This window comes from Diplotaxodon limnothrissa, linkage group LG17, assembly GCF_057381915.1.
Source record: "Diplotaxodon limnothrissa isolate DT_005_m linkage group LG17, D_limnothrissa_male_GT1.1, whole genome shotgun sequence".
NCBI lineage: Eukaryota > Metazoa > Chordata > Actinopteri > Cichliformes > Cichlidae > Diplotaxodon > Diplotaxodon limnothrissa.
The window spans coordinates 3,148,918-3,289,039 of NC_140612.1; the positions used below are offsets into that span (position 1 = coordinate 3,148,918).

Below are 140,122 nucleotides of genomic sequence, written 5' to 3' on the forward strand. Positions count from 1 at the left end.
GGCCTCAGGCCACCCTCACGAAGTCTGTTCCTGATGGTTTGTTCAGAGACATTCACACCAGTGACTTGCTGGAGGTCATTTTGTAGAGGTCACTCTGGGAGTGCTCATCATGTTCCTCCATGCACTGCTCCACTGCTGATCAGAATGAAGGGCAACCAGATGTCCCACATGCTACGGAAATGTCTCCGTCATTTGCAAGCATTACAGAAACCTGGGGATCACAAAGACCTGTGCCAGTTGATGGGTACAGATGACAACAGTTAACAGTAAGTTCAAATGTTACTGTTATGTAAAAAGAAACCACATAAAAGTAAAAGGACTGCAGTGTCACCACTGTTTAACATCCTTCCCCCTGTTGGGCCACCAGACCAGTACATTAGACATTTTACTGGCTGCTTGTATAATTTTAGTAGCCCACAAAAAAAAATCCAATTTAATAAATTTTTATCCTACTATACAAATATATATTTTACATTGTAAACCTATCTCAGAAAAAATAGTAACTAAAACATACAAAATCAATGTGGCAGTCAATCACGTGCTACTCTGCTGCAGGTACTGCTGCTGGTTTTTCCAGCAACCCTGAAAAAGATGAGAGGATGGATGGATGGAAAACAAACCATCATCCTTACACTTCCCACCCCCAGAACGGGGTACTAACACAAAAACCCCCGAATAATTTTATAGGAAACATAATAAATCACAGTAAATATATTTTTGCTGTACAACTTTAGACATCCTTTCTATTATGTGCTGTGACCTGTACATCACCAGTGTTTCTGACAGATCCTCTCTTCTCTTCCTCCCCTCCTCCTCGACTGTTCCCCCCTGCACTGCCTCCTGTTTCCCACAATGCTCAGCGAGCATCACCACCAAGATGGCCGACGCTATGGAGGAATATGAGAAAGAAGCTGGCTGCGTCCCTATTCTCCATCCTGAGGTATGGTCACTTGGGTTCACGCCTTCGGACGAACACATGAACGCAAAGTAAAGGCGTCACCTCGCCCTGCGTGCCGGTGGCTCTGTGTTTTCCCCTTTCTTTCTTTTTTTGGAAAACCCGATGCCCCCTGCAAAACCACCGGTGGGGGGGTGGCAGCCAGCTAACGATGCTAAAGGTGCTAGCGCTAGCCCCCTCTCGCTGCTGCATAGCCTTTAACGCTGGGCAGATGTTCGTGTCATTGGTAACAAGCCAGGTTGTGTTTTCCCTGGAAGTGATCGTACAGCGAGTAAACAAGCCTGTAGTCTCCGTTTCAGTTCATGTGGGAAGAAGTAAGGTTACTGATTAATCTTGTACGACGTTAGCTTTGTAGCTAAACTGACAGGACTCACGCTAGCTGCTGTGATGTATATGTAGTATAGGTGGGTATGAAGCTGTTGTGTACTGTCGGTTGTTATAATAATAATATTAATATTAATAAAGTGTGAACAGCTAAAAATGGAGATTTAAAAACTGCACTCTGTGCATACAACCAGTTAGCTAACACAGAGGTAACAGTTGTCAGTAATGGTGTTTGTGTAGGAGCGGACCACCCGGGTCACAATGCTTTCTGTCACCTAATATCATTAGACATGGTAAGTTATTACTGGGCTGGTTGTAACTCCCTATATTACCGTAAATACTGTACCTCAGTAGAGATGTGAGGTGTTCCAGTGTTTCCTTTCTGTTAATATTCCACAACAATTCAGAGGGAAATGGCACGTTTCACTTCACTACATTTATCTGACAGCTTTTCTAATGGACGAGTTTTCTTTACACAGAACATATTAAGACTTGTTGTTGTTTTATTAACTAGAGATGTCCTAATATGTGAGGCAAACACTGGTGTTGCCCTGTTGGTCAGTGTTTATTGTGTCACATAAGTTGTGCATTGATTAGTTTTTAGGAGCTATTGTATCCAGAGCCAAAACAATTATTTGACTAGTCAAACAGCTGGTTCCAAACATTTGCTGGTTCCAGCTGTCATGTTCAAAAGTTGTAGTCGAATGTCAGTTTTTGAACTGAACAGTCAGCTAATGCAGAAAGCAATTAAAAACACTTAAAATTATTAAAAAGATATATATATAGTCTGCATTGAGTAATTGTTGCTCTTTGTAAGCTGTTTTTTTGGTTAATGCTTACATTTACAAGCACAGAACTATTAAATGTGTCCTTTTACTTAAAGAATCTGAATACTTCATCCGCCTATGTATTTTTGTAATATATCAAGATGAACTAATTATTATTATTTTTGTTAATAATAGAGGATAATTTGTGACATACTTGTCTAACTGAAGAAGTATTAAAGTGTTAACTAATTAGCTAGCCTGAATGCAGCATATTTGTAGAAAGTTTGTCCATTTACCTAGATCTTTAAGTTGCAAATCTATTCAAGGCCAAGGTGACCAGCTTACCATTATTTAGCATTGTAGAAAGTCACGTTTAAGGAGTGCTATATAACAATTTAACATTTCATACCTCAGGGTAGTGGTATATTTTGTTAGGTTAGCTATTGAACACAGCCTGTCATTAGTTGCCATCTGTGCTTGACAGGTAATCTAATCATCAGGGAGAGTTTTGTTTGAATGTAATGCAGTCTGGTAATGCTTCAGTGACGGATGGCTTGCTTTTCACTCTCAACAGTTCTTTTTTCCTTTTTTTGCTGGCCAGCAGGTCAAGCAGGCTTGTTTACCCTCAACCATGCTCAGTAACTGTTAAAGCTGGCAGTGAAAAGACTTCATATCTTAAATGTCTCCAAGATGCTGGCAGGATGAGTTGATGTACTTGGGCTGGTGATCCAAATAGTAAAATTCAAGCTCTGAATTTACGAATCTTCTTCAGATATTGGGCCAGTTAGAGCTCAAATAGTAATATTGCATGAACAGGCAAGTGGCCACTTTTGAATGGGTTTGCATGAAGGAGTCAGTGTTCTGCTGTCTTTTGACTGATCCTAGGTTCTTTACAATATTAAAGACTATTTTGCCGTACACCCAGCAGTGAACTATAATACCACTTTCAGTAGTAAGAGCAGGAATGATGGCAGACTTGCAGTTTAATAAAACCATGTGGTTAATAAACTGCTTTTGGAGCTTGAAGAGTTCAACAGTGGTCTAGTTCATCTTTATCATTGGAACATAATCCCAAACTGGGGCAGAGACAGTTTTCTGGTGTACTAGTCCCATCACATTGTCCCCAGCAACTGCGGTTGCTGTCTTTCTCAGCTGTCCTGCCTGTTTCAATAGTAGAGATTGACCTATAAGGGCCCTATCATACAGTAGTATGCAAAAGTTTGGGCACCCCTGATAATTTCCATGATTTTTCTTCAGAAATCATTGGTTGTTTGGATCAGCAATTTCAGTTAAATATATCATATAGCAGACAAACACAATGATATTTGAGAAGTGAAATGAAATTTATAGGATTTACAGAAAGTGTGCAATTGTTACTTAAACAAAATTAGGCAGGTGCAAAAATTTGGGCACCCCTGCCATTTTATTGATTTGAATGCTTTTAGCACTAATTATTGGAACACAACATTTGTTTAGTAAACTCATTGACCCTTGACCTACATACACAGGTGAATCCAATCATGATCAGTCAAAGAGTATTTAAGGTAACCAATTGCAAGTTTTCCTCCTCTTTGAATCTTCTCTGAAGAGTGGCAACATGGGAGTCTCAAAACAACTCTCAAATGACCTGAAAAAAAAGTTCAACTATTCAGCGCAATTTGCACAAGGAGATGCTGTGTGGGAGAGTAATGCAGAAGAAGCCTTTACTGCGCACATGCCACAAACACAGTCGTTTGAAGTATGCTAGAGCACATTTGGACTAGCCACTTTCATTTTGGAATAAGGTGCTGTGTGGACTGATGAAACTAAAATTGAGTTATTTGGACATAAGAAGAGGCGGTGTGCATTGTGGAAACATAACACAGCATTCCAAGAGAAACACTTGCTACCCACAGTAAAATTTGGTGGCAGTCCATCATGCTGTGGGGCTCTGTGTCCAGTGCAGGTACTGGGAATCTTGTTAAAGTTGATGGTCACATGGATTCCAGTCAATACCAGCAGATTCTTGAAAACAATGTTCAAGAATCAGTGACGAAGTTGAAATTGTGCCGGGGTTGGATATTTCACCAAGACAACAACCCTAAAAACTGCTCAAAATCTACTAGGGCTGCCACAAACGATTATTTTGATAGTCGACTAGTCACCGATTATTTTTGCGATTAGTCGACTAATCAGATCATCGTCCACTGAACGTAAAACGTACAGCTTATTGCACCAGCAGCATCTGCTCTTATATAACTATCATTAGCTTACAGCTTTAAGTGTTTAAGTTCTTCTACTGTCTCCAAAAGGAAGTCATTTAAAATACCCAACTTTAGAGCAGTAAAAAGCATGTTTACTGCTTGTTGCAAAAATGCTTTTGCCTTAAGGATAGTTCCCCTCTTTGAGCTGTTTGGACTGACAGCTGCCCAGACACAGGTAGCTCTATCACTTTCTGCTAGGCTTTATCTCTGCTTGAATTTGGGTGAGTCACTGAGCTGGACTTCACCCCTGTGTTTCTGTGTGTGAAATTCTCATGTTTTACTTGTCTGATAATTAACAGTAATTAGCCGTGCATTACACTTTATGGATACAGCTTGCTAAGCAAGCTAGCATTTCCTCATAAGTCAACATTCCATCTTTTTGTCCAAGTATGGTTACTTTTGGCTTAAAAAAAACCAACAACATTAATGCTGAGCCTAGAACTGATAGGTGATGTCACAGTGGCCAATCATGGATGCTTTCCGTGCTCTAAATGTTGCATTTCAGACAGCTTGTTAACGCTGGATCTGTATGTTGCCATCAAGTCCAGATATCTTTAATATACCGCTCTCAGGCACACAGGTGGGGAAGAGAAATTAAATTGGCTTGGTTTGAGTGGTGGCACAAAGGACCAGTATAAGATAAATAAAGATTATTTTGAATTTAATTGGAAGCAAAGCAAAGCATAAGTATATTTGACAGTACTGAAACTCATCTGGATGTTTAATATCTCAGTGTTCTTTCACTGTTCTCTCAGACCCTATCAGATGCATTCATTGTGTATGAAAGCTGTATGGACTGGAGAGTTTATTTTAAAACTCACTAAACTGACTCAAGTATGAGCCTCCAACTCATAATTTGCAGTCTGGAGACTGCATTTATAGACATTTAAGTGATAATAGACAAAAACATCCCTTGAAAAGGTGAAGGGCAAGTGGTTTTCTCACACAAAGCAGGTGGTCTTTCTGTGTTGTCAGGATTATGTGCATCCACACCCACTGGTTCCTCCATTTAAATACATAAACAGAGTACTGCTTTTCTCCTCTTTTCCTTTCTTGTGTGATAGATTGAATGCTTCCTCTCTGTGATGGTGTAACAGTGAGCTGTACAATGCCATAATGAGCTTGCTGTTACTATTATTGCAGATTATACTTGGTAAAGATAAGATTTAAAAAATTAAAGACTCTCCTCATTAATGGAAATGAAATGAGGAGAACCCTCGTCTTATTTTCTCCCCTAACACAGTCCTTCCTGCGTGTTTGTGTGGAGTTGCCACTTTCAGACTAACTTAGTGAATAATCATTCTGTGCTCACTGCAAGTAAGCTAGCACTTTTATTATATGCAGGAAGAGAAGGCCAGCTAAAGTTCAAACCAACCAATAGAAGAGATTGCGATAGGTAAAAATGTGCTCATTACTTTTATATATTAAAGCTGATAAAGTTTTCCATTCAATAATAAAGGCAAGAACACAGCTGGGTCTCTCTTTGTCTAAACGTGGTCTTTCTCAATTCTGTGTGCCATGAATTCTGTGTTGTTTCCTGCTGCATCATTGCTCAGGAGCTGTCACAAAATGACCTTTGGCTTCACATCTACATGTCACCAGTAGTAACTCATCATAAACTGTGTTTTTCCTGTATACATAAGTAGGCTTGGCTTGAATTTGCTCCTCTCTTTAGCACAATCTGAGTCATTCTGTAGATCATGAAGAGCCGAGCAAGTCTAAATGTGTGAGACACCTGAAATCAAGCATCAAGTTTAGTTGTATACTTAGAAAGTCCTCTATTTTGCTTTTATTTTGCTTTGAACCAGCTCAGCCTGCCACTTGGAAATTTCCTCTCTTGAGGAATGTAAACAATAAAGGGTTATCTTATTTGGAAATTCAAATTAGTGTTGTTTTGTCCATAAAGCACTCATAAAGGTTGATGACATGCTCAGCTACTTGCAGTGGTAACTTGGAAAATGCTTGGAGCCTTCTTATTATTTCTCTCATAAAAATGGTGTTTCTCCTCTGCCCCGCTTCCTGATCCATGCATTCAAACTGTGTCTTGAATATTAAATTAACTCCTTGAAATAGCTCTAATTGCAGACGAAACCCAATTGTGATCTATGGCTATAGCCAGACAGAACTCCGGTCTTGGCAAACTAGGCGTTGCAGATGCGATACAATTTTTGCCTAATGCACTTCAGATTAAAATCAAATTGCTGGCCTCATACTTTGATTTGATTCCCTTTATTGAAGTATTACTACAGTTATGTCAACTGATTTTGTTGATTCTACTGTCATAATACCTGCTTATTTTTAATAGTGATACTGTCCAAGGCACATGATCACCACCACCCCCTGTAGAACTGTTGCCATATGTCCTACCAACCAGCTCCACTAACAGAAGCCAAGTGTCCGCCCTCAAAGGATAAGGTTTCAACCTTAAATCAATGGCATTAGTGAAGTAGATGCTGTTTAACTGGTAATGTTATCCCGCCTTCCTCCTACCTAACTGTTGTATTCATCACAAGTCAGCAGGTACACAATGAGGAAGCTTAAAGAGGCACAGGCTGCAATTATCACTAGAGTCACAAATGTCATCCTCGGCTTTTTTTTTTCTGATGCCAGGAGAGACAGAGATGGTGGGGGTGGCCACAGAGACATGCGAGGGGTCAAAGGTTACTCACAAAGAAAGAGATGGTGCTGGAGAAAGTGATGTAACATCTGGTGTCTGTGAGTCTATAGATGAGCCCGCTCTTCCCGCTTCCCTCCGCTAACAGGAAAGCAGATTCCTTAACAGAATTGCACACAACTGAATATTCAGGCTTTGAGTTTCACATTTAGTATCCGGCTTCTGTTTGTCAGCCAAACAGAAAAAAAAAAGTTCAGTGCAGTCATGATCATATTTAAATAATTTTCAGCAGCTCTTTACTCCCACTTTTTTATTTCCTCCCCTTGGCAGTTGGACTAAACTGAGGAACACATGGGGTTATGTGGATTTGTCAAATGACTAAACCTTGGCAGTGAAAGTACAAATGAATTTTGGCAGCTTTGATGCTCCTAAAATAGAAAGAAAAAAGCAGCAAGTAGTCACCTTCATATCTCTGCTCCACCCTCGTCTTCTATCCTCTCCCTCAACCTGATTTACCATGTAAAACAAAGTTATAGGTTGTAGCTTGTTTTTCCTTCCCTCATCACTGTTTGAATGGTGGTCTCTCTGATGATTTGCAGTGCCTGAGATTTAGGAACCATAGAGAACTGCCTCAATCTAAAGAAAGCAACATGATTTCCTTTCCGAAACCCTAGACTTAGTTGTATTTGTTTTTAGTGCTACGTTTTTTGCACTTGATACGTATGGCTGATGTTAATATTGCTAATACTGGTTTTTGAGGCCTGGTTCGAAAAGCAGACAATGCCATATTGCTGTATGTTAAGCCAGACAAAGTAAATAATACCATTTACTGTAACAGGGCTAGAAGAAGAAGGTTCCGAGTGTTTGGAGTTTACATTTACTCGTCCTAGTTTCCTGCCACAGTCCAGAGGCACATGTGTTTGGTTAATTGCTGATTACAAATGTGAGTGAGAATAATGATCTGCCTCTTTGTGTTAGCCCTGTGATGGACTGTTGACCTATCCAGTGTGTACCCCACCTCTCACCCTGTGACAGCTGGGCTAGACTCCAGGCGCCCCTGCTACCATGAACTAGATAAAAAGCAAAGAGGTTGGATGGTTGCATTTATGCTTTATTTTCTGAAAGCCATAAGTAGGCTTGGATACTACTATGGTATACCAGGGTATTTAGAAATTTTGATGGTAAAGTTTTTAATACCATCAAAAAACACAAGTAGGGCTGCCACAAACGATTATTTTGATAGTCGACTAGTCACCGATTATTTTTGCGATTAGTCGACTAATCAGATCATCATCCAGCAATAAGCTGTACGTTTTACAATAAGCTGTAAAACGTACAGCTTATTGCACCAGCAGCATCTGCTCTTATATAACTATCATTAGCTTACAGCTTTAAGTGTTTAAGGTCTGTGCTAACTAAAAATAAAGACAAGATGATAGTTTATTGAATTTTAATGACATTTGCAGATTGTTTCGGTGAAGTTTAATAAACTCTTGCCATCTAAAATATAACAGGACACCGGAGTAAATTCTCGAGCATCTCAAAAAAAGCCAAACAATAACATTTTTAAGTTATCTAAGTCAGTGGTCCCCAACCCCTGGGCCTCGGACCGGTACCGGTCCGTGAGTCGTTTGGTACCGGGCCGCGAGAGTTGAGGCTCAGGTGTGAAATGTATGGTTTTCAGGGTCTTTATCGGTATTCAGCGTCATTTTGTTATCGTTTTTATCGTTAACTCTGGTCTTTTCACGTGTGTTATGAATAAATCTTCTTTTTTTCGGTACCGGTACTGGTTTTATTTTGTTGTATTTATCCGCGACACCTTAAAGGCCGGTCCGTGAAAATATTGTCGGGCATAAACCGGTCCGTGGTGCAAAAAAGGTTGGAGACCGCTGCTCTAAGTGACTTATGTATCATGTTTAACCTGAGTAGCGAAAGACGGCGGTGGGTTTGAAAACGATTTGCCGGGAGTCCGGTGTTCTCACCGGCTCTAGTGAGCCTTGAACCCCGGCTAGCTATCGAGCTAGTGGGTAACAGACGTCTCCGAAAACGTCGGAGCGCTTTGGAAATATGCGGTGTCTTGATAAACTGAGCAGATATTTGAGGTTTACACAGCTACATTCTCGCCTGAAAATATGTTAAATGTTTATTTTGTGACCCAGAAAGAATAATAAGAGTAATATTACAACTAACTAGCTGCCGCCATTGTTGGAAACTGAGCAGGGCTGCGCTATGAATTCTGGGACACAGTTTCTTCTTCTTCGGGGTTTAATGGCAGCTGGCATCCTTGTACATGCAGTGCTGCCATCTTCTGTTTCAGTCCGTTATTACACTCTTAAACCCTACTACTTATTCCTGCGTCTTTTGGGATCTCAAAGCTTCAAACGACGCGTCGACTATTAAATTAGTCGTCGACGATTTTGATAGTCGACGTAATCGTGTCTAGTCGACTAATCGTGGCAACCCTAAACACAAGTGCTTCTTATTTTATTAAACAGATGTGAAGATGCCATGTTGAGGTCATGTGTTGTAGTGCGCTTCATAAAAATGCCATTACCATCAACTCTACTTTGTCAAACAGTCATCTGAGCTCTTTGGGCTTTAAAGGATGGACACAGTGATCACTCAACCAAGTGCTCTGGTTGATTGGTTTTATAAGACTATCCCACCATATGTTTCATAAATGTCTGGAAGATATAAATAAATAGATAGCACTGAGTGCTAGCACAGGAAAATATGTTTATTGCTCATGCAGTTCAACAAAAAGATTCAGAGAATGCTGTTCAAAAGACGATCACGTGTGGACACTTTGTACATATTTTTTGTATTAATTATACGTCGCTGCTCAGTAGTGTTTAGGGCGACCGCTGGCAGGCTGCAGTCACAGCTGTCACTGGCAGATTTACTCAGCTCTGATGCATCTAACTCTGTGGGCTAATCAAAATAAAGTAAATTGTGATTTTTGTCTTGTAGCTCAGCATGCTACTGTTTGTACAGATGGCTCTATGGGAAAAGAAGCATCTCACTGAGCTGTGTATTCTTTTTTAAATTGTTATAAACTAGTGAAGTTCTTATATTCTTGTTAAACAAACCTGTCTGTATTGCTTTTTCCTGTGCACTTTTCTCCTTTTCCCGAAGGTGGGAGACACACGGGTTCCACAGATAGATCCCTGTGACTCTGTAGGGAAGTTAAAGCTAAACACTGAACATAATCATGAGCTTGTAGTCCCTGTGGCCACTGAGATCTCACCTCAAGCTACCTAGCAGCTCTACACAGGTCTGTCGTATCCTCAGCCACCTCCCCAGAGGATGCCTCATTATTTCTCAATCTTAAGTGCGTGGCAGCAGCAGCACAGCCAAAAAGACATGAAAGGCTGTGTAAAAGTCAAACCATGGGATTTTAAGGTGGTAATGTTGCTGGAATACTGTAAGGTTGGTATCTCTTCCTGAGACATGATCGCAGTTTAGACTCTAAATTTCATACATAATTTGTTTCTCTCTCTGCCTTGTGTTTATGTCCTTTTTCATTTTAAAAGGTCTTAAAAGCAATGAAGAAGAAGCAGCTTACCCCAGTTTAACATTGGGCTCAGTGCCCACTCTCAAAGTTACGAGTCTCACTGGCTAAAGGCAGAGTGGAAGCCTCTGTGTTTACCAGATGCAGCTCTCATTTCCGGGTGATCGAGGCTAATTGTGGTTTCTGAGGCGTTACCATGGAGGCTAATTGAATGTGAGTAGCACAGTCACCACATCCATGTGACAGAAGAGATCCTCAGCAGCTGCAGGACACAACAAGCTGGTCTCCTGCTGCTTTTATTCTCTTTTTATAATTGAATACTGTGATTAGCTATTTATATAAAAGCTGAAGTGTTCTGGAGCACTACACTGTGTGTCTGCATTTCCAGGAGCCTGTCCCCTGCAGTGCACTGCGTCCTAAACTTGTTTCTGTCACAGTGGTCTTTTCAAAGCCTTTTTGGCCTTTATGGGCCAGATATGCTTGCTGCATTGGTCACGGTGCATGCAATCAGTGACATTGCTGCAGCTCCTCAGTGTCAGTGCTGAGGGTGCAAGTAAGTTTAGAAAATGTGTTCAAATGAAGGCCCATGCAGACACATTTTCTCCTTAAGTCATCTGTTTTCATCTCTTGTTGAAACAAATTTATGAAATGAATCTTGACTGACGTCTTTATCATGTAGTTCTGTTGCAAATGTCTACAGAACAGTTGTTGTCCTCGCTGATCTTACATGCTTACTTCATAGCATTTGGTTATAGTCATCTAATTCCCCGTCCAAGTTTTTACTCCACTGCAAGTTTTGTTCTATATGTATTTTGTCACTTGTGCCCTTGTTGACCCTGCTGTTGTCGGATAATGACCATCTGTTTATGTTTTTGCAGCTTGAACCAAGCCAAACCAAAACTGCATCTAAGAATCAGTAAACAACTGTTTATGTGTGGTGTGGTATCTTGAACGTTTTCCCAGTATTCCAACCCAGTGGGGATATTTCCTTCTTCTTTTTTTGCCTTTACGTTGTTGGTGGCAATATCTGGACTTACTTGGACTCAAACATGAACAGAAGTTTGGTGTGACTGGCAGATCACCTTTTTGGTCGTTATGACCACATTTCAAACAAATGTCCAAAGAAAATACAGTGAAGTGATGTCATTTCATTTCCAAAAAAGGCAAGTCTGGTAGTAATTCTAGATAATATTGTCAGGGTTGCAGTACACTTGATGGCCTGTGTCCTCTCATCTTTTGACAGTTTTGAATTTGACACAGTTTGTTGTCAACTTTCGTCAAACAAGTCTGTGCACAAACAATAACATGAGGCAAAATGGATCCATGCTTTCATACTCTTTACAGCTAATTCTGCTCCTGCTCTCCAAATGTTGTTCTCCGAATGTAGTCTCAGTTTACTGATCTTAGGAGTAGCACCTGATGTGTCTTCATCTGCTTCAAGGTTCATCCTGTTGTTCATTCAGAGATGCACTTCTCCATTCCTTGGTTTAACAAGTGGTTTTTTTTGAGTTACTGTTGCCGTCCTATTGGCTCAAAGAAGTCTGGCCTGCTCTGCCCTCTGATTTCTGATATTTACAAGTCTTTTTCGCCTTTACAAATACCATCATGCTACCTAGTTACTCGACTCCATGCTGTCCAAGTCCAACTTCTTAGAGGGACAAATGGCGCTCAGCCCCACGAGATTGAGAAACGGGTGGCTGTGGCTCTGGAGAGCAGGTCGTCTACTGTTCGGAGGGTTGGTGGTTCGATCCCTGGCTCCCCCTAGTCTGCATGCCAAATATCCTTGGGCAAAGTATTAACCTCAAGTTGCTGTCCAGTGCATCCATCGAAGTATGAATATGTCTGAATGGTAGTTAGTAAAACTTAAAAGCATAGAAGACAGTGCTTGTGTGAGTAGGTGATGGGTGGTATGAGCGCTTTGAGTACTCCGGAGATTAGAAAAGCACTATGTAAGAATCAGTCCATTTACCAGTTTGAGCAAACAAGTTCAAGACGATCTGTCTGTAGTCATTGATTTTTGTCAGATTCTTTTATTGCTACTGTATTGACGGTGCTTACGGTCTTTAGTAGGGCTGAACGATTATGGAAAATAATCTAATTGCGATTTTTTTGCCCCAATATTGCGATTGCGATGCGATATGCGATTATTTTTTAAGGTCTTTGTCTTCTGTATTATTAAACAAAGACAAGCAATACATCATATAGTATGGCCAATACTATATTACATTAATTTTAAACTGTTCTTTCCTGGAAGACAGACCTCTGTTATGATGACATGAGGTGATGCATGAATTGATGACTGACATTTTTATTTAACTTCTTCAATCACAACAGTATATTTGAACATACACAATAGTTTATTTTTAGCTTACAAACATCTGAGCATAAAGTGCTGACAAGGAACCCTGGTGTAAACATTAAAATGAAAGTCAGTACAATGTGCAGATTGCAGAAATATACATAAACAAAATCAGTGGCTTTACCACACTCAGTTTTTCGACATCTGTGAACTACTAGACAGTCATTCAATTAAAAAATAATATTAAATAAATAAAACTAATAAATAAAAAATACACACATCTTACTGATCTCTGCAGTCAGTAACATTACACATAAAGTGCAAACATAATAGCAATTGTATAAACACACACACAAACACGCCTTTAAAATTTAAAGGCGTGAAATTGGACGGTCTAGTTCTGATTAGCGTCACCGCTGTCTCGGTGGAGTTTAATAAACTCGGCCGTCTGCTTCTTGCTATCTAAAATATAACCAGACACTGGTGTAAATTCTCGACTGTCTCATACTTCTGTTTAATAAGTTTTCTGTTTGACGTTTAGTCAGCTGTGTGAAAACCAAGGAGGAACCCACCCGGGGGATTAATAAAGTTTTATTTTATCTAATCTAATAACTTTAATCTCAGCCAAACCGATTTACTCACGAACAAACAAAACACTGAAAAAAGCCCAACAATAACATTTTTAGGTTGTCTAAGTGACTTATATATTACGTTTAACCCGAGCAGCGAAACTCCGCGGTGATCTGAAAATGATGTGCCGGGAGTTGTGCCGTTCTCGGCCGCATCAGTAACCCTCGAGCTCCCGGCTAGCTGTCGAGCTGGTGGGTAGCAGACGCCTCTGAAAACGTCGAAGCACTTTTGCAAATATGGGATATCTTGATAAACCGAGCAGATATTTGATGTTTACACAACTACTTTCTCGCCTGAAAATATTTTAAAAGTTTATTTTGTGACCCAGAAAGATTAGTATGAGTAATTTTAAAACTTAGTAGCGGCCGCCATTGCTGGAAACTGGAGTTTGGCTGGGCCGCGCTATGAATTCTGGGATATGGTAGTAATTTGGACAGCCTTCGGCGCGTCGCTGTGACGTAATCGGTCTACAAATGCGGCCTCAGGAGGATGCAGCCCATGAATTTGGACATGTCCAGAGTATAATCGCAGCCTTTGCGGTTAGAAAATTGCACTTGATCATGTCGCAATATTATCGCAAATGCGATATATCGTTCAGCCCTAGTCTTTAGCTCCTTTTTAGCATGATAAGAAGAGTCACATGTTATTCTGCAGCCTTGCTTAATAGCATTGTTTTACTCCCAGAGATTCTAAACTCTTCAGCTTTTTGCTATAAAATTGTCAGTATCGTGATGTGAGCTCTGATCCCTGGACTTGCTTTTTTTTATTAATTGGAAATTTACAATTTTAGTACAAAAATCCTGTGATGTCACCTCAAACATAGGCAGGAACTTAACTGTCTTTTGTCCTCCCTGTTTACTTGTAGGAAATCAAACCCCAGAGTCATTACAATCACGGCTACAGTGAGAATGTCAGCCGTAAAAACCACGTGGATGACTACAGCACCTGGGACATTGTCAAAGCCACACAGTAAGTGGATTGTGTGTGTTACTGTTATCACACCAGTGTGACTTATGAAGGTGACATTGTTGTCTAGTTACCAGCTGGTCTAATAGGAGCCCGCATCTTTGCGTGTTTGTTTCTGTGTTTTTGTGTTGTCAACATACCGCAGGTTTTAAATCTGAAGCCCACCATGTTTTCATCTGTGGTTTTCTGATTCACTGTATGTAAAGAAAGTCATTTGCAAGGTCAGGACATGAGATGACTTATTGTTGGGAAGAGACGAAGCTTGAAAATATGTTCCTGATGGAAAAAAAGATATATATAGCTCTGAGTGGCTGTAACACTGGATACTAGATTTATGTTATTTTGATTTGAGGTTGAGATTATTCACTTGCCATTTTATGCCACAGTGTGGGTGTCTTGTTTGGGTGTTTGCTTTTTTTTATTTTCCAGTTTTGTGTGCAGATTTTCTCAGCATCTCTTAGTTTTATGTATTTCACGCTGTGTTTGTTTATGTTTGTGCATTTGTATATCTGGCATTTGTACATACTTTAATCCTCCCCCCTCTGCCTTAGGTACGGCATCTTCGAGCGCTGCAGGGAGTTGGTGGAGGCAGGTTTCGATGTTCGGCAGCCAGACAAAGAAAACGTAACGCTCCTTCACTGGGCCGCCATCAACAACAGGATAGACTTGGTCAAGTGAGTTAATTCAGATCATGTGTTGAGGTTGTCAGGTAGTCAGAGATTACAGTGTAGCTCTTTGGTCAACTCAACAAAATGTACAAGACATCTTCTGGTTTCATATAAAGAACTGAATTGAAGAAACCAAAACCAAGTTAGTCTTACACATTTCAATATTTTTGTAAAACTGTAATAGTTCGCACCCAGTGAGTCAAACAATGGCATTGTTTCTATTTGTGTTGATCTCCATTCGTTCATTTACGTTTTCATCTTGCTTTTCATTTTATTGACTTCCACTTCCTTTTTAATAGTTTATGTTGATGCAGTAAAATATGTGGATATTCATTACCTGCGGTGCCATTTACAGGATTATAAACTACAACTATAATTAGTTTCAGGTATGGAGGCAGCCTTTCACAGTATATCCCATCACATTGCCATTGACCTCTGTAATATACTTCTACGCTTATTTGTCAGCTGCTTTATGAGTCTTCCTTTTTAGGTAAACTGGCATTAAAATGACAGGGAATTGTACTGGTGCACTTCCATGGACAGATGAGGCACAGATGTTGGGTTTAATGTAACTGCTCTTGACTCGGTGGCTGTGTTTGTGGTTGTGAACAGCAGGTCTCTTTCAAACTTGGCTCACCTGGTTTTCAGAGAACCCAGGTTACACCAGTAACCAAACTTTCAACTAAGAAAAATCTTTTTGATTATACTACACTGACAAACTTACAGTGTAATCAGATTAAATGCAGCATTTCTGCTTACAACAATGTGAAATACCTGCATATCTAGCAGGCTATGTAGCTTATAGACTTAAATATTTAAAGAATGACCTTTTCCTAAATGAATATAAATCTGATATTAAAATCTGATTTTATTTTTTGAAGCTTTAAAATGTGGTTGAACAGCCTTATAAATTAGCTTGTTTCTTATGAAAATTGTTTCTTTTTCAATCTTTTCGTTTAAGTGACACAATTTAAAAGTTTACGTTCAGTTTAAAACCTCACAAAAACATGTTTCAACTTGATTCTTAATAATGGAGAGATTGTCAAGATGCCAAATCTTGCCAAGTTGGTCGAGCATTTCGAGTGCCAGGTTGTAAATAAAAATAGTGAAAGAACTGTGTTGAGCAACCATAAAAGACTGAAGAGGGGATTTATATTTCTTATACAGCCACACCTATTAATAGGAGGTCCATATCACAGGTATACAAAGTGTAATGCTTCACCTGGTGATTGTGTTTGTGTGTGCAGGTACTACATATCAAAGGGAGCTATAGTTGACCAACTGGGAGGAGACCTCAACTCCACACCTCTGCACTGGGCTACCAGGTGACACGCTGATATATGCTACTCAGTGGCCTGAAATCGTCCACAGATCAGTGTTTTTATGTTTCGTCATTATGTTTTAATTAGAAAGTGACTAAATCTGACAGACACATTTTAGCTTCTCTGTGTTACGTTCAACAATGCTAGAGCTTCACTCGAACAAACATTTGTGAACTTGAGCCAAATCTATTGTTTATTCTTTTTTCTTTTTAAACCTTAGTGTTTGACAGTTAAATATCGATTTCCTTTGTAATGACCACTAATAACAGGGAAGAGCTCACATGACATCCACACCTCCTTTTCGCATGTAGACAGGGGGCTGAAGCTGTCTCCTCATGAATTATTGATACATTTAACGACAGGCATCTGCACCGTCACTGATACACTGACACCAAGGAGTCGTGTGTCACCCTCTGCTTTGACCCCCAAACCACCCCCATAGCCTCCTCTCCAGCGCCCAGTAACCTTAAAAAGCCCCCAGCCTCCTCAATCTGGATGACCTCAGAATAATAAGCAAATAACAGTCACGCTTTTGTGCAGGGAAACCGATACACACTTTAACTCTCTCAGGCAATAAAGTTAAACTGAAGCTGTGAATTTCTGTCTTTTTCACCACCTGTAGTTTCTCAAATCTTTATTGCCCTTTCTGGGACGTTTATATCGTAGACAGTGTTGGTCATAAAAAGCCAGTTTTAAGATCCAATATACTGTATGCAGTAAAAGCATGCAGCCACCATAGAAATAAAATGATAAGAAGAGCCAGGCAGTCAGCCTCAAGGCTTCATCAATCATGTGAGGGCCATTTGAGACTGTAGATGTTTACCTTGGTCACCAACTCAAAGCAAGTAAGGAAGCCGGGGCCTCTAAAAGACACATCGTTTTATCTTGTGCATGCTAACAGCTGTTTTTATTTGTTACTTTCTCTAGCTGTGGAGTAAAACTTCAAGATCAGTTTGTGCGTCTTTTAAATGATCCCTTTATTGTGTGTTTATCTTTTCTAGACAAGGCCATCTATCTATGGTGGTGCAGCTCATGAAATATGGTGCTGACCCGTCTTTGATCGATGGCGAGGGCTGCAGCTGCGTCCATTTGGCCGCCCAGTTCGGCCACACTTCCATCGTGGCCTACCTCATTGCCAAAGGACAGGTAGAGAACGCTGCAGCTCAGTATTTTCACAAGAGCGAATGTGCTTATGTGGATTTTTCTGGCATATGTTTAAAAGTCTTGTTGCTGCCAGTGTGAGATACAGTAACATATATCCCTCCGCTGGTTTGCTTTCTGGTTGTTTGTTTGTTTGTTTGTTTTAAAGCCACTCTGAGAGTAGTCTGTATTTTAATAATGCCAGTTCTCTCCATCAGGGGGAGCCTTATTGCCTCTCTTTTGCCTCTCCATGGCTTTTTCAGCTTCTTCAGATGTGGTCATTTGTCTTCCCTCTGTAACAGGATGTGGACATGATGGATCAGAATGGCATGACTCCACTAATGTGGGCGGCTTACAGGACACACAGGTGTGTTTGTTTTAAATGTCTGTTTTTACTTTGCATCTTTAAATTTGTCCCATCGTTATTTAATCCACAATTATGTCCAAACAGTTTATTTTAACTGGCAACACTTCACTGGTTTGTATTCCCAAATTTATTGAGGTCTTTTACAAGATGATGTCAGGGAAGCTCTGTAGCAGGACAATGGCCCTAAACATCAAACTAAATCCACCACAGAATGAATCCAGACTGAGAAAATGTGTCTTTTGGAGAGGGCCCCATTAGGAAGAGAGTCATCTCGGAGAGCTGTTGACATCAGACGTCCTTAGAATTCGCTCCCAGAGATGCTAGTGTGCTGTTATTGCTGCTGAAGGAGGTCTGCAGAGTTATTAAATCCAAGACTTTCCACCAGCAATGCAATAAAGTTCAGTAAAACCACAGAAGATTCTAATTGTTTCTGTGTTTTCTTGTGTACTTGTGGCTTATATTAAGATCAGGTCCCGTTTTACAACCAATCAATTGAGGAAAAAAACAGGAAATTCCATTGGGATTGCATACTTTCCCTTACCGCTGTAATTTACCACTGACAAGATATGTTAATTCTATAGTAGAACTTAGAGTTAGTTATAGTATTTAATAATTATATACACACTGGTCACACACAGGCGGGTTCTTCATGTTGCTACTCAGCTTCATATGAATATTCCCTAATCAGCTGTTTTTCTGGGATTTTGCATTTTAACTTCGTGGTTCATATAGAAGGAAATGGTCGCAATGTAACAGCGCGAAGCTTTCACGATTAGGAAGTGTGTAAATAAAACCATTTTTTTATGAAGAGCCTGTTTGTAAGATGCCCTTTACTTTAGTTTGACTCATCTTGCCTGGATCTCCTCCTCTGTGTGACAGTGTGGATCCCACCAGGCTGCTACTCACCTTCAACGTGTCTGTCAACCTGGGTGACAAATATCACAAGAACACGGCGCTGCACTGGGCCGTGCTGGCCGGCAACACCACCGTCATCAGCCTGCTGCTGGACGCCAACGCTAACGTCGATGCACAGAACATCAAGGTAAGCCACGGTTCTCTGTGAACCAGCGTCTCCCTGTAAGCATGCCAGGCTGTTAGCCAGGATGGCAGCCTCTTCTGGATCTTCTTTCAGTGCGCACACAGCTAAAATATGTCTTTTAAATGTATGCAGCAGCTGTTCTTTTTATTATTTTTCAGGGCGAAACACCACTGGATCTTGCCAAGCAAAGGAAGAACGTTTGGATGATCAATCACTTACAGGAAGCACGGCAGGCCAAAGGCTACGACAGCCCGTCCTACCTGAAGAGACTGAAGATGGACAAGGTAGAAACAGACATGGTTACGCTAGCCAGAAACCAAGCGCAGAGGCTTTGTAAATAAGTGAAAGGCACAACATCAATGCTACACAAAAAACGATTATCATTATGTAGCAGTCCAAGTCGCATTTGAAGAATAAAATCAGGTCCAGCTGTCTAAACTTTGCCATTAAAGCTCTTTCATCTTTTCATTTCCAACAGACATGCTCAGACCAGCCTGCTCAGGCTTAGCCTCTTTCTGCACTGCCACAGCATGTCTGCAGTTGCCAGAGAGTCAGATCTGTTATGATGCGTCATCATGGTCATTCACTTCCATCGTGATAAAGAACCTTTTTCTGATCAAAGTCTGAGCTTGACTGAGCCTGAATGCTTGAATGTGGGATGTGTTAAGTGGGCGTTAAAGCCAGAGTGACCTATGTCTGTGGTTAATAATTCCCACTCTCATAGAAGATACAGACTTTTTTCCCCTTTCTCTCAAGAGATTTTTTAGAACAGTAGTTATTAACAGTGCTTAAAATTCTGTTTGAACTCTGCTTTCATTTTTCTGTTTCCATCTTTCTGTCTGTCTCCCTGGATACTCTTAGCTAATTAAGGTAAATTAGACAGAAATCTAGAACACAAACAAACTGAATATGTTTATAGATTTGAGAAGTAGAAGATAAACTCACCATCCCATTTTGGGGTGTCCACATTAGTGCAGCCTTTAGTTTCAGGCTGTGTGCTGTAGTGAGCTTTAGTTGTAGGTTTAGTTGTGGAATGCAGCTAAATTGATTAAATTGCTGCTTGAAATTGAGATATTTGCCATGGAAACCTTTTTTTTTTTACCTTCTGGTCTAAAAAGCTTTAAAGTTATGGAAAATATCAATGGAGATTAAAAAATCTGGTCAGGCTATCAATATGGATTCATTACGCAACCCAGGATCAAAAGGTCTTGTGCATTTTTGTCAACATCAACTATCAAGGAGAGGGTCAAAGGACTTACAGCTTTGAGTGGTATAAACAGACAGTTAATTGAAAAATACACTTTGAAATCATGGCATCTGTCAGAAAAGTCAAACTTACCATTTCTCCCTCCCCCTCATTGTCCTGTCCACGTGTCTCTGCTCCTCCAGGAGTTCAGGCAGAAGGTGATGCTGGGAACGCCCTTCGTGGTCATCTGGTTAGTTGGTTTCATCGCTGACCTGGACATCGACTCCTGGCTGATAAAGGGCGTCATGTACGCCGGTGTCTGGGTTGCAGTGCAGTTCCTCTCCAAGTATGTCTCAATCACAACAGTACAGAGATTACTAAAGAGATTATTACATCATATTTAGCACATTTGTTATCATTAGGTAATTTTGTGCATTTAAATGTTGGTTGATTAGATCTCAAGTGTAGCAGTTGAACTGGAGTTCACATGAGGTGGATTTAAGAGAAAAAGTCTGTTTTTTTTTTTTGCTCATAAATGTTTCTGTTGTGCTTTTAGTTTTTCACACCACAGGAAACATTGTTAGCTGCCAAAAGATTCGCACTCAGTCAAACACCTGACAAGGATGTGTCATTTTTAATAATCAGATAGAAATGTGTGTTGCACTAGGATGAGGAAAAATCTGTCTGTAGAGTTTAGTGTGACCATCGCGCACACCCAAGTGTCGTCACACTGCACATGAACAGAACAGAATCACAACTTGACACAGATTCATCTCTGTCTCATCCTTTTTCAAACGCTCGGCCCCTTCTCCGTACACACAGACACTATGTTACTCATTGTTTGATCCCCATTACCACCACCATCTGGGCCTGTTGGTAGGATTCACTGTGCCTTGCAGTTAGCTCTCTGGCTACAATAACATTCATCATCCATGGTGTCAGCTTCATATTTACTGACAATCTTGGAATTCTTACTTGGTTTAACAAATAGTCGTGTGAGTAAATGCTGTTGAGTCAAGCTGCAGTTTGTCATCAGCTAATGGCTTCGTGTATTTTTGCAGCTGTTTGACTGCAGCACAGAGAGATGAAGCGTCATACTTCCTTGAGTCCATATGTGGTCAAAAGAGCAGGGTTAAATGTGTCATTCAGTCTAGCAACAGTGAATGCATCACGCTGATGTGTTAAAAGTTTGCACAAATAGCATTCATGGAAAGTGTAGTGAGGTAGTGCCGCCTACTGCTAAACAGCTTCTCTTCTCTCTCTGTAGGGCTTTTTTTGACCACTCCATGCACAGCGCTCTCCCTCTGGGAATCTACCTGGCGACCAAGTTTTGGATGTACACCACCTGGTTTTATTGGTTCTGGAATGATATCCTTTTGGTTTTTCGTGGACTCCACACTACCCAATGCACAAAATATCAAAGGAACTGAAATTAGAGCACCAAGACAGCCTGCCTTTACAGGTCATGCTCACTGAGAACATATTCAGGAAGATGAAATTAGCAATTTTTGTAAGAAGGGTAAAAACAAAGCTCAGTAAAACTGGAAACCTGATAGGTCATCACTGTGACATTGTTGACAGTGACAAAAGAGAGTAAATGGGAGTGATTCAAACAGCTGTCTAAAGCCAAAAAACAGAAATGTAATAAAATAATGTCGATGCTTTCATGGTCTGGAGTTAAAAACACTTCTAGAAACACTTTCTGTGATGAGCCGCTGTGCGAGGACATCAGTCTTTACTCTCTCTGAGGAAAATTTAGTATCACTCACAATATCCGTGCAAAAAAAGTGTAAAAACTGTTTTCGGAGCAGAAAGCTGTGATATTATTTGGAGATGGTCTCAAACAGAAAACTTTCAATGAACGGTTATGTTGAATTAACTCGTGTGTAGTTTTGGACTTTAGCTGATTTAAGAGTCTTTTGCAGAGAGAGAGACTTGCAATGTGGGGATTCAGTGTTTGACTCTGCTTTATTATCAGCACTGTGGCTGCTGCTTTGAACAAGCACTAAAAGATTTAAAAAATTGTCTCTGAGGATTCAGCTTGACGAATTCCTCAGCATCAACTGCTGATCTATTTGTTAAAAAAGGCGATCAGTTAGCTTCTTGTGAAGCTCTTTTCAGCCCACCGCTGTCATATTTTTCTTGGACTTGTGTGTGTGACACATCATTTAACTGTAAAAATTATTGTCCACATTTTTGGGGTTAGTTCACTTATATGTTAAAGCAGTATCTTTAATCTTGATTTACGGATAAGTCATGCTACAAAGACCCTTTCATGAATCAGTCATAAATACGAGTACATGTTTTGTAAATGTGATTGCTGGGTGTGGAGAATCTTGTACAGGGTGGGCCATTTGTATGGATACACCGTAATAAAATGGGAATGGTTGGTGATATTAAAGTCCTGTTTGTGGCACATTAGTATATGTGAGGGGGCAAACTCCTCAAGATGGGCGGTGACCATGGTGGCCATTTAGAAGTCGGCCATCTTGGATACAACTTTTGTTTTTCAATAGGAAGAGGACCATGTGACACATCAAACTTAATGGTAATGTCAGAAGAAAAACAATGGTGTGCTTGCTTTCAACGTAACTTTATTATTTCATGAGTTATTTACAAGTTTCTGACCACTTATAAAATGTGTTCAGTGTGCTGCCCATTGTGTTGGATTGTCAATGCAACCCTCTTCTCCCACTCTTCACACACTGATAGCAACACTGCAGGAGAAATGCCAGCACAGGCATCCAGTATCCGTAGTTTCAGGTGCTGCACATCTCGTATCTTCACACCATAGACAATTGCCTTCAGCTGACCCCAAAGATAAAAGTCTAAGTGGGTCAGATCTGGAGACCTTGGGGCCATTCAACTGGCCAACGACAACCAATCCACTTTCCAGGAAACTGTTCATCTAGGAATGCTCGGACCTGCACCCATAATGTGGTGGTGCACCATCTTGCTGGAAAAACTCAGGGAACGTGCCAGCTTCAGTGCAGAAAGAGGGAAACACATCATCATGTAGCAATTTCAAACATCCAGTGGCCTTGAGGTTTCCATTGATGAAGAATGGACCCACTATCGTTGTACCCCATATACCACACCAAACCATCACTTTTGTTGTTCCAACAGTCTTGGAGGGATCCATCCAATGTGGGTTAGTGTCAGACCAATAGCGGTGGTTTTGTTTGTTAACTTCACCATTCACATAAAAGTTTGCCTCATCACTGAACAAAATCTGATGTTTCTTCATTAGTGACAGTTTTCTTGCGTCCACATTTTGGCAAATCCAACACTGAACCAGTTTCACGAAACTTAGCAAGCAGTTTGCTAACTGTAGCATGGGAGGTGGGTGGTCTCGTAGGGTGTCTTGCATTGAAATCTGCTGCAATGACCCAGTTACTGCGTTCACCGGATATCAACACGATTTTGATCCGCTCCTCACGTGTTAACCTCTTCGACATGTCAATGGCTGTGAACAAAGAGTAACCTGTAAATAAATCATGAAAGAATAAAGTTACGTTGAAACCAAGCACACCATTGTTTTTCTTGTGACATTACCAATAAGTTTGATGTGTCACATGGCCCTCTTCCTATTGAAAAAACAAAAGTTGTATCCAAGATGGCCGACTTCTAAATGGCCACCATGGTCACCACCCATCTTGAGGAGTTTGCCCCCTCACATATACTAATGTGCCACAAACAGGACTTTAATATCACCAACCATTCCCATGTTATTACGGTGTATCCATATAAATGGCCCACCCTGTAGAATAAAGCTTATACTTTTGGCAGACGCTAACTAAAGATTAGCAGGAAAATTGCTTGTGTGAGCAGGTTACAGAGCAGTAAGTTGGAATAAAGGTGCGGTCAGAGGAGAGAGATGTTTATGCAAAGAGCAGAAGGAGCTGATTGAAAATACATGAAACAAGTGGAACCATAAAGCTCGAGCGTGTCTAAATGAAGGAGCTCTTTAGTTTTCTGCAGCTGTGTTAATATTTGTGAGAGCGTGTAGTGTAGCAGCTGGTAGGTGAAGGCTAACAGAGCGAGTGCCTGTTGCTCCCAGCACTGCTGCTTTTTTTTTTTTTAAATCAGTGAAAGAATTGGCTTTCTGTTCCGAAGCTGCTAATTACAGGAAATGAAAGCAGAGGTCTCGTTTGTGGACGGCATTTAATTTTCTGCCTCGTTGCTCCCCTAATGGGAAGCGAGAGCAGGATACCTTTGGCCTGAGTTTGTTGAAAAAGATAACGCTGCTCTGAAGATCGTTTTGGTTTTTTTTTTTAAATGCTGCTGGTGTCCTCGGCAGATTTCTCACGCATGTTTGGTGCACTTCGATTGCATTGACCATATATTGCTGAGACAGCTCTATTAGAGCAGCAGACAAGCTCTTGAGCTGCCAGCTTAGCATGTGTGCATTCATCTTGAAAAAGAGCAAAGGTTTGCTGGTGATACATTGTGTTTGCACATGAATCATTTACCAAAATAAGCCCTTTGAAAGATTTCAGATTTAACCATAAATCTGCATGCAGTGAGAGGTCTCTTCTGCTTATTCAGTTGAAGGGCATGCTGATTCATGTCCCAGAGTGTGTAGGCAGGTCAGCTTTTCTTGTGCAGCGCTGCAGAGTGTGGCATGTCTGCTGGAAACCGGTCAGCCTGTCACCCAGTTGTCAAGTCGACTGCTTGTTTTATACATTAGTACTCAGAATGTTTCTAATCTCATTTATGGAAATGAAGTGGTGTGCTCTCGACAACACTGGGTGGCTGTAGCTCAGGTGGTAGAGCAGATCAGCTACTAACCGGAAGGCTGGTGGTTCGATCCCAAATATCCTTGGGCAAGATACTAACCCCATGTTGCTCTGTGTATGAATGTTAGACAGTAAGCACTTAACAGTTTAGAAAAAGTGCTTGTGTGAATGGGTGTGATTGGGTGAAGGAATTGTATAAAGTTGTATGAAGCGCTTTGAGTGCTCAGAGTAGATGAGCGCTATATAAGAACAAGTCCATTTACCATCATTTATAACTAGAACTTAATGATAAATGTAATGTCACTGTTTACACTCCTGCATAGCAACAGCAGGAGACACAGAAAGGTTTTAAGTAAGCATTTCTCTGATGCTGTTAGCTAAAAGAAAATTAAGATTAAGGATGAGCTGGATGTATTGTTTGCCCACATGTGTAAAAGTGTTTAAAGCTACTCAAAGCATCTCTCGAATGTTTTCTCTAAAGCTTGCCATAAGCGCTTGCTGCTATAAGAGACTAACAGCCACAGTTTTAGCCACTCTTTCCTGGACTTTCTAACAATTTCATTGTGTTCAGTCTTTTTAATGCACAAAAAGGGGTACAAGTAGACATTCATCTCCATATTTGAGGAAGAAAGTTTAATGAAAGCAGGCTTCAAAATAAACCAGATCAACCATAAAGTCCATTTAGTGTGACATTTTTGTGTTACTAGAGGCAGAAAATAGCAGCTGATATACAGTATATCAATGTGAAAATGTCATATTTCCATCATGTCTTCACTCCACTGACTGCATGTCTTGCTTCACCCAGCTCTTATTCCTGTTATTTATGCAACTGTGGTGGACGGAGATCAATTCAGATTTTCCAAAAAATGAGTTTAACATCGATGGGTGACTCATCTCGTCCCTCATCTTGTCAGAAAGTTGTTCCAGCTCTATCTAGCACTTTGTTTAAGGCATACTCGAATGTCCTCTTTGTATTCTCCAGACTGTGCTGTCAGGGGAGGCATTGGCTTACCCTCTCTGACCCTGCAGGGCCCGGTTAAACAAATTGCGCACTGAGGCCCTGCACTGGAGGTTGGACGACTCCCCAGCTTCATGCATGCCTGCAGCTCAGATGAACTTGTTTTGAACTTTGACGTCCCACCACCCCCACCCACCTGATGCTGTGGGGAAATCCACAGATTCACACAGACTTGTAATAAGCAGGCAGTCAAAATATTAATGCACAGAATTGGACAGAAAGAGTTTGACAGACACGTTGCACACCTTTCTTCTTCCTCCCAGGTTTAAACTAAGAGTTCTGACCCACTTTCTGCCGTTGTGAGTCCATTATTGTTCTCAGGCCTGCTGTTGAAATGGGATCAAGTGACGTGGGTGGAGCTCTGTAAGAGCACGTTTAAGTCTTTTCCAGACTTGGATCATATTTCCCTCAGTACTAAGAAGGAAAAGAAGGGAAGACGTTTCTCCTAAGTGGGTTTCAAGCAGGTGAATGTCTGAAAATGGTTCAAATATGGCATTGAAATGGAAGGAGAGTATAGAGACTTCATGCAGATTCTTGTTTAATCAGTATGACTATGCACCATTTATCCTGCACTTGCTTAATTATACATCCTCTGCATGCTGTCATTAGTGACATGTATGACTCTGTGTCAGCTGCCTTTCCACCGCCGACGCCTTCTAAAGAAAAATGGCTGCTGTGGGGACATGCTGACCATCACTCCCCAAGGAAGCATTGAGACCCATTTGTCTGAGGATTGGCATTGATCACCGGCCCCTCTTCAGCATCTCCACTAGTCATTGAGTTAGTAGACCAATTATGTGGTTCAGAGAGTGTTTAACTTAGCGGGTCATCTGAGCGGGCGCAGTATCAGCACCCAGGTCTTTACAGAGACACTTATGAAGATCAATGCGCTCTAAGGGATGTATAGGCCTCTATCACTTAGTCAGTGCAGTCATGAAGGTGCTGGAGGGTTTTTCTCACCAACAAAAACCACAGTGGTCATAGTGCTTCTTCATAGCTGCTTACAATAGTGATTTGCTGCTGATCTCTGTTATCCTGAACCCTTATTGCCGCTTCAGTGTTGTCAGTTAGGAGGTTTGGTGTAACCTGTCACGTCTCTTTTTTACATGCAGCTTTTTTTGACAGAAGATTCCAGAGTTAAGCATGAAATGTTTGTGTGCATCCTCTGTGTCCAACACTTAATTTTTTTAAAAAAAGGATCAGGTTGTGCAACTGTAGCCACTATTTGAGTCAGAAGATGATACAGCTTAGATGGTTACAATAAACATGTGCTTTTTTTGAAGGCCAGTAAAAAGGCCAAGCTCTCTCTTCTGGTTAAAAGGCCTAGCTTGTGGCTAGAACTGCTGTTCTCTGTTCGGTCCATATTTCATGTACCAACTTTTGGATCAATTGCAAATTAAATTATTGTTTTTCAGTCAAGTTTGAGATTTTGAAATAGGGGATTCTGACCAAGCCAGGGGGTAGTTCTGACTGAGAAACTGAGCAATGCTCGCACAGCGGTGAATTTTCACCCACAGCATGTCAGCTGAAAATTCACCGCTACTTTATTGCTTTAGTGTAAACAGAAAATGATTTGGACCATAAACTATTTAGGAAAATCTTTATTAAGGTCATAAGGTCATTCTCTGCACTTAGGTATGTTTTTACAGCCAGAAGAGTCGCCCCCTGCTGGCCTCTAGAAAGAATGTAGGCACTTTTGAAAGTGCAATAGTTCTGTGATGTATCCTGGCGACTTTGCTGATGCTTTGACTTTTCCGGGCATCAGTGTGAGGCTCACATGAAATCCTTGATACATATTAAATATCCTTCAGGCGTTCAGGCTCCTCTCTGCTCATTTTCAGGTTCAGATCTTGGTAGATGGCTACATACCTGCACAACTCCAAGTGTTCCCATCAGCCTCAGTGCAGCTGTGGTCATGAAGTTAACTAATTTTACCAGATATTAGTGGCGCCATCATATAGTAGTATACACCTTAACCCAACAACCAAACGATCCTGTGTTTGGTCCCGGGTGGTGACAGATCTCTTGGAGGTTATGGCAGGAAGGGCATCTGCCAAATCAAACACGGTGGTCCACCCTCTGTGGTGACCCCCTGTGAATAAAGGAACAGCCAAAAGAAGCTTTCTTTCTAGTCAGCAGTTACTGTAAACTAAGATGTTGAACAAATAGTTAGCAAAACTATGTTATTGGTTATAGAATCTCTTCTTTCTAGATGCCTTAACAGACTGATACTTTATTGTGGAAATCAGCTAAATACCAAATCTAGGATCCCTGTACGTTTGGATTATAGTACACTTGAGTTAGAATCAGTTCAGATGTTTCAATTTCCCGAATATGATCTCAGCACATAAATGCAACACATTTGCCACCTTTTAGAAGGATCACCGTGATGTTGAGCACAGTTAATGTGCTGTTGATGGGCATCACAGTCACTAGTGTGAGGCCAGTTACACCAATTAAACCAGCTGCTATGAAAGAGTGTTTATATCTATAGACTGAAAATCACGTGGCTGTAGTTTGTTGAATCACTTTCTGCTTCATGCTTTAGTGTTGGTCTGAATTTTCTGGTACTTTTTCACATCTGCATGTCACTCCAGGTTTTTCTCAGACACAGAGGTGAGTATTTGGCAGTTTGGACTTCACAGTGTGACTCTGCTGTTTTCTCTGGGATTCAGCTGAGTCATGCACACCTGCAAAGCTGACTTAGACTGCAGCCAAAAGCTGGCACAGCGCACACTGTCTACGGGTAAACACAGGACCGTGAAACAGGCTGCTGATTTGCGTATTCGCCGAGGAATAGAGCATCTCTGTTATGATGAACTGGCCTTACATGCTCTTAGATGGATGTGTTAACTCAGTTATGTAATAACTCTGATTCTCTGTGAAATACATTAACTGTTTAAATCAGAAGCTGCTACGAGCTTCTTTGACAGGCTGACGCTCCCTCTTTAGCTTGGGTGGGTGGAGATGAGACAGAGCTGCTCCCTGCGTCACAGTTCACCTCGTAGTCAAGCTGCTATGACGAGAGAAAGTCTAACTCAAGCTGCCGTCAGTGTAGTAACACTTCCTGAAGCAACAGATCGGGCCGGGTGTTTCTATTCTCTTGCACAATAATGCAGTAGTTTCCAGGGAAAGTAAATTCCACGCTGCTTCTCTTATAACTCAGGAATGTGAAACATTCCCAGCTTAGAATGGGTTTCAAACAGTTTGCTGATAAAGTGTTACATCTCCAACAAGATAAATGTGTCTAGACGTGGCTGAAGCACGATGCTGTTTCTTATCGCCTTGCATCGGCCACCGGGGCTGTTACACTGGTTTAAACCGAGGAGCTCACCGTTAAAGTAACAAATGGAATCCTGTCTTCTTCCTTGACCTCATGCACATCTCCCCTTTGCCACCGTCCACGTGCCCTTCCTCATTAACACCCTGGCTCTGTTCTACAACTTTGGTAAATCCTGGAAGTCTGATCCAGGAATCATCAAAGCATCCGAGGAGCAGAAGAAAAAGGTAAAACCTGTTAATTTTTCGGGGGTGTATTTCACAGAGAGGCTGTTCTTGTTTTGACGTGTTGGTGTATGCTGGCATGAGGGCTAATGTCTCTCTTCCTCTCATTATCACACACTAATAGGAGACAACAGAGGCTCTTCTTGTTATCGGGCCCCACATCCCCATCCTGTGATTGATGAGAGCTAAATTTACCCTGCATTGTTAGCACAGTGCAGCGGCTGGGCAGTCACCTCAGAACAAAGGCTACGGAGCCCTCTGTTCCCTGTGGAGGATCCCCGTCCAACTCTTGCTGTCCTTTGATGTCGAATTTTGGATTTATTTACTTTGAGATTTGTTGTTAAAGCAAGCTGATAAAACACAAGAGGAACAACATTAGCTAACGCAGGAACTGGGCCGTAAAAAGAAAGGCATTGAAATTGAATTGAGATCTTCAATTCATACAAGCCTTTGTCCCAATTCACTGTGAGTCAGCCAAGCTTCCAGTGTGAGCTTTCAGCCTCAGCTTGGTCTTGTGTTGCAATGCCAAAGATGAATTTCTAGGGTTTTCATTCTCTCGCTCTTTCTCTTTTTTTTTTTTAACCTCCCCAGACAATTGTGGAGCTTGCAGAGACAGGCAGCCTGGATCTGAGCATATTCTGCAGCACCTGTTTGGTAAAACTCTTTTGTTTGTTTGTTTTTGCCCCCAAGCATCTGTAACTTCCAGCAAAACATAACGCTAAAGACGTATCATTTGTTTTTCCCCGCAGATACGGAAGCCCATTCGGTCCAAACACTGCGCCGTGTGCAACCGCTGCATTGCCAAGTTTGACCACCACTGTCCCTGGGTGGGGAACTGTGTGGGTATGTTAAGAACCAGCACTGCAGATTTACGAGGATCACAACAGCACACGCACTTCCAAAGAGCTCATGTTTTTCCTCCCCACATTCACAGCTGTCTTTTTTCATTGTGTTTTATAAAAGCTACAGCGAAGCTGTTCTGACTGAAGGCTCTGCTTTCAATTTACTCTGCTGCCGCACAACAGAGAGGCAAATTAGTGTATATAGGTTTTTACTGCCACGTCGGGGAACACTAGCAGGGCCGTAGTGTAGATCGCCTTAAGGTTAGAGTTAATGCACAGCCACTAAGACAAATAAACAAGCAGGTAATAATTTGTCATAGAAAGTAAAGAACCTGTAAAAACAAAGAGTCGAGGCAACAATGACGAATGGTTTAATGACAGGGTGCAGGAAATGAAGAGGAGCACAAAGCAAACCAGCCTTAAAATGAAGTGCTAATGGGAAGTATGTGTGCTGAGGATTGTGGTGTGAAAGCAGTGTGTAGATAATAGGGGAAGGAAGGCGTGGCAGAGGGCTTGTAACACTTTGAAAGCATGCGGTCAGAATGAAGCTTTGAAAGTGAGGAAACAGTCTGAACAAACAGCAGGTCCCTCCTCCTGACAGTCCTCTCAGCCTGCTGGCACCACAGAGCTCATAAACCCAGTCAATACAATTATATACACTGAACTGAATATTACTAATATTAAAATATTGTATTTTTACCCAGAAACTGCTGCGCAACTGTAGCGTAACAAATCATACAACATGCCTGCATACCCCCAAGTTAATGAATGTTTTCCTGCACAATAAAACTGGGTCCTTAAATCCTGAAGTGAAAGAATTCAATTTTTTGATTAAACAAATGTAACCAGTAATGTCAAGCTCTGCTTTTGGCCCCATCTCTCTGAACACTGGAATAGTTATTTAAGGTTATTTTAAAGCCTGTCCTACTCAAATATGTGATTCTCATGGACATTTCATGCACAGACACTCAGGATGGTATACATGTAGGTTGAAAATGTATAAAAGCAATCAGATGATGCACCGTGTCTCTGCTGGTCCATCCATCCACATTTTAAAGTTGTTAAGAAGTATTTTAACAACATTTAACTTGTTAAAACCTGCAGATATGTGTGCAAAACCTTCAGTAAAAATGTAGCTGAACTTCAAGAGAAAAGGATGAACAGCTGATATTTTTTGTGTAGCACATGCCAAAGTTTCCTTGATCTCTGTAGAGAGTCAGAGTCCAGTATTTGGCAAAAGTCTGGGTTAGAGTTGATGTCAAGACTGTTATCTACAGAGATACAGTCCATCTTCATTTCAGAGAGAGTCAAGTGGATCAGAATGCTCTTTATTGTCCAGCACAGCACGAGTCCAACCAGGAACTTGATGCTCGGAGAAGAAAGAGAGCTTAACCTGGAGCACAGGAAGTGTGGGTGAAAGTAAAGGTGCAGGTTTGGGGAAGAACAGAGCCACGTGTGCATGAGCAGCGATTATTCGAGTGACAGGGCAGAGTTTTAAGGGAGAAGCTCAAATCAAGTAATCATGTTCTTAACTTGAAGCACTGCATTAATGAATGATGGGAATTACTTCTGCATTTCTCTGTTGTCTAACCTTCAGTTCTGTTCAAACAATTAAACTGAGAACTGGACGTGTATCGCTGTGACATTAGGACACTTGCTTCTTGTGTACAGGAAGTGGGAATCACCGCTACTTCATGGGTTACCTCTTCTTCCTGCTCTGCATGATCTGCTGGATGATGTACGGCTGTATCTCCTGTAAGCAGAACATACCGCTTTTAAAAATGTTGCTCATTTCTCACGCCGCTCCTGTTTCTCTGCTAACGCCTTTGATTCTCCCTCGCTCCTCCCCCAATCAGACTGGAGGATCCACTGCGCCACCAGTTACGCCAAGGATGGTTTCTGGCTCTATCTGACACAGATCGCCTCCTGCTCCCCTTGGATGTTCTGGATGTTCCTCAACAGTGTCTTCCACTTCATGTGGGTGGCCGTGCTCATCATGTGTCAGCTCTATCAGGTACGAGTTTACGCCAAGTTTACATCGGAAAAAGCAGAGAGGTGTTGTTGTGATATAAGTGAGAACAGCTGTAATCGCTTTGACTCTCAGTAGCGAGTTACGTGCTACATTGCGGCTCACCTCTTTGCTCTGACATCTTGTAGATCGCCGCTCTCGGAATCACCACCAACGAGAGGATGAACGCTCGGAGATACAAGCACTTTAAAGTTACAGCCACCTCCATCGAGAGCCCCTTTAAGTAAGCGACCTTCATTCTCACCAGCTCACTGAAGCTGCAGCTGAGGTTAAACCATTGTCTCATCCAGCTTTGGAGCAGAGGATGCTTCTGCACAGTGAGGGGAAAAGGGAGTTTGTGGTTTTCTTACATTCTTAAAAGTTTAACGACACCAACTTCTCCCAGCGGTGTTGTCTTTTTTAAACTCACTTCAGTGTAAGCATCATTTTAAATATTATTTCCAAAGAAACTATTGAGGGTGAGAAACACAAAAATTTTTAAGTCAAAAAGTGAAAAACAAGAAAACAGAAGCAGGTTTTTTCTATTTAGTGATTTCTTTCTAAAATGGAATATTAGCAGCTGTTCAGGTCAGTTTCTCGGCTTTGAATTTCCTCAAAAAAGTGAAAGATTTTTGGTTGTTAGTTGGTACCATAACAGGAAAATGCATCAATTTGAAATAAGGCTAAATAGATTCAGGACCTTTACTGAACTGATTAAGTTTAGGGGGAAAAACATTTCTAAACAGTACTGGCATATAGTCGAACACTAGATATTAGTACTAGATAGTGCAGGTAATTTCACTCAGATGTATCATTGTATTAAATTCGGAGGGTTGAATTTCTGATGTATAGATTTCTTTGGCCTGTATTTGTACACAGAGAAAGAATTAAGCTCTGTTTTTGTCTCAGTGTACTTAACACAGCAGTATAGCATTTTTATACGTGCAATGGTGCAGAGTGCAAAGACGTTTGAATAAATTAATGAATAAATAGAGGGCAGATAACAGGCTGCTATATGTGTATGTATAGAATGCTTAAGCTTGCAGCATTAATTCCCCTCTCATGTCTCTCTGTAGTCACGGCTGCATCAGAAACCTCATAGATTTCTTTGAAATCCGCTGCTGCGGCCTGATCCGGCCCGTCACGGTGGACTGGACCACACAGTACACAATAGAATACGACCAGACGTCTGGCTCGGGCTACCAGCTGGTGTAGAGGAGGAGGAGTAAGAGGATGAAGAGGGAAGGGGAGTGTGAGCAGAGCGTGGATGGATAAATGGACGACCCTCACTCTCCCTCTCCACCCCTCCTCTGGCGAGCATATCTGAGTGATGGCGTTCTTGTGAGCACCTGCTTTTTGGACCATCTCTCCCTCACCGATCAAACAACAACAAAAAGAATCAGCCAGGACTAGCATGCTGTTACGGGGCAACACCACACCCACCCCCTCCCCCTGGCCTTCACCACCACCACCTTTACTACTATTACTACTACTATTACTCTACCTTTGCCGCTGACCAACTCTCTTCCTCTCTTCTCCTGAGCTCTTTGGACGGTGCGTTGCTGCCAGGCACAAATGCCGAGGAGAGAGGAATTACAAAACTTAAAAGCTCTTCTATCCGGAGACTCGACACTGCAGAAAAAGTAGAGCCACAAAGAGGCGACGCTGTTCTTTCCCCGTCCCCCACTCGATATCTTATTTATGGTGTCCCTGTCCGTGTGCCCCGTACATGTCTGTTTCTGATTGGTCCGGGCGCTCTGCCGTTCCTGTCACAACTAACTGTGGTGAAAGATAAAAGAAAGTTGTTTTTTTTTAAATATATACGTGTATATGAAAAAAAGCAAGAAATCGTTTTAAAGTATGATAGAAATAAGGGAATGTCTTTTAAGGTCTTGTTTTTTGTTTTTATTCTGCACCGTGATGAGTTTCCAGCGCAGCTGATGATTTGCCAACCAGTGCTGAACTTGTCATAGGAGAGAGTTTGGTTAGAGGGAGCCGCTGCAGAAGTCCCACTTCTCACCTGCTCAAGTTAAAGCTGCTTTCCTCTCGAGACACAGGCTTAGTGCGAATAGGAGGGGTTTAACCCCAGAGTAGTTGCTGTGCAGTAAGAACGCAGGATTGGGAGCGCACGGAGAACGACTCCTTCAGCGGCGACCGCTCTAGAAACGTGACAGAAACGATCCTACAGACAATGTGATACTATGTGAGGTATATTTATTTTCAAGCTATTTATAGAGAAAGTAACTATGTTCTAGCAACATCATCTTTACATTTCAGATCAACTTAGCTGAGTAGGTTTTATGAGTTAAAAAAGGCGTGCGTACGTGTAGCTGTAGAAGATGGAGGGCAGAGAAGCTTGCCTGCAAACCCCTGTAGGCGGCTACAGCAAGTGTATTTATTACCTGCAGAGTTTAAGAGAAGGCAGCGGGAGGACAGATGAGTTTACAAGGGTTTCATTCCGTGTTTTTCTTCAGAAGCTGTACAGTCTTATTTGTTTGTCGTGTCATTTGTCTGCCTACATTATTGCACTGATATTTTTTTTTTTCAAGTTTGAATTTTTTTTAAATTTTGGCCATTACTGAACAGAAGCAGAGCTTCACGCCGACGCTTCCATTGTTTACACAGAAGGAAAAGGACGGGCCGCCTCACATCGCTTTCTGTCCGGACCCCCGCACACGCAGCCTGCTCCACAGCAGCAGGAGGATGACCTGAGATGTCAAGAATGTGCATCTGTACATAAACATCATCTCCCTCTGCTTTTTCTTTTCATCAGTGTTAGCCCAACAGTGCTCCTGGACCTTTTTTTTCTTTTCTCGCGTTTGGGGGATTTCTTCCAAACAAGCCGAAAAAGGAGAAACTCGAGTGACTATACTCCAAGTGTATGACTGTAGCTTTTAGTGATGTCCGTCACTGCTGTCTATAGGCGTTTTAACTCTTACGAAGCTCCACTGCATGTATGATGCTTGGGACAGCCGGGCTGTCGCCGCCCCTGTCGTCGTCGTCTTCTTCGTGGTGACAGCCAAGCGAGCCCTGTATCTGTATATAGTGAATGTTAAGTATTTGCAAGTACTTTTCTGCATTTTGTTCATTTGTCCTTTTTTAGGTTTCTTTCTCTCAAATCCAGTGTATTTAGTGAAAGTTGTCCTTCAGGTCGCCAGCTTTCCAGTGGGACCCTCCCTGTGCAAGCGTGTAATATATTTGAATGTTCCATTTTTTGTTTGTTTTATTTCTACCTTATATACCGCTGGGTTTGTTATTACCACTGGATGTACAAATTGTAAAGCAAAGACACTAGAGAACTAAGGCAGATGCCATTTTTGTTTTATTTTGGTTCTGTTTTTTAAAAGCTGAAATGTGATCATGCAATAGTTTTAAGGATAGAGGGAGGTTATATTATATAAAAGGCCTCCGAAACTTTTGAGCCTAGTGTTTGCATCATCAGAAGGGGACGGTTATGTCATCATTACATGTTTCAAGCCTCCATCTTTACTAACCACTGATGTCACTGCTGCCCTAAGAACATGACACACAGCAGCTTTGTTTTGTGTGCTTTAATGGTCAGAAGGCCCTGACCCAGCTGTACATTTCATATCAGTAACTAGCCTCTTGTGTTCTAATAATGCCTTTTAAGTGAACATAGATATATGCAGGCTAGTTTTGTTTTTTGTTTTTCTTTAGGGCGGTTCACCACTTCAGGCTCACACAGGACATGAATTCAAAGCCATCTCAGTCCTCACTAGTTCTTCCAGCAGCCTAAAAAGTCTCTTCTGTCTCCCCCCTCCCCCGCCTCTCTCACCTTCACCATGTGGGATAGTAAAAGCAGAAAAAAAGAAAGCACATAATCATATCCAGTGCCTCTCTGCCCACCTCCAGACATCACTGTTACTCCGCTTCAGATGTAAACATATGGGCATGGTTCAGTTTTAATGGCTTTAATAATAAAATACAGTCAAATGTGACCCGTTGGTTTGTTCATGTTTTTTATTTTATTTGTATCAACAGCACCTTTTAAGCATCAAAGCATAGAGGATGAAATGTGTTCATGTTGGGCAGAGTGACTGTGGTCCCACCGAGCCATCACTGAGCGTGAACCAGAGCACCGGCTCCTTGGCCATAACCGAACCCTTTGGGGCCAAAGTTCTTGGCATAACATGCTGTGGAGGGAAAGAAGAAACATCAACAAACCTCTCTACTTCTAATTGTCATTCTATTTGAAAGCTTCTTAAATCACTGCTACCAGTAAATTATTTATTGTTGTGTAAACCTGAAATGACACACAACACAAGCTAACAACACTGTGTCATGTTAGCACAACTTGATTCTTGGTGGCACAGGTTCAACAAAGTGCTGGAAACTTTCCTCCGAACGTTGATCCATATTGTTTCACAGCATCACAGTTTGCTTGGTTGCACATCCAGGTTGTGAATCTCCCATTGCACTACATCTCAGAGGTGCTCTACTGGGTTGAGATCTAGTGACTGTCAAGGCTGTTACATGCAATGAAATTATTCATATTCAAGAAACTATTTGGAGATTGTGTGTCATCCTGCTGGAAGCAGCCATCCACTGTATTCACATAGGCAGGGTCGCGGTGAACAAAGCTCATTTGATACTAATGTGCCAAGAAAATCCAAACTATTACCCCACTATGACCAGCATGAAGCGGGGATAAAAAGCAGGCTGGATCCATGTTTTCATGGTGCTTATGCCAAGCGCAGAGCCTACTGTGCAGAAATCAAGATTATCAGACCAGGGAATGTTTTTCCACGCTTCCGTTGCTCAATTTTGGTGAGCTCATGACAACTGTAGCCTCATCTCCAAAAGTTGCGTCTGTTCATCAGGACGTAGCGTTTTGTGGGAGAAACGTTTCGTCACTCATCTCAGCTGACTGCAGGTTTCCAATCTTATAAACAGTACATTTGCATAATGACTGAAACCAGCCCACTGAAGGAACAAACAGCTGGGAGGTCAGTTCCTTCATCATGATTATGCAAATTCTCATGAAACGTGTCTCCCACTGAAAACGCTACGTCCAGATGAACAGAATCAACTGTTGGAGATTTACTTACCTGGATGATTGAGCACGCATCACGACGAAACTGTAGCCTCAGACTCCTGTTGTCAGCTGACAGGAGTGGTACATGATGCTTCTGCATACCTTGGCTGTAATGAGTTGTTATTTGAGTTGCTGTTGCCTTCCTATCAGCTTAAAGCAGTCGGGCTATTCTCTTCTTTTTGGACCCTTCTCTGATGAACTCTAGAGATGGCTGTGTGGGGAAAATCCAAGCAGATCAGCAGTTTCTGAAATGCTCAGACCAGCCTGTCTGGCACCAACAACAATGCAACGTTCAAACTCACTTAAAATCGCCTTTCTTCACCATTCGTTTGGTCCATTAACCAACCAATATCATGAACCAACAGGACCTCCGTAGGTGGATTTAACCATTAACACAACTGTGTCAAGATGTCTGCTGTGAAAGCAGTTTGTTTTCCTGTCGCTTGCACTTACAGTTTTGACCTCTATGACCCAGTGACTGAGCAGATCTAATCACTGCAACAGAAACTCCTGTGTGTACGTGTTTCCAGTCCTTTCAGTAGCAGCAGCGCCTGCTTTCCCAGCTTTAGCTGTTTATTTAACATGCACGTGTTAAGGTTCAATACCCCCGCTCTTTGGATTGTGGTAAAACAAAGACCTGCAGAATTTCCATTCTCTGTGTAGCATTCCTAGATTTCATTCAATAAACCGCAGCGTTTCCTTGAGCTCTGTCTACAAACATCGGATCTGCTGTCCACATCTGTCTTTGAAACACTCAGGCGGGGCACCGTAACAACATCCAGATGTTGCTGAAACAGAGAGCGGACATGTCTGTTAGAGGACAGCGAGCTGTCAGATTGATTGATAGCGGCAGCAGAGCTGAGGGTGTTTGTCTTTAGAGCCGAGTTGCAACATTCCTGCCCATCAGTGCACGGTTTCCTTGTGACGTACAGCAAACAAGATCTGCTGACAGTTGTGTTTACGACTGTTTCTGCCAGCGTGTATCACTCTTCTCTTCAAGCAAAGCATCCCATTGTGCTGAGAGGAGAGAGCTTGTGGAGGTCAAATTGGTGAGGCTCTGTTAATATGACAGAGCCAAACCCACAGAAAACATGCGACACAACACCAGCTACAGCATGTTTCACTTCAGAAAGTCCATCCCATTTGACTTTTTGCTGATATGGTCACATTCACTGGCACAGGAGCAGAGAATAATTTGCATAATGCCGTTACTGATCTAATTAGCTGACTTTGTGTTTGTGAGTAACAAGTCAACCGTTCTGTCTCTTTTATGCGAAGGCATCATCCCTTGTGCAAGTCACAAGACTAACAGGAGACACAGCACAATCTTAAAAGTGAGCAGCTTTAAATGTTCCCCTGGCTCAGTCCTGAGACTGATGTATGTAAATGCAATGGCATTAGCATGCTGCCAATGAACATGCTAACATACTAGCATGCTAAAAAGCGTTTAACCAAATGTACATCAGAGACAGATGGAATGTTATCTGCTTTGCAGGTATTTGGTCACAAGCTGTACTGTTTCAATAATGCTGATGGCAGCAGAAAGTTAAAGGAACACACACATTTACCCCAAAGAGGCTCTGAAACCCTGTACCAAATGTCATTGCACTCCAATACCACTTGTCAGTCTTCCTGGTTAGATATTTGAGGACATGGGGAGTCCAAACAAACCTGACTCCAGTTTCTGCATTAAAGCAAATCTACCACAATCATTTCCAGCTCCATATTTTTATTGTTATTCCTGGACTTTACTCAACTTTACTCTGTGTTATTTACTTAACACGGAGCCTTGGTGCAGCTGTGTGGAAAATAAAAACAGTTTTAGTTCTCCTCCTTTTGGATTACGAGGAGGTCCTTTTAAGCAAACTTTAATCTGACCGGTTCCCTCACACAAACAGGTTTGAACAGCAGTGTTCTCCAACATACATTTTCAATCTGACTTTCGAGCCATGAAGTGTGGTATGCCACACATTTCCTTCTCTCACCCCAACTGGTCGTGGCAGATGGCCCCGCCCCTCCCTGATCCTGTGAGAGGTTTCTTCCTGTTAAAAGGGAGTTTTTCCTTCCCACTGTTGCCAAGCGCTTGTTCATAGAGGGTCGTCTGATTGGTGGGGCTTTCTCTGTATCATTGTAAGGTCTGGGCAACTGAACTGAATTACTGAATTAAAACTGAACTCAGTTAAAATTGAATTGAATATTATTCATTGACTGATTAATGGAGTGTCGATCTATCCAGTGGGAAAATGCGCTGGTGCTGGGATTGCTTTGTAGAAGCTGTAAGTAATCTCTCTTAATTCCTGGGTGGAGTTATTATGGTAGCGGAGACGTTTCTGGAAACCTTTTCAGGAAATCTAAATTGTGTCTGAAGCACTCTGTTGTAATGCTGGAATGAAGCATTGCAAATTATTTAGATTTGTCTCACCTTTGCAGTAGATTTCTCCATCTTTCTCAGTCTGGGTGGTCGACTCCAGGCTCTTGCCACATTTTGCACAGCGGAAACAGTTCTTATGCCATGGCTGCAACGAAAAGCAGGAAGATTTGATCTCATTTGATCAGCTATTATGCTTTTATGCCACAGCTAGATTAAACTGCAAGGCTCGTACAATGTCAGGTCAATTCTATAACAGCTGATACCTGCACAGGCTTCTTGGATCATGTATCATCAGTGCTTTTATTAAATCCAATTAAAGCAACTTGGCTTTCCCACGGCCTGGGGCGTTTTCATTACACAGAAAATTACAGGTCATGTCTTAGCCAATGAGAAGAGCCTCTCCTCCCATTAGGAAACACATTAACAGCTCTGATAACGTCACCAGCTGTTACTCAGCTCATGCATGAAGCCACAAGTGATCACTGACAGGAAATGATCCACTCCTCCCACTTTGAGAGGCAACAGAAATCCAGCACACAAATCGTTTGTCCTCCATGGACAGCTTTTCATATGAGCAACTGCTCTGAGAGTTATTGATTTCTGAAAACATCCTGCCGATACGTCCCTAGACGTAAATCAGAGCACTGACAATAGCAGGCTTAGTCCGATTAACACCAGCTGTCCGGAAGCTCCCATCCAGACTCTGTGGAACGGCTTCAATCAGAAAAACAGCATTCGCGTTCTCTCATTAGGAGAAACCGCAGCAAACCTCCAGCGTGTGGTTCAGCACAGGCAAGACCATGTGTGTTCAATCCAGTCAAACCAGTCTCACCCCTGTGGTTTGCAGACTGTGATCCAGTGGAGTTCAAGGACCTCATTTGTGCTGGGACTGTTCATGCTAAAGCTGTGTTTGATGAGAGTTGTGTAGCGCTGAGTGGAGTCTGCACACTAGAAAAGTGTTTTCTGAATAACATTAAATCACACTGCAGATTGCCATCGATCAAACTGATTTAAAGGTGTCTACAGTGCAAACAGAACAAAAACAGCACAAAGGTGCAGTTGTGTGTTCTTGAAGCAAGTCCACATTAACGTAATAATAAATTCATAACATTTTGTGCCAAGGGTAATAATTTTTGAAACTTTGCTGAACTAGTGAAAGTTAAATAGCTGACTTGGACAATGTCTTGAGCAGATGCCTCAATTCAAAGTTCATATTGGATTCATATTCAGAGATGCATCTTTCTCGTTTAAAGGGCAGCTAATATGCTGATTTCAACTCTGTTTGTTGTCATCTCAGACACTTCGACTGTAGCTTTGCATGAGCCACAGTAATCCTTGTTGCAGATCTGCCGTAAGCACTCTCTGATTGGCTGCCTATCACAAACCAGAGTTTAGTGCCTGACACGACCATATTAGGCATATCCAATGTCAGCTGAAGCCGAAGCTTTTGATTCACTGGATTGCTTGTGACTTCAGTATTGTGAACCTTGAGCAACCAACTATAAATGACGCAAAGTAACACGTCCCTGCTGTTGTGTTTTTATGTCCAAGACTGGATCGATCAGCATTCAGTGATGTGCCAGCTCATGGGGGTCACGATCCATCAAACCACACAAAACTTTAGTTCTCGTCACTACTGAGAACGACAAACGTGTCCTTGACATGAAGCATTTGTGTGATTTTGGTGAAGCCCTACAAAGTGGACACTGTGTGCCAGTTTCACTAAAGCCTGAAAAGCAGAGAGACTGAAGGTCTGTGGTGTGATCTTTAAACACACTTCAGGTAAAACTCTCACCTTGCCTGCCCCCATGATCTTCTCGGCTGCGTAAACCGAGTCTCCACACCGGGCGCATTTCTCCGAACCGCCAAACTTCTGAGCAAATTTGGATGGGTTGGGGTTGGTCGTGGGTCTGTGAGTCTGGGTCCTTGGGTGGGAAAGGGCAAATAAATATACGGCAAATTATTTCAGAGGAAAAGTTAATTTATTGTTCACATGTTCAACTCTCATTTCAGTCAGACTGACATTGGCCTGTAAATTCAAAGAGTCCTAAAATCAACATATCAGACTATTTGTGGTGCTAGTATTGAACAAAGTAGGATCCAAAACATTAAGATCCAGAAAACAACCTGACTGCTCTGCTGTCTGTTCTCTGCCAATGGTGGGAAAATGAGCAGGGCACCATGGGGCCCGGAGCAATGCTTATCGAAGGGTGACTGCCAGCCTCAGTGGCCCCTGAATGAAGGTCTTTGTGATGGAGGATACAGCAGGGTGAGCGAGATCCTTCTGGTTGCATAATAACTCTTTCATAATCGAATCACCTGACGTCTGAGGCAGGGTAATAATTATGCAGTGTAACAAAACCTCGGATGCAATTTTGCCTTAGGAGCGTCCAGAAAATATCCCCAACCCATTCCCGGGCTGCAGGCTGGAAGCTTGATGGAAAGCAACGATCCTGTTCGGTTAGATGATGTTTTTCACTCTTAGATCTTTACTTTGAATTTCAGACTTGCCTCATCTTGTACTCTGGGTCCCTTTTAAAATGACACCATTTCCAAGATTCATATCTGCAGACTTCATGGCAGATGAATCAGATCTTATCAGACCTCAAAGGACAAACATGTTTCTCATGTAAAGGAATGGATTTAAACCCACTGTTACAATGTACTGTGTTGTGAGTTACTGTACATGCAAACTGTACTAACATTATAACCCAAAAAGGTTAGTGCATGGCATTTTACTGTAGCTAATGGTCGACAGTGAGAAGCCTGTATCCTCTTCAAAGACAGGTCCCAGTCTCACAGTTTTAAAGCAACCCAGCTCTGCACCAAAACCTGTTGAATCAAATGATTATTATTGGAGGTAAACACTGGTTATAGAATCTATTTCCAGAAATTCTCATTTTTAAAGACAATATTCGCATTAGTGTAAAAACAAAAATATGTTTCCATACTCTTTTTTTGTCTCTTTATCCAGATCCAAATTCTATACTACTCCTTCCATACTGTGTAGGAATCTTGTGGATCTACATCTGGGAATTGACTTAGCCAAGCTGGATTTGATAAAGAAGTGGAGTTTTGCCAGTATTCCTGTAAGGTTTCTTTCCTCTCTCAAAGCGCTGTGGTTCTTGCAGAAAAGGGCCGGGACTGTGAAGCGCAGAGGCTTGTTCATGGTTATGAAATCTTTACTCTGAACGACACTACTCGGGCAAGCTGATCTGTATGCAAACATACAGATTGTCTTGTTATTGCCATTTGTATGCATTTAAATTGCATCTGGTGATATTTTCAAATCAGGCAAAGATTCATTTTACAGGACAGCGCTCACCTACATAGCTACATAATAACCTCTATTTCTGGTTTTTGTGTGAAGTAGTTTGTGTATTTGGGATCAGCTTCAACCTCAGTTCCATAAGTACGTGCTGACAATGGCACTGTGACAGTCAGCAGCCACAGCTTATAAAGATCATTACAAATAATGCAACACTACACAGTGGCCTCAACAACCACACCGCAGCATTACATCTGTGCAATTATAACTGATGAATGATGCTTTGTTAAGATATTATAGTTTCATAGTTACTGGCAACACTGTTGGGAATTTACACAAAGTTAACACTTTTTAAACTCCCACAGAAACAATAAACATCACCAGAACTCAGACGAGAGCCAGTATACAGCAAAGTTACATCACTGCATACAGTAGTGATGTCATGAAATACCATGTGCACATGTTAACTGCAATAACCATTGTGATCACAGTTAGTCAGAGTTACGCTTTAATCATTATGTAAAGGGAGTGTTTCCCTGACTGTCGCCAAAGTGCTTGCTCATGGGGTCATTTGATTGTTGGGTTTTTCTCTGTATGCATTATTGTAGGGTCTACCTTACAATATAAAGCACCTTGAGGTGACTGTTGCTGTGATTTGGCACTCTATGAATGAAACATTCATTGAAGTCCAGCTTACTCTTCAGGCTTGATTCCCAGCCGTTCTCCCCGATCCATGTTGAGTGTTCCTGCTCCCTGTCCATAGCCATAGCCTTTAGGACCGTATTTTTTTCCATAGCACGATTTGCAGTAGATCTCCTGGTCATGACTGGCCAGAGTGGTGCTGTCCAAACCCTTCCTGCAGACCACTGTGGACACACACACAGCAGCAGTTAAGTGAGAGGAAAGGTCTTCTAAATTCTTTTCACTTGGTTACATTTACATGTATTTACTGCCTAAATGTAGCACATGACATGTCTGAAATACTATAAAGATTTTAAGTACTAGATGAAATTCTAATATTTATTATTAGACTCCTTTAGAGTAGCACAGATCCATCCATATTCAATCTTTTACTGGCTTTTAGTGCGGCCCCTCAGTTCCTCCTCCTTGTTTCTTTCCCTTTACAGTCATTCTTCCCTTAAAGTCAGTGTTCTAAAAACTGCGTCCCTCTCACAAGCAGCACACAAAGTGCAGGTGAGTTGTGTGTCTGTGGTCACCTATTATGCTAACTTCTAACTCTGTATTCTTTGGGATTTCCTAAATTAGCCATGCAGGGCTCAAATTCATTTTTTGAGTACTCCACCCAGTGTCCGAAACATGGCCCTCCAGCTCCCCTCGTAACTAACTTTGTTCTGAATGGCTAAATTGACATAATGTACCTGGAAGGGTAATTTACAGTGTCAGCTGAAAGCAGTCCACTTTCTGTCAACAACAACTGTGGGAATGAAAAGAAGATTGTTTGTAGTTTCTGTTTTATCCTCCCGTGTAACTTTAATGACCAGTTTTGACACCTCAGTATACATCAATAAAGACGCGGCTTGACGAACATTAGAATATCTCTCCCACTGAAAACGCTACGTCCAGATGAACGATATGACAGAAACAAGGGTTACTCCTAGTAGGTGTCCAAGGGGGGAAAGTAAAATATCTGATAGCCACAAAGGTCTGAAGAGCCAGTTCAAGAATGTGAACCAGCTGCTAAGAATGAGAGGTTCAAAGACCTCTGGCATTTAAAGTTCACATCTACAATAATCAACAAAACAAGAACAGATTCTTCAAATTCCAGTGTTTTCTCTTATGACTTTAACACCATTTTGATTGCAACTGCAGGTATTTAAATAACATAAAGTAAGAGGTTAAAGAAAATCAATTCCAGCTTGAGTCTGGCTGTATACCAAAGGTGTTGGAAAAATTGACAGCATCTTGGCAGGTTTGTCTTAGCAGAGAAAGCAGCGTCTGTAAAAACAAAGGCTCCACGGGTGCTTTAGGCTGCACGCTTGTGCCCACGCTGGCTGCTGGGATTAGCTGAATTCTTTACACAATGGCCTTCGCTACGAGACTGTCTGAATCTGGTTTCAGATTTCACACAACCGGCAGGAAAAATGTCTCCATTCACGTCTGCACGTCTCCCAGCCAACACTGTCAAAACAAGACTTGCATGTCCCATTGAATGGCACCTAAATCCTGACTTGCCCTCCTCAGTTTGTGATGCACTTTTAGGTTTTTTGACAGTACTTCCTCTTTGCTTCAACTACATGTACACTAGTATTCCCCATGTGTTGCCACAGGCACTGACTGTGAATAAATAGGTGAGACAAAGACACAGATAGTGTACACAGAGTCATATGAGGCTGTGTGACTTCTCTGTCAGCATAAAGCTATCTTTCTTAAAAATCAGTGAATGTCGGAAAACAGAGAATTTGGACAAAAAAGTGCCCTTGCTCATCACCTCCTGGGTCAGACAAAGCTGTCTTTGTAATAGAGCTGCTCAAAAAGAAGAAACCCGCCTTTTGTGGCTCACACTGTTTTGCTCTTTTCTTGACAGCAGCTCTATGGAGAAATATCCTGATGTCTTCGCGAGGTCTTCACTGGAACATTTTCACTGACATTTTGAGGCTGGTTTGGGGTGAGGATTAGTGAGCGAAATGTCAGAGCAAGCTTTCTTAGGTGACCCGAGGAGGCGAAACAGAGTTCAAGCGCCGTCCTGCTTCGGCGGGGTCTACGCTGATGACAGGAACGTTGCTCAGTCTTATTCCAGATAAAGTTATATTTGCATTTTGATGCATTTGATGTACTTACTGCAGAGAAAACAGCATTTATGGAAGCTCTTGCCATCACACTGCACTTCCTCCGCGTGGTAAACCGTCCCGTGGCATGCTGCACACTTGTTGCCTCCGCCCCAGTTTGGCATGGTGTTTCTGACAAGACACAGAGATGATGAGAAAGGTTAAACATCTCGTCTGTTCCTCCTCTGAACTTCCAAACACAAGTGAGTAAAAAAAAGGACAGCTGTGTTTTCTGTCATATTAAAGCACTGCAGGATTTATATCACAATAGCAATGATTCGACTGAAAATTACAGCTACAGGCCACAACGTCTATCCCAACTGCATAAACAAAGTCAGCCTTGACAAAAGGGCAGACTAATACCCAGAGGAATGCTTGCGGGCGCCATGCCTCAGAGCTTTTGTTTCCTGATGAGCTGTGGCTGAAGGATGCAAACATTAACTGCACAGAAGAAGTGAGAAATAAACAGTGTCTTGTCACACCATGCGTCTCCCTAACGTTTGTCCATTTGCCTGTAATTACAGATTAAATCCCACTAAATACAAATGCAACATTTTAAGTTTCCCCTCACATGTCAGCACAAAACAAACCTGCTATGATATCATAGTTTGGAAATTAAACTTGAAAATGGCTGTGATTGTTCATTACACTCGAGACTATTAATCTTTTCTGTCACAGGTCTCCTCCCTGTTGGATTAGAGACTGCAGCACAGGCCCCCAGCATGAGAAGGGATCAAAGCCCACTAATGCTATACTTCAGCAGCTGATGAGAAAGTCGGTGTGGAAGCGCACAGGCCAACAAGTCTGCTGGTACTGGCTGTGGAAGTGTATTCCAGTCTATCTGAGAAAGAGTCTGAGCTTTGAGATCATGGCTGGACACGAAATCTTCCAGTGAAGCAAGACTAATGAAGCTGCATGGAGCTCCTCAAGAAAGATTCACTGAACCCTTTTCAAGAGAGGAAATCTGAAACTTATTATAAAATAAGAAATTAAGTGTTTTTTCCTGCCATTTCTCGCATAGACTACAGACTGCATTGGGACAACTGAAACAATAAGGCGACTCCATAACATATCAGTGAATGGTAATGACCTTATTTTATATTATTCTGGAATATGAACATATTGAAAAAAGACAGGAGTTAAATTCTCATTCTGTCAGCCACGAGCTGTAACGTTTTTGTTTTCATTTTTACAGTGAATTTATATTATTAATAACAGAGGTGGGACCAAGTCATTGTTTTGCAAGTCTCAAGTAAGTCTCAAGTCTTTATCCTCAAGTCTCAAGTCAAGTCTCAAGTAATGTCAGGCAAGTCAGAGTCGAGTCTCAAGTCACTGGTGTAAAAGTCCGAGTCAAGTCACAAGTCTGAAACTTTGAATTTCAAGTCCTTTCGAGTCTTTAAAAAAGAAAAAGAAAAAATAATGTTGCAGTTATGCTAAATGTAAATATTAGACCATGTAATTTTAAAATCTGTGTTTTTCTCAACACATGACAAAATAGTGAACTTAGAAAATATACACAAATTGTGAAATTGCACCTCTTTAAAATGCAGCTCAATTAAACTTAGCTCCAAGAATAATTTTCACCGACAGTTCTGAGATACGCTGCATGTTATTCTTGGATGCGGTTGTAGGACCAGCTTTAAAATCGCATGACAAAAATATCATACACATTAAAAAAAAAAAACTGTATCACCAACGTAGCCTGGACAACATTTGCTAGTTAGATGAAGTCAGCTATCTCATCGTAGCATATTTATATGCATATTTATAATTATATGGTTCTTGGAGTGAGTGCACACACTCATGAAGTTTAGTAACGTCAGGTCACTGCAACAAGCCCAGGTACAGTTTACCGACGGATGGGTGCAGGACCTTGAAATGCACCGTGTAGAACGAAAGACCATCGTACGTATCATAAGTTTACCAGTCTCACAAATTGTCGTCATAAATACACATTCCTTAACCGTTTATTAATAGGACCTTTGAGCTCAACGGTAATTAATTAGCAGTGGAAATAATTTCTGGTACGCATTACAGAAATGTAGCAGTGACAATAATACTGTATGCTGTAATCGTACTGGGCAATTAGTGATACAAAAAACCTGTTTTATCCTGTGAATAAAAGTATATGTTTTTGTCAATGTACCATAATAACAGAAGCGAAACGCAATATTGTGTCAGGACAATTCACTATTTATGCACAATAAACAAAGGAGCATAGCGCGACAATTTCTGTTCAGCGCCAGACTTGCTTGTAACCTATATCACTAATTATGTTATGAAAATGACGTATTAACTACAACAAAACTCTGACCTTCGTGTAAATGCTTGGAGCAGACTAACCTGTGAGCTGGAGGGTTCTGGGATGTTATATTTGATCTTTGAATGGCTGCGATCCAGGACACCCATCGCGTCTTTGTTACTTCGGAAACATGGCTCGAACAATTTCTCTTCAACGACGTAATCCGATAACAACCGATCTCTTTACCCGTCGGCTTCCCGTGGCTGTCATGCGACCGGCTATTGCAGTTAATGATACAACAGCTTCTTGACATTTTTGTGTTTCTTTTTATCGCTGTGTGACTGATTTCAATTGAAAGCCTGCGTGCGCTAGTACCGCTTGCCACGAGTTCCCAGAATCCTTTGCGGTTCTACCCGTGAATGACGTCACATTTTCAATCTCTATATAATATGCATGTTAAATTTTATATTTGGGGTAAAATATCAAGTCTTTTCAAGTAAACCGGTTCAAGTCCAATTCAAGTCCCAAGTCATTGGTGTAAAAGTCCAAGTCAAGTCACAAGTCTTAGAACATTTTTTCAAGTCAAGTCTAAAGTCATAAAATTAATGACTCGAGTCTGACTCGAGTCCAAGTCATGTGACTCGAGTCCACACCTCTGATTAATAATATTGTCACCCTTACAAAAAAGCTGCAGTTAAAGTTAAAGTTAAAATCACAAAGATGCATTTGTCTGCTGGCTTTGCCCTTAAGGCACAGTTTGACCAGTTTGTGCGATACTTGATTACAACTGGCTAATGAACAGCTGAACACCGAGCAAAGAGTTTTGTATTAACGTTAGCTCACTGCTGTTTCTGGCATTGAACCTCGTTTCTTAAGTATATCTAAGTTATCAGTGAAACGCACAAAACAGTCTGCGCAAAAGTTGCCCGATAACTAGTCTACAAACATTTTGCACCAAAGACCAACAAGATTAATTCAATAATTTCTGTAATTCAAAAGTAATCTTTTTATCTTATCTTGTCACTGGAACAGTGAGTAATTCACACCGCGAACCCAAACCGGTTAAACAAAAAATTACCTTAAAATATTTTTTAAAAAGAAGAAAAAACAGCCAATATCCAAAACTGGTTGAGCTCGACCTCAGAGTCTGAATGGTATATCCAGAAACCTCCGTGGTACCTCCAGCACACACACGCCGTACTGCCACACAGCGCTCTGCTCCGCACATTTACAGAGAGAGGAGGGGTTTCACCCAGGGGCGTGAACTCAGCACTGCTGCTTTCCCGTGCGGTCGGAAGAGTAACGATTTATGTTGACACTGAAGGTAGACTGATTAAAACAAACAAACAAACAAAACGTGGGTTCAGTGACAAGCCAGCTGATAATAGTTTCCCTTCGAGTAACCAAGTTGGAAGAGGTTGTGAAAAGTGTTTAATTTGTCTTTTGTGTGGGATAATTATGGTGGCAGTAGGATTGTATAATGATGGTGGATTATTCCTATAACAAAACCCCAAAAGACTTATTGTTTTATTTTATGTCATGTCACGTACCAGTGGCTCGGATTTCAAATATAGAATTATTGTCTTATCCATTTATACTGGATCATGTGGTTGAATATATTACTACAGAGAGCATGCAGAACCACCAGCTGTGTGCCTGAGTGCAGTCTGTCTTAAAACTCATGGATTTGTGCAGGAAAAAGGAAGCTGGTCTTCCTGTTAGGATTACAGGAAAGGAGACAGAGACAATAGACTTTAGTACAATAGACAATATTATATCTCTGCATTTGCGCATGCATCCATTTACAGGGAAATCATTTGCAGTATCCCAGAAAATTTGTCAGGGCTTAAATCACCACTGCTGTAAAATTTGCTGTAATCTTGCACCCTGCTGGACACAGAATGTAAAAACCACTACCAGAAAATTGTTGTTGTTGTTTTTGTTTTGTATCACTCAGGCAAGATAAAGAAAGAAATCCGTTATATCAGACACTACAGCTCTGGAGACAATGGCAGTGATGCGGCACTCGCCAGTACAACACTCTTCGATGACTACATCATAAACCTCAAACATAAAGGACCGACGATTCTTATAAATAGATACCAAACTATATATGAAAGCTAAAACTGATACAAAGCCGTATTCTAAGTGAAAGATTGACTTCAGCACAGTTCAATAAGACACACAACAGTAATTAATTAAAAAGTCAAATCACAGAAAGAATCGCTCTTGAAATGAGTGGACTTGAGTTATGCCCTTCAAAGAGGACCTGTTATCGTTTCCTGTTCTGTATTTTTTTCATCCTTATACAGTGGCTTTGCATGACTCAGTTCAAAATAATCCTCATTTATCTTGATGCAGTCTTATCTGCCTTCCCATTCCCTTATAGCATCCTTGTGATTGGCTGCCTCATGCAAACTGAAGATTTGAACTGCAGGTAAGCGGGACTGTGCTCACAACCAGCATCTGAAACAAAGCAAGGAGGGGGAACTGGAATTTTTTATGGCGTGTTATAAATGAAGTGCGTACTGGGACACCTGAAAACAGAAATCAGCTATAATTATAAAGTTGCTATTTTCACATTTCATTTATGTTCCAAGTTATACTGTCGATTGTGTGAAAATAAAAAGGTATAGTCAAAGCTACAGTTTCAACACAAAAATACATTTTACTGCTGATGTTGCCCTTTAGGCACCGAGTAGTTTTTGTGAAACTTGGTTACAACTGGCTAACAAACAGCTGAGCACTGAGCAAAGTGAGGAGTTTGACATGAATGTTAGCTAATCGCTATTCTGTGACATTTCCCTGTGTCGTTAATGAAACATCACTACTACAGTAAAGAGAACATTCTGGTAGAGCCTGCAGATAAGGTAAATGCAGAAAAGCTTACAAACCGACGAGATAAATTCCAGCTTGATTGCTTCCAGCTATACCTTACCATTAGCCCACCACAAACTTGCTACAAATAAAAAAATCCCTCCATTAAAATTTAAAGTAAATGGGAAAAACTGTTGTATCTCATTAAAAAGGCATTTCTGAAAGCTGGACAGAACTACTCGGGGCATGCTGTAATAACTAAATGAATTTTCAGAAAGTATTCAGGAATCTCAAGCTTTAGCTATAAGGTCAGGGTACCTTGCTCCACTATAAGAAACATTCTGGGTAAAAATAAAATTAGTTAGAAAGAGGAAGGCTGGAACTATGAGTAACCAAAGGAACTAACAGGATGTGCTCCCCGAGGCTTCTGGGACAATTTTCCATGATTGCATATAGTGATAGGAGAAAAATCAAGACCCAGAATATACACAAAAGAAAGAAATGCATTGATATTATAGACTATATTGTTAAAAAACAACAACAACAAACTTAGTGAGCTGGAGGAAAGTGTACATGGAGTATGAATGATGTAAACACCTGATGTAAAACTACAAAAAGTAGCAACGTTAGTTTAAAAAATGAATTCAATAAAGAGCTCTCTGTTGTTTTGTGACAGTTTTAGGAATGTGGCAGCACACCTGGGTTTAATAAGCCTCGTGTTCAGAAAGAATTTCTAAAAGCAGAAACTAAGGCGCAATAATAAAGAACAGATTTAGGCAGGTAGAGCTGCTGCTAATATGGTCACAAGTATTTGAGAGGAGAAAAGCCATGCCCTCATAAACGGAAATGAAATGTGTTTTTCACAGCGTTAAATGTTGAGCATTCAGAGAAGAAGCAGAGAAACTTGCCTAACCCTAACCCCCTAACCCTCTCTGGAGTGGAGTGGAAAAAACAAATAACTGGCCATTAAGCTTAAGCTGGACAAGTACTTTAAAGTCAATACTATAGTAATGTATTACTACACTTTTTTGGTGGCTATACTTCCAGAGACAGAATAAAACAGGTTCAGGAATAAAACTATATGTTTCTGATTTTAAGAAAAATGCAAGAGTTAAATCCATAAATACAAATCAATAAAAACCAATGCTGATGTTACTGTGTAGCAATTTCCTGTTAAAAATGTTCAAGAAGCATTCAACTGTTTGGCGCTTTCATCTTTTAATATTTAATGTGCTCATGTACTGTGAATGGAACCTGGCATTAAGATGGGATCCAGGGGGTACGTTCTTATTAGATTTTGCCCCCTGATAGCATCCAGACAAAGAGCAATTCAGACGACCTCTTTGAAAAAGAAAAAATCAAGGGTCCAGTGTCCCCTGCCTGGGCCCCACCCTGAAGCCAGCCTGGGGAGCGAGCTTGAGTGCCCCAACCTGGCAACATGGGCCTGCCTTTGTTTGGGTCCACCACCCGCAGGAGGTGGTGAAGTGGTTGGCTGCAATGTGTGTCAGGTAGCACTTAAGGAGGCCCTGGCGGTGGGCAGAGCGGGTATGCTTGTATCATCTTGCTGCCTGTATGTTGTTTTTTTCCCAGTAGACAAGAACGTTGCTTCCTTGTACCTTCACATTGTGGATTGAGTCCTGATGTTGTTTATACGTATGTGCCAAATGACAGTTCAGGGTGCCCAGCCTTCTTGGAGTTACTGGGTGCAGTGCTGTGGGGGTACCTCACCTCAGAGGCTTCTAAGCTCACAAGAAGAACAAAAGTAAGAATAGGAGGGGTGTGGGAGATTACCCAACTAGTCTACGTGTATTTTTTTGACTATGTTCTGTGGGGGATCCTGCGAGAAGTTCTCAGATGATCTGAGAAGATCTCAGATGATCAGCCATCAGAAGATGGGTACACTGTACTGTAGGGAGATGGTCAGCAAGAGTACTCAGGTAGGTTTTGGTCTTTAAGTAATGCTCATTTAGTACCAAGGGGCTTAAAGTGTAAAAGAAAAATCCCCCTAACCATCCCACCACCAGCAACTTGAACCGTTGACAAAAGGCAGGATAGCTCCATGCTTTCATGTTGTTTACCCCAAATTCTGACCCCCACCATCCGAGTCATCAGACCAGGCAGATTCCAATCTTCTAATGTCCGGCCTGTGTGAGTGTTGTGAGATTATTACACTGTCTTATGTTACATTATACCTCTGATTTAAGCTTATGAAATCATTATGTAGTTTTAGGTTGCATTATACTCCTGAGTTAGAAGGTGAAATTATTAGATTGCTTAGGCTGATTTGTATTACATTAAACTGCTGATTTACTGTGAATGAATCACACTGTTCTATGGTACTTCATACTGCTGATTTATAAAGAGAATACTGTTTGCAGAGAATCATGGCCGTGCTTTTCTGATTGTAGAAAGAACAAAACATACTGCACAAGAAGCCAAGGCCGTAACCTAGGCTCACTGAGAGAGAAAGAATGTGAATGCTTAGTTCTGAGGGGGCTGAAGCTATAAGAATGTGAGAAACGGTCAGACACTTCGAGATTTTGCCGGACACCCTCCCGTTCACATCTCCCGTCCGGACGTTGGTAATGCTGAGTGTTGTATGGAATAAAGAGAATTGTATTGATTAAAGAGGTTGTTGATTGAGCATTTATACACCGAGTGTTGTTCTTCCTTCAGCCCAAAGATCAAAGAATTGGGATATTTAACAGTGGGTGTGATTGTAGCCTCGATATTCAGTTCTTATGCGGGGCACCTGGTGTGGTCTTCTGCTGCTGCAGCCCATCTGCTGCAAGGTTTGACCTGTTGTTCATTCATAGATGCTCTTCTGCATCCCATGACTTAGCAAGTAGTTATTTTAGTTACTAGTGTCTTGCTACAACTTCAAAGCAGTCTGGACTCATTAAGACTCATCAGAGCAGGAAATGTCATTTCAGTCTTGCATCATCTAATTGTGGTCAGCCTGTGAGAACTGAAGCCTCAGATTTCCTGTTCTTAGCTGACAGAAATGGCACCCACTCTGCTGCAAGCTTTGACATTTGTGCTTTCAGAGATGTTCCTCTCACCGACTGACTGTTGCCTTCTGATCAGGTTGAAGTAATCTGGCTATTCTCCTGATTTCTGGTATCAACAAGGCATTTTTTATCTTGACGACCACCACTCATTAGATATTTCCCCTTTTCCAGACCATTCTATGTAATAAACCCTTGGGATGGTTGTGTGGGACAATCCCAGTAGATCAGCAGTTTCTGAAATACTCCAATAACCATGCTACATTCAGAGTCTTCCAGATCTTTCTGCCCCATCCTGATCCTACATTGAGGTTGTAGATAAATGCAATAAGTTGCTGCTGTGTGATTAGCTGCTGGATATTTGTGTTAATGAGCAGTTGAGCAGGTGTACTGAATAAAGAGTCATGTGAGTGTAACAATATTACCTCTTCGAGTGGAAGTAATAATTTCTCTTTTTTGTAGTGGTAATGGTCGGGTGGTACTAACAGTAATGCATATTTAAATGCCAATTTCTTGCTTTTCCCTCTGTTTCCGGTGTTTTTGGTCAAAGCAGACACTTGGCTAAACTGTCTGTCTATTTAAAGTTAATTGTTCCATCTGCTGAGTTTTAGTGTCATAAATGCCTCACAGGGGCCAAAGAGATCCATCGAGCGCTCACTCGGCTCACTTTTACTGCTGATATAAAAAGGCTTTGATAGCTACATGTTTGTATCCACAGATGGTATGTTTTCTAATTGCTACGCACTCAGCCCGATCTGACCCTGAGATCACACTTGATGTGTTAAATGTGTTGTCCAGCATTGAAACTCCAATTCATCGCAGATAAGAATCGAAACGCCAGGTTTTTTTTTTCCTACATGTGCAGCCTGAATGTTAATAGTCTGCACTGCCTCTGCTAGACATGTGAACCATTACATATATTTGGCTTTATCATACTGATTATCACATGGATCATATGTGACTGTTTAATACACAAATCAGTACAGTTTGCACCAACAGGAGTTGTGTTACAGATGAAGCGTCATCTGTCTACACTAGCATCGCTTGTTTCCATCTGCTGGGCCACTATGAATTTGAATTATTAGTGGCATCTGCACATTCCCAAATTGGTAAACTGAAGCCATCTGTAATTGTATTAACATTGGGATTCTTGTGTTAGTTTATTTCCTGCCCCTTTTGATTGTAGATTAGAAAAACAAAGCGTTTAAATCATTTTTTTTCTTCTTTGACATCCTCACGATAAAATGGAGCTGTTAGAAATACAGACAAAGACTGTAAAGCTGGTCTGAATCATTTATTTTGTTTCAAGTCACACAGAAATGTTTGGCTCTGAACTACATCGTGTGTGCAGAGTTACAATGAAAGAACAGCAATGAGTTTCCAGCTGTTGCAGCTCCTAAAAGAACCGTGCAATAACCATTATTTTTAAAATCAGGACAAAGACAAACACTGTAAATGACACTATGGATAAGTCATTAAAAATATTGACATAAACGACACACCCACTGGTTAGAGTGGATTATCTGTACAGCCTTTGGCGTGACATAGCTAAGCTCTCCTGAATAACTCCTACTATTGGGTTGTCTGGGCCTCGTTCACTGACAACCTGAGAAAATCTGTTTTGAGGCAACAACGATGTTCTCTTAGCAACATGCCCCGTTAACTAAGGCACTAGTTTCCCTGTATAAACAAAGGAGGAAAAACACTTTACAGTACTCTGATACTTTTCCCAATCCAACTGTAGCACAGTCACTAGTATTCAAGTACCTGAGAGAATTGCCACATTGTCTTGCAGCACTCAGTAACAGTGGTTACACATAAGAATGCACATAGCACCAGCCGGGTACGTCTTCCTGACGAGAACACGAAACCACCCGTAAGCATCGAGAAATATAACAACTGTTCCTTCAGATACTTGTCTGGCTGTAAACGTTTAAGGCTTTAGTGATCATTTTCTTAATGTCTAGAATGGAAGGATTGTCCAACCACCGTCATTGTAAACCGGCGTTCAGCAGCTCACACGTGTCCTTTTACACCTGTTTTCGTGTATCTAAATCTGAATGGGCCGATTACTACAAAATTACGGGTACATTCTTCAAATACTTAGTGCTAAAAACTTAATGTTTCATTACAGACCCTGTAATCGACATATTTTCACTAAGATATAAATAGCAACTGGGCTACAACAAAGGGTGAAGAATTAGCAAGGGTGTAACGATTACAAAGCAAAACTCGAAACAGTGATCGAATCATCGGCGATGCCGTGTTGCATGCCCGTTTTCCTGTGCTGTGATACCCATGCAGAGAAGTTAATGCCTGAAGTGTGGCAGTGTGGTGAAAGCTGTAACATTAAAAGACTGTTTCTGGTTATTTGTCCCCTTTAAAATAATATTATGTATGTATGTATGTATGTATGTATGTATGTATGTATGTATGAAAAGCATAAAATGAAATGTACTTTTGGATAATCGTTACAGCCCTTGTAAATAGGTAGCTTGATCATTCTAGGAGGAAACATAAAATGCAGCTGTGACCGGCTCCCATCACAGGAGGGCACTGTTGCATTGGTAATACTGCCTTACTCTTAAACCTAACCTTGAGGACGTCTCGATAGTTTTGAGTGTCTGATTTCACAGTGTGACACCCCTTTCATAAAACTCAGTCAATTAGCAAAATATGAGACTCTCCAGGATTTACAAGAAAACATTCGATACTCTTGGAAAGTTCTTAATTTATCTTTAGAAACATAGCACCAAAGGTTTAAAACCATATTCTTTGTTTCATTTTCGGTTCACCGCCCTCAATTTTTAAGACGGCGCGTTCAACACAAGCTCCCGTCTCTTCAGCTGGTTGGATGGTGGCCAATGTCGAGTCTCCTCTGTGCTGATCCCCTTTTTCGGACAGCTGGCGCAGCACTGACTACACTTCCCAGAGTGCCCGGGGTCTGAAAGAAAGCCTTTGAAGAAGATGCTGGGGTTTCCTTGGGCGTATGTGGAGTCTGTAAAGAGACAGAATGCATTTAGGGAACATTTAGACAACCCAACGCATAAACAGCAGCCACTGCCAGCAGTAGATGCAAGCTCACTTGCTGAAAGGTCAGTGGAAGTCAGTAGACTGAATATTATCTAAGAAAATGGGTGGGTAGACGTGACTCTACACACTGAAAGTGAGAGTGGGATTAATGCATCATTACAACGTGGTCATTAACTTGTCCTATTGTTTATAACGTCGCGTGAATTTGCTGCCCAGTAACTCTATCAGAGCTAAACCAGCATCACTACACTGGTCTTTGCAGGCAGTAAAGTTCATTCCCATTTAACAAGCTGGAGATTAATCAGTCTTAACTGCTGTGACACAAAGTGTCCAGATGAGTAAATGAGGGTAAACCTTCCACAAAACAGATGCTGCACTTGCTCTCGTGTCAAGCTGTGTTGTGACATTTTCCAGTGCCTGATACGAGAAAGGTCATGTTTCATTATGAAGGCTAATGTATGAAGGCTTGATGTATTTTAGGGCAGACAGCTGTGTGTGAGAGAGAGCAGGGTTACAGCAGTACAGTCAGTTCTTACCAGTGGTTCTGGCGTGTTGATGCTGATGGTCTGTCGTGGTCTCGAGGGAGAATGTGGCGTGCCAGCTGACGACCTGTAAAGCCCGCTCTGTTCTGGAGTGGACGGCGGTGGAACCGGCACCACACTATACGGCGCCCCCCCCACCATGAAGTGGGCAGGTGACATCATGGCAGGCAGACCAAAGCTCAGTTTTGTGTGAGCATCAGAGCCTTGCTGCTGTAGACTGCCGGCCACCAGGGGGTAATGGGAGAGGGCAGCAGATGGTACCAGGACATAGGGCAGTGCCAAGGTGGGAACACTGCTGGGAGGAAGTGCTAGACTGGCCGCTGGTTGTCCAGCTGAGAGCAGGAAGTTGAGGCCATTTAATCCTAGAAAAGAGGACAGGAGACCGATTAAAAGGTTTGAAGGATTTCTTTTTCTTCTTCTTCTTTTTTTTTTTTTTTTTTTACAAAGCAAAGATAAATAAAATTCAGTTCCCAAATCCTGGGAATAAAGCGCTCTGGATTTCCAGCACTGAAAGGACCTGCTGCAGGGAATATTCTCAGTAAAAGAGTGAAAGGGTGCAAATCATAGTGGCCCTCTCTTACAAGCCCTCTACTATCACAACAAATCATAGTTAACATCTTGCTCTGCGTGCTGCTAAAACAGTGCATTACCTGCATTGTTGGGGACATAAAGATAGTGCGACGGCTGAGCGTGCTCACTGCTGGTGTTGCCACCCCCACTCTCGCCGATCACCTGCTCTCTGCAGAGGCCTGCTGCTGCTGCACCAGCTTGCGAGCACTCTGCTGTTTCCCTGCAAGCTTCAGCTCGAGTCTGGAAAGAGCAGGAATGACATCTGATGTTACAGCCTTATGATCTGCATTTGTTACAGTCCTTAAAACTCAGACTATAACACGTCTCCCCTTCTAGTAACAAAGTCAAGTCATGTTCCTGGCTTACGGTTTATTTTCTCAGGCAACCTTTTAAAAAGACCAACCTAGCACGTGACACCGAACCATCCAGTTACTTTGATTTTATGTATCCTGATTAACTGCACCAGGTTTTCAAATGATCAATTATCTTATACTCTACTGAGATGAGAAGTCTTTAATTACACCACACAAGACTTATCCTGATCAGTGAGCATGGCACATTTTCCATTTTCAGTTTAACTGTCTGCCGTGGTGAATTACTAACAGGATTTTCTGACTGTCAGAATTACGGCACCGAACCGAATAATTAGCTTGGAGTTAGTTTTTAACTGGAACAAGAATAGCAATTAGCAGCAGAAATTAAAATCCACATCGCCACAGAATACCATCTCACCTTTTCACATTTCTCTAACGCAGAATTTCCCTTCTTTTTAAGTACCATCTCCTCCTCCTCTCTTTCTTCCTTCTTCCTCTTCGTTGCCTCCAACCTGGGTGAGGTGTGACCTTCAAGCATCTGGTTTGGCGTTTCTGGCGGTCTGTACAGCATGACCACGGAGGGTTGGGACAGGCTGGGCAAGTAGGCCAAGCAATGGGAAGACGGGGAAGCAACAAACAGGTGCTCCGGGTGGGGGAGTGGTGCCAGAAGGGTGGAGGACGGGGAAAGGGCAGTACTGCTGTTGTGCATGAGCCGAGTCTGTGGTGGTGTGCCGGGTCGGTTGCTGAAAAGGGGGGGGGGGGGAAAGAAAAGTAAGCTATATTTCTCCTGCTACTTGTAGACTGAGTTTTTGCCAAGAATCTGATTGAGAAACATTTGTTTATGACTACAAGCATTAGATACTGCAGTGTTCGACTAAAGTGGAACACTGCTTCTCAAGCCTTAGCTTCTAAACATTTTGACCAAATTGTTCCTGATACAGAGGAACCACAGAAAGTTAAGTCACAAATCAGTCTCTTGCACACGTCAGTAGCCCCCTATCTATCTCAGATAGCAGGCTTACATGTGCTTAGGCTTAAAACTTTCCTTTTAGATAAAGCATATAGTTAAGCTGGATCAGGTGACCCCGAATCCTCCCTTAGTGACCCTGCAATAGGCCTAGGCTGCTGTGGACTTCCCATGATGCACTGATGTGTATTATGGGAAGCCCATGGGAAGATGTGTTGGTTATGATCAATGTGTTTTGTTTTGGTCCCATCTTCCTGCCATCACCCTCAAGTGCTCACAGCGGTTGGCTGCCCCTCGCTGGTTCTGCTGGTTTCTTCTTGTTAAAAGGGAGTTTTTCCTTCCCACTGTCACCATGAGCTTGCTCAAAGTGGGTTGTCTGACTATTGGGGTTTCTCTCCATTATTGTGAGGTCTTTACCGATATTAAGCGCCTTGAGGCAACTGTTCTGATTTGACGCTATATAAATAAAAGTAACTTAAATTGAAGGTGAAGGCATATTTGTAATGGAGCATGAGCTTTACGCACATGACTAGATATTTGAAGTTAAAGGGTAAAGTGTGCAGGATGCAGACATAACAAGATGAAATAAAGTTTTTTTCTTAAAACTTTGCTCTCGCATCAGAACACTTTTTTTTGTTAAATAGCATAACATTACAGGGTCCTGGCCATAACAAAGCCTCCAGTGGCAATGAGTGAGTAAATGACAAATAAGCAGGTTTCAGCAAACTGTACAAACTGTGCAGTTTTTTAAGCACAAGCTTTATGGTCCTGAATCCTGCTTTCCATGGTTTGAAATGCAGGTAAAAAAATTCCTGACCTGATCAAAAGGTTACTGTGTTAGAGCTGGGTCTGTGTGCCCCTACAATATCTCAGCTGAAACGCAGACTTGAAACTGGCCACAGGCATAAACTTCTAGCTCTCATCCTGTGGGCTACCACTGCCCCCGGTGCACTTTTGCCTAACTTCATTTTTAAAATATTCCTTTTCAACACACACTTCCATGTCTTATTATCTTACTCCCCCACAAAACACTTAACAGCCACAGCCTTGAGGCAGCTGTGGTTTGGCCAAGAGTAGTTTAGTTAATAATAGGAAACAACATGAACTACTGTGTACTCCATGTATGCCGCCAACTTATACACTCATAGGAGACAAAAACTATTAATGTCCACAGAGTCAGCTCCTGTTACATGTAGCCTTGAGCGAAACACATCAGCCAAATCAAACACTGGCACTGAATGTAAAACATAACGAATAAGAGAAGGTTGCAAAATAGACTCTGTAAGGGAGAGGGCAGCATCTTTTAACCTGACAACAGAGATGACTTTGAATGTGTCATGTATAAAACTCAAACAAAAAACTTTTGGTTTAATAGTAACACTTCAGATGGAGAAAGCTGATCTTTGAGATGACCCAAGTATCTGTGTGTTAGCGTTTACTCACTCAGCATTACTTCCAAACTGCAGCTGACACGCTGCACTGTTGCTTGTAGTCCTTCTGGAATAATCCACAGGCTGGTTTTGCAGGGCTGCAGCATAGAGACAACAAACAGACAGGATATTGAAAAAGCTCTATGCCAGTGGTTCTTAACCTTGTTGGAGGTACCAAACCCCACCAGCTTCATATGCGCATTCACTGAACCCCTCTTTAGTGAAAAATAAAATGTGATTTTTTTACTGGTGCACAAAATGAGCCATGCATGTCATGGCGAAGGCTCTGCCGAACCCCTGAGACCGACTCACCGAACCCCTAGGGTTCGATCGAACCCAGGTTAAGAACCACTGCTCTATGCTGTTCCGCAGAGTCAAAGCGCACGACTTGCAGATTTAAAAAAAGGCTCGGGGACGCTTGGCCGTCTCCCGCCACCCGATTGGAAACAAACAACTCCCCCAAAAATAAAATCTCTTACCGGTTACTTCACGTCTCGGGCTGCTGGGTGCGGAGCTGACCTGCCGCTGGACTGCAACAGATGTTGGCGTGATGCTGAAGGAGGCATGACGTGCCATTTTTGCTTTTCTGAGCTCCTGTCCTGGCTGTGCAGACTCAGATGAAGCGATGGCTGCTACATTCAAAGTGTTTCCTACAGGTAGATGGATGACGACTGATTTAGGGTAAGAGCAATGATGACAAACGCAGTTCTTAGATTGACAAAGGTCTGGACTGTCTTATATTTTCAAGTTACTCTAGCAGAGTTCACTGAAGTCATCTTTAACTCTCACCAGCATTCACAGAGCTGCTGAATTCAACCGGGCCGAGCCACTTGAAGGCCGGCTTTCTGCCCCTCTCCTCTCTGACATGAACCTTCTTTATGAGGCTGAGGCTGGTCAGCACGTTGGCAATATCATACAGACGCCGCACCTTAGCTGGAGATCACACAGACACAGTGTTTAGTTTGGTGAAATACTGTTTCCTGGAATCTATACACGTCACTATACACGTTGCAGCACTTCTGGATTTCTTACTTTTGTACTTGCTGTGACTTGATGAGTCCTGACTCTCCTCGATGAGGACCTTTGCTGCTGCATCCAGGGTAACAGTCTGAGTTTTGGACACCAGGAAAAGCATGACAAACTTCTGGCTCATGATGCGCAGAGATTTGTCTTTCCTGTTGCTACCGGCTGCAAAGACAAGCAGAAGAAACGGACAGTGTAAAAAGCTACTGCTTTCTTAATTAGCAGTGAAAATCAGCCCACTAAAAACCAGTGAATCGTATGTTTAATTACATTTTATTCATTAATAACAGGCACCAAAACTCCAAACAGAAATTCAAAGTACTTGTCAACATAAACTTGTTTCTTCTGTACATCCTCAGTCTGAATGAAAACATTTCAGAGACGTGAAATCAAACCTGAAACCTCAGTACAACTTTTACAAACTAGATCTTTATTAGAATCCAGCCACATTATAAGTCTGCAAACGTACAACCTCTTAATGACAAGCTGTGAGCAGACAGAGGCAGCGTCGCTACGGTAACCAGGCTTGAATCCATTCCTGTGGGTTTAAGGCCTTATTCAGCTTTAGTGTTAAGCATTTGCCCGTGAAAATAAGCCTACACCTAAACTGTTACATGCAGGCAACTGAAGTGATACTTAGTCTAATGAAGACTACGGTTAACGTCTAATCTTTATTTGGAGCCAATATGGAAGAAAAGGCACACTCTCCTTATAGTGTTCATTTTAAACACTCAAAACTCTTCATCTCCAGTCTTATTTTTCAGTTTATTACCGCTTCCAGCATCTCCTTCCCCCCCGTCATCCTCTCGGCCCGGTCCGGTCTCCCTGGCCTCGTTGGCCTGCTCCATCTGGAGGTGGTAGCCCTGCTGTCGGCCCTCACACTGCAGCTCCTCCAGGGTGGCTTCCAGCCGCTGACGACCGTACCAGGTGTAGCTGTTTTTGGCTATCCGCCCCACAATCGTCAGGGACTCCAACACATTCACGATGTCGTAGATCCGCCGCCGTTCCACCCCTGACAGGATTACAGCAACATTTCTCTAAAACATGTGCACGATTTGAGCAGCAGTCATTCCCAAATTCAATAGCAGTGTTTTCCTGGCCCCATGAAGAGTTTACAGTGAGACAAATTGTAGTCATCTCCTTCTCCTGTGTCCAACTGCTGCTGCTGCTCTCAAATTACTGGTTCTTACCCAGATTGGCTGCCACTTCATCCAGCGAGATCCAGATGGGGCTGTGAAGCGGTGGGTAATCAGGATAAAGGGCAAGGAACTTCTGGCAAAGCAGACCCAGACTTTTCTGCTTTCTGCTCGGCTTTTTCTCTGCATCGTCCTCTTCATCAGCGGCTTCAAACTGGACAGAGATCAATGCCGTTGTCTTTTGGATTAGTCAACCAATCCAACAATCCACAGCTTAAATGACTAGTCTTTAAACAGGACTTCAATAAAATATATTTTTCGGAGAATATTAATTTAAACTACAACACAATAAATCCAATCTGTGTTAAAATGTCCTTTTAAAACAAACAAACAAAAACAAAACACCACACCTGACAAGAATCTTCCACCTCTGGATCCTCCACCACATTATCTGGGCTCGCTGGCTGGTCTTTATCATTCTCTATTGGTCTAAACAGCACCTTTTTCATCTCTCTGTCCCGGATGTCTGGGCTCGCCGCGCTGATCAGCATCTTCAGGTTAGCCGTTGGTGTCCAGGGTTCGGTCAGAGACGTGTGTTTGATGGGGGTAATGTGGGCGAGCTCAGAGGGAGCACCTTTTCTGTTGATCAGCAAAGTAGGAAGGGTGGACTCTGCAGATTTTAGCGGTGTTGATTTTCTCTTCTCTGCACACATGTTCTCCTGTGATGGAGACAGTTATGTGATCGAATTAGTGCAGGTTTGCCTTAATAAAGGCTCAAATATCCTCTCATACAGAATGAATTGCAAAGGGGTCATTTTATAGCAAAGAATGATGAAAGAAAAACATGTAATCCTGGTTGAATTTATTCATACCAACTCATCCACTATATAAACACACATCTCCAAAGATCCGAATAAGCCATCCATATGCTGAATCTGAGACCGGAGGCCTGCTCCTGAATCTGGAGGAATCAAGCAACTCACACTGATTTGTACAACCCTCAAGATCTTATTTAGCACTGTAGCCCACAGCCCTTGCTGCTGAAAGCCAAAAGCAATAAGCTCTCACGTGACTGAACACAGCGCTCAGATTGCGCTGATTTCAAAGCTTTCTTTCAGATGAATCTTATAAAACCTGCCTCACCTGATTTAAAGCAGGGTGCCACCTTAGCCTACCTTTTGTTCCCCGCGAGCCCCATCCTCCTCCTCCGGCCCCACCGTTGAACTCTTCCTTGGACTTGAGAGGTCTTTCAGTGCGAGGCATTGAACCTCCATCTGGGAAAAATGCGTTCCAAAGTAAAGACAAATATTGAGAATGGGAATTGTAAAGTTACACTTAAAAGTAAACCCAGATCCGTGGTCAGCTGAATTTGGCGCAAAGATCATCGGCTAACTAGCCTTCATAAAGCTAACTGCGCTGCTCTTCCTCAACCCTGTAACTTTACAGCTGAAGTGCCGCATTAACTTTTTAGCTGACAGTAATTAGTTTACAGCTACAGGTATTAATATACAACGTTAGTAGAATGTTATTTCTAAGTTGCAACACGAGTTGCGGCCGTAAATTATTTTATGCAAATGGGTCCACAGCTTTAGCCGTTGCTGAGCCTGTGAATAGAGGTAAATGCGTTTCTGATGGATGTTATAAGTCAGTAAGACTTAGCATTAATTAGTTACCTAGCCAGGGACACTGTTATAGCTGTGTTGCAGAAACCCTCCGGAGGGAAATCACCACTCTTTACCTTCGCTGTTGAATGAATGAAATCGTCAAGTGTGGCTCTGCGTCCCCGTTTTACACACTTGTCAGGGCGCCGCTCCTTCAGACCGACATAGCAGTTTATTTCCCTCTTCAGAAAGAAGCAGGCAGTCCTTCTCAAATCCTTTCTTCAGACTCCTGTTCAGCTATACTACTCCTTGGAGAATCCAACATCACCCGCTCAAGCTTGTTTTCTGGCGCTCTCCTACAGCTGGGTCACTCAGCCAATCAGCGGTCAGCTGACTGACTCCGTCATACGGCTCCAGCCACTCAGTGCTATTGTACTCGGGTGCGCGCCTCAGATAATACCAATGAGGGACCGGACGTCCACGCCTCCAGATCTGTGTTGGCGGGGCAACCGGCGCGTTTATGTTCACGAAGATGGTCATAAGAAGATGTCTCACTCTAGTGATTTTATTTTCCTACATGGAACCTGAAGTTCTGGCTGATTAAATTTGAAGGTGTTTGATGTATTCTAAAAGTTTTTGTTAGGTTTTTAATTAAAAGAATTTACACGACTCGAAGTTTAGACAGCGAGTAAATTTGATGGGGAAAGTACAAAAGAACAACAACAATAATAATAATAACAATAAAAAGCCCAGCCTTCTCACTACAGTGTGGAAATTCGTGGGTACCCTGTGCTCATGGTTTGCGATTTCTTTAGTAAGTATTTGGTAATACCTAAAATTTATTTAAAATAAAAACTGACATTTATTTCAGAGCCTGTTCCTTTTAGGCATACTGTGAGTAGCCGACACTTGAGAGGTCAAGGAGTTACTTCTATAGACGATCTTTGTTTCTCAGCTGAGAAGTTTGGCTTGTCTGCGTCTTCTCCCACGGTCCTAGCAGCGGCAAGTAGAACTTTTTTTGCGCCTACAAAGGCGCTTTTAATATGTTCAGCTTAATCACTCCGGCGCTAGTCTCTGTGGACGGCTGTAATTAGCTGATCAGCTGCTGAAACAGACAGATGGGAGGCGGCGGAAGGGGGAGGAGCGCGAGTGGCGCTAACAGTACCTGGGCCATAGCGGGAAAAGCGGCGGTGGGAAAGTGGGCTCACTTTCTAGCAGCCGGGATCCCGCCCTGTATGCAAACTGGTATGCAAACTGGCAGAGGACGAGCTCTCAGTCACGAACCCCAAATGCTTGCATAATAGCCCCCAATACACACAGCATGCCGCCAGCTCCCAGTCAGATGTGAGCTACAGCAGAAAACGTGTAACCTCAAAGGTGTTTATGTCAAAGCGCAGGAAACGTGCCTGTATTTCAAGACTGTAGGGTTGCTAAATTTGAGTTATGTCTATCACAGAAAAGGTCAATGACAGTGGCTTGCAAATAATGACTGTAGCAGACTGCTTTTCTCAAGTTTGAAGAGATGAAGAGATAAAACAAATAATTTAATTACTAAACTACATGGTACATCTGGGGACAAAAATGTCGGTGTCCAATAATTTTGCTGGATTTCTAGTGCAGTGCAAGAATTTGTGCTTTTTATGCATCAATTTACAATTTGTTTTCTCGCTTTTTAAGGGAAAACATAAACCAGGTAACAATTCAAATGAATGTAACATATCGATCTCAGGCATTCTGTGGTTTCTCAAATAGTTGTTAGTTACTACTTTCACTGTCACTCACAGACAGCATGCTGTCACCAAAAAACAAAGAAGAAAATCTTGCTGTCATTCAAATTCACGTCATTCATGCATAAAAACTCGCTTTTCCTCCCCCGAGAGGCTCTAGGGCAGAGATTATATCTCTTGGGTTGGCTTGTTAACACACTGGTGTTCCCCCTAAAAAGCTGGATGAAGTGGCTGGGGAGAGGGAGGTCTGGGTGTTTCTGCTTAGACTGCTAACTCCTATCACAGGGACCTGGGTAAACTTCAGATAATGGACGGATGGATAGTTACTTGTGACAAAATGACTACTGCACACTCTGTTAATCATTTTCTTTGCAAAATGACACAACGATGATTACCTTTATTTATCCTGGTGCTACTCTGATAAACCTATTCCCTCATTTTGACTGTAGCAACGAATTGAAGGCCAACAGTAAAAAAAGCAACCAGTGTTTCTAACTGATCCAGTTGCATTCAAGCCTTTTGTTCTGCTGGTGTTTGGCTTGATTTGAGGTCAGCAAGTTCAGGCATGTTCTGTGGTGGTTGTTAATGCAATATAGTCAGAGAATTGTTTAAATTCAGTAAACGAAACAGCCCCACTCAGGACAGCATATACATTTACTATGGGAACACAGTAACCATTAGACTGAGAGTAAACAACAGGCTAGTGGTGGAGATTTCCTTTAAAGCTCAAAGGTAAAATCCGTTCTGTCGGACTCCCTCCACTTCTATCTGTTTCTGCCCTTTATTACCTTCCTCTGACTTGTTGTCACTCTGACAGACTTGTTTTCTTGTCCCAGCTTTGCTGCTCTGACCTTTTATTAAACTACTCCCCTGGAAAACTTGTTACAGTTCACACTGATCTCAGTAAAGACATCTGACACTGGCATTTAGGAAAGGTTTCAGACATAATCCTAAAAAAGCATCACCAGTAAACACACAAGAAATAATTTTGGAGAATGTTACTAATAATGGAGGGAATCACAACCTGACATGACAGGAACAACATACAGTCATGTGAAAAAAATGTTTTCACAGCATTCTGCAGTCCTGTGATAAACTAAGTACAGCTTGTTATTTAATAGCTCGTAGAACCACATTTAGCAGCAATAACCTGAAGTAACTGTTTTCTGTATGACTCTATCGGTCTCTTCAACGAGGTTTGTAGGTGTCCGTTTGTGTTCAGCTCTCTTAGACTTTGACTGGATTATTGCTTCCCCTTAATTCTTTTCTTTTTCTGACATTCTGTTTTAGGTTTGCTGCTATGCTTGGAGTCATTGTCCCGCAGCATGACCCAGTTTCAGCCAAGCTTTGGCTTCACATTTGACTCTAGAATACTTTTTAATAAAGAGCAGTTTGCGATTGATGTAATGACTTCACAGTGTCCTGTTCCTGTGGCTGTAAAACAAGCCTGAATCCTCCCTTAGTTATGCTACTATAGGTCTAAGCTGCTGTTCCCATGATGCATGACGAGTGTTTCTTCTTCACTCACCTTTTTTCACACACTGTTTTTATACACCACTCTGCATTCATTCATTAGTTATTATTAATCTCTGGCTGTCTTCCACAGCATGTCTCTTTCCTGTCTTTCTCACCTCAACCCCAGCTGGTTGTGGCAGATGGCCGCCCCTCCCTGAGCCTGGTTCTCCCAGAGGTTTCTTCTTTTTATAAGGGAGTTTTCTCTTCCCACTCTCACCAGTGCTTGCCCATCAGATGATTGGGGTTTTCTCTATTTTCTCTGTATTATGGTAGTGTCTATACCTCACAATATAAGGTGCGTGGAGGTAACAGTTGTTGTGATTTGTGCTATATAAATAAAATTTAATTGAAAGTTGGTGATTTGATCGTTGGTTGCTCCAGTATGTATACCAAATTAATCTTGAGCAAACCCAAGTTGCTCTCCAGTGTGTTGCAATCTAACAGGGTGTTAATGTTAGATAGAAAGCACTTAGGCATAGAAAAACGTGCTATATACAAACCAGTCTTTTTCTAATTGTACTGTCATAACTCTAACATTGTTGTGTGTTGTGTTGGCAGCGAGCTTTTTAAAAGCAGCCTGCAAACTAAAACGAACCACAACACCCATGTAACACATTATTTTCTGACACTCATTAACTGATGACTGACTAGATAAATCATTAATCATCATTGCCTGAAATGGCAATGAGATACTGCTAAGATGTATTCTTTACATTAATGAAGAACATTTCACCCATGGACCCCAACAAAGAGCACATTTTATTTCAATTCAATTCAATTTATACAGCACCAAATCTCAGCAACAGTCGCCTCACAATAATACATACAGAGAAAAACCCAACAATCACATGACCCCCTATGAGCACTTTGGCAACAGTGGGAAGGAAAAATTGGTCTTTAGCCAGAACGTGATGTTTCTCAAACCTTTGTCGAATTCTCACAAATTGTTCCTTACACACACAAATCTGGCATTCATCAGTATTTGGTTAGCTGAATTCAAGAGCAATGCAAACAAATTAAGAAGTGCTTTACTCCATGCAGTACATGCAAATGTTGAAATTCCCGATGTCTTAGGAAATGGAAACCGCATTTTTAAACATTTAAAAAAAAAAACAACGTATATTTCATTCACTGCTTACATTTTTCTAAGATGCCAACAAAAATCCCCAAAGTGTTAAATAAGAATATGGAATTAGGAATAAACTCAAAGAACATAAAATGTAGTAGTACACTTAATTTATCCTTACAAATCGTCATGGCAACACTAACTTTTTTTTGAAACACTTGATAGCATCAAATTTAGAACAAAGAAACTTTGCACTTTCTTCGTTTCAACATTTCAGTGCTATTGTTACAATATACTGAGAAAATGTGTGTTTAAGGAGTTGGATCCTTCTGTGTTTGTGTTTTCAGCTGAGCAGGCTGTGATTTGTCCGTATTAGGCTGTCGTCAGTTGAGTTTGTTGGGTCTGTAGCGGCCCAGCGTTTCTCTCTCCATTTGCCTTCGCCGATCTCTATGATAAGGCTCACAGTGCAGTTTACCATGCTGAATTTCTCCAAAACGGAACTGGGAAATTTGGATTTGAGGTCAGGGGTTTTAGTTTCCCTTTTCATGAATATTAGGATATCATTGTTTCTATATTATAGGTAAAACGGCTGACATCCCCCCCTTTTGTTTAAAGTTCAAGTTTGAGAGTTTAAAGTAGTTTGTCCACCAGAGGGCACTCTGCAGCTTCCCTGTTGGCAACGCACCTGTTTGGACTACAAATACAACAACCAGCTGATCGGAGCAGAGTCGGGCACAGCATAAAGGAGTAATCCAAGACTTGACATTGACATTGTTGTATTGTCTTAACAAGGACCCATAAATAACTACGCATAACAAATTCTATGGAAATTTTATGCATCTGAAAGAAAAATTAAACAGATATCTCCAGACACACTGGACATTTGAATTAACCAGTCGGGGCATTGGGATGACTGTTGCATCCCAAAATCTTAGAGTAGACATGCAGTTATACAAAAATAATGGAAAGTCATCAGAGGCCACAGATGTTACAGTCTTTATTGCATTAGTTCCATTTCAACTGTCTGTAAAAACTAAAACACGAGGAGGCCAGAGGCCGGTTTACAGACAGATGATACATTACACAACATGAATAATAATAGATGAATGGCGTGGATAGAAAATAAACCACATCTGAGAGAGGTATTCTCTATCATGAGCGCCTTTAGTGTAAATGGTAGTGTTTGATGCTCACATCTGCAGAGGGACGTGATCCGATTCTACCTGGCAAGCAGGACAAAAGCAGCATTAGAGGAAAACAATCTGCTGCAGTTTGATGTAGTGTCGACTGGCCAGATGCTCGTTAGGGTTCATATGTGTGTGTGATGTATGGGTAATGGAGAACGTCGGACGTCTGCAGGGGGCTGAGCTCAGTGGATTCAGCACAACTCTGCAGTGAAACAGATCGTTGCACGAGGGCTCGATTTCTCAACACATTGCCTCAGCAGGGTCACCACTGAATTCCAAATGTTAGCAGGTGCTGAAAAGTGATCTGTCTTCACTGCCTATGTTTTACATTATTTATATTATCTGAGTAATTTAAAGTAATTTGTACTCCTAGCATATGCTGTCAGGCTTTTAAAGCACTGGGTGCTTATGTGCATGTGTGTGGGTATCTGGGGGTGGTCCTGGGGGTTTACTGCCACTGCCAGCAGTTACAACCTGGAGAAAGTTTGTGTCTAAATGAAATAAGACTACTTCGTTTATGTGTTTTGTTTTGGCCAAACCAAAAATTAATTCAAAAGATGCTGAGTTTAAAATAAAAATATTTTTTAACATCACTTTTGATATTTTTTTTTAAATTAAAATCACTCATTATTTTCAAAAACTTTCAAACTCTAAAGCAGGGGTGTCAAACTCAAATACACAGTGGGCCAAAATTCAAAACTGGAACAAAGTCGCGGGCTAACGTTAATATTTATTGAAATATATTTATTCCTCCAGATATAAGAATGAATCTTTTCTTATGGACTCAAACACGTTTTGCTGAAAAACTGAATATGGAACAAGCAAAGCTTAATACTAAACAATATATATATTAGCTGTATAATACCAGTAGGCCAGCTCTGATAGTAATTTGGTATGGCTTTGCGGGCCAAATGTAATTAGGCTGCGGGCCAAATTTGGCCCGTGGGCCAGAGTTTGATATCTATGCTCTAAAGCAACTGTGGAGCAACTGGACCATTCTGTAGCTGAAAAAGGAGACGGCAATTGTTGGTATTTCTTGTTATTTTGTTCTTCTGAAGAGCCACCTAAGTCTTGCTCTACTCATCTAGACAGCTCAGTCAAATTCTTTCACATATACAGTAACTTCTTTTACTATCTAAAATATATGAATTTTGCAGCATTAACAACATATGGAGGTTTTTGTCAATAGTTGTTAAAATAGGAAGTACTGCCTTATTTTTGATTAATTCCCAAAAGTGCCATTGGTCAGCATGGTGCCAATGGAAACTATGGGTTTGTGTGACAGAAGAGGATGCCAAGTATAGGTGGAGCCAGAGATCTGGTGTGGCAACTTCCATGGCAACAGCTGGCATAAAAAGAGCATAAGAGCTTAGCGATGGTAGTTAAGGGGCCGGTGCAGATTAAAGGAGGAGTGGGTAAGGTAGAAAGGTAGATGAGGGTTGGAGTCCAAGTTACTTTCTCCTTCTGTGCTTCATTCACACACTTTGTATGTTGGCAGGAGAAGTGGGGGTGGGAGGTGAGGGGAGAAGGGTTGGGTAACTGTGATGGACCGAGTTGAAAAAAGCAGGAGTCATCTCAGGAATGAGAAAAATAGGGTTTCCATTTATTTAATTCTATTCCATTTCTATTTATTTAATTCTATTATTCTATTCTACTCTATTTAACCTAAAAATTATATTTACAAAAGTAATAAATGTTGAGCTCATAAAAGAGGTCAAAGAAACAAAACTGGACTCAGGCAAAGAACTGTGAACTTAGCAAACCAAATGACTGCCCCAACAAACATAACTGACCTAATTACACAAAAGGGTTTTATAATGGCTGATCAGACCACTACGACACACGAGGGCTAACTACAAAACACAATCATAAACCACAAAAATGATGCAGTACAGTCTAGTTTTTTAAATAAACTAAACACCGAAGAAGAAAATCAAAAACCACTAAACCCTAAACTCCAATATTTAATTGAATTACAAAAGCTTTTTTTAATTAAAGAAAATAGACATTCTCCCCATTCAGCAGGAAGTGGTGGTGCGTTCAATTATCCCTCTTTGTATTTAACAGCTTTAAGCCCTGGCCACCAAACTCAAGTGTGTTATTGTGTTCAAATGAAAAATACACAGGAGTTACTGACTTTAGACTGTGGCCGTGGGTTTGGCCATTACAGTAACAGAGAGAGGGGACTACACAACAGGAGTCTCTGTCCGCCATCTCAGTCGCTCTCTCTCCTCATTCCTCTGTTTTCTCTTTCATTTGTTACTTCTCATTTTTCTCTGCTCCTCCTTTCTTTTTTTCTCAACCTGGTGCCGCTCCTTGGCTTTTGTCTCTCATGTCACCGTCTGAACAGAATTCTTTCTCTTTGTAATTCACACGTAAACCTCTTCCTTGTATACACGGAAACAAGTCATAACCAAAGGTCATAAAAGACTTTAATGAGTGTTCCTGTGGAATGTAGCCGATTCACACCAGGCAAATTATTCAATTCAAGTATAATCTTATGAAATATTACATGCTTTAACATTTCTGTAATACGTTTGCAAGATGAAAAGGTGCTGTTGATGTCCCAAAACCTACCTATGACAAGCATGGCCTTTATGCTGTGGTAAAGAGGTAAAAAAAATAAATAAACCTGAGAGGTCAACACTGTGGACGCATTTGAAAGAGGAACTAATAGCATCTGATGTTGTTGCAGTTTCTGTGCCTGTGACAAAGTGGAGCAGTTGCAATGCTCTCCATTTGTCCCATATGTGTTTACCTTTTTTTGCACACTGTACACATTATTCTGTTTCTATAATAATAATGGATTAGATTTATATAGCGCTTTTCAAGGCACCCAAAGCGCTTTACAATAGGGCGATCGTGGCTCAAGAGTTGGGAGTTCGCCTATAATCGGAAGGTTGCCGGTTCGAGCCCCGGCTTGGACAGTCTCGGTCGTTGTGTCCTTGGGCAAGACACTTCACCCGTTGCCTATTGGTGGTGATCAGAGGGCCCGGTGGCGCCAGTGTCCGGCAGCCTCGCCTCTGTCAGTGCGCCCCAGGGTGGCGGTGGCTACAATGTAGCTGCCATCACCAGTGTGTGAATGTGTGTGTGAATGGGTGGATGACTGGATATGTAAAGCGCTTTGGGGTCCTTAGGGACTAGTAAAGCGCTATATAAATACAGGCCATTACAATAGTGATATTACGTTCTGTATCGAGGCTTCGAAGCTTGTGTCGAGTAATTGAGGGGGCGTATCGAGGCTTGCTTCATTTATGGGAGCAGCTGAAAATGATGACGTCCGAAGCCTCGCTGCCCGGCTGTACCCGACTGGTTCATGAAGTGGTTCATGAAGTGGTTCGAACTTTGCCGCGAGATATGACAGCTAGATATAAACCCCTCAGACTTCATTCAAAGATGTACGTGTTTGATGGAGAGTTGCGGTTAGTGAGAGTTTGGAGACAGTTTGGAGATTTATGAGAGTGAGGAGAGAAAGTCAGGAGAGAATGGAGCCAACTAATGCTGGGCTACACTGTGTGTGATATTTATATTTGTGCTTTGTCTTTATTGTCTTTCCTCAGGAGAACAATCTCAAATAGATGAAGACCTGGTTAGCATGGTGATTGAGGACTCCCAGCCATTTAGCATTGTGGAGGACAAAGGATTTAAAAGATTTGTTAAATCATTAAATCCCAGCTATGCTCTCCCCAGTAAAAAGGTCATAAAAGCAGTGAAAATTTAGTTTTTACAGAATAAAATGTGAACAGGCAGGACTGAGGCCTCAGTGTGTAGCTGTCCATACCTCAACGTTACAAAAAGCACAACCACTGTCCACACCCCAACCACACCTCACCTCACAGTAAATGATCATTTCCATTTTAAGCATTTCCAAATAATCATTTTTCATACTGCCAGTATAAATATACACAGTATACTGCCATCACTACAATATACATGTTTTACACACTCCTTTTGTTGTTGACATTTACAGGCTGTGTGCAAAAGGCCACACTCTTCAAATTCATGCCAACTAATATTTTTACGTCCAGGTGTCCTGCTAGAGCGAATGAAGCTTCAAGACGCTTTGTGCTGGAGTGAGCCAATTGGATGAAAAGCTTCAGTGCTTCATGAAGCTTCATCTGCCCATCACTACTTTACAATGCCACTATTCATTCACTCACATTCACACACTGTATTTGCTATGATTTGCTATTTGTCAAGTAACATTGCTTCACTCACTATCCCGGGTTTGTTTGTGTAAGCGTTTTGTTGCCGGCAAATCCAACATCATTGTGAAGTTTGCGGACGACACTACAGTGGTGGGTCTTATCACCAATGGTGATGAGACGGCTTACAGGGAGGAGGTCAGCGCCCTGACCCACTGGTGTCAAGACAACCATCTCACCCTCAACGTCGCAAAGACAAAGGAGCTGATAGTGGACTTCCGGAGGTGCAGAGAAGTACACACCCCCATCACCATCAACGGCGCTGCTGTGGAGAGAGTGAGCAGCTTCCGGTTCCTTGGCGTACATCTGGCTGAGGATCTTACGTGGTCAGTACACACAAACAAAACAGTGAAGAAGGCGCAGCAGCGCCTCTTCTTTCTCAGGAGACTGAAAAGATTCAGCATGAGCCCCCGCATCCTCAGGACCTTCTATCACTGTGCCATTGAGAGCATCCTCACTGGATGCATCACCACCTGGTATGGCAACAGCACCGCCTACAACTGCAAAGCTCTCCAGCGAGTAGTGCGGTGCTCTGAACGGATAATTGGAGGTGAGCTTCCCTCCCAAGACATCTACAGGAAGCGCTGCCTGAGGAAAGCGGGGAGGATCATCAAGGACTCCAGTCACCCCAGCCATAAACTGTTCAGACTACTTCCATCAGGAAGGAGGTTCTGCAGCATCCGGTCCCGTACCAGCAGACTGAGAGACAACTTCTTCCACCAGGCCATCAGACTGCTGAACACGTCATAGACACCTCACCTTCACTACTAGAACTTTAACATTATGCACTCCATACTGTACAGTAATGCCACTGTTTTGCACATGTCTCACTCTGTATATTTTATATATTTTATTTATTGTTTACTCTATTTAATTTGTAAAATATGTGTACACACACACACACACACACACACACACACACACACACACACACACACACACACACACACACACTTAGCATACACATCCAGAAATGCATATACTATTATATATTGTACATATATTTATTAGTTTCAGATGTAGCCATTATTGTATTTTGCTTGTTTACATTATTGTATTTTGCACAACTCTGTTGCTTGTGAAGCTCGCACACAAGAATTTCACTCACATGTGCTGTACCAATGTACCTGCACATGTGATGTGACAATAAAAGTGATTTGAAATCAAACATTCTGCAAATTACGCTAAATACTTAGTTACATGTTTCTTTATATTTTATTATGTTACAGATTAAGTCATTTGTTCATACTTACTTTGTTTGTCTTTTCAGTCTTCATGACGATCAGGTGTGGGGAAACGCCCACCTGGCATTTCCTCATTTTAAAGTCCTGATGATGTCACACATGACATCATCAGGTCAAACCAAGTGGAGGGGTTTCTTTTTCCATAGAGATGCTTCCTTTTGTTTGTGTTAAGGTTTAAAGGGATTTGTTGAATGATTTTCCTTTTGTTAATACTGCCATTTAGTTGTGTAAATGTGCATATTAGAAGTGTGTAGAGGTTTTGTGTTTTTAGATAATCTGTGTAGAATTTTAGATCCCTCAGTTGAGTGAGTGGTACTGGCTGGGCAATTGGAGGGGAATTGATGGCCCTATTTAACGCCAGTCTCTACCAGATGCAGGAGAGAAAACTGTTCTGACCCACACCCCTTTCTAGAAGGTGGTGGTAAATACACCTCAAAGTTGTTTGCCAACTGTTGTTAAATTGTAGGAGAAGAAGAAGAAGAAGGAGTGAGCTGAGCTGAGCTGAGCTGAGCTGAGCTGAGCTGAGCTGAGCTGAGCTGAGCTGAGCTGAGCTGAGCTGAGCTGAGCTGAGCTGAGCTGAGCTGAGCTGAGCTGAGCTGAGCTGAGCTGAGCTGAGCTGAGCTGAGCTGAGCTGAGCTGAGCTGAGCTGAGCTGAGCTGAGCTGAGCTGAGCTGAGCTGAGCTGAGCTGAGCTGAGCTGAGCTGAGCTGAGCTGAGCTGAGCTGAGCTGAGCTGAGCTGAGCTGAGCTGTGCTGTGTTACCAGATCCATGGTCTGTTTTTTGTTAATTGAGTTGATTTGGGGCGAAGTTTTGTTAAGTTAAACATTAAATTAAGTTCACTGTAAATAAATTGCTCACCTCTGGAAATCTGAAATGTCTGCGTAGTCTGCTTCCTTGACGTTCGAGTCTGACTACTTCAGTGCCTTTTTTCTCACTGCGCTTATGATCTATAACTTGTACAAATGTGAATCAGATCATAAAACTGAACCTAACATGAACTAAAATATTAGATTTATCAAAACGCATCAGATGATAATCCACCCACAAAGCTTTTGGTATGAGTGAAGAGGAAGGTGGCAGTGTCATGTTGCAGGGATGCTTGACTGTTTACAAAGTGTCACAGAGATTTTGCATTTAAGAAAAAGATTCTTTTGTTCTGAGAGTTCTTACAGTAGAGAACATCAGGCAATGGTGCAACTGGGCAATGCATGTTTTAAGCGTTATATACAGAGATGGGAAGTAACAGGTAATCCGATTACTTTTTTCAAGTGGGTAAAGTAAGGGATTACTTTTCCAAAAGTAATTAGACTACTGTTACTTTCCCGTAGCACTGAGTTACTAAAGCGTGATTTTGTTTGTGAGACTGTCTCATGACAGTGACGTGCGAGCGTGCAACATCCGTGGCAACAACAGACGTGTGTTGATCAACAATGGCTAATATGGAGTGCAGGAAAGAGTACAACCATGCAGCGTAGAAGTACTTATTTTACTTTGAGTTTGATTCTGTAAAAAGTGACAAAAACATTAGCATCCACTGGTACACTCTGCGTGGGAAGAGAACTTCTTTCTGTTAAACTCTGAATCTGAGCAAGCACCGAGCAGACAGCCACGGGAGTGTTTTACGTGCATATATTTGAAAGTGAGTGTAAACACAAAAGATTATCATATTTTATATGCTGGAATATGCAGAAAATGAGTTAAACGAACTTCAAGTCAAAGACTGTTGCGTGCAATTAAATTTTTGCTTGATGCATTGTGCATAAAGTTAAAAGATGAAAAGAAAAGGTCTGTTGCTTTTTATGTATTCAGGTTGTGTATCATGTTTTTTAAAAGTAACTAAGTAATAAAGTAATTTGAAAATAAGTAATCAGGAAAATAATGGGATTATTTTCTTGGAGAAGTATTCCATAATTAGTAACTAATTACCTTTTTCAAGTGACTGACACTTGGCATCACACTATTTTCCACATATTTCCATTTTTCTATTTTATGAAATACATGAAAGGCTAAACGTGGTATATTGTTGGTTAAGTGACAGATTTATAAAAATCTGCAGCTTCATAATTAAAACTGTTTGCAAGCACAAAGAAAAGAAAATGGCTTTTTAGATTTATAAACTGTGCAAATGTACATTGTATTTTATGTACAAGCATTTATAAATTGTAAATATGTCTCATTTCCTTTCCGATAAAGAATAGATTTGTACCTCGATTTATTTGACCTTTTTGAAAGGAAAATGAGACCTGATTTGGGGTCTAATTGGGTCGATTCTCTTTTGGATCGTGTCAGTTAGCTTTACCTCTCAGGGTTTCCCATAGACTGCTCTGTGTGGCTGGACGGCATTCTTTGTGGCACCACTCCCTTCAGTGTAGATAAACACAAGTCGCAACTGCCAGTAAAAAAAGAAAAGAATGTTCCAATGGAATGAAGCATCATCTCACCAAGCAAGTGTTTTTGTACTGAAGCAAAAAGTTTATTCCAACTGTGTGATTAAAATATTAGCCCATGTACTTGGTAAAACCTAATAAATGACACCGGTATTAACTGCACCTCACACACCCATGTCTGATCAGCAGGTGAAAAAGGAGAAAACAAGACACTGCAGGCCTCACCTCAGTCCTTCAGAGAGTGAGGACTGGTACTTAATGCTTTTCCACTCTGATCACTCAAAGCTCTATTTTACTACAAGCCTCATTTACACAAAATCACCTTTTTCTATACCTAACCAATCTGTCTAACATTCACGTCAACGCTCACATGTATGCAACAGGGGCAATCGGGGTTCAAGGCAAGTTTATTTGTATAGCACAATTCAACAACAAGGTGATTCAAAGTGCTTTACAGAGACATTAGAAACAAGAACAAATAAAAAGCATGATTTAAAATTGATTAAAACAAGCAAATAAACAAACTAATTAACAAACAAACAAAACAGTATATAAAATCAGAACAGTAGATAAAATCAGTAGTTAAATGTAAGTTTTGAAATTTAAGCTTAAAAGTGTGGATTTGGTGCTTTATTCAAATGCAGCTGAGAACAGGTGAGTCTTCAACCTGGATTTAAATAAACTGAGTGTTTCAGCTGATCTGAGGCTTTCTGGGAGTTTGTTCCAGATATAAGGAGCATAAAAGCTGAATGCAGCTTCTCCGTGTCTGGTTCTGACTCTGGGAACTGATAAAAGACCGGATCCAGATGACCTGAGGGATCTGGAAGGTTCATACTGGGTCAGGAGGTCACTGATGTATTTTGGTCCTAAACCATTCAGAGCTTTATAGACCAGCATCAGAACTTTAAAGTCTATCCTCTGACGGACAGGCAGCCAGTGTAAAGACCTCAGAGCTGGACTGATGTGGTCCACTTTTTTGGTCTTAGTGAGGACTCGAGCAGCAGAGTTCTGAATGAGCTGTAGTTGTCTGACTGATTTTTTAGGTAGACCTGTAAAGATGCTATTACAGTAATCAAGCCTACTAAAGATGAATGCATGGACTAGTTTTTCCAGGTCCTGTTGAGACATCAGATCTTTTATCCTTGAAATATTCTTGAGGTGATAGTAAGCTGACTTTGTTATTGTCTTAATGTGTTTTTCTAAGTTTAGGTCTGCATCCATCACTACACCCAAATTTCTCGCCTGGTTTGTGGTTTTTAGATGTATAGATTGAAGTTCTCTGGTGACCTGTAATCGTTTTTCTTTGGCGCCAAAGACTATTACCTCAGTTTTGTTTTTGTTTAGCTGGAGAAAATTGTGGCACAACCAGTCATTGATTTCCTCAATGCATTTACCAAGAGCCTGTACAGGGCCTCGGTCTCCTGCTGACATTGTGATATATATTTGTGTGTCATCTGCATAGCTGTGGTAGTTTATTTTGTTGTTCTTTATAATCTGTGCCAGTGGGAGCATGTAGATGTTAAACAGAGGGGGTCCCAAGATGGAACCTTGGGGAACTCCACATGTGATACTTGTCTGCTCAGATGTGAAGTTACCTATTGATACAAAGTATTTCCTGTTTTCTAAGTATGTTTTGAACCAGTTTAGTACAGTTCCTGAAAGACCTGCCCAGTTCTCCAGTCGTTTGAGTAATATGTTGTGGTCAACTGTATCAAATGCTGCACTGAGATCCAGTAAAACTAGGACTGACATTTTTCCACTGTCTGTGTTCAGACATATGTCATTAAACACTTTGGTCAGAGCGGTTTCAGTGCTGTGGTTCTGTCTAAAACCTGACTGGAAGGCATCGTAGCAATTATTCTGTTTTAAGAAGTAACTGAGCTGTTGACAAACTGCTTTTTCAATGATCTTACTTAAAAATGGGAGATTTGAGATCGGCCTGTAGTTGTTCATTTGTGTCTTGTCAAGATTGTCCTTTTTCAGTATAGGTTTGATTACAGCAGTTTTTAGTGGTTCTGGAAACACGCCTGATAAAGAAAAGTTGACGATCTGTAACAGGTCTGACTCTAGTCTTTGAGACCTTTTTGAAAAAACTTGTTGGCAGGACATCTAAACAGCAGGAGGAGAAGTTCAGTATTTTTCCTGAGGATACTTCAAAGCGTGCAAACCACTGACCTTTTGGATTGGGTAGATGCCCTGCACGAGCCCCTAAGGGGAAATCTAAAAGCTTTGCTAAAACATCTTTTGATGAGCCTCATCAAAGAGGGCAGAGAGGTGGCAGCTGTGAGGCTGCCCTGAGTAGAAAGTCAGGTGTTAGAGCTTGAGTGTAACTGGCCAATGCAGTATGATGATGATCTAAAGCAGCAAATAAGATAATATGTGCTTACAAACCTTAGATCAGGCAGCACTAAAGTAGATACTACACAAGACAAAGGGTGAAAACTCCACAAAGTGTCACAGTGATCTGCAGGTATCAAAAACATTTAAATTGTGAGGAAGCTGAAGCTAGTCTTTCCTGAGAAAAAGCAGTGCTGTGCTCAATGACCGTGAAAGAAAGATATTAAGACTAATCAGACTTTTTAGTTCAGTTTTCTCTCTCACACACAGGAAGGAAGGAGCGCCTTGAGGCGACCTTTGTTGTGATTTGGTGCTATATAAATAAATTGAATTGAAGGAAGCAGATGAAGCACATATTTTCTTCAAAATCTCTTTGTGAAGGGGAATATTACTACACAAACTATATTTCAAATGTCTACAAAACCCCCCAAATACTTTTTTTTTTTTTTTTTTTGATTGCTCCCCTGAAGTTCTACTTGTACTTATGATCCTGCAGTGCTGCTGGATCCCCCTCCTCCGTGTATGAAAATACAAACCCTTCAGCTCGAGCTACATTTAGGGAAAGTCGTCAGACTTGTAGGACAAGTTCTAGTCCTACAGGGAGCATGCTGGCATGCTGGCGGCACCACAGTTCAGTTCATTTAAAAAACAAAACAAAACTTGTCAGTCACTAAAAGCAGTTTGTCAGTCTGTGTCAGAGTTATGATGTTTGAATAAGGGTGACTTTGATGGGAGCGGAGGTGTCTTGGTAAAATAAATGATCACACTGCCTGGATTCTCTTCTGCTCGTTTCTTTATCCTCGTTTGGTTGTTGGATTTCATTGTGATGCTGTGATGAGGGATATGGATATTGGAGTTTAAATACTGGGGAAGATCACATGCACGTTTTCACAAATTCCACAAAAAAAAGAAAGAAGCAGCAGCTTGTTAGTTTCACTGTTCACAGGGTTGTTGCCCTGTGAATGTTGACCAAAAGTGAACACAGCCCTTGCAGGGACTTCACATCTAGTGCCATTCTGTTTGAACTATTTCACAGATGAATTTCACTGTAAAAAAGCCATTACTTAACACTGCATCTGCATTTCTTTATTACAGTCCTTTAAATAAAATATGCGATTTGAAAGCATCTCTAGAATCCAGAACGTTTGTATGGCAATTTCTCCCTATTTTTCTTTTTCAAATTCAACAAAATCAAGAGTTATGAAAAGTCTGAATTTCCTCTGGGTTTATATTGTCATGTAGTTGTACAGTATGTCAGTATGTGTGCTATAGGTCGTATATGTGAACCAATCTGGTACATTTTAGTTATATTTTAAAGAAAAAATTTCATAAAATGAATTTATTATCTTAAAAAAGTATAGTTTTAATTAATTAATGTTGAACAACAGACATTTGAGCCTGTGAGGTATGATACCTAACTACTCGAGTGTGTTACAAGCATGTATTACTGTTTCTTATAAATACAATCACAGACTTCCCTGTTACTAAATATTCTCTCACTGCTTGGAAAAAATACAGAGCTTCTATATCTGCTGGGAACAAAAAACAACTTCCTCCTCTTCTAGCTATTCAGAACTGCCGGAAAAACCAGTTCGGTCTCATGGTTCACATACTTTGACATGCACATAGGCATATGCATCCTGGTACAGTAGTTCAGCAAAGATGCAGAGATTTTTTTAGAATGTTTAGTGTGGTGGAATTTTTTCAGTTGCAGTTTTAAGACATTTAATTATTTATTTCATATGCGAACACAAACATTTGATGCTTCTTTGTACTTATTTTACAGGCAAATCTGACCAGCTTGATCATTTAAAAAGTGCAAAAGCATATCAGCATTTTTTTCCCCCTGTAAACTAAATGTTTCCCGTTTTTAATTTTGTTTTTATTGAACTTTAATGATATTTTGCAGTCTCTGTGACTGAATTCATGATTGTGTATCTTTTTCACGAATTGTGACATTTCACCGTTTTAATGCCAGAGTCTCTCGCCAACCAGCTGTTACGCCAGTAGCTGGACTCATGTGTCTGGGATCCGTGCAAAAATGGTTGAAGTTGTAACAGATGGGAGTGTCTTTGCAGTGAGTACGTCTGGTCATGTGTACCAAAGGTAAGATTGTGAGCCGTGTGTTTTACTGCCAAAATCAATAAAATTACAGTCTAGTTTCACGTTAGTGTCACCAGTAACTCTGGAGCAGGGTTTCAGTTTAAGCACCACATGTTCACAGATCCTTTTCATTTTCAGTTTGCTCTAAGGGCGATGAAGGAAAATATTTTCTTTTAGCTGTCCACACAAACACTTAAGAAGGAAACTGTGCAAACCGTGCATTACATTACATTGTCACTGGATCTGTGTTTGGCTAGTGGTAGCAAAAATGCAACTCTTTTCATGTTTGGCCCTGTTTTGCTGCAAATAATACACAGATTAGGAAATTGATCTGTTATTTTGCAGACTCTAAAAATACACATAAACTAATCTGTCATTATGCGGGTCATTTATCACATAATATTAAATCTGTAGAAATAATTTACAACTTAATTTGGCAAAATCAGTTATTTTGCCATGTTCTTATAGACCAGGGGTCGGCAACCTTTCTGATGGCGAGTGTCATTTAAAATTTCCTCAGAAGTCAGTGTGCCATATGATTGCATTAGCAATAAATTTAATAACGCTCTATATTAACAGTTACACAATATATAGAACCACTTTATAGAATTATATTTGTTTGCAGATGTTGGCAGCTATCAGCGAATAGTTATCAGCTATTTGGAAACAAAAAAAGACACTTTTTAATCCATAACAGCAAATGAACTGTACAACAGAAAATACAAATGCTATTTATGGTCTCCTCACAACAATGATAAGAAAAATAAACTAAGCCAATATGGCATGTTTGTTAATACAGAGACACATGTTAATGTGATCTCTGGTCTCCCACTCAGAGACACAGGTCTGCGAGTGTCCAGCATTCAGACGGCTACCTGAGGACTCATGTGAGAGAAAATCTGCTCACACAGATATGTAGAGACAAATACGCTGCAGCAGCATGTGAGGTCCTGCACACTGTAACCAGCAGACTCCAAACACAGCACCCTCAGGCCCTTTTCCTGATCTCTGGGGACTTTAATCACATCTCCCTGTCCTCCACTTTCCCCACCTTCACCCAGTATGTTACCTGCCACACCAGAGACAATAAAACATTGGACTTATTGTATGCCAACACCAAGGAGGCATACAGCTCATCACCTCTTCCTCCCCTGGGGGGCTCAGGTCACAATCTGGTTCATCTCCAGCCTGTGTATAAACCTCTTGTACACAGAGAACCAGTAGTGAAACGCACAGTAAGGAAATGGTCGGCAGAGACTGAAGAGGCCCTGAGGGACTGTTTCCGTTCTACTGTGTGGGACAACCTCTGCAGCCCCCTGGAGGATGACCTCAACAGCATCACAGACTGCATTACGGATTACATGAACTTCTGTGTGGACAACACCATACCCATCAAAAAGGTATGTTGTTTTTCTAACAACAAGCCATGGATAAATCCTGAAATTAAGGCTCTCCTCAAGGAGAAGAAGAGAGTCTTTAGATCTGGAGACAAACAGGAGCGGAGAGTTGTTCAGAAGAAGCTGAAATAGAAGATAAGGCAAGGAAAGGAAAACTACAGGAGGAAGATGGAAGAGCAGCTGCAACAGGACAACATCAGAGGGGTTTGGAACAGCCTGAAGACAATCTCAGGACAAAAACCGACCCCCCAGGCTGCAGGAGACTTGGGGTGGGTGAATGACCTAAATAAATATTTTAATAGGTTTGATCAACCACTCACCCCTCCCACAGCATCGTCCCCCTGCTGCAATCTCCTTCATCTTCAGGGCCTGCCTGTCCTTCATCTCAGGACTTCACACCTCTCAGCTTCACACCTCCCAGCTCCCAGTCATTACACCCACCCCTGGCTTCTGTGTACTCCAACATACACACCACTCCCCCAAAATCCACTCTTTCTATCTCAGCACTTCAAGTGAGGAACAAGCTTCGCAAGATCAAGGTGTGGAAGGCTGCAGGTCCAGATGGCGTCAGCTCCAGGCTCCTGAGATGCTGCGCAGATGAACTGTGTGGCATCCTAGGATATCAACCTGAGCCCGTCACTGGGGAAAGTACCACCGCTGTGGAAGACCTCCTGTGTGGTACCGGTACCAAAGACCTCCCATCCCAAGGACCTCAGCAGCTACAGGCCGGTAGCCCTGACATTGCACCTGATGAAGACCCTCGAGAGGTTGGTTCTAAACCATCTGCGCCCCCTGGTGAGGTCTTCATTGGATCCACTGCAGTTTGCTTACCAGCCTGGCATTGGGGTGGAGGACGCCATCATCTACCTCCTGCACCGAGCTCTGACTCACCTGAAGAAGCCTGGAAGCACTGTGAGGATCATGTTCTTTGATTTCTCCAGTGCTTTCAACACCATCCAGCCACGACTTCTGAGAGACAAGCTGGAGTTATCGGGAGTGGACCACCACATGTCCCAGTGGATGCTGGACTACCTCACAGAACGTCCAGAGTATGTGAGGTCACAGGGCTGTGTCTCTGACACGCTGGTCTGCAGTACGGGGGCCCCACAGGGAACTGTGCTGGCACCGTTCCTCTTCACCCTCTACACTGCAGACTTCTCCATCCACTCCCCACGCTGCCACCTACAGAAGTTCTCTGACGACTCTGCCATAGTCGGCCTCATCACAGGTGAGGACGACTCAGAGTACAGACAGTGGACTCTGGACTTTGTGGACTGGTGTCAGCAGAACCACCTGCTGATCAACGCCGGGAAAACCAAGGAGTTGGTGGTGGACTTCCGGAGACGCAGACCCACCACACTGACACCAGTGAACATCCAGGGAGTGGACATTGAGATAGTGGACTCTCATAGGTAACTGGGAGTTCACCTGAATAATAAACTGGACTGCAGCCACAACACCGATGCTCTTTACAGGAAGGGTCAGAGCAGACTCTACCTGCTGAGGCAGCTCAGGTCATTTGGAGTCCAGGGAGCGCTTTTAAAGACCTTCTATGACTCTGTGGTGGCATCTGTCATTTTTTACAGTGTTGTATGTTGGAGCAGCGGTTTAACGGCAGCTGAGAGGAAGAGGTTGGACAAAGTCATCAGGAAGGCCAGCTCTGTTCTGGGATGCACCCTGGACCTGGTGCAGGTGGTGGGAGACAAAAGGACTCTGGCCAAAATAACATCTCTGATGGACAGTCTCCCACCCCATGCATGTAAATGCTGCTGAACTGCAGAGCTCCTTCAGTGACAGACTGATGCATCCTCGATGCATGAAGGAGCGTTTCCGCAGGTCCTTCCTCCCTGCAGCTGCAGACTGTACTACCAGAACTGCTCCCAACAAACATAGATGTTCACATCTGCGCTGTAACTGCAATAAGTTAATTAACCGATTCGCACTACAACCTGCTCTGCCTCTTATCTGTAGTTATTTTTATTTAATTTAACAACTGTACAATACTCTCTGTATATAGTAACCATTGTCCTTAATGTAAATATGTAAGAAATTCTGTATGTTTCTGTTCTGTGTCCTGTGTACTGTTTGTTTGTATATGTGTCTTTTTGGCTGCTGTTACAACCAAATTTCCCCTTGTGGGACAATTAAAGGATTATTCTATTCTATTCTTCTATCTATTCTAAATAATGTCAATAAGGCCTCTGCAATGTTCTGAAGACAGTTAAACTTGTCAGGTAGTGATGTCCAGCAGGTGAACATGCAGCTCCATGAACACGCACAGCTGTGGATTCCAGCTGCTTCGATGTTGCATTAACTGGCATTACCTCAGCCAGTTAATGTGAGACAAATCCAGCTGCTCATTAAAGATTTCTGGTTTGATCAGAAAAGAAAACATTGGTCCAAACGCCTGAAAGTCCCAAAAATGCATTGTGTCTCGAGTCTACGGATGTATCCGTGTATTTCCGTGGTGCTGATGCTGTGCTGAGTGGACAGCTCCTGAAGCTTTTGAAGTGTTGGAATGTGGAAAGCTAACAACGTCCCTCTAAGTTATTTTTAGCCAATTACAAGTTGAATCTGGTAGTTGGGGTTGTTAGCTATGATACCATCATTAAGAAGCGACACAACTAATGTGTCTATGTGAGCTAATTTGCGATGTGCACCGCTGGCCCAGCCATTTATTTTTTTTGATGCACCTTCTCAGATTAATTCACTGCGTGTCGTGCTCAGGGCTGGACTGGGACACAAAATCGTTTTAATTAGAGACCGGCCCACCAGGTATTAAAGCCATAAAGCCTTTGAATGAAAACAAACGCTGCTGTGACAGTGATGTACAGTCTTGTTGGTATATGTATGATTTCTATACATTTTACGTCAGATAAAAACTTTGGTTGTAAGCTTCAGATAATTATTTAATAACAGTGAGACATTTTAAATGAAAATAAGAAAGTATTTCTTTGTGCCCCCCTCTCCCTGTTAATGCCCTCCTTGGCCCCCTGGCAAAACTTTGCTAGACCCGCCCCTGCACAGTTACCACCTGTCAGCTACTTAGAAAAGGATCCTGGTGTTATTTGTCTCTCAGAAACCGTTCATAACTTCAACTCATCCATGTCACCTAAAAGGTAAACCTGTTTCTCCATCACCTGTTCAGCTCTGATGATTCAGTAAGGACATCTCCTGGTTTCATCTTCATGTTTCCCTCTCACCAGATATACAAACCGACATCATAACCAGCAGCTTTACAGCTGTGGCTCCAGCAAACCTCAGCTGATACTAGAAATTAATATTAAATAAATTCTAACAACAGCTGATCAAGCCTAGACGTGCTGCAGTTTAGCGCGACATCTGGCGGTTTCCTCTTTCTGGTGCAAAGTGGGCTATAAACAAAAACGAGAGAAAAGCTGATCAGCTGATCATTGATTAGTTTCATGATTGAAGTAGCAACAGGAGAGGGAGGGAGAGAATGAGAGAAGAAGAGGCAGCTGTGCAGCGTAACGACAGAATAACTCCAGCTTTGTGTCTTTTTCCATCCCAGACAAACTGCGTCCCTTCTCAGCTCAACACGAAACGTGTAATAATTTCTCTGAATACGAGACGATTCCGTTTGTACGGGACGGTTGGCAACTCTAGTAACTAACCTTATGAATAAAATAAAGTTCACTATCAGTAACATCATAGCAACCACCCAGCTTTATAGAAACTCTGTCATGCTAGCTAGTACGCAGTACGAGTTATTGTAACTGACTGTAAAAAGTCAGCACAACGAAAATAAACTCCAGCTAAACTTGGTTCATATCTGACCCAGATAGACTGCAGCTTTGGTGAGGCCAAATGGCATGACGAGATACTCGAAATGCCCCAGGTGAGTGTTAAACGCAGTCTTCCACTCATCCCCCTCCCGAATGCCGACCAGATGTAGGCGTTGCGGAGGTCGAGTTTAGAAAAAATAACGGCACCCTGCAGGAGCTCAAACGCGGACGCCAGCAGTGGGAGAGGGTACTTGTTCTTGACAGTTATGTTATTTAACCCCCGAAAGTCAATGCAGGGGCGCAGGGTCTTATCTTTCTTCTCAACAAAGAAGAATCCCACCCCGAGGGGAGACGTGGAGGGCCGAACAATACCTGATGCGAGGGAATCTGTGATGTAACGCTCCATGGCCTCGCCTTCAGGCTTAGAAATACTGTACAAACGGCTGGTAGGTAGGGACGCTCCAGGAAGAAGATCAATACAGCAGTCATAGGGGCGGTGGGGTGGGAGCGACAGTGCTCGGTCCTTACAAAACACTGGAGCAAGGTCGTGATAATCGCTGGGAACTTTAGAGAGGTCAGGGGTCGTGGAAACCTCTGCTGGGATATTATCTGTGATGTTAGGTAATGCCGACTTTAAACATTGCTCGTGGCATTTAACACTCCATCCTGTCAAGCAGCTGTGAGACCAGTCTATTTGGGGGTTGTGCTGCTGTAGTCACGGATAACCTAATACCAGAGGTGTTTCAGGGGCTTTGAATAAAAACAGACTGATCTTCTCAACATGGTTGCCGGAGAGTAGCAATTGGATCTCCTGAGTACAGTGAGTCACTTCGGCAAGTAATTTCCCATTCAAGGCTGACACTCTTAAAAGAATGCAGCGACTGTATCTGTGCACTGTTCAGAACTTGTGGAGGTCTTGGCAATCAGATGCAGGCCGTTTTACATCCCAAGAGAGTTTACTGTGATGATCATCGTTGCTGTTTACATCCCACCTAGTGCTAGCACAAATGCTAAAGCTAGTGGAACACTCAATGAACTCTAGAGGATTATCAGTGATCTGCAAACAGCCCACCCTGATGGCTTCTTCATTTTCGCTGGGGATTTTAACAACACCACACTTAAATCAGTTGTACCCAAATTTCACCAGAACATTAACTTTGCAACAAGAGGAGACAATATGTTGGACCTTGTTTATACAAACATTAGTGGTGCAACGGATCACAGTTGATCCAAAATCCGAACCGATCCCACTCCACTGTTCAGTACGCACGTGATCCGAAGATTCGAAAAAGGAAAAAAAAAAAAAAGTATGTGTATGGTGGTCAGTCTGTCAAGCGATAGTTATGGTCAGCGCTAGCGGTCCAAGTGGTGAAGCAGAGGAGTTTGCGGCATTTAAGCAGCACTTTGTTGCCCAATCCGACCGGGCTAAAGCTATTACTAACATATTGGGGTGTTTAGCTGCAGACGGGAGGCCGTATTCCGTTGTGCAAAACAAGGGGTTTAAACTGTGATGAACGTGTTTGAGTCATGCTATGATATCTCGTTGCGCGTCCACTTCAGTGTGACAAGATCATTCCGAGCATGTATGAGCAGGAAAAGTTTAAAGTTATGGCTAAACTGTCCCGGGCATCTTCTGTTGCTCTGACTACAAATGGGTGGAGCTCCAGGGCAACGGAAAGCCACGTGACCGTGACCGCTCGTTGCGGAGTGGTAGATACAAAGCCCTGCACTGATTACATTAGATTAGATGAAACTTTATTTATCCCTCAGGTGGGTTCCTCCGGGAAATTCAGTTTCCAGTAGCACAGCACCGACAGAAGTTGCAGAATGTGAGCAGAAATATACCACATATGCACATATATAAATACAGAGTATACAAAAGGGATAAATAGAATAAATAGGAATAAGAATACAAGGGAACGGCACATTTCAAGTGAGTCTATTACACCGTTGGATATTAACAAAAACGATTGCACAGTGAAAAGGCACTACAGCTTACTTGTTCCCCCCTCCTTTGTTCCCGTTTCCCCTCCCTCTCCCCTCCAGCGAGGAGTTAAACAGTTTAATGGTGTGTGGGACAAAGGACTTTTTAAGTCTGCTGGTCCTTGACTTTAGGAGAAGCAACCTGTCACTGAACAGACTCCTCTGGTTGTTTATAGCCGTGTGCAGAGGATGCAGAGGCTGCCCAGCATGGTCCACAATGTCCATATTGCACCTTAATTTGTTTTTATATAAGTGTGTGGAATGAGTCTTCAGTTGAATGTTTTTAATAGGCAAAAAATACTTAAATAAGTAAATGGCGAGTCGAATTTTTGTCTTTTTTTTTTTTTTTCTATTTTTGCTGATCCGAAAATTTATCCGATCCTTGACTTAAAACCGTGATCCGATCCGAACCGTGAGATTTTTGATCCGTTGCACCACTAACAAACATCCAGCATGCATACCAGGCTTCACCCCTCCCCCACATCGGACAATCAGACCACATCTCCATACTTCCCACTCCAGTCTAGAGACCCATCAACAAACGGATCAGACCAGCCTTCAGAGAGGTGAGAACATGGCCAGAGGGGGCCATACCTGTTTTGCAAGACTGCTTTGAATGCTCAGACTGGGATATATTTAGAGAAGCTGCTACATACTCAGACACCGTGGACCTGGAGGAGTACACAACTTCAGTGACCAGCTACATCAGCAAATGCATTGAGGATGTCACTGCCTCCAAGACCGTCATCACCTATGCAAACCATAAACCCTGGTTCTCTGCAAAGCTACGCAACCTGATGAAAGTCAGAGACTCTGCCTGTAAGGCCAAAAATAGAGAAGCTTACACTACAGCCAGAGCAGATCTATCATGGGCCATCAAAGACTCAAAGCGGCAGTATGCACATAAGATCAACACACATTTCACAAGTACAAAGGACACTCGGCGCATGTGGCACGGCATCCAAACAATCACGGGCTACAAGCCAACACCTCCAGCATGCAGCAGTGATCCCTCTCTGCCAGACCAACTAAATGACTTCTTTGCACGTTTTGAGACAGAACAAAGAGCCAGAAAGGAAGATGCCCCCCTCACCCAATGACCAAGTACTTTGTCTGTCCACAGCAGATGTCAGGATGACACTTCAGAGTAAACCTGCGAAGGGCTGCAGGACCTGACAACATACCTGGCCAGGTGCTTCGGGAGTGTGCTGACCAGCTCGCAGGCATCCTCACGAACATCCTAAACACATCACTGAGCCCAGCTGTGGTACCTGCATGCCTCAAAACCACAAATCATCCCAGTGCCAAAGAAGTCCACTGTGTCCTGCCTCAATGACTACCGGCCGGTGGCACTTACGCCCATCATCATTAAGTGCTTTGAGAGGCTGGTATTGAGGCACATGAAAACTCAGCTTCCACTGAATCTGGACCCGCTACAGTTTGCTGATCACCAAAACCGCTCCACAGATGATGCCATCTCATCTGCTCTTCACCTTTCTCTCTCCCATCTCGACAAAAGGACACTTATGTCAGAATGCTGTTTATTGATTTCAGCTCAGCATTCAACACAGTCATTCCCCAGGAGCTGGTAAAGAAGTTGGACTCACAAGGAATAAACACCTCCCTCTGCATTTGGATCTTGGACTTCCTAACTGACAGGCCATAGTCTGTCTTCATAGGAAATAAAACCTCCAAAGTCGTCAGACTGAGCACAGGATCGCCGCAGGGCTGTGTGCTTGGTCCACTGCTGTTCACCCTGCTAACACATGACTGTACTGCACAGTACAGCTCATTTTTACCGAAACATAGCATGTTATTTATTTGTAATTCCTAGTTATACATCTCTTGAAGATATATCCTTTATATATTTATAAATGCACCATGGGGGGCTTAGGGTGAAACAGCATTTCGGTACACTGTATACTGTGTATACTACTGTACTGACGACAAAGCTCTTGAATCTTGAATCTGAAGTAAGCCTGCAGAGCGAGAGCGAAGTGCTCTAATAGGGTGATATGGTACTACAAGGTCATTAAGATAAGATGGGGCCTGATTATTTAAGACCTTGTATGTGAGGAGCAAGATTTTGAATTCTGGATTTAACAGGAAGTGTTAAGCTTGAACATGAACAAACTGTAAATGACTTGTGGTTCAAACTAGCCTACCATCTATTACCATTAGTTCATCTATAAATTCAGCATCAAAAGTAACAAATTCTTGACTTTGACATAATTATGACATTTACGGGTCAATGTGAAGCACTTCTGTTTGAACTGAGGTGGAAAATGGGTGCAGCTACTCTGCTGTACAGGAGGAGGTGTTGTTGCATTGTGCATCTCCCATAGTGGGATTTATAATAAAAGAACACCAGAGGTCTGGACCCTGTTAAACTGATGAATATATAACACCATCATAATCTCATGTAAGCTTGTCTACTATGTGCAATGATCACAAAGCAAAGAGCCAAAACAGTGACAGGAAAGCCAGTAGCTGTGCTGAATAAAACTTGCAAAAATAAAAAACTGAATCCAAACAGTCTCAGCGAATCAAGAGTTTATGAAAGGATGGCAGGTGAATGATACAGAAGTAAATATCTGACAGCATTCTAGTAGTTATGCATGTTGTTGCTGAATCACTTAAGATGTAATCACAATAAAACAATCAATTATTTTCCCACGTGAATTTTTCCATTGTTGACATAATGCTGATCAGTTTTTACATTGTTTTATGCGACAGAAGAGGAAAGACTACAACCACTAGTATAAACATTTCAGGATGGTCCCATAGTCAGTCACGACCCACAGATTGCCACGATCATAGCTCACATGGTTGATGCGAGAGGGCATTGGTATTTTGGTCCAGCTCGTGCCTTGTGGAGTGCTGCTGTCGATGCCTTGTCTGTAGAGAGAAGACATTGATACTTAAATCATTGGATCTGTTTTATTTGTGCAATTGAGGGTTTGGCCTCAGCTCCTCACCATATTATCTATCCTGAGTTAAGAGTTGTAAGTCTCATGGTTGCTCGGTCTGGTGACCCAAATATAATGTTTTTGATTACTTCATGTTCTGTGATTTGGGGGTTTCTCATGGTCTAGTCTGTTGCATTTCTAGCTCCTTTGGTTATTCCTTAGTATTGTTGGTGATTTCCAGTCTTTAGATTTTGTTAATGTTCTGTGTTACATCTAGTTATCTAGGTTTCTATGTTCGTGTATTTCCTGTTTTACTTTGGTAGTCTCATGTCCTGTGTTAGAGTTTTCTGTTTTGCTTCCTTCCTGTCTCGTGTGTCAGATTAGGTTAAGCTGTGTCTCTCTTCTGTACTTATTGTGTGTTTTCCTTTGTTCTTTGTCGGGTCGTCTGCATTTCCTCTGCTCTTCTTCACTCCACATTTCCAGGTTTCATGTTTTCTAGTTCAATGTTTCAAGTTTCATGTTCACCTTTTCCCAGTTTAGGTTTTGTTAGTTTCCTTTCTGCCATTTGTTTTGTAATATTTGTTGCAGCCCTAAATAAAGGCTTGCTTTCTGTTAACATCCACCTCATTTGTTTGCATTTGGGTCCGCATTCTCTTCTCTCCACGCCGTCTGCCTTAGCAGGCGTGACAGGAAGAGGTAAATATGTTTAACAGATGTGAAAAATGAGATTTCTATGATTTCTTTTAAGTGAACACCTAAATGTATTATAGAGGAGAGACAGATCATTCAAAGAATCCACAACTGAAATCTGAAAATTCTTACTTACTGAGTTTCTGAGTTACAGAAACTATGATGATTATAAGTAAACATTACTAGTTTTCTTTTGTAGCATTTGACTGGTGATTCTACACATGAACATTTTATGGCTCAGTGATCATTACAATGAAAGTCGCTTCTAGAAAGATTTAAGCACAAATTGCCTTTGTGAGCAATTTGTTATTCATTTGTGGAGAGGTCATTCTAAGGTTGAAGAGCAAAATAGTGGTTGATCCATTGCATGGATAACAACAGAGGAGTCAAAAACACAATAACCTGATTCAAACAGAGACTGAAAGAGTCAAAGCAAAAAGAAAGAAGAAAGAACAGAAATACTGCCAGGGCTAGTTAAAATGCTTTCAGACTAGATTAAGTGTTTACCTTTGGAAGACTTCTCCTCCTCTATTTACAACAAAGACGCTTCCGTCAGTCCCAATTTCAACCATTACTGCAAGACCATCCACTTGTATCCAGCCACTGATGCCACAGGTGCTCGGTGTTACTCTCTGTCATGAAAAGCAAATATGGTGAGATGTCTTGATCATACAAATAACAACACAAATGATCATTAAAATAAAAAATAATTTACTGTGAAGTAGATGTTTTGACCCGAGTTCACTCCCCAGCATCCATATTTTGAGCTGCAACTGACATCAACTGAACTGCAGTTGCAACTGCAACTGAAAAAAAAAAAAAAAAAAAAAAAAAAAAACATACATTAAAAGCCCAGGCAGGGTTGTCCAGCTCAGGGTGTCATGTTCCCTGTGGGCTGAGGCAATGGTGCTTTTCAGACAGTGGATGGTGGAGGTAACTCCCACCACCTGACCATCACCTCCAGCATCCACCTGCTGTAACCTCTCACCTGAAGACACACAGAGGTACAGATCATTCATTCAAACAGCTGCTACTGTGCACACTCTGTTGTGTTAAGTCTGTGATAAAGCTCACCAGTCGCAAAAACAAAGCTGCCAGCTACGTATTTGTAGACCCTGTCGTCGAGGTCAACACCCCAGATTCCTGCAGGTCCCACTGAGACATGCTTCAGGGTGAGTGAGCCCATTTTGTACCACTGTGATCCAAGCAGAAAGTATGCATAATTGTTGCTGTCTGTCATCACAACGTTCCCCTGCCCAGCATCAATCTGTACAGCAGGAAACTGTTGTGGACCCTCCGTGCAAGTGCAGCCTGTGAAGAGAAAACCATCAGTCATATGAATGGAACCTTTATTTATTTTAAGGATAAAAATAATTTGCTTCTTGGTTGGTTTAAACAAATATAGTAAATGATAGTGTAGTTTTATTTTGAAAAACTGGACTTACCATGACTGACTGACAGGTAGTTTAGCATTAGCAGCAAGGCTGCGATAGCTTTCATCTTGTTTCTGAGTCTGTCTGCTGCAGGACTCATCTGGGTGTGTTACTGGATGTTTGCTGAGCTACTGCACTGCACCGTTTGCGTGAGTGTGCATTTTATAATTTACCAATTATTGTGAAACATGAAACAGATTTTCTTTCTTTCTTTTTTTTCTTTCTTTCTTTCTTTTTTTTTTTTTTACACAATTTAGGCAAAGGAGGAAGTTGTGAAACAGGGATTTTTTTCAAGTACAACCACAAAGCAAAGACTGAGGATTCTTCCAAGATAAAATGATTTCCATAAAACATACAAACCTTCCTGGGACATATTTCTATTAATTGGGGAAAGTTACTAGTGGCAACTTAACTTTACTTTGAAGTTATTCCATCTTATTAATTAGTATTAGGTCCAAGCTACTCATGATTCATAATCATCTTTTGGTTGTTTATATATTGAAAACCCTGTTTGTGCAGCTCTCTTGGAATATATACCCTAATCTCTGTTCCTTTCATGGGGTCTTACTTTAGATCCTGAGTTCCACCATACTACTGCAGGTAAAGTTGTTAATAGTACAACAATAGCTGAGGCTGTGATTATGACTCAATTCCAGACTCTGTAAATCCAAACCAAATCATGGCTGATTCTGTAAATGTCTTTGATTATGTAAGAAGTCTGTGTAATTTGTTTGTCTTCTGTAGAAAATAAAAAGAACAATATCTGTTTTGTCTCCTTCTGCCAAATGAACTGCTGCTCTAAAGAAAATTCAAAGAGGATGGAAACATAGTTTCTTTTAAAAAGCTGTACAAATGCATTAGTTTGTCTTTTTAGAGGCTTTGGTATATTATGTATGTTATTAACTTTAATTTTTATTTGTAAATATAATGATAATCTTCAATACTAGTTTGTGGACGGAGACCTCCTCCCTAAGGCTGAAGTTTGCCCCTGCTCACTGAGGATGAGGGTTATCCAGAGTAATGAGTTAAAAATCTAGGTATACCATCAAAGACTGACTGAAAAACACTGGTTACAAAACACTTTTAAAAATAGTTCAAAAGTGCTGTCACGAATGAATAGCACATCCCAAAAGAGAAAGCCACAGATGTGGAAAAAATTTGGATTTCTAGAATATCAGTATGAAAGCCATGAATAACTGTTTAGAACAATAGCTCATATCACGATCATTTTGCTTTCTGTTGTAATCAAAAGATGAAACAGAAGTAAAGAATAAAAGGAAATGAATCAAAGACTTTATTGAAGATATAATCAAGGGGAAAAAATGCCCACTCTGGGTCAGGGACGAGTTCCTGCCCCAAGTGGAGGAGTTTAAGTATCTCGGGGTCTTGTTCATGAGTGACCGGAGAACGACAGACAGATTCGTGCTGTGGCTGCAGTCATGTGGACCCTGTACCGATCCATCAGGGTGAAGAGGGAGCTGAGTATAAAAGTGAGACTCTCAATTAGCCGGTTGATCTACATCCCTACCCTCACCTATGGTCACCTAAGCTGTGGGTAGAGACCGAAAGAATGAGATCGCAGATACAAACACAGGAAATGAGTTTCCTCTGAAGGGTGGCTGGACTCTCACTTAGAGACAGGGTGAGAAGTTCAGCCATCCGGGAGGGGCTCAGAGTAGAGCTGCTGCTCCTCCACATCGAAAGGAGCCAGTTGAGGTGGTTCAGGCATCTGACAAGGATGGGCGCCTCCTGGTGAGGTGTTCCGTGCATGTCCCACCAGGAAGAGGCCCCGGGGCAGACCCAGGACATGTTGGAGAGTCTCTCAGGTGGCCTGGGGGAGGTGGCTGGGGAGAGGGAGGTCAGGCTTCTCTGCTTAGGCTGCTGCCCCGGTGACCCGGCCCTAGATAAGCGGAAAAAGATGGATGAATAATCAATAACAGTTTTCATAATAAGTCTTATTTATATATATATATATATATGTATATGTGTATATATGTATATGTGTGTGTATATATACATATATATATATATATATATATATATATATATATGTAAAAATATATGTAAAAATTAATGTAAAATTAATCAGCGAGCTGTCGGCTTTCAGCCCCGACCGTGTCCGTGCCGTCGGGTGAGAAAGGCGACATTTCACTGATTCTGATCCGCTGGTCGGCGCTTTGTGTCTACGTCTTTGTGCAGAAGCCGTGTTCCTGCTCTCATTTACTGTTTTAGCTGTTTGGTGGTTGTCAAAATTTTGTGACGTTTCACCTGAGATTCTGGAATTTCGGGCAAAATGCATTTATATTAAAAAATCGATTCAGGATTTTAATGAATCGATATCACGTTATCCAAGCCAGAATTGATTTTAATCGATGAATCGATTATTAAAACCCACCCCTAATTTCCACGTTTAGAGTTTTGTTTGTTTTTATGTTTGCCAGGGTTTTTCATAGTTCGTGTTTCCTTTCTAGCTTACCCAGTTTAGGTTATTGCTTAGTTTGCATTGTTTTTGCCCTTTTATTTTGTACAATTCTGTCTGCCTTAATAAATGGCTCATCATCAGTTAAGTTTGAGTTTTAGAATGTCTGCACCTGAGTCCACTCTTCACACTCCACACAGTTTGCCTCGGCAGATTGTGACAGAACGATCCGACCATTACATGGACCCAGCAGACAGTGAGCTGTATGAGCGCCAGGAGGCAGCCATCGCCCAGCTGGAGGAGGAGTTCCGCTGGAAGCCGTGGCGTGCTCCGGATTTGTGGCATATGGCACATACCACTGCGAGCAGCTCCCGCCTTGTGACACAATAGCGGCGTTCAGCTTTGTTGAAGGCCCGATTATGGTATGCCACCACTTTCTCCCCGCCGGGTGTCACCTGGGCTAGCACTGCACCAGATCCGACACTGCTGGCATCTGTGTCAAGGACAAAGGGCAGAGTGGGGTCAGGCGGAGAGAGCACTGGGGCCCCCACTAGGGCTCCCTGCAGTGAGGTGAAAGCTACCTGGCAGCCTGCTGTCCACTGGAAGGTCACTGTCAGGGTCTTGGGAATGGGCGACCCAGGATCCCTGAGCAGTTATTTATTATTATTATTATTATTATTATTATTATTATTATTATATGTATTTTGGTGTTGCTGCTGCTCTTCTCCATGCTTGTAGATGTGTGTGTGTGTGTGTGTGTGTGTGTGTGTGTGTGTACGTCTGCGGGTATGCTTGGAGGATGGAGCTCAGCCACCTGCAGGCCTGAGGGGTGTGGCCCTGTGGAAGGACTGGCCACACCCGAAGCCACACACCTGCCGCTGATCAGGGCTCGTCGGGGGAGCTACTTAGGAGAGTCTTGGAGCTCCCACCGACGCGGGATCATTGCATGAGACTCCACGTTAGTCGTCCTGTTACCGAGTTAGTGTGTGTATGCCCGCAAGTTGTATGTGTCCTGACGGCTGCGTCTTTTGTTTCCCGCAGGAGGAGCGTGGAAGACACGGGAGCAGCGAGCACCGGGGGGTGCTGACACGGGAGCGGAGAGCACAGAAACATGGAATATTCACGGGGAGACACGACACGGGAGTCTGGGAGAACACGGGGATTTATTGCTACGTTGTTTTTCACTTTGTAAATAAACGCACTGCTTGAACTTTGAGCTCCGCGCCTGGGTCCTCCTTCCCCACTTCCCCACGGTCTGCCAGCCAGACCGTGACAGTCACACCCTTTTGGAGCAGGTGGAACAGTGGCGCGGCTATGCAGGAGAAACCCCTTACAAACCGTCTGTAGTACGACGCCAAGCCCAGGAAGCTCTTTAACTACTGCACAGATTTTGGGGCGGGCCAGTCCTTAAGAGCTTGGATCTTATCATCCATGGTGCCGACCCCCCCGGCCCCCAGTCGGTGGCCCAGGAATGCAACCTCACGTCGCATTAAGCACCATTTCTTTGGGTTGAGTTTTAGCCCTGCTGCCAAAACCCTCTCCAGGACCCGTCTGAGGGCCCCAAGGGCAGCGTGGAAAGAAGCACCATGGACCAAGATGTCGTCCAGGTACACCACACATTCTCCGCGGGAAATTCCAGTGAGCACCTTATCCATGAGTCTCTCAAACGTGGCAGGGGCATTGCAGAGGCCAAAAGGAAGAACTTTAAATTGCCATAAGCCTCCGCTGGTAATAAATGCAATCTTTGGTCTGGCATCTGATGCGAGGGGTACCTGCCAGTACCCGCTGCGTAGGTCTAGGGAGGAGAACCATGAGGATCCCGCCACAGTGTCAAGGGTCTCATCTATACGCGGTAGAGGATATGGGTCCAGCCCCTCAATGTCATTAGCTAGGTCCCTAATGGATTCTCCTGGTCGGCGGCGGCGGCAGCTGCACAGTTCGGAGCGCAGCAGGCTCAGAGCAGAGCAAGAACTGTGCAGCCGCCTCTTCAGAGCCCCGACCAAAGCATCATAATCCCCCCTGCCCTCTGGGTTCAAAAGCAGCAAGCTAGACAGGGCATCGCCAGTAAGGCACATAGCTAGCTGCAGGGATTTCTCTTCAGCAGACCACCCACCAGCCCTGGCCAACAGTTCAAATTGTGCATGAAAAGCTTCCCAGTCAGCCTTGCCATCATACCTGGGGGTCTTCATGGAAGCGTGGACAGTGCCTCTATACGTCAGCATGTCTTTCTCCACATCCCCAGCCGCTGTAGAAGTCCCCAAAGAGCTCTGCCGGCCACCCGAACGGTGAGAGGATGCAAAGCCGGCTTCTCTCACCATATCCGCTGTCGTTTGTCCCCGGTCCCTGGCGGAGTAGTCGTGTCCGTGAGCTTCTGATGTAGGTTCTCGCTTGATCTTGGAGTAATTTATCGGAAGCATTCCGCAAAGTCCCGCAAAAATCTCCAGCGTCCACAGCCAATGCCGTGAGTCGGGGCGACACGAGCGCAGATAACTCAGGAGGCGAAAGCTTCACTTTCACTTCTGACAGCAGTGTAGCGTCCCTCCGACAGAAGACGCAGACGATCAGCGTTCCGGTTACCGGTGTTTATTCAGAATAGTAACACGGGCTACTGTGGGCCGTAGCCAACGCCAAAACAACAGGGAAAAAGCGGGCTCTCCAGCAACAACCCCCGACTCTCTCCTCTCTTCCGCCACACACACACCCCCATTCTCTAACCCCGTCCCCCGAACACTCTCAGCCAACCACATACATACTCTTCTCCAGACTCTCTGTGGCCCTTTCTCAATATGCGTACTTGTGCGTACTTGCGTTCTCGTGTACTCGTGATACGTCATCAGTCAGAGACCAAGTACTGTTCCAATTCGAAGTACGCATCAAGCCGAGAATGCGAAAAAGTCTCGATTGTGTTCTCGCTCCGCCCGTTTTATCGAGCATGCATCGGTGGTGACTTGTGTGGACTTGGTATCCGAGAATGCATTTCGTCCAAAACTCAAATGCGGCAATGGCGGACGAGCGCGGCTAAAAACTTTTAAATATTACTCTTTCTGGGTCACAAAATAAACTTTTAAGTTATTTTCAAGCGAGAATGTAGCTGTGTAAACTTCAAATATCTGCTCGATTTATCAAGATATCATATATTTCCAAACGCGCTCCGATGTTTTCGGAGACGTCTGTGACCCGCCAGCTCCATAGCAGACAGCGAGGTCGAGGATTATTAGAGCCGGCGAGAACAGCGGACTCCCGGTACTTCGTTTTCAACCCCCCCTGAGAAAGGGCCTGATCGGATTGACAGGCCAACTGGCCTCTAGACTACTGCACATTCAAGGACACTCAGTAAATCACCATGCTGCGGGTGTGGTCCAAATATGCCATAAGTAACTGATAACACAACAGTCAACTAACTTGTAACCCAGTCCGTTACAGTATCATGCTACTGCAGATTAAGCACTGCAGATAGTTAGGATGTACTTAGTAGATTGTTTGGCTGCATCAGATATAAACAACATATGCTGTTGTTTTACTGTTATTAACAAAACAGCAATCTATTAGCCTTAAAGGGTGCGTGGGTATTTAAATCTACTGTAGATTTCAGTAAATTAACTCCAGGAAGTTATCAGTTCTTGTCTTTAGTTTCCAGTAAATGCTAAAACATTTCCTCCTTTATTAGTTATGTGGAACTTTCTGAAAAACCAGTTCAGTCTCATAGTTCGAATGTGTCAGCGTGGTATAAAAGTAACACACGTATCAAAGGGCAGTAGCTCAACAAAGATACAGAGATTCATTCCTTTAGCAAACGGACTCACAGACAATATGAAATCTTTTGCAGTGTTCTTGTTGGTGCTGAGGTACCTGTCTGTCAGTCATGGTAAGTCCTGATTTTAAAATGTGACACTGCACATTTTACCTTCATTGAATTCTATGAAGCGCCTTCAGGCGACTTTTGTTGTGATTTGGCGCTATATAAATAAAATTGAATTGAATTGAATTGAAGCCAATGAAGGTAAAATAAATAGAGCAAAACAAAAAGTTCCCTTTAAAAGTGATAGATCATGCATTGAGTTAACTTGTGCTTTTTTCTTCACAGGCTGCACTTGCATGGAGGGTCCACAACAGTTTCCTGCTGTACAGATTGATGCTGGGCAGGGGAACGTTGTGATGACAGACGGCAATAATTATGCATACTTTCTGCTTGGATCACAGTGGTACAAAATGGGCTCACTCAACCTCAAGCATGTCTCAGTGGGACCTGCAGGAATCTGGGGTGTTGACCTCAACAACAGGGTCTACAAATACGTAGCTGGCAGCTTTGTTTTTGCGAATGGTGAGCTTTATCACAGACTTAACACAACAGAGTGTGCACAGTAGCAGCTGTTTGAATGAATGATCTGTACCTCTGTGTGTCTTCAGGTGAGAGTTTACAGCAGGTGGATGCTGGAGGTGATGGTCAGGTGGTGGGAGTTACCGACACCTCCACCATCCACTGTCTGAAAAGCACCATTGCCTCAGACTACAGGAAACAGAGCACCCTGAGCTGGACAACCCTGCCTGGGCTTTTAATGTATGTCAGTTGCAGCTCAAAATATGGATGCTGGGGAGTGAACTCAGGTCAAAACATCTACTTCACAGTAAATTATTTTTTATTTTAATGATCATTTGTGTTGTTATTTGTATGATCAAGACATCTCACCATATTTGCTTTTCATGACAGAGAGTAACACCGAGCACCTGTGGCATCAGTGGCTGGATACAAGTGGATGGTCTTGCAGTAAAGGTTGAAATTGGGACTGATGGAAGCGTCTTTGTTGTAACTAGAGGAGGAGAAGTCTTCCAAAGGTAAACACTTAATCTAGTCTGAAAGCATTTTAACTAGCCCTGGCAGTATTTCTGTTCTTTCTTCTTTCTTTTTGCTTTGACTCTTTCAGTCTCTGTTTGAATCAGGTTATTGTGTTTTTGACTCCTCTGTTGTTATCCATGCAATGGATCAACCACTATTTTGCTCTTCAACCTTAGAATGACCTCTCCACAAATGAATAACAAATTGCTCACGAAGGCAATTTGTGCTTAAATCTTTCTAGAAGCGACTTTCATTGTAATGATCACTGAGCCATACAATGTTCATGTGTAGAATCACCAGTCAAATGCTACAAAAGAAAACTAGTAATGTTTACTTATAATCATCATAGTTTCTGTAACTCAGAAACTCAGTAAGTAAGAATTTTCAGATTTCAGTTGTGGATTCTTTGAATGATCTGTCTCTCCTCTATAATACATTTAGGTGTTCACTTAAAAGAAATCATAGAAATCTCATTTTTCACATCTGTTAAACATATTTACCTCTTCCTGTCACGCCTGCTAAGGCAGACGGCGTGGAGAGAAGAGAATGCGGACCCAAATGCAAACAAATGAGGTGGATGTTAACAGAAAGCAAGCCTTTATTTAGGGCTGCAACAAATATTACAAAACAAATGGCAGAAAGGAAACTAACAAAACCTAAACTGGGAAAAGGTGAACATGAAACTTGAAACATTGAACTAGAAAACATGAAACCTGGAAATGTGGAGTGAAGAAGAGCAGAGGAAATGCAGACGACCCGACAAAGAACAAAGGAAAACACACAATAAATACAGAAGAGAGACACAGCTTAACCTAATCTGACACACGAGACAGGAAGGAAGCAAAACAGAAAACTCTAACACAGGACATGAGACTACCAAAGTAAAACAGGAAATACACGAACATAGAAACCTAGATAACTAGATGTAACACAGAACATTAACAAAATCTAAAGACTAGAAATCACCAAAAATACTAAGGAATAACCAAAGGAGCTAGAAATGCAACAGACTAGACCATGAGAAACCCCCAAATCACAGAACATGAAGTAATCAAAAACATTATATTTGGGTCACCAGACCGAGCAACCATGAGACTTACAACTCTTAACTCAGGATAGATAATATGGCGAGGAGCTGAGGCCAAAACCTCAATTGCACAAATAAAACAGATCCAATGATTTAAGTATCAATGTCTTCTCTCTACAGACAAGGCATCGACAGCAGCACTCCACAAGGCACGAGCTGGACCAAAATACCAATGCCCTCTCGCATCAACCATGTGAGCTATGATCGTGGCAATCTGTGGGTCGTGACTGACTATGGGATCATCCTGAAATGTTTATACTAGTGGTTGTAGTCTTTCCTCTTCTGTCGCATAAAACAATGTAAAAACTGATCAGCATTATGTCAACAATGAAAAATTCACGTGGGAAAATAATTGATTGTTTTATTGTGATTACATCTTAAGTGATTCAGCAACAACATGCATAACTACTAGAATGCTGTCAGATATTTACTTCTGTATCATTCACCTGCCATCCTTTCATAAACTCTTGATTCGCTGAGACTGTTTGGATTCAGTTTTTTATTTTTGCAAGTTTTATTCAGCACAGCTACTGGCTTTCCTGTCACTGTTTTGGCTCTTTGCTTTGTGATCATTGCACATAGTAGACAAGCTTACATGAGATTATGATGGTGTTATATATTCATCAGTTTAACAGGGTCCAGACCTCTGGTGTTCTTTTATTATAAATCCCACTATGGGAGATGCACAATGCAACAACACCTCCTCCTGTACAGCAGAGTAGCTGCACCCATTTTCCACCTCAGTTCAAACAGAAGTGCTTCACATTGACCCGTAAATGTCATAATTATGTCAAAGTCAAGAATTTGTTACTTTTGATGCTGAATTTATAGATGAACTAATAGCAAAAGATGGCAGGCTAGTTTGAACCATACGTCATTTACAGTTTGCTCATGTACTTATAGCTTACAAGCTGATGTCCTCATGTTTCCTATTCATGTTTTACATCACAATGACATGAGGCTACATCTGTTCTGCAACATGTAAAAAGTTCTGTTATTGTATATCCTCCGTGGTAACGGTATAAACCTGAGATTATGGGACTTGAAGTAAGCACAGTCATGCTCATCCATCATGCTGTCATCTGCACTTTTATCTCCAAGCTATTCCTTATCCTTCCACACTGTTGGGGTTTCCTGAAGCCTCGCATACACATTAGGTTTTTACTTGTGTTTGTGTTCAGATATTTCACCTTGGGTGTGAGAAAACACTGGCCAGGGTCTGCTTTTATAAGACATGAAATCCTGCACCAGAGCTCATCCTAATCTATTCATTGTCACTCTGGGCCTGCTCACATAAATGTCAGAGTAGTTCTCATACACTAAACCTTACAGGGTTAAAGTAACAACTTCTCTCTGGATAAAGTGATTCAGCTGAAAGATCAAAAAGTAACATGCCACTTTGTCTTACTAGACAAACTTTCACCATATACAGTAGCACTTAATATGCGAGAATGGACATCCATAAGTAAATTATACAGGGTGGGCCATTTACATGGATACACCATAATAAAATGGGAATGGTTGGTGATATTAAAGTCCTGTTTGTGGCACATTAGTATATGTGAGGGGGCAAACTCCTCAAGATGGGCGGTGACCATGGTGGCCATTTAGAAGTCGGCCATCTTGGATACAACTTTTGTTTTTTCAATAGGTAGAGGGCCATGTGACACATCAAACTTATTGGTAATGTCACAAGAAAAACAATGGTGTGCTTGGTTTCAACGTAACTTTATTCTTTCATGAGCCTCTGTCAGTGCGCCCCAGGGTGGCTGTGGCTACATGTAGCTTGCCATCACCAGTGTGTGTGTGAATGGGTGGATGACTGGATGTGTAAAGCGCTTTGGGGTCCTTAGGGACTAGTAAGGCGCTATACAAATACAGGCCATTTACCATTTATTTACAAGTTTCTGACCACTTATAAAATGTGTTCAGTGTGCTGCCCATTGTGTTGGATTGTCAATGCAACCCTCTTCTCCCACTCTTCACACACTGATAGCAACACCGCAGGAGAAATGCCAGCACAGGCATCCAGAATCCGTAGTTTCAGGTGCTGCACATCTCGTATCTTCACACCATAGACAATTGCCTTCAGCTGACCCCAAAGATAAAAGTCTAAGGGGGTCAGATCGGGAGACCTTGGGGGCCATTCAACTGGCCCACAACGACCAATCCACTTTCCAGGAAACTGTTTATCTAGGAATGCTCGGACCTGGCACCCATAATGTGGTGGTGCACCATCTTGCTGGAAAAACTCAGGGAATGTGCCAGCTTCAGTGCATAAAGAGGGAAACACATCATCATGTAGCAATTTCAAATATCCAGTGGCCTTGAGGTTTCCATTGATGAAGAATGGACCCACTATCGTTGTACCCCATATACCACACCAAACCATCACTTTTGTTGTTCCAACAGTCTTGGAGGGATCCATCCAATGTGGGTTAGTGTCAGACCAATAGCGGTGGTTTTGTTTGTTAACTTCACCATTCACATAAAAGTTTGCCTCATCACTGAACAAAATCTTCTGCGTGAACTGAGGGTCCTGTTCCAATTTTTGTTTTGCCCATTCTGCAAATTCTGTGGCCGATCTGGGTCATCCTCGTTGAGATGCTGCAGTAGCTGGAGTTTGTAAGGGTGCCATTTGTGAGTAGCTAATATCCGCCGAAGGGATGTTCGACTAATGCCACTCTCCAGTGACATGCAGCGAGTGCTACGCTGTGGGCTCTTGCTGAACGAAGCTAGGACAGCCACTGATGTTTCTTCATTGGTGACAGTTTTCTTGCATCCACATTTTGGCAAATCCAACACTGAACCAGTTTCACGAAACTTGTAAATAACTCATGAAAGAATAAAGTTACGTTGAAAGCAAGCACACCATTGTTTTTCTTGTGACATTACCAATAAGTTTGATGTGTCACATGGCCCTCTTCCTATTGAAAAAACAAAAGTTGTATCCAAGATGGCCGACTTCTAAATGGCCACCATGGTCACCACCAGTGTTGGGACTAACGCGTTATTAAGTAACGCGTTACAGTAACTACGTTATTATTGTGGTAACGAGCACGGTAACTAGTTATTATGCCAAAATCAGGAACGCGTTAGTCGTTACTGGGATTTAGATAGGGTCGTTACTCGTTACTTCGTGTGGTGGCTATCGCGGAGCTTCCACAGATTCAGTAACATTAGCAAGTGGTGGAGGCCAGCAGGTGGATAAAGGAAAAGGGGACGCAGAAGGAAAAGAGACCCGAGGCGGCCGCCGGTCCAAGTGTGAACTGAACTTCAGGTAAGAAGTTATGACCTGCAGTCTCTCTGGGTCAGATATAAACCAAGTTTAGGTGGAGTTTATTTTCGTTGTGCTGACTTTTTCCGTACTGCGTGCTAGCTAGCATGACGGAGTTTCTATACAGCTGGGTGGTGCTATGAAGTTAATGATGTTGCACTTTATTTTGTTCATAAGTTATTAGAGTTGCCAACCGTCCCGTCTGGTATTCAGAGAAAATATTACGCGTTTCTTATTGAGGTGAAAAGGAACAGTTTGTCCCGTAATTCAGCTACAATGAAAAAGGCACAAAGCTGGAGTTATTCTGTGTCTTTGCTGCACAGCTGCCTCTTCTTCTCTCATCCTCCCCCCTCCCTCTCCCGTTTCTACTTCAATCATGAAAACTGATCAGTGATCGGCTCTCTTGTTTGTTTATCGCTCACTTTGCGCCGAAAGAGGAAACCAGCGGATGTCGCGCTAAACAACAGCAGCACGTTTAAGCTTGATCAGCTGTTGTTAGAATTTATTTAATATTACTTTCTAGTATCAGCTGATGTTTGCTGGAGCCACAGCTGCAAAAAAGCTGCTGGTCATTGTTGTGATATTTTGATACCATGGTAGCATTTACAGGATATTGTTTTATAGTGATATTATACAGGAAAACTGTTACTCAATAAGGCCCATTTACTAGTTGTTTTTCTCTTTCTCTGTGACCCAAGAATTAATGTGTAAGAATCACAGGCTGGTACCTCAAGGTCGAAAATACCACAGAGACCACTTCCTTACTCCCATCCTCCCTTCCTTATCTCTTAGAAAGGAGCGTGTTAAAGGCCAGGTGGTTCGTTTCAGAATTCACTAATGAAAGAACTCTGTATTCTATGTCTAGGAGTGTATTTTGCTGGGATGATCATAAATTGTAGCTGAACTGATAAACTACACACAGGATACTTCTTTGCTCAGAAGGCAGGAAGACGTTTTCTTATTTGGTCTGTACCGGTTTGAACTGAGAATCTGTTGACACACGAACCTTTTTCCTCTATATATACTGTTGCACAGAGAATAAACCTTTGAGTCAGTTAGGAATGACACCTAGAACAGTCTCCGCGTCTTCTTGTTTTTCCAAACTGCTCCCGGTACTCCAGCTGGTACCGTGATTAACCATTGATCATGCATGAGAATATTTTAATTTTGTTTATGTTAAAGGATGAACTCTGCTTATCGCTGCCCATGTCTCGAAGGAAACCCGATCCACGGACGGAGATTTCTTTCAGTCATGATATCGGTTTGGTTATCTGGTGAGAGGGAAACATGAAGATGAAACCAGGAGATGTCCTTACTGAATCATCAGAGCTGAACAGGTGATGGAGAAACAGGTTTACCTTTTAGGTGACATGAATGAGTTGAAGGGAAGTTATGAACTGTTTCTGAGAGACAAATAACCCCAGGATCCTTTTCTAAGTAGCTGACAGCTTGTTACTGTGCAGGTGCGGATCTAGCAAAGTGTTGCCAGGGGGCCATGTAGGGCATTAACAGGGAGAGGGGGGCACAAAGAAATACTTTTCTTTCTTATTCTCATTTAAAATGTCTAGCTTTTAAAAAATAATTATCTGAATCTTACAACAAATGATTGATAGATTGATGCATATATACCATCAGAACAGTGTACATCACTGTCACAACAGTGTTTATTTTCTTTTTTTTTGTTTATACAATTTTTATTCATTTATCAAGAATAGCATAAAACAACACAACCAAACAGAAGAAAGAAAAAAAAAAACCACCCCAAAAAAACCCCCCACATCCACACAGACACACAAAAAAAAACATATTTTCACACAATTACCCACAGATATAGAAAGAGAAAAAGATAAACTCCAAGAATGAATTGTCCTTTACACTTGCTTCCTATTTGACTGAGAGCATCTTAATCGCAACCACCCCCCTTCAACAGTTGGGATAAATCATTTGGCAAATAAGAAAGCAAAGGGGACCAAACATTGAGAAAGAGACCCTCATTTCCTCCTAAAATAGCAACAGTTCTTTCGTAAGGAATAACTTTAAATAATTCTCTGTACCACAACGTCACAGAGGGAGGTTTATCCTTGACCCAATTAATGAGAATACATTTCCTAGCTACCAGCAATAGTTTGTGACATAATTTGCGCTGCAAGTGATTCAATGTTAATTGTTTTGAGGGCAGGCCAAGAAGAAAGTACCCGGGGTCCCTTTGAATCAGGTTGTTAAAAATATTACTTAGTTCTTGAGATATGAAGCTCCAAAATCTTTTGATTAATTTACATTCCCAAAAGTAATGAAAAAAAGTGCCAGTTTCTTTTTGACATTTACTACAAAGATGGGAAATATGAGGTGCAATCTTATGCAAGACATTAGGAACTATATAAAGGCGATGTATAATTTTGTATTGGGTTTCTCGCAAGCGGTTACAAGTAAAAGTGGAACTACTCATATTAATGGCTCCTTTCCACTCCTCTTCGGTATATTGATTATTAAGATCTCTCTCCCATTTATAAATAGCGCTCAGTGTGTTGCTACTAAGACTATATAGGAGAGAGTAAAAAGCTGAGATAAAATGAGTTCTGTCTTTTCGCTTAATGAGAAATGTCTCAATATCATCATATATAACTATTTCTGAAGACTGTGAAATTCTAGAATGAACGAAATTACGAACCTGGAGAAAGCCAAAAAAGTGGTCTCTAGGAATATTAAAATTTGACTGCAATTGCTCAAAGTTCATCAGTGTGTTGTTTTGATACAAATCGCCAATTACCCTTAATCCCTTTTTGTGCCACTTATCGAACATGCTACAAGACATTCCTGGAACAAAATCTTTGTTTCTCAGTAAAGGAGTCAAGAATGAAGTGCAATCTTCTCTACCCAACCTTTTACGCATTTCCCCCCAGACCCTTATTGTATTATAAATGATTGGGTTATTCTTAATCCCCATTTTTAATATTGTTTTTTTGTCACAGACAGCTAAGCTCCAAAGGGAATAAGGTAAAGTGGGACCAAGAGTCTAGGTGAGAGTGAGAATTTAGATAAGCATGTAGCCACTCCCATAAGATACGGCTATGACATGCCCAATTATAAAAAATTAAATTTGGTAAGCCTAAGCCTCCCCTATCTATAGGCAATTGTAGAGTTCCAATCCTTAATCTAGGTTTCTTGCCACGCCAGATAAATTTTGAAAAGGCTTTTTCTATATCACAAGAAACTTTCTGAGTGATCACTAAAGGTAGCATTTGTAGGGGATATAATAAACGCGGGAGAATACTCATTTTGATTAAATTCACATGCCCCATAAGAGAAAGCGGCAGTTTTTGCCATCTATCTAAATCTTTTTTAATTTTTATTATAACGGGTGATAAGTTCAGTTTCCATAAATCTTTAAGAACTGGTGGAATGTTTAGCCCAAGGTATGAAAAGCCGCTGGGGGACCATTGAAATGGATTAGAGATATCTGGCAAAGAGTTAATCTGATCACCCAGCGGCATAACTTCTGATTTCCCAAAATTAATTCTGTAACCAGAGAATGAGCTGAACTCATGTATGGTGGACATAATAGCTGGTATTGATTGTTCTGGTTTTGATAAGAACAGCAAAATATCGTCAGCGTACAATGCTATCTTATGATTTGTTCCACCCACTGTTATACCATGCACATCTTGGTGCTGGCGAATAGCCTCAGCTAGAGGTTCAAGTGCTAATGCAAAGAGGAGAGGGGACAGGGGACAGCCTTGCCTCGTACCTCTTTGCAATGGAAACGCTGAAGATTGTACACCATTAGTTATGACACAAGCTTCTGGAAGTTTGTAGATAGTTTTAATCCATGCAATAAAACCCTCGCCTAAGCCAAATCTCTCTAATACATTAAATAGATATGTCCACTCGATTCTGTCGAATGCCTTTTCGGCATCTAAAGATATAACATAGGCTTTATGATTTGTCTGATTCGAGTATTGTATAATATTTAATAGTCGTCTAATATTTGTAGATGAGAAACGATTTTGGATAAAGCCTGTTTGATCAGGGTTTATGAGCAGTGGGAGAATGCCCTCAAGCCTCCTTACTAATAGCTTGGAGAGTAATTTAGCATCGACATCGATGAGACTGATCGGTCTGTATGATTCACACCTATCTGGAGATTTATTTTTCTTTAGAATTAACAAAATATTAGCCTGTCTGAGTGTTGGGGGCAATTGTTTATTCTTAAAAGAATCTAAAAACATATCAGTCAATGGTCCTACAAGAAGGTGACTTAGTTTTTTATAAAGCTCTGGGCAGAAACCATCAGGCCCTGGTGCTTTTCCTCCTTTAAGGGAGTTAATAGCAAGGCGCACTTCCTCCTCTGTCACAGGGTTATTTAACTCTTTTCTGTGACTTTCTGATAACGATACAACAGGCACCTTCTCTAGAAATTCCCGCATCTTCCCATCTGTATTACTACACTCTGATGAGTATAAGTGTGTATAAAACTGCTTCATAATTCGATTAATATCCGTTGTTTTATAATGCTTAACATGTTTATTATCAAACAGTGATTGTATAACGTTTGTATCTGTCCTGCCTTTTGCTATTTTTGCTAAGAGACGGCCAGGTTTATTCCCAGATTCATATAATTTATGCTTAGCAAAGAAAATTGCTGCCTTTGCTCTTTTAGTCAGTAATTGATTTAAAGCTGAGCGGGCTGCTTCTAACTTCTTAAGTATAGTTTTGGACCTGGAGATTTTAAACTGCACAGTGTTTATTTTCATTCAAAGGCTTTATGATTTTTCCTATAATGGTGGGCCGGTCTCTAGTCAAAATGCCCGGGCCAATTTTCTGTCCCAGTCCAGCCCTGTATGCAGCTCATCTGCAGTCTGGTGTTGCCTACATCTTCCTATTCAGAAGGCAGAATTTCCGAGTTCTGAGTACAATCAAAGCACCACGACTGCAGTTTTTGTGTTGATGTAAAAGGCGCACATGACGCTGTGACGTAGGCTAGAATCATGGCAGCAGTCAATGACGGTCCAGGCGTGGGATTTCTCTCGTGGAAATGTGCACATTATCTTTTCCTTTCTATTGGTAGGTGGCACAGTGCACTTGTGGCAAGTAATCAAGCTAGAAGACTGGCAAAGTTATGGAAGCAACACGTTAACAAGAGAATTCTGAGTAAAACCAAAGTTACTTTCCCTAGTAACTAGTTACTTTGAAAGTAACGAGTAACTTGAAGTAACTGAGTTACTTTTGAGAGAAGTAACTAGTAATGTAACTAAGTTACTATTTTAAAGTAACTTACCCAACACTGGTCACCACTCATCTTGAGGAGTTTGCCCCCTCACATATTCTAATGTGCCACAAACAGGACTTTAATATCACCAACCATTCCCATGTTATTACAGTGTATCCATATAAATGGCCCACCCTGTACTATAAGGAACTTGACACACAGTCAACATGCTAACATTATTACCACATAGCCATTGGATGCATTTTTGAAATCCATTTTTCTCCTTGAAAATAAAAATATCAGAGTCCAGAGGTAGCTCTCCTGGGAGGTGATATACAGCGGCTTGCAAAAGTATTTGGCCCCCTTGAACTTTTCCACATTTTGTCACATTACAGCCACAAACATGAATCAGTTTTATTGGAATTCCACGTGAAAGACCAACACAAAGTGGTGTACACGTGAGAAGTGGAACGAAAATCATACATGATTCCAAACATTTTTTACAAATAAATAACTGCAAAGTGGGGTGTGCATAATTATTCAGCCCCCTTTGGTCTGAGTGCAGTCAGTTGCCCATAGATGTTGCCTGATGAGTGCTAATGACTAAATAGAGTACACCCGTGTGTAATCTAATGTGAGTACAAATACAGCTGCTCTGTGACGGCCTCAGAGGTTACCCATATGGACATTGAGATATGTTGACGTAGACCGATAATTAATGGACACTAAAAAGCGGAAATTGACCACAGATATTTGTCAAAGATTTTATAACAGATTGGAGAGCAAATACAGTGAATTTTTACAGGTTTATACAGATGGGTCAAAAGATCCTAAGACTGAAGCAACTAGTGTAGCAGTGGTAATTCCGGAGTTAAATTTCAAGATTGCAAAAAGAACATCAACTCGTCTGGGTGTATATGCAGTTGAATTGTATGCCATACTGCTGGCGCTAGAATGGGTGGAAGACAGCAGAGTCTCAAAAGTACTGATATGCAGTGATTCATTGTCGGCGTTATTAAGTATTGAACAAGGATACACAACTACCATCCATCCATCCATCTTCAACCGCTTATCCGAGGCCGGGTCGCGGGGGCAGCAGCCTAAGCAAAGAGGCCCAGACCTCCCTCTCCCCAGCCACCTCCTCCAGCTTATCCGGGGGAATACCAAGGCGTTCCCAGGCCAGCCGAGAGATATAATCTCTCCAGCGTGTCCTGGGTCTTCCCCGGGGCCTCCTCCCGGTGGGACATGCCTGGAACACCTCACCCAGGAGGCGCCCAGGGGGCATCCTTGTCAGATGCCCGAACCACCTCAGCTGACTCCTTTCGATGTGGAGCAGCAGAATCAGAAACTTTATTGTCATTGTCATGAGAACAACGAAATTAAGAATGGTCCCCGATCATTGCATCATCCCTAGCAATATCAAAATATAAATAAAACAATAAAATTCAATAAATAAAATAGATAGAATACTTAAAATACTAATAAGATATAACAGTAAAACATTCACATACATTCCCACACACATGCTTCAGACCGTGCATAGATTAACACAAGAGTGGCGTGATGGACATTTTTTTGTAGTATTCAGATGTGTTATTGCAGTTGGATAACAGCTGTGTTTGAGTCTATTAGTCCTTGCAGCGGCTCTACTCTGAGCCCCTCCCGGATGGCCGAACTTCTCACCCTATCTCTAAGGGAGAGGCCAGCCACCCTTCGGAGGAAGCTCATTTCCGCCGCTTGTATCCGCGATCTCGTTCTTTCGGTCACTACCCACAGCTCGTGGCCATAGGTGAGGGTAGGGACGTAGATCGACCGGTAAATTGAGAGCTTCGCTTTTACACTCCCTCTTCACCACGACGGACCGGTGCAGCGTCCGCATTACAGCAGCTGCAGCCCCAATCCGTCTGTCAATCTCCGGCTCCCTTCTCCCATCACTCGCGAACAAGACCCCGAGATACTTGAACTCCTCCACTTGGGGCAGGAACTCATCCCCGACCCGGAGAGGGCACTCCACCCTTTTCCGGCTGAGAACCATGGCCTCAGATTTGGAGGTGCTGATCCTCATTCCCGCTGCTTCACACTCGGCTGCGAACCGTTCCAGTGCGAGCTGGAGGCCCTCACCTGATGAAGCCAACAGAACCACATCATCCGCAAAAATCAGAGATGAGATTCTGAGGCCACCAAAGCGAAAGCCCTCCGCCACTTGGCTGCGCCTAGAAATCCCGTCCATAAAAATTATGAACAGAACCGGAGACAAAGGGCAGCCCTGGCGGAGCCCATCACCCACCGGGAACGAGTCCGACTTATTGTCGGCAATGCGAACCAAGCTCCTGCAACGGTTGTATAGGGATCGAATGGCCCGTAGCAATGGGCCAGACACCCCATACTCCCGCAGCACCTCCCACAGGACACCCCGAGGGACACGGTCGAATGCCTTCTCCAAGTCCACAAAACACATGTAGACTGGTTGGGCAAACTCCCATGCGCCCTCAAGTACCCTCGAGAGGATAAAGAGCTGGTCCAGTGTTCCGCGACCAGGACGAAAACCGCATTGTTCCTCCTGTATCCGAGGTTCGACTAGCGGACGAACTCTCCTTTCCAGCACCCTGGCATAGACTTTCCCAGGGAGGCTGAGGAGTGTGATCCCCCTGTAGTTGGAACACACCCTCCGGTCCCCCTTCTTAAAGATGGGGACCACCACCCCGGTCTGCCAGTCCACAGGTACTGCCCCTGATCTCCACGCGACATTGCAAAGGCGTGTCAACCAGGACAGCCCTACAAACGTCCAGAGCCTTCAGGAACTCGGGGCGGACCTCGTCAACACCAGGGGCTCTGCCACCAAGGAGTTGTTTAACTGCCTCAGTGACCTCGCCCCCGGAAATTGGCGGGTCATTCCCCTCATCTCCAGACTCTGCTTCCTCCTCGGAAGACGTGTCAGTGGGATTAAGGAGGTCCTCGAAGTATCCCTTCCACCGCCTGACAATTTTCTCAGTCGACGTCAACAGCGCTCCACCAGCACTATACACAGTGCAGGTAGAGCACCGCTTTCCCCTCCTGAGACGCCTGACGGTTTGCCAGAATCTCTTCGAGGCGGTCCGAAAGTCTTTTTCCATGGCCTCTCCGAACTCCTCCCACACCCGAGTTTTTGCTTCAGCCACTGCCCGAGCCGCATTCCGCTTGGCCTGTCGATACCTGTCAGCTGCCTCCGGAGTCCCACAGGCTAACCAAGCCAGATAGGACTCCTTCTTCAGCCTGGTGGCTCCCTTCACCTCTGGTGTCCACCATTTGGTTCGGGGATTACCACCACGGCAGGCACCAACCACCCTGCGGCCGCAGCTCAATGCAGCAGCTTCGGCAATGGAGACGCTGAACATGGTCCATTCGGACTCAATGTCCCCAGTCTCCCTCGGAATGCTGTTGAAGCTCTGCCGGAGGTGTGCGTTGAAGATCTCACGGACTGGGGCCTCTGCTAGACGTTCCCAGCACACCCTCACTACGCGTTTAGGTGTACCAGGTCTGTCCAGTGTCCTCCCCCGCCACCTGATCCAACTCACCACCAGGTGGTGATCAGTTGACAGCTCAGCCCCTCTCTTTACCCGAGTGTCCAGAACATATGGTCGCAGGTCTGGTGATACGATTACAAAATCGATCATCGACCTACGGCCTAGAGCGTCCTGGTGCCACGTGCACTTATGGACACTCTTATGTTCGAACAGGGTGTTCGTTATGGACAAACTGTGATTAGCACAGAAGTCCAATAACAAAGCACCGCTCGGGTTCAGATCAGGAAGGCCGTTCCTCCCAATCACGCCCCTCCAGGTCTCGCTGTCGTTACCCACGTGAGCATTGAAGTCTCCCAGCAGGACAACAGAGTCTCCAGGTGGAGCACCTTCCAGCACCCCTCCCAGGGACTCTAAGAAGGCTGGGTACTCTGAACTGCCACTCGGCGCATAAGCGCAGATGACAGTCAGGACCCGTTCCCCGACCCTAAGGCGCAGGGAACAAACCCTCTCGTCCACCGGGAAAAACCCCAACGTACCGGCAGCACAACTACCCATCAGCAAATTAGGTATGACATTCTTTTTGCTCATCATAGACTGTCTGACCGAAATAAACATGTAGTAATAATGTGGACTCTGGCTCATGTGGGTATTTTGGGTAATGAAAGTGCAGATAGGTTGGCCAAAGCAGCTGTTAAAAGAGTCGATATAGATGCACAGATACCACTGTCAAAATCTGAAGGGAAAAGTGTAGTTTGGACAGAAAGTAGGAACTTCTGGCAAATGGCATGGGATAATGAAACAAAAGGGAGACATTTATATGGGGTGCAAAACACAATAGAAGCTAAGAGGAGTGGCGGATTGCAGAGACAGGAGGAGGTTGTTGTCAGTAGAATACGAACAGGCAACCGCCTTTTAAATGGTACTCTTTTTAGGATAGGAAAACATCCGACTGGGTTGTGTGATGGGTGACGGTTGAGCATGTACTCCTTAGTTGCAGGAAGTATGCAAGTCACAGGAGGGTGATGTGGGGTAAAATGAGTGGTGGAAGGGAACTTACGTTTGAACGAGTGGTTAAAGAGTTGAGTCATGGTGAAGGGAAAGTGGTGGTTTTTCGTTTTTTGAGAAATACTAGTCTCATCAAGAGGATCTGAGGATTCAGGAATGACGGACGATTAACAGCCAGGAGGTGGCAGTAATGCAACAGTTTTGGATGCAAGCTGCTATTAAACTTGACAGAAGAAGAAGAAGAAGAAGGCCTCAGAGGTTGTCTAAGAGAATATTGGGAACAACAACACCATTAAGTCCAAAGAACACAGCAGACAGGTCAGGGATAAAGTTATTGAGAAATTTAAAGCAGGCTTAGGCTACAAAAAGATTTCCCAAGCCTTGAACATCCCACGGAGCACTGTTCAAGCAATCATTCAAACATGGAAGGAGTATGGCACAACTGTAAACCTACCAAGACAAGGCCGTCCACCTAAACTCACAGGCCGAACAAGGAGAGCGCTGATCAGAAATGCAGCCAAGAGGCCCATGGTGACTCTGGACGAGCTGCAGAGATCTACAGCTCAGGTGGGGGAATCTGTCCATAGGACAACTATTAGTCGTGCACTGCACAAAGTTGGCCTTTATGGAAGAGTGGCAAGAAGAACGCCATTGTTAACAGAGAACCATAAGAAGTCCCGTTTGCAGTTTGCCACAAGCCATGTGGGGGACACAGCAAACATGTGGAAGAAGGTGCTCTGGTCAGATGAGACCAAAATGGAACTTTGGCCAAAATGCAAAACGCTATGTGTGGCGGAAAGCTAACACTGCACATCACTCTGAACACACCATCCCCACTGTCAAATATGGTGGTGGCAGCATCATGCTCTGGGGGTGCTTCTCTTCAGCAGGGACAGGGAAGCTGGTCAGAGTTGATGGGAAGATGGATGGAGCCAAATACAGGGCAATCTTGGAAGAAAACCTCTTGGAGTCTGCAAAAGACTTGAGACTGGGGCGGAGGTTCCCCTTCCAGCAGGACAACGACCCTAAACATAAAGCCAGGGCAACAATAGGATGGTTTAAAACAAAACACATCCATGTGTTGGAATGGCCCAGTCAAAGTCCAGATCTAAATCCAATCCAGAATCTTTGGCAAGATCTGAAAACTGCTGTTCACAAACGCTGTCCATCTAATCTGAAAATCTAAAATTGATTCATGTTTGTGGCTGTAATGTGACAAAATGTGGAAAAGTTCAAGGGGGCCGATACTTTTGCAAGCCACTGTATTTCCCAACATGAATCCTCGTGGTTAGTTTGGCTGAAAAGACAAATGAACGAACAAAAACATTTATATCTCAGAGAAGAGATCTCTATTAGATATTTTTTTACCCACTTGAATGGGAACTGTTGAATGATAACATTTCATACGGTCATTGTCAGCACGACGTGATTATATCGCAACAATAGAAGAAGAAAATAATCTGTTTAGCACAGATCACTACACCATGAGCCGATTTAAATCCATTGTAGATTCTAGTAAATAATCTCCAGGAAGTTATCACTTATAAGTTCTTATTCTTAGTTTCTAGTAAATGCTAAAACATTTCCTCCTTTATTAGCTCTGGAAAACTGCCTGGAAAACCAGGTCAGACTCACAGTTCTAATGTTTCAGCGTGCTATAAAAGTAACACAAACCCACCTATCATAGGGCAGTAGCTCAGCAAAGATGCAGAGATTCATTCCTTTAACACACAGACTCACAGACAATATGAAATCTTTTGCAGCCTTCTTGTTGGTCCTTAGTTACCCGTTTGTCAGTCATGGTAAGTCCTGATTTTAAAATGTGACAATGCAATATTTCTTGAAGCCAATGAAGGTAAAATAAATAGAGCAAAATAAAAAGTTTCCCTTAAAAGTGACAGATCATGCATTGAGTTAACTTGTGCTTTTTTCTTCACAGGCTGCACTTGCACGGAGGGTCCACAACAGTTTCCTGCTGTACAGATTGATGCTGGACAGGGGAACGTTGTGATGACAGACAGCAACAATTATGCATACTTTCTGCTTGGATCACAGTGGTACAAAATGGGCTCACTCACCCTGAAGCATGTCTCAGTGGGACCTGCAGGAATCTGGGGTGTTGACCTCGACGACAGGGTCTACAAATACGTAGCTGGCAGCTTTGTTTTTGCGAATGGTGAGCTTTATCACAGACTTAAGACAGTAGAGTGTGCGCGGTAGCAGCTGTTTGAATGAATGATCTGTACCTCTGTGTGTCTTCAGGTGAGAGTTTACAGCAGGTGGATGCTGGAGGTGATGGTCAGGTGGTGGGAGTTACTGACACCTCCACCATCCACTGTCTGAAAAGCACCATTGCCTCAGCCTACAGGGAACAGAGCACCCTGAGCTGGACAACCCTGCCTGGGCTTTTAATGTATGTCAGTTGCAGCTCAAAATATGGATGCTGGGGAGTGAACTCAGGTCAAAACATCTACTTCACAGTAAATTATTTTTTATTTTAATGATCATTTGTGTTGTTATTTGTATGATCAAGACATCTCACCATATTTGCTTTTCATGACAGAGAGTGACACCGAGCACCTGTGGCATCAGTGGCTGGATACAAGTGGATGGTCTTGCAGTAATGGTTGAAATTGGGACTGATGGAAGCGTCTTTGTTGTAAATAGAGGAGGAGAAGTCTTCCAAAGGTAAACACTTAATCTAGTCAAGCATTTTAACTAGCCCTGGCAGTATTTCTGTTCTTTCTTCTTTCTTTTTGCTTTGACTCTTTCAGTCTCTGTTTGAATCAGGTTATTGTGTTTTTGACTCCTCTGTTGTTATCCATGCAATGGATCAACCACTATTTTGCTCTTCAACCTTAGAATGACTTCTCCACAAATGAATAACAAATTGCTCACAAAGGCAATTTGTGCTTAAATCTTTCTAGAAGCGACTTTCATTGTAATGATCACTGAGCCATACAATGTTCATGTGTAGAATCACCAGTCAAATGCTACAAAAGAAAACTAGTAATGTTTACTTATAATCATCATAGTTTCTGTAACTCAGAAACTCAGTAAGTAAGAATTTTCAGATTTCAGTTGTGGATTCTTTGAATGATCTGTCTCTCCTCTATAATACATTTAGGTGTTCACTTAAAAGAAATCATAGAAATCTCATTTTTCACATCTGTTAAACATATTTACCTCTTCCTTTCACGCCTGCTAAGGCAGACGGCGTGGAGAGAAGAGAATGCGGACCCAAATGCAAACAAATGAGGTGGATGTTAACAGAAAGCAAGCCTTTATTTAGGGCTGCAACAAATATTACAAAACAAATGGCAGAAAGGAAACTAACAAAACCTAAACTGGGAAAAGGTGAACATGAAACTTGAAACATTGAACTAGAAAACATGAAACCTGGAAATGTGGAGTGAAGAAGAGCAGAGGAAATGCAGACGACCCGACAAAGAACAAAGGAAAACACACAATAAGTACAGAAGAGAGACACAGCTTAACCTAATCTGACACACGAGACAGGAAGGAAGCAAAACAGAAAACTCTAACACAGGACATGAGACTACCAAAGTAAAACAGGAAATACATGAACATAGAAACCTAGATAACTAGATGTAACACAGAACATTAACAAAATCTAAAGACTGGAAATCACCAACAATACTAAGGAATAACCAAAGGAGCTAGAAATGCAACAGACTAGACCATGAGAAACCCCCAAATCACAGAACATGAAGTAATCAAAAACATTATATTTGGGTCACCAGACCGAGCAACCATGAGACTTACAACTCTTAACTCAGGATAGATAATATGGCGAGGAGCTGAGGCCAAACCCTCAATTGCACAAATAAAACAGATCCAATGATTTAAGTATCAATGTCTTCTCTCTACAGACAAGGCATCGACAGCAGCACTCCACAAGGCACGAGCTGGACCAAAATACCAATGCCCTCTCGCATCAACCATGTGAGCTATGATCGTGGCAATCTGTGGGTCGTGACTGACTATGGGACCATCCTGAAATGTTTATACTAGTGGTTGTAGTCTTTCCTCTTCTGTCACATAAAACAATGTAAAAACTGATCAGCATTATGTCAACAATGAAAAATTCACGTGGGGAAATAATTGATTGTTTTATTGTGATTACATCTTAAGTGATTCAGCAACAACATGCATAACTACTAGAATGCTGTCAGATATTTACTTCTGTATCATTCACCTGCCATCCTTTCATAAACTCTTGATTCGCTGAGACTGTTTGGATTCAGTTTTTTATTTTTGCAAGTTGTGATCATTGCACATAGTAGACAAGCTTACATGAGATTATGATGGTGTTATATATTCATCAGTTTAACAGGGTCCAGACCTCTGGTGTTCTTTTATTATAAATCCCACTATGGGAGATGCACAATGCAACAACACCTCCTCCTGTACAGCAGAGTAGCTGCACCCATTTTCCACCTCAGTTCAAACAGAAGTGCTTCACATTGACCCGTAAATGTCATAATTATGTCAAAGTCAAGAATTTGTTACTTTTGATGCTGAATTTATAGATGAACTAATAGTAATAGATGGTAGGCTAGTTTGAACCATAAGTCATTTACAGTTTCTTCATGTACTTATAGCTTACAAGCTGATGTCCTCATGTTTCCTATTCATGTTTTACATCACAATGACATGAGGCTACATCTGTTCTGCAACATGTAAAAAGTTCTGTTATTGTATATCCTCCGTGGTAACGGTATAAACCTGAGAACCTTAGTTCAACCTGATCTTGAACTAAAGTTATCTTTAGTTCAAGATCAAATTTCCTCATTCACACACTGCAGGCTGTCAAAATGGTTGATTTGGTGTGTCAGTTCTACCATTTGACACCTGATGCTGATGTGATTTGACATCAGTTTCGACAAGCTTTGCCACACTCCTTTAAATAAACTGACAACTATCTAATGTGGTGTCTTGATGCATGCTCAGTCATCCAGGTAAGGAAATGCAGAGAGTTGATTCTGTTCATCTGGGCATTGCATTTTGAGTGGGAGAAACATTTTGTAACTCAAATGACTTCTTCATTGACTGAAGATTCCTTTCGAATGAATCAGTTCATTTTTTTGGCTGCATTTTTACCTGTCAAGTTGTCTGAAAAAGTTTCAAGCAATGCCTTATCCTCTTGAATATTGAGAATTTGTTTTATTTATGGGCCAATGGTATATATTTTCAGAGAGATCTTTAATGCAAGCTGGAGAGGAAATAGCGTGTCACAAATTTAGAAGATCTGTCTCCACAGACCGTGCAGTGGTGTGTGTGGTGGACCCAGGTGTGAACACAGGTGAGGAGACGGGGGTGAACTTAAACTGAAAGCGAGCCTTTATTATGGCTGATGACATAGAGTTCAAACAAGGCAGAAGCACAGTGACTGAACTAAACTATAACTAAACTGGGAAACTGATACTGTGATAAACTATGAAGGCTCAGAAAACTATGACTATGAATGCAAAGACTGGCCGTGAAAACATGGAGGGTGGGAACACAGACGACACGGCACAGACTGTGTCCAAATTAAGGCTCTGCACGCTTGAAGTACGCATTTTAAGCGCGGTTACGTCACCGCCACGCGACGATGGCTGTCCCAATTCGAAGTGTACTTCAAATGCATACTCCAAATGCGCTGTCGATTTCCCCAAATATCAAGCGTAGTCCGGTGCACGCTTCGTGGTCCCATATATCCCACAATTCATAGCGCGGCGGTGGGTGGGTGTGGAGAATTTTGCCGCAAAATACGGCAGAACGGAGCGGCCGAAGAGGTTTTTTTTTTTTTCTTCCAAACTTTATTGAAATCATAAAGCGAACAGTCAGTCATTCCAGTTCAGTTTGCACAGTAGGCATACAAGGCAAATAAGAGTAACAATATACAGTACAATGAAATAAGAAGGATAAATAAATAAAGGAAAAAAAGGAAAAAAAAAAAGGGGGGGGGGGGGGATGTGACAGACTTCATAACAACTTTGTACTTGAAAGTTGTGGCAGCTCATTCCTTAAACATTTCTGAATGAATTTCAATCAATGATAAACCGTTTTTATTGGAAGTTAATTTAAGAGAGTTTAAGTAATATTCATTTTCAATCAAAAACAAATTAAATGATGGGGTTGAGTTTTGAAATTTACATTTATGTATGTGGCATTTCCCTAATAAGATGGAGCGGCCGAAGAGTGAACTGTCAAAAGTACTGAAAATGACGTCACTTATTTATGTGCGAATGTTTAATAATTAAAGTCAGTCATATATCCACAAACACAACAAGCTGAAAGTCAGTGATATATATATATATATATATATATATATATATATATATATATATATATATATATATATATATATATATATATATATATATAAACACCCAGCACGCCCCTGCGGGCGGTTTATCCTTCAAGCTCGGGTCCTCTACCAGAGGCCTGGGAGCTTGAGGGTCCTGCGCAGTATCTTAGCTGTTCCCAGGACTGCGCTCTTCTGGACAGAGATCTCCGATGTTATTCCCGGGATCTGCTGGAGCCACTCCCCTAGCTTGGGAGTCACCGCACCTAGTGCTCCGATTACCACGGGGACCACCGTTGCCTTCACCCTCCACATCCTCTCGAGCTCTTCTCTGAGCCCTTGGTATTTCTCCAGCTTCTCGTGTTCCTTCTTCCTGATATTGCTGTCATTCGGAACTGCTACATCGATCACTACGGCCGTCTTCTTCTGTTTGTCTACCACCACTATGTCCGGTTGGTTAGCCACCACCATTTTGTCCGTCTGTATCTGGAAGTCCCACAGGATCTTAGCTCGGTCATTCTCCACCACCCATGGGGGCATCTCCCATTTTGACCTCGGGACTTCCAGGTTATACTCGGCACAGATGTTCCTGTACACTATGCCGGCCACTTGGTTATGGCGTTCCATGTATGCCTTGCCTGCTAGCATCTTGCACCCTGCTGTTATGTGCTGGATTGTCTCTGGGGCATCTTTACACAGCCTGCACCTGGGGTCTTGCCTGGTGTGATAGACCCTAGCCTCTATGGATCTTGTACTTAGAGCTTGTTCTTGTGCTGCCATGATTAGTGCCTCTGTGCTGTCTTTCAGTTCAGCTTTGTCCAGCCACTGGTAGGATTTCTGGATATCAGCCACCTCCTCTATCTGCCGGTGGTACATACCGTGCAGGGGCCTGTCCTTCCATGATGGTTCCTCGTCTCCCTCCTCTTTCTTGGGTTTCTGCTGCCTGAGGTATTCACTGAGCACTAGGTCAGTTGGGGCCATCTTCCCAATGTATTCTTGGATGTTCGTTGTCTCATCCTGGACTGTGGTGCTGACACTCACCAGTCCCCGGCCCCCTTCCTTCCGCTTAGCGTATAGCCTCAGGGTGCTGGACTTGGGGTGAAACCCTCCATGCATGGTAAGGAGCTTTCTTGTCTTTATGTCAGTGGCTTCTATCTCCTCCTTTGGCCAGCCTATTACCCCAGCAGGGTACCTGATCACGGGCAGGGCGTACGTGTTGATGGCCCGGATCTTGTTCTTACCATTCAGCTGACTCCTCAGGACTTGCCTGACCCTCTGCAGGTACTTGGTGGTTGCAGCTTTTCTAGCGGCCTCTTCATGGTTCCCATTCGCCTGCGGGATCCCCAGATACTTGTAACTGTCCTCTATGTCTGCAATGTTGCCTTCTGGTAGTTCAATCCCCTCAGTTCTGACTACCTTCCCTCTCTTTGTTACCATCCGACTACACTTCTCCAGTCCGAACGACATTCCAATGTCATTGCTGTATAGCCTGGTAGTGTGGATCAGTGAATCGATGTCTCGTTCACTCTTGGCATACAGCTTGATGTCATCCATGTACAGGAGGTGGCTGACAACTGCTCCGTTCCGTAGTCGGTATCCGTAGCCAGTCTTGTTAATGATCTCACTGAGGGGGTTCAGGCCTATGCAGAACAGCAGTGGGGACAGAGCATCTCCTTGGTAGATCCCGCACTTGATGGTGACTTGTGCTATGGGCTTGGAGTTGGCCTCTAGTGTTGTACGCCACATCCCCATTGAGTTCCTGATGAAGGCTCTTAGGGTCCCATTGATCTTGTACAATTCTAGGCATTCCAGTATCCAGCTGTGGGGCATTGAGTCATAGGCCTTCTTGTAATCAATCCAGGCAGTGCACAGGTTGGTCAGTCTGGTCTTGCAGTCTCGGCTGACTGTTCTGTCTACCAGTAGCTGGTGTTTTGCGCCTCTGGTATTCTTGCCAATTCCTTTCTGTGTCCTGCTCATGTATTGACCCATGTGCCTGTTCATCTTAGCCGATATGATGCCTGACAGGAGCTTCCATGTAGTGCTGAGGCAGGTTATTGGTCGGTAGTTGGAGGGGACCGGTCCCTTCTTGGGGTCCTTGGGGATCAGGACCGTCCGACCTTCGGTTAGCCATTCCGGGTGTCTCTCGTTAACTAGCAGCTGGTTCATTTGTGCTGCCAGACGCTCGTGGAGTGCAGTCAGCTTCTTTAGCCAGTAGGCGTGAACCATGTTGGGCCCTGGTGCTGTCCAACTCTTCATACTGGAGACCCTTTCTTGGATATCTGCCACTGTGATGGTTACTGGACCCTGTTCAGGGAGGTCGCTGTGGTCTGCCCTCAGATCCACTAGCCACTGAGCATCGCCGTTATGGGTTGCGTCCTTCTCCCATATGCTCTTCCAGTATTGCTCCGTCTCCAGCCTTGGTGGTGCTGTTCTCTTATTGTTCCCTTGCCACTGAGAGTACACCTTTGCTGGTTCTGTGGAGAACAGCTGGTTTATTCTCCTGCCTTCTATCTCTCTGGTGTACCTCCTCAAGCGGCTGGCCAAGGCTGTGAGTCTTTGCTTGGCAGTTTCCAAGGCCTCAGGTATGGCCAGCTTGCTGTATTTCTTATGCACCTTCTTTGTCGCACCTTTCTGCAACTCCGTTAGTTGGCTGACCTCCCTCCTTGCTACTTTGATCTTGCCCTCTAGCCTCCTTCTCCATGGAGGGTACTGCCCCTTGTGGCTGTTCAACTTGTAGCCAAGCATCTCACTGATCACTGCTGCTGTATTGTAGATCAGCTTGTTAGTGTCGGTAATCGTGGTTGTAGGTATTGTCCGTAGTGCTGCATTAACATCATCTAGCAGACCTTCTGAGGGTACTTCACGTAATCTTGGTAACCGGCTACGGGGGATCCAGGTTTCAAGCTTGGCCATGATCCTATTTTTCAGGTCAGTTCCTCTCGCACTCAACGATTCTTCTCCTATCGCACTTGGGGCTATGTACCCAATCTCGGGTGGGGGTGATGATATCTCCCCCCTGACCTGGCGTCCTGACTCCTCCTTGCCGTAGCATTTGTGTTGTACCTCGTCAATCTCTAGCTGTGAGAGCAGTCCCTTCTTTCGAATGTTGGAACACTGAGCTACTAGTTGTTTCGCCGTCATTGTGGAAGTTGGGTATCGAAGAATCCATAGGTCCCTCATCCTATTCATGTAGCCCCTTCCGCCGGGGTTACTTGCATAGTAGCATACTATAATATTGGCCATATTATATTTACATTACCACAGTGAGATGACTTTAGTCTCATGAACAACATTAACTAATTGTTATTTACTAACTAATCTTAAATGACTGTTCAGCACAGAAATGAAGCCCAACAATCATGTTTTACAGTCCTGTGGTCTCAGCCTCTGATACTCAACTAATCAAAGTGATGTCATGACAAAAATGAATGACCAACAAAACATTTTTCTCCTTCATTTCTGTCAAACAATGCTGTATGTAACGTGTCTCGCGGTTAGTATCATGGTTGCTAGGCAACCTGAACAGCGCGACGAAGCGTATACCGTCCCATTTCACAAGCCTCTCACTTCCGCACTTCTCGTACTTATAGTACGCACCGTACGTAGTACACGTAGTGCGCGTATTTCAAGCGTGCAGACCCTGAATTGGGACACAACCACAGACTGAATGAAACACAGAAACTAAATACACATGAGGGATGATCAAGGGAAGTGGCCACACATGGGATCACAGCTGACACACATGAACCTAAAGACAGGACAGGAGAAGTGAAACTAAATACACTGACATTGGACACAGACTTTGAAAGTAAAACAGGAAACATGGAGATTAGACATGACATGAACTTAACATAACCACACAGACATGACTCATGACAGGTAGACAGGACGCACGAACCAGGGAGACTGAGTACAGGAGGAGATGACATAAACAACTAAGAAACAAAGGACTAACCAGCAATCTAGAAATTAACTAGATGAACTAAACTAGGGCACAAATGAATACCAAAGATACATAAAAAACTCAAACACTGGGTCACACGACCCAGGACCATAACAAGATCATCATTTAGCCTGGAGAAATAGTTTGTTGCTTTATAAGAAAGCCCTCCGCAAAGCCAGAACATCTTACTATTCATCACTGATTGAAGAAAATAAGAACAACCCCAGGTTTCTCTTCAGCACTGTAGCCAGGCTGACAAACAGTCAGAGCTCTGTTGAGCCAACCGTCCCTTTAACGTTAACTAGTAATGACTTCATGAACTTCTTCACAAATAAAATTTTTATCATTAGAGAAAAAATTACCAATAATCATCCCACAGATGTAATATTATCTACAGCTACTCTTAGTACCATTGATGTTAAGTTAGACTCTTTTTCTCCATTGATCTTTCTGAGTTAACTTCAATAATTACTTCCTCCAAACCATCAACGTGTCTTTTAGACCCCATTCCTACAAAACTGCTCAAAGAAGTCCTGCCATTAATTTATTCTTCGATCTTAAATATGATCAACCTATCTCTAATAATCGGCTATGTGCCACAGGCCTTCAAGCTGGCTGTAGTTAAACCTTTACTCAAAAAGCATCTCTAGACCCAGCAGTCTTAGCTAATTATATGCCAATCTCCAACTTTCCTTTCATATCAAACATCCTTGAAAGAGTAGTTGTCAAACAGCTAACAGACCATCTGCAGAGGAATGGTTTATTTGAAGAGTTTCAGTCAGGTTTCAGAGCTCAGCACAGCACAGAAAAAGCTTTAGTGAAGGTTACAAATGATCTTCTTATGGCCTCTGACAGTGGACTCATCTCTGTGCTTGTCCTGCTAGACCTCAGTGCAGCGTTCGATACTGTCGACCATAATATCCTATTAGAGCGATTAGAACATGTTGTAGGTATTACAGGTACTGCGCTGCAGTGGTTTGTATCATATCTATCTAATAGACTCCAATTTGTACATGTAAATGGAGAGTCCTCTTCACACACTGAGGTTAATTATGGAGTTCCACAGGGTTCAGTGCTAGGACCAATTCTGTTTACATTATACATGCTTCCCTTAGGCAGCATCATTAGAAGACATAGCATACATTTACACTGCTATGCTGATGACACCCAGCTCTATCTGTCCATGAAGCCAGATAACACACACCAATGAGTTAAACTGCAGGAATGTCTTAAAGACATAAAGACCTGGATGGCCTCTAACTTTGTGCTCTTTAATTCAGATCAAACTGAGGTTATTGTACTCGGCCCTGAAAATCTTAGAAATATGGTATCTAAGCAGATTCTTACTCTGGATGGCATTACCTTGGCCTCCAGTAACGCTGTGAGGAACCTTGGAGTCATTTTTGACCAGGACATGTCCTTCAAAGCACATATTAAACAAATATGTAAGACCGCTTTCTTCCATTTGAGCAACATCTCTAAAGTTAGAAATATCCTGTCTCAGAGTGACGCTGAAAAACTAGTTCATGCATTTATTACTTCCAGGCTGGACGACTGTAATTCATTATTGTCAGGATGTCCAAAAAACTCACTGAAAAGCCTTCAGCTGATCCAAAATGCTGCAGCAAGAGTCCTGACAGGGACTAGAAAGAGAGAGCAGATTTCTCCTGTATTGGCTTCCCTTCATTGGCTTCCTGTTAAATCCAGAATTCAAAATCCTGCTCCTCACATACAAGGTCTTAAATAATCAGGCCCCATCTTATCTTAATGACCTTGTAGTACCATATCACCCTATTAGAGCACTTCGCTCTCACACTGCAGGCTTACTTCAGATTCAAGATTCAAGAGCTTTATTGTCAATACAGTAGTATACACAGTATACAGTGTACCGAAATGCTGTTTCACCCTAAGCCCCCCATGGTGCATTTATAAATATATAAAGGATATATCTCCAAGAGATATAAAACTAGGAATTACAAATAAATAACATGCTATGTTTCGGTAAAATTAAGGGATAAAAGGGTACTAACTATACAATTCTATACAATACTATAATGGTAACTGTTACAGGAAAAATGATTCTATGTTTCTTTACCTTCTTTTAAATGTACAAAGATGCCTTTTGTCTGCCCTTTGCCTATGGTTAGATTAGTTTAGAATTATCTTTTTAGACTTTCCCAGCAAAGACATCTTGTTTCTGGGACATATTGTTTTAGATTGTTTTATCTTCCCTAGCTCTCTGCTGACGAGACTAGCACCATATATGGAGTTGTTTTATTTTATCTGTTTATTATTTGTTATCCTGTTCTCACTGTCTCTGTGCTCTGTGCCTATAAAAATTACCAAGCCACTGTGCATGGTGTGAGTTGTTCTTAGCAGCTCACCCGTGTACACGTTTGATAAAGAAAGTAACTTTGTCTCATTGTGTCTTTATTTCTCCTGGGTTTTTTACAGAGTTTTCCCCCAACATTTCTTGGTCCTTCGGAGCCGGAGCGCCTCCATCGTGTCCCATCTCCGTGACCAGTCCACGTTGCTCGCCTGTCGACAGCTCACATACTAGGTGTGTGATAAAAGACCAAGAGCGTTAAATTCGAGTCTTGGCCAACGTTCTTAGAAAGCGACCCACGGTGGTGGGGCCCGATCGAGGTGGACCAGACCCGGCGACACTGACCAGGTAGATACAGACACACTGACACAATCTTGCGTAAAAGCGCATTTTGAATTCAGGGAATTTAAAATAGCGGAAGTAGCTCGTCGACTGGAAGCTTTGGAAGCTCGTCGACTGGTAGCTTTGGAGCTCTGGGTAGCTCCCCCAGCTGGGTCTAGACTGGGTCTAGGGAGTAAGTAGCTCTGGGAGCTCCCCTTATTATAAGGGTTCCGGTCGCGCGCGTCGAAGCTGTGAATGTGAATGTGTGTGTGTGTATTGTTTTAATTAACGGAGCAAGCTGAATTTTCACGGTCCAATAAGAGACTGAGCTGCTCCTACTGTGTTTTTCTTTCACTGCTGTTCGCTGAAGTGCTGGTGGTTTGGGAAAACGGTCGAGTTCCGTCTCGTAAAGTTCACACCGCTTTTGGAAATAGTCCGAAAGTAGAAGGGCGTGTGAGCATCCACTCTCATTCCTCATACCAGCGAAGGTGGATAGCAGCTGTGTTGTCAATATACTATAAATAATATAAGTACATGCATGACTAAATAAATAAATAAATAAATAAGTCAGATACACTAAATAATAAAAAATTGGAAAAATGGGGAATGAAACCTCAAAACCTGTTGCCAATAATGGACAGTATACACAAAAGTTCATTAATGACGAACAGTGGATAGAAAATAAATATCCAGGTGCAGGAAAAATCAGCGCAAGGAGATGGCGTAATCCTAAAAAGACGTCATGTCCTGGGTGGGAGGGTACATGCAGCCCCGCAGCTTTAACGCAGCTCAAAGATAGCTTATTAAAAGAAATAAGTGCAACCACAAATCTTAGAAAGAAAGGAAAACGCACAAATGAATTAACTTTCCTAGATGCATGGAAAAAAGAGCAACAGAGACGTGCTGAGAATAGAGAAAAGAGACAGAATAAAAAACAAAAGCAAAGCTGTGAGGTGCCTGAAGCAACGGCTGCAGCCCCTCCCCCCTATGTTACTGCCTCTGCATCAACTCCCAAGCACACAGAGAAAGATGCAGCTGTGAATAACCCTTACGGTTCAGTGCAGGCAGATTTAGCTAAAATGTCAGTAACACATGCACCCAAAACAGATATAGGGGAAGATCATGTAGGCAGGGACATATGGCCTGACCCCCCAAGCCCCCCAGGAGTATTTCCATTAATAAGTTCACCTAACCCCAGATATGGTCAGCCGACTGGACCTATGGGGCATAGAGACGCACACCCCACAATTCTTGTGTTTAGACCATGGTCACATGAGGATCGGAAAAATGTTCTTAAAGATGTCCCGCCCCTGCATGACGGTTTTGACATATGGAAGAGTGCAGTTGAAGCAATTAGGACTCAGTGGTATTTAAACGGTCATGAAATGTACCAGGTACTTCAAGATCTTTTAGGTTTGAAGTTTGGCTCAGTGAAAGGCTCTTTCACTGGGGGGGCAATTAATAATCCTTTAGATTCTTTAGTGATCGGTAACGGGCCACAACCCCTGCGTGCAGGTGACCCTGATTTAGAAGGCCAACTACATAACTTCTATGAACGTGTGAAACTACAGCTGGCCCCCAAGCCAAACTACAATAAAATAGGAGAGGTGAAACAGAAAGAAAATGAAACTGCATCAGACTTTTTAGACCGCCTGCGCCCAGTTTTTAGGCAGCATTCAGGTTTAGATTATGCCGATGGCGATGCAACGCCATTCCAGCAGCAGTTAAAAAATGCATTTCTAAATGGCCTGCTCCCACCAATCAGAGCACATGTAGAGAAACATTAGGTCACAATGAACACTGGCAACCTGCCGGATGCCCTGTTACATGCTGAACACGCCACAAAAGTGCACAAACAGAAAAATAAGGCTGACGTCTTCACCATAGATTCAGAGACAGGTTTCCTTGCATTTTCGGGAGGCTATCAGAGGCAGAGAGGGAAGCAAGGCAATCGGCAGCAAGGCCACAAACACCCAAACAGAAACAGCAGATATAACAAAGACAATGCCTGTTTTAACTGTGGGAGAGAAGGTCACTTTGCACGAGATTGCAGGAGTAAGCCACAGACACAAAATAATAGGAGAAACAATGACAGGCAAAACAGTGGCGAATCTATGGAGAACAGCGACATGTGACTAGAAAACACACAAGACATGAACATTGATGAGGGAGGGGAAGTTTTTAACATAGAACAATTGCTATTAGGGTCAGAATACAAACCAATGCTGCTAATTCATGTGAACGGGCAACCAATCCAAATGTTATGTGACACCGGAGCATGTAAAACGGTTCTAAGGCAGCCGCCTAAAAACTTACAGTACTCAAAAGACACATTAGTTGTGAAGTCAGCCACAGGCCACACCACTGTACAACAACTAACTGCCCCGTTAGAACTAATGCATACCGAAAGTGGCCGCAGGTGCTTCATTAAATGCATATATGACCCGTCATGCCCAGTAAACCTACTAGGAAGAGACGCTCTGACAGAACTCAAGATAGGCGTGGTACCGGAAGAGAATGGCATGATTGCTGAATGCATGCTAAATGACAACACACCAGAGCCAGATAGCATTAACACGGCACACAGCAGCAACGTGTGTCTCTCTCAAGGCCACGGTGTCCCACATTATTACTGGACTCTTGAGTTGCCCGAGCTCACAAAGCTACACAATGTGGCCCGCAAATATACACCCCCCACATCCTATTTCCAGAAACCCACTGACTATCACAACACGTTGAGATTTAAACAAACTCCAGGCCCAGACCCACTTTACGATCAGCAAGTGTGGAAGCTAGGACAACAGAGTTTGACTTTACAACACCTGTATGTCACAAAGTCGGGAAATGCAGTGTGCTCAGTAATCCAATCAGCAGCCGTGAAGGCTTTGAACCGCATGCCTAAGCCACACGTGTCTGTAGCGCATAACTATCATTCAGACTGGAAGGATTTAGGAAATGTGTTAGCCAGGGTTGAAGCAGACACTTATGAAAAAACGGAAGACACTCATGAAGGCTGGCTGCAAGGCCGCCGGACGGGGTGTTTCCGATACACACTGGGTTGGTTGGTCACAGTCAGGCCTGCTGTACACCTAACCGATGTCGCTGAAACACACGCACAACTGACTGAATGACACCAGGCAGCACTAGCTCAGCTGCCTGAAACTCTCTGGTCTACAGGCCCTGCTGATGTAGGCCTTATAAAAAAATGCAGATGAAGTAAGAGTAAAACCTCTCTCAAAACACAGACCACTGATATCTCAATACCCACTCACTACTGAGGCTAGACATGGCATTCGCCCAGTGATAGCAGACATGGAGAAGGCAGGAATTTTAATAAAAACAAAGACAGCCACCTGTAACACTCCTATCTTTCCTGTTAAAAAAGCTACCGCGGGTGCATACCGTCTAATACATGACCTGAGAGCTATAAACGAAGTGACTGAACAAATCTCACCTGTGGTTGCTAATCCACACACTATTTTAAATCAGGTCACACCGAACGAACAGTGGTTCTCAGTAATCGACCTTTCAAACGCCTTTTTCTCAGTTCCACTACATCCAGACTCACAGCCATTGTTTGGCTTCACCTTTGAGGGTCAGAGGTACACATACACTCGTTTGCCCCAGGGTTTTCAGAATAGCCCAACCCTCTATGCAGAAGCACTAAAGAAGTCAATGTCTAGCTGTAAGCTCCCACAGTTAGGTCAATACTTGCTGTATGTAGATGACATTTTAATAACCGGTCACACACAGCAGGCGTGCAAAGACAACACACTTGCTGTGCTACAGCATTTGGCTGAACAGGGCCACAAAGTCTCACAACACAAACTGCAGCTGTGGAGTGATAACGTTACATATCTCGGACACACACTCACAGGCCAGGGCAAAACACTGCTGGGAACCAGAAAGCTGGCAGTGCAAAACACACCCAAACCTAAAACAAAACAACAGATGATGAGTTTTTTAGGTTTGTGTAATTTCTGTAGAGCTTGGATTCCAGAGTATGCACTAACAGTTCAGCCACTGCAAGACATGATTTATGGCAAAAACCTCGCTTTGCGCGACACAATAACGTGGACGGTAGAGGCAGACACAGCATTTACTAACCTAAAGGTGGCTTTACAAACAAATGTAGTCCTGGCCCTGCCTGATTATGACAAGCCTTTCGTGCTGCATGTTGATGGGGGGGCCGGCTACATGAAGGCAGTTCTGACACAGGCTTTTGGTGACAAACAGCGCCCTCTAGCATTCTACTCGTGTAAGTTAGACGCTGTAGTTTCGGGCCTGCCGACTTGCGTCCAAAGCTGTGCAGCAGCCACAGAAGCAGTAAAGAAGTCAGCAGACATTGTCTTAGGGCACAAACTAGTTGTCAAGGTCCCGCATGCTGTCACATCTATACTGCTGCAAGCCAATCTCTCTTACCTGACTCATGCCAGACAGCTATCGTATGTAGGCATTTTACTATCACAGTCTCACATCACACTGGAAAAATGTGGCACACTGAATCCAGGGACTCTAGTGAGCACACCAGCTGATGGAGATGTGCACAACTGCCATGCAGAATTAGACAAAGACACCAAACCCCGCCCTGACATCCATGCTGAGCCACAAGCTGGTTTTACTGATGTCTTTGTGGACGGATCAGCCTCTAAAGACAACACAGGCCGAAATTGTGTAGGTTACGCAGTAACCACAGATAGTAGAATAATAGAAGCAAAACCACTTTCTTCTTCATATTCTGCACAGAGCGCTGAGCTGATAGCTGTTATTCGTGCATGTGAAATACACAAAGATAAACAAATAAACGTTTATACAGACAGCCAGTATGTTTTCTCTGCTGTGCATCATTTTGCAAAGCTCTGGCAAAACAGAGGAATGATTACATCAACCGGTAAACCAGTCCAGCATGCCAGCCTCTTACAACGCCTGCTGACTGTAATAAATTTACCACAACAACTCGCATTGTGTAAATGTGCAGCACACAAAACTGATGGCTCTTTTATTACTACAGGCAACAATTTTGCTGACAGAGCAGCAAAACAGGCGGCACAAAAGACAAACATGACATTGATGGCAGTAAACACACATCAGATTCCACTGGATGTGTTGCAAAGTGAACAAAAAGCAGCAAGCACAGCAGAGCAGGCAAAATGGCTAAAACACGGTGCAGTTCTGACAAACGATTTAATGATGTGTTATGGCAAGCCAGTGTTGCCAAAATCGCTCCACAAGATGGCGGCATTAGTGACTCATGGCTGTACGCATTTGTCATCGGGGGGAATGACCTGTATTGTCAACTCTCATTTCTACACTGTAAATTTTGAAACTTCAGCAAAACAATTTGTCAGAACGTGCATGACGTGTCAAAAATATAATGCTCAGGGTAACCTGCGACCAAAAAGAGGCCGTTTTCCAACTCCGCCTCACCCTTTCCACACAATTCATATGGATTTTATTGAGCTAAGCGAATGTCAAGGGTCGAAATACGCCCTAGTGGTTATAGACGTGTTCTCAAAGTGGCCGGAAATCTATCCAGTGAAAAAGGCAGATGCAATTTCAGTAGCAAAGTGCCTGTGCAATCACTTCATACCCACATATGGCATCCCAGCTTTGATACGATCAGACAACGGCACTCATTTTGTAAATGATGTCATCACTAAGGTCTCTGAAGCACTCGGTTTCAGCATAAAACACCACTGTGCTTATCACCCTCAGAGCGCAGGCCTTGTAGAGAGAACTAACGGCACTATAAAACAAAGGCTCAGGAAATGCATGGCAGAAACAGGAAGGCCGTGGCCTGAATGTTTGGGTTTAGTGAAAATGTGGATGCGCTTAACGCAAGGCTCCCATAAACTAACTCCATTTGAAATCATTCATGGCAGGCCGTTCCCACTGCCCATCACCAGTCAACCAATAGACAAAGCAATCAGAGAAAACACATTAGCAGAATGGATGTCTAAGCTGTTAGAAAACAAAGAGATCATTGTACATAATCAGCAACCTGATGATGTTTCTCCAGTGTCTTGCAGACTAAAACCCGGTGACTGGGTTCTGATCAAGGTGCTCCAAAGGAAAAACTGGAGCACACCCAGGTGGGAGGGGCCATACCAAGTCCTCCTCACTACACCGACCGCTTGCAAAATTGCGGAACGACCATCCTGGATCCATCAGAGTCACTGCAGGCGAGTCAGTGAAGCCATCTAAACACAGCTGACAGCAGGCTTGCCCACTTGTTGTGATCTCGCCCGGTGGAGGGGTCAGCTTTCCTGGCCGGGGGGTCTACTCGCGACAGGAGGGTGTGTCCCGTCGTCATGAGGTGGTGGCTCTTAACAACTGCAGCGGCCCTGACCATGGCCGGGCTCCTCACCTTTGCTTCCGTGAGGGACAACAAGTCACGCTATATGGAGAAAAGGCAGACACTGTATGACAAAGGAAAGTACACCAAGTTTCCCCATGGCTACGCCACTAACTTCTGGTGGCAGTTTATGAACACTACAGCTCACTTGAATAATAAAACTGACTGCTATGCATGTACCCATATGCCCCTATCCTCACAGACGTCTGGCCTGTGGCCGTACAGCATACCTGAAGATCGCAGTTGGTGCCTGTTGGGCCTGGCAACACATCCAGGCTACGGTACTCTTTGGTCCAAAGCCAACTACAGCATCCCAGCGAAAGCAACCTGGAGGTCATCGTCACTCACAAATGTGAACTGTTCCGGACAGACCTACCTACTGACCTGGCCCCAAGTCTCAGACCCGCTGCCTGATGTAATTCTACTGAACAAACTGAACGCATCACAACTGCCAGTATGTGTGATGAACAATGGATCACGGGCAGTGGGGGAGCTGCCTACACACCTATGTAAGTACATATACACTTTCTGCCCACCAAGGAACGAGAGGAAGTGTATGGGCTGTTCAATCAACGCCACCTGTGCCAGTAACACGACGCTGATGAGCCTCAACTGTCGCTCCGACTACAGCTACCGAATGCCACTACAAACAAAGACTCAGTACCAGACAGGATGTGCACGGACGGCACCCAGCAGTAGAGGAACCAGAGTTTTGGCTGACTGGTACTTCCTATGTGGCAATAAGGCTTATCTGTCACTCCCTGAAGGTTGGGGGGGTCTGTGCGCCCTGGTGCAATTATCAGATCACGTCTTCTTCATGCAAAGTGTTGCACATCACCCAAGCAGCCGACAGAGACGTGAAGTGGACATCGCCTCACCCAATTCTTTCGGCATTACAGTGGACACTGGAGTGCCGGGAGAGTTTCGCATCTGGGGAGGAGGAGTGAAATTCTTACAGAGCTTGATCCCCGGCATTGGAGTTGCCGAGGTGCGGGATCATGTGGAAATCAACCGATATGCTCTGCTACGACACATCAACTTGACTAAGACCCTGGGAACCGCCTTAGCAGGAGAACAGCAGGCCATCAGAACGATGGTGCTGCAGAACAGACTGACACTAGACCTGCTAACAGCATCACAAGGAGGAGTTTGCAAGCTGATCGGGGAAACATGTTGCACTTTTATCCCTGATGGATACGAAACTGGAGGAGACATTTATGAAGCTTTGCAGAATTTGACCGCTCTGCAAAAATATGTCACTGACCACACACCTGGAGCAGCTACAGCACAAGGCTGGCTGGACTGGCTGTTCAGCGGTTCATGGCTGGCTGCTGTAGCAAAGCCATTTTTCCTTCTAGGTCTCATCATGATAGCACTGCTCATATTAGTGTTGTGTGTGTTGCCATGCCTAAGAGTAATGATTTCAAAGATGATAACAACTACAATGACTGCTTATGTTGCCGTGCCTCAAGAAGAACAACATCCCGTTGCAATTCTGTTAGAGGAGAACTTGTAATAACTGCTAATAAATGACGTGGTGATTAAAAATGACTTGTCAAGTGATCATGCACTGATTAACACATTAGTAGTTTATGCAGGTACAATATAAGGTTTTCATCCTTTTATTTTTTGAAGTTCTCATCCTTTTATTTTTTGAAGTTTTCATTTTAAATATAAAGTTTTCATCCTTTATTTTTTGTAGTTTTCGTTTTAAATATAAGGTTTTTATCCTTTATTTTTTGTAGTTTAGTTTTATTATTTTTTCTTGTTTATTCCACTTGTTATTTCATTTATGATTTTCTTTTTTCTTTTTATTATTTTATTTTGTTTTATTCTTTAGACCAAATGACTTCCATTTCTGCTATGCTGACATTTTGAAAATTAAAAATTGCTAAAGATGCTTAATAAATAACCTTTACAGACAATTGTTGTATACATTTAAAATAAGTTAAAACAGGAGGGAATATGTTACAGGAAAAATGATTCTATGTTTCTTTACCTTCTTTTAAATGTACAAAGATGCCTTTTGTCTGCCCTTTGCCTATGGTTAGATTAGTTTAGAATTATCTTTTTAGACTTTCCCAGCAAAGACATCTTGTTTCTGGGACATATTGTTTTAGATTGTTTTATCTTCCCTAGCTCTCTGCTGACGAGACTAGCACCATATATGGAGTTGTTTTATTTTATCTGTTTATTATTTGTTATCCTGTTCTCACTGTCTCTGTGCTCTGTGCCTATAAAAATTACCAAGCCACTGTGCATGGTGTGAGTTGTTCTTAGCAGCTCACCCGTGTACACGTTTGATAAAGAAAGTAACTTTGTCTCATTGTGTCTTTATTTCTCCTGGGTTTTTTACAGAGTTTTCCCCCAACAGTAACTATACAATATTAACTGTATGATAAACACAGACAGGACAGAGAAAATACAAAGTGGAATGTGCAGTAGGTATTTAATACCAGTTTCAAGTTATTGTCGGGATATCATTGACGAGACATGACAAAGACATGTGCAAAATGCAAAATGTGCAAATATAATATAATTTAGATGTGTTCAGAACTATGTTACTGAGTGTGCAAATAAGCATGCTGTTCCCAGGTCCAGTTTGTAGTGGATTTGTGGAAGTTTTTGTTGTTTTTGAGTCTTTTGATCAGTATTGTAAGGTGTTTGTAAAGGCGTATGTGTATATCAGTCCTTTTGTGGTAGTGAGTTGAGGGCTCTGACTGCTTGGGGGAAGAAGCTCTTCCAGTGTCTGGTCATCACGGTTTTGATGCTGCGAAACCGTCTGCCAGATAGAAGGAGGGAGAACGGTGCATGTGAGGGGTGGAGAGTGTCCTTCACTATGCTGTTCGCACGTCGGATGATGTGTCTGTCATAGAGTTGGGAGGTGGATGTGAGAGGGCCTCCAATGATCCTCTCTTCTGTCCTCAATATGCGCTGCAGACACTTGTTTTCAGCGAGGGTGCAGTTCCCGTACCACACAGTGATGTAGCAGCAGAGGACGCTCTCAATGGTTCCCCAGTAAAATGATGTGAGGATAGGAGGAGGGAGACTGGCCTTCTTCAGTTTCCTAAGAAAGTGAAGACGTTGTTGGGCTTTCTTCATGATGGTGGTGGTGTTCAGGTTCCAGGAGAGATCGGCTGACCCAGGAACTTTACACTGTTGACCATCTCAACAGCAGATCCGTTGATGTGCAGAGGGGTGTGAGCCATTGAGGTCTTCCTGAAGTTAACAACCATCTCTTTAGTCTTCTGAACATTTAGAGACAGGTTGTTATTCTGACACCAGTCCACCAGGTGTTGTACCTCCTCTCTGTATTCACACTCATCGTTGTTGGTGATGAGACCCACCACTATTGTGTCATCTGCAAACTTGATGATGTGGTTTGAGCTGTACTGTGCAGTACAGTCATGTGTTAGCAGGGTGAACAGCAGTGGACCAAGCACACAGCCCTGCGGCGATCCTGCGCTCAGTCTGATGACTTTGGAGGTTTTATTTCCTATGAAGACAGACTATGGCCTGTCAGTTAGGAAGTCCAAGATCCAAATGCAGAGGGAGGTGTTTATTCCTTGTGAGTCCAACTTCTTTACCAGCTCCTGGGGAATGACTGTGTTGAATGCTGAGCTGAAGTCAATAAACAGCATTCTGACATAAGTGTCCTTTTGTCGAGATGGGAGAGAGAAAGGTGAAGAGCAGATGAGATGGCATCATCTGTGGAGCGGTTTTGGTGATGAGCAAACTGTAGCGGGTCCAGATTCAGTGGAAGCTGAGTTTTCATGTGCCTCAATACCAGCCTCTCAAAGCACTTAATGATGATGGGCGTAAGTGCCACCGGCCGGTAGTCATTGAGGCAGGACACAGTGGACTTCTTTGGCACTGAGATGATTTTTGTGGTTTTGAGGCATGCAGGTACCACAGCTGGGCTCAGTGATGTGTTTAGGATGTTCGTGAGGATGCCTGCGAGCTGGTCAGCACACTCCCGAAGCACCTGGCCAGGTATGTTGTCAGGTCCTGCAGCCCTTCGCAGGTTTACTCTGTGAAGTGTCATCCTGACATCTGCTGTGGACAGACAAAGTACTTGGTCATTGGGGGAGGGGGGCATCTTCCTTTGTTCTCTGTCTCAAAACGTGCAAAGAAGTCATTTAGTTGGTCTGGCAGAGAGGGATCACTGCTGCATGCTGGAGGTGTTGGCTTGTAGCCCGTGATTGTTTGGATGCCGTGCCACATGCACCGAGTGTCCTTTGTACTTGTGAAATGTGTGTTGATCTTATGTGCATACTGCCACTTTGCGTCTTTGATGGCCCATGATAGATCTGCTCTGGCTGTAGTGTAAGCTTCTCTATTTTTGGACTTAAAGGCAGAGTCTCTGACTTTCATCAGGTTGCGTAGCTTTGCAGAGAACCAGGGTTTATGGTTCGGATAGGTGATGACGGCATTAGTGCTAGCACTAGGTGGGATGTAAACAACAACGATGATCATCACAGTAAACTCTCTTCGGATGTAAAACGGCCTGCATCTGACTGCCAAGACCTCCACAAGTTCTGAACAGTGCACAGATACAGTCGCTGCATTCTTACACCAGCTGTTATTGATGTAAACACACAGTCCACCGCCGCATGTCTTACCCGATGATAGGGGATCTCTGTTGGCATGGTAGCTGGCTAGCACGTCTAGCTGGATAGAGCGGTCTGTGATGCCTCTGTGTAGCCATGTTTCAGTAAGAATAAGGACGCGGCAGTGTCTTATTTCTTTCCGGGTGTTTAGCAGCAGTCTCAAATAGTCCAGTTTGTTTTCTATGGAGCGCACGTTGGAGAGCAGAAGTGATGGGGGGGTGCCGGTCGACTACGGTTGGCTTTTAGCCTAGCATGGATACCGGCACGCTTACCGCGCTTCCGCTTCCTTGCACACCGTTCTCGATGTACTTCCGGGCGGATGCTGAGATGTTGTGGCTCCATAGCCCGTTTTTTTCGGCGCTTGCAGAATGCCGCTGCGGCACAGTTTCTCCAGCGTGTCTCCATCTGGCTGAGTTTGGTGGCGTTTTTCTAAATCCAGAAGTTGTTGATGATTGTAGATGTGTTTGACTGTTGTTCCAATGCACATTACAGCTGTATAATAGACCAAATTCGAATAGAACTTGAGTTAAAAACAAAATTGCACCATGGTTTTGGACCCGGTGTGGCTGCTGCGACCTAGTGCGCCGCCAATCTTGGCCTGCCAATCTTGGCCTGCCAATCTTGTTGTTCCTAGAGTATTTAAAAGTAGAATGGGAGGCAGAGCCTTCAGTTTTCAGGCCCCTCTTCTG

General features: G+C 42.6%; 7 protein-coding genes across 9 annotated transcripts; 4 read left to right on the forward strand and 3 right to left on the reverse strand.

Annotated features, from left to right (window-relative positions):
• Positions 1–872: 872 nt before the first annotated feature.
• Positions 873–36,131, forward strand: zdhhc17 (zDHHC palmitoyltransferase 17). Its single transcript, XM_085376720.1, has 17 exons — positions 873–940; positions 14,209–14,312; positions 14,861–14,983; positions 16,225–16,302; positions 17,301–17,445; positions 17,742–17,806; positions 18,686–18,848; positions 19,004–19,129; positions 20,235–20,377; positions 21,299–21,399; positions 29,171–29,295; positions 29,884–29,946; positions 30,042–30,135; positions 31,806–31,889; positions 31,991–32,148; positions 32,292–32,386; positions 33,219–36,131. Exons 1-17 carry the CDS (start codon positions 878–880, stop codon positions 33,355–33,357), a joined length of 1,869 nt encoding a protein of 622 aa, XP_085232846.1. The 5' UTR covers positions 873–877; the 3' UTR covers positions 33,358–36,131.
• csrp2 (cysteine and glycine-rich protein 2) lies at positions 36,115–49,047 on the reverse strand. The gene is made up of 6 exons (XM_085376721.1): positions 48,944–49,047; positions 45,637–45,755; positions 43,535–43,703; positions 41,365–41,494; positions 39,621–39,714; positions 36,115–36,296 (listed from the first exon to the last, which is right to left on the reverse strand). Exons 2-6 carry the CDS (start codon positions 45,746–45,748, stop codon positions 36,220–36,222), a joined length of 582 nt encoding a protein of 193 aa, XP_085232847.1. The 5' UTR covers positions 45,749–45,755; positions 48,944–49,047; the 3' UTR covers positions 36,115–36,219.
• A 7,485-nt stretch (positions 49,048–56,532) lies between these two features.
• Positions 56,533–63,979, reverse strand: e2f7 (E2F transcription factor 7). The gene is made up of 12 exons (XM_085376508.1): positions 63,881–63,979; positions 63,116–63,424; positions 62,760–62,919; positions 62,342–62,581; positions 61,579–61,734; positions 61,336–61,479; positions 61,026–61,196; positions 60,560–60,644; positions 58,568–58,892; positions 57,916–58,075; positions 57,260–57,627; positions 56,533–56,688 (listed from the first exon to the last, which is right to left on the reverse strand). Exons 1-12 carry the CDS (start codon positions 63,977–63,979, stop codon positions 56,533–56,535), a joined length of 2,373 nt encoding a protein of 790 aa, XP_085232634.1.
• Positions 63,980–91,958: 27,979 nt separating this feature from the next.
• LOC146614485 (fish-egg lectin-like) lies at positions 91,959–94,307 on the reverse strand. 3 transcript variants are annotated; one of them, XM_085376039.1, is made up of 6 exons: positions 94,247–94,307; positions 93,876–94,112; positions 93,643–93,789; positions 93,517–93,581; positions 93,309–93,433; positions 91,959–92,100 (listed from the first exon to the last, which is right to left on the reverse strand). In XM_085376039.1, the coding sequence occupies exons 1-6, from the start codon at positions 94,299–94,301 to the stop codon at positions 91,959–91,961; spliced, it is 771 nt and encodes a 256-aa protein (XP_085232165.1). In that variant the 5' UTR covers positions 94,302–94,307. The 3 variants fall into 3 exon arrangements, with proteins under 3 accessions (XP_085232165.1, XP_085232164.1, XP_085232163.1); XM_085376038.1 differs by having other exon boundaries at positions 93,517–93,569; positions 93,634–93,789; positions 94,247–94,301; XM_085376037.1 differs by having other exon boundaries at positions 93,517–93,574; positions 93,609–93,789; positions 94,247–94,301.
• A 6,156-nt stretch (positions 94,308–100,463) lies between these two features.
• Positions 100,464–102,836, forward strand: LOC146614486 (fish-egg lectin-like). Its single transcript, XM_085376213.1, has 5 exons — positions 100,464–100,518; positions 100,738–100,974; positions 101,061–101,278; positions 101,362–101,486; positions 102,695–102,836. Exons 1-5 carry the CDS (start codon positions 100,464–100,466, stop codon positions 102,834–102,836), a joined length of 777 nt encoding a protein of 258 aa, XP_085232339.1.
• A 14,476-nt stretch (positions 102,837–117,312) lies between these two features.
• Positions 117,313–119,600, forward strand: LOC146614487 (fish-egg lectin-like). Its single transcript, XM_085376201.1, has 5 exons — positions 117,313–117,367; positions 117,505–117,741; positions 117,828–118,045; positions 118,129–118,253; positions 119,459–119,600. The coding sequence occupies exons 1-5, from the start codon at positions 117,313–117,315 to the stop codon at positions 119,598–119,600; spliced, it is 777 nt and encodes a 258-aa protein (XP_085232327.1).
• A 15,094-nt stretch (positions 119,601–134,694) lies between these two features.
• On the forward strand, positions 134,695–136,355 carry LOC146614488 (uncharacterized). Its single transcript, XM_085376241.1, has 2 exons — positions 134,695–136,110; positions 136,225–136,355. Exons 1-2 carry the CDS (start codon positions 134,780–134,782, stop codon positions 136,337–136,339), a joined length of 1,446 nt encoding a protein of 481 aa, XP_085232367.1. The 5' UTR covers positions 134,695–134,779; the 3' UTR covers positions 136,340–136,355.
• Positions 136,356–140,122: the final 3,767 nt, after the last annotated feature.

What these genes read in the sequence shown, in the direction of transcription:
- csrp2 (XM_085376721.1), bottom strand. Translation starts at nt 45,748, where the DNA reads ATGCCAAACTGGGGCGGAGGCAACAAGTGTGCAGCATGCCACGGGACG. An exon ending in TAAATGCTGTTTTCTCTGCA is followed by an intron (nt 43,704 to 45,636) that starts GTAAGTACATCA and finishes GTGTGTCCACAG; the next exon opens with TGGTCTGCAGGAAGGGTTTG. An exon ending in TGGAGAAATCTACTGCAAAG is followed by an intron (nt 36,297 to 39,620) that starts GTGAGACAAATC and finishes TTCCCTCCACAG; the next exon opens with CATGTTATGCCAAGAACTTT.
- LOC146614485 (XM_085376037.1), bottom strand. Translation starts at nt 94,301, where the DNA reads ATGAAAGCTATCGCAGCCTTGCTGCTAATGCTAAACTACCTGTCAGTC. An exon ending in CAGCTTTGTTTTTGCGACTG is followed by an intron (nt 93,790 to 93,875) that starts GTGAGCTTTATC and finishes GTGTGTCTTCAG; the next exon opens with GTGAGAGGTTACAGCAGGTG. An exon ending in GTCAAAACATCTACTTCACA is followed by an intron (nt 93,434 to 93,516) that starts GTAAATTATTTT and finishes TTTTCATGACAG; the next exon opens with AGAGTAACACCGAGCACCTG.
- LOC146614487 (XM_085376201.1), top strand. Translation starts at nt 117,313, where the DNA reads ATGAAATCTTTTGCAGCCTTCTTGTTGGTCCTTAGTTACCCGTTTGTC. An exon ending in CAGCTTTGTTTTTGCGAATG is followed by an intron (nt 117,742 to 117,827) that starts GTGAGCTTTATC and finishes GTGTGTCTTCAG; the next exon opens with GTGAGAGTTTACAGCAGGTG. An exon ending in GGAGGAGAAGTCTTCCAAAG is followed by an intron (nt 118,254 to 119,458) that starts GTAAACACTTAA and finishes TTCTCTCTACAG; the next exon opens with ACAAGGCATCGACAGCAGCA.
- e2f7 (XM_085376508.1), bottom strand. Translation starts at nt 63,979, where the DNA reads ATGGAGGTTCAATGCCTCGCACTGAAAGACCTCTCAAGTCCAAGGAAG. An exon ending in CCCGAGACGTGAAGTAACCG is followed by an intron (nt 60,645 to 61,025) that starts GTAAGAGATTTT and finishes TCTATGCTGCAG; the next exon opens with CCCTGCAAAACCAGCCTGTG. An exon ending in CGTTAGAGAAATGTGAAAAG is followed by an intron (nt 58,076 to 58,567) that starts GTGAGATGGTAT and finishes TGCTCTTTCCAG; the next exon opens with ACTCGAGCTGAAGCTTGCAG.
- LOC146614486 (XM_085376213.1), top strand. Translation starts at nt 100,464, where the DNA reads ATGAAATCTTTTGCAGTGTTCTTGTTGGTGCTGAGGTACCTGTCTGTC. An exon ending in CAGCTTTGTTTTTGCGAATG is followed by an intron (nt 100,975 to 101,060) that starts GTGAGCTTTATC and finishes GTGTGTCTTCAG; the next exon opens with GTGAGAGTTTACAGCAGGTG. An exon ending in GTCAAAACATCTACTTCACA is followed by an intron (nt 101,279 to 101,361) that starts GTAAATTATTTT and finishes TTTTCATGACAG; the next exon opens with AGAGTAACACCGAGCACCTG.
- zdhhc17 (XM_085376720.1), top strand. Translation starts at nt 878, where the DNA reads ATGGCCGACGCTATGGAGGAATATGAGAAAGAAGCTGGCTGCGTCCCT. An exon ending in CCTCTGCACTGGGCTACCAG is followed by an intron (nt 16,303 to 17,300) that starts GTGACACGCTGA and finishes TATCTTTTCTAG; the next exon opens with ACAAGGCCATCTATCTATGG. An exon ending in AGAGACTGAAGATGGACAAG is followed by an intron (nt 19,130 to 20,234) that starts GTAGAAACAGAC and finishes CTGCTCCTCCAG; the next exon opens with GAGTTCAGGCAGAAGGTGAT.
- LOC146614488 (XM_085376241.1), top strand. Translation starts at nt 134,780, where the DNA reads ATGAGGTGGTGGCTCTTAACAACTGCAGCGGCCCTGACCATGGCCGGG. An exon ending in ACACCTGGAGCAGCTACAGC is followed by an intron (nt 136,111 to 136,224) that starts ACAAGGCTGGCT and finishes GTTGTGTGTGTT; the next exon opens with GCCATGCCTAAGAGTAATGA.